Genomic DNA, 144,179 nt, shown 5'->3' with positions numbered 1-144,179 from the left:
AAAACATATCAATGCTTTTACAGTATTATTTCGCAATACTCCTTTTACTGTACGCACTATTTATAATAACAAGTCTTGCAATTGTGGCAATTCATTTCTCTTGCATGGGAAGAAAGACTGTTCAATAAATAAAACCTTTTTATTGAAAACGCCCGTCTCTCTATTCTCTGCATCCAGGTGAAAGTAATTTTGCACAACTGACTGAGTGAAATAGCTGTCTATTGTTTCACACGACTCTAGAGATTGACTCTTATTCTGAGGAGCAAAGTTGTCATGTTTTTTTTAAGACCTTTATTGTGTTCTTTCACGATATACAGCTTCCAGCCTACAACCCCTCGGGCTGGCCGCACATTTTGCACCCCATGTCTTGCTTCAGTTGTTACACAGCCCATTGCCGTCATCCCGGGGGCACGGCGGCATTATAGAGTGCAAGCGTCTCACAGTTTAGAGGAGGATAGTGAAGGTCTGATTTTCCTTTTTATATAGCCATAAAAACAGGAGCATGTGTCAAGATCGTCAAATGAAGCCTAACAATCGAACAAAGCAAAGTTGTCATGTTAATGCGGTTGTTGGAAAACTGAATCCCTTCTTGTCTGAGCCAGGGAAGCTGATCACTTCCTATTCAGTCAAGAAAGTTTCCAGTGACCTCTGAGCTAGCTGGTACAAACCCAATTAAGTCTAACATAGTCAGTAGAGACCTAGAAGACCACACTTCTACATCTACACTGCTGTTTATGTTATTCCAATGCGCAGGGCCTATAGGGAAAATAGGAACTACACTACACAGGGAAAGGGGTGTAACCACCCTCTTCCCTGGTCTCACCCATAGGAGGGACCTAGCAGGTAATCCAGCCCCTACATTTGTTATATAGGTAGGAGCTGAGTCCCAAGACTTTAGATTAATCCTGACTGAAACTTGGAACGAAACTCTGGACCTTCGACATTCTACTTGAAGATAGAAGACTGAAGAATCTCCCTTGTGGTCAAGGAGTGACCACCCTGCACAAGCAGGCACCATCAAGCGATCAACGGTTTGCTTTGTCGTCGCTCCCGCCGGAGCGCGAACACAGAGCCTGACAAGAACCGGACTTCCAGACTTCCTTCAGCCCGATACTCAGCCACAGCAAAGCTGAGACCCGTGGAGGCGACTCGAGACGTGGGACCGGCCATCTTGGAAAGCCAGCGAATTGCTTTCCGTGTAACTTCTGAGGCACCCTCGAAAATGTGCATTGGGGATTGAGAAGCCCCAGCCCCGAGCATCATCAGCACCAAAGTTCATCCCTCCAAACTCCACGAGTGCTGCGTGGGGCCCTTTTGCATTTTCCTGCTCGACGCGTCTGTCCGGTCACTTCTTGCCCGTTGGCTAGTGGCCTCTGTGACGACGAAATCTTGAATCTACACCACTGGTATGGTTGCTCCAGATTGGCCTTTGCTCCCCTGAAAAGGAGCAGCCCATCAGACCTTGCTGGTCTGATTAAGAAGCCATCTTTGACTCCTGCGTGGGTTTCCTTAGTTTGTTGACTCCAATCCGACAGCGAGAGCCTTCGTGGGACAGTCCGTGCCTGACTCTTGGTCATTGTCTACGCCTCCTGGTCCATGTGGCTGCAGAGACAAGCTTCACGACATCACCCGATTGCTTCGCGACATCGCCTGTCCTTCCTGGTCACTGGCTAGTGACCCAGACTCTGTCCCCTCTGTTTTCAGGTACTCTTCATCCTTGATCCGCCCTCCTGGTCGTCTGCAGCATCTTTCTCCAAGGCTCCATAGGATTCAGCGACTTTGACACCTATGCACCCGCTTACTGTGGGTGAGGTAACACGAGTACTCCGGTGTTCCTGTGGGTATTAACTATCCTAGTGTCTAACTTTCAAGTAGCTTTCTCCTAGTCCATCCGGAAGTGACCTAAAATAACTTGTTTCCAATTCTTACGTTCCCATTCTAACTCTATGGTAACTTGCGTGTGTGTAAAGACACTGCACACGACTCCCGTGGGCCTCCTACTTCCTATCCTTTGGTAGTACAGTGTAGCCCCAGCGATTCCCTAGGCCCTAGGCCTTTCCTTTGTTCGTGATGTGGTTCTTATACCACTATTTTAGTATATGGTTTGACGTGCCCCTAGGGTGCTACTGTATATTGTGCAACTTATTGTATGATAATTGAGTATCTTGTTATGTTCTTGTGCCTCTGATTTCATAAAGAGCTCAGAGGGGTTGTTTAGAAATAAATACATATATATTTTATACATATCCTGTGTGGTATCCTTTCATTTGGTATTCAAGGGGTTACATATGGTAAAAGAGCTGGCTTTACATGCCCTCTGAAGTTTTAGCCTAAGACTGCTTTGTCCATGCTACCTCTAGGATAGCTGGTCTATAAGGTTGACTTTACAACCATCACCATAAGGGTTGTTTGGACTGATACAGGGTGCCCACTAGAATAGTGGACAGCACATATCAGGCCAACTTCTCACATTGGTGTGCAGCGGTTGGTGTAAGAGCTTGCTGTTTTACTAATTGTAATATTAATATATAATTTGAAAGATCACATAGGTACCTATAGGTACATATAACAAGACTTATAATACTTAAGTTCTACTGTACTTAGTTGTTGTAGACCACAGGGCTTAGCACACCCCGACTACAACTCCTAGGGAAGTTTAGTAGGAAAACACTTAGTGTAGGTAGGTGCACACACCCTCACCTCACTAGATCATGTCTGGCACAGGTGAACCAAGTGGATCTCTACCTGTGGTGAGTGACCCTCCCAGGGCACCCTCCAAATTTGATATACTCTGCTTCAGGGAACTGAGGCACTTGTGTACTACATGAAAGCTGAAACAAGGGTCTAACCCTACCCTTCAGCAACTTATAGAACTCCTAGAGGAATCTGAAGTTATAAAGGCCTCTGGTTCAGGCCCTACAGGGAATGCAGATGAAGTTCTACCCTCTACAGATGATGACACTGACCCTCAGTCATAGAAGATGAGGTTGATGAAGATTCTGGGGAAGAGGTAGACAGCCAGGTACCAGTCAGAAGACTTAGCCAGGCTAACCTAAGCCAATTTGGGGCTGGGAATGGGACAGCCCCATTCAGGCCTTCAAGTGGGCTTAATCAGAGGTATAGAAGGAATAGATCTCACTCAGGTGAATCTCTTCACTCCAATGCTTCAAGGGGTTCTCAGAGGGTAATGACTTCTCCTCAGAGAAGAGAACACCAGGCTAGGATGAGGGAGGTCCATCTCAGAATAGAGAGAGAGGAATTTGCCCCAGCTAAAGAAAAACTTGCTTGTGCTAGAGAAAAGAGGTTGAGTGGAACAGAACCCACTGGTGGCAGCAATATCCCTAGGAATAAAGATAAGTCCTATGACAATAGAAACCTGAGTAAGATTGTGCCCCCCTACAAAGTTGGGGATGACATCCACAAATGGATAACTGCTTTGGAGAGGGCCTGCAAAGTACAGCGGGTACCCCAAAGTCAGTGGGCAGCAATCTTGTGGCTCTCCTTTTCAGAAAAAGGTAGCGATAAGCTCCTCACAGTTAGTGATGATAATGCTAACAATTACACTGTCGTGAAGAGTGCTCTGATTGATGGGTTTGGCCTAACCACTGAACAGTACAGGTTAATGTTCAGAGATACCCAGAAGACACAGACTCAGGACTGGACTGATTTTGTTGATTGTGCCACTAAGGCTCTGGAAGGCTGGTTATTGGGAAGTAAAGTTCAGGACTGTACAGGATTGTATAATTTGATCATGAGAGAGCAAATACTTAACAATTGTCAGAACCAGTTGTTGCACCAACACCTGATTGACTCAGATCTGACCTCTCCCCAAGAATTGGGTAAGAAGGCAGACAAATGGGTCAGAACCAGGGTTAAGCAGAAAAACCAGGTCCAAGGTGGTGATCAGAAAAAGGCAGACCAAAAAGGTGGGGATCAGAAACCAAAAGACCAGAAGTCTTCAACAGGCCCCCAAAAGTCTAATGAAGGGGGGTCCCAAAACTCTAAGAAGAAGATAGAAGGTCCAAAGAAACCTTGGTGTAATTATTATAAATCTGCCTCTCACTGGTTTAGTGAGTGCACCAAAAAATGTACAGCCCCTACCACTGTAGCCCCTAAGGCATCTGCACCCCCTAGTACAGTTAACAGTGGTAGTTCCCAACCCAAGGCTATAGTGGGGTTAACCATGGGTACTGAGATGGATTGTGGCCTAGTCAGGATTCCAACTCAGGCTGTTCTTGTCTGTAATGGGGACATGGTTATGTCCTCTACTGTGAGTCCCAGTACTCTGGGCAAATACAGGCAAACGCCTTTGATCAATGAGAAAGTGTCTCAAGCATACAGGGACACATGTGCCAGTGTCACTATGGTGACACCTGACTTTGTGGACCCTGGACAGATTGTACTGGGTGATAATTACCTGGTGACCAATGCTAGCAATGTCACTACTACACATAGTGTGGCAGTTGTTAATTTTCCTGGGGAGGGGTAACTGGCCTCAAAAGAGTTGTGGTAATTGCAGACCTCCCAGTTGAATGTCTGTTGGGCAATGATCTTGAATCCTCAGTATGGTCAGAAGTGGAGTATAGGACTCATGCAGAGATGTTAAGTATATCAGCACATGTCCTTGCTGTGACCAGGTCATAGGCCAAAAAGTGCCAAACTGAACAGGCCTTGGATCCTGAAACTATGGACCAAGTGCCACCCAAGAGAAAGATCAGTAGGGTTAAGGCAGTGCCTTCCCCCTGCCTGCAAGTGAGGATCAGCCTTCTCAGGAAGCTGATTTTGAAACCCCTGAAGGAACTGTCCTAGAAGAACTTGAACCTGACCAGGTTGAGTTTCTTGGGACGGGGGACCTTCAAGGGCAGACTTGAGGCAGGCACAGTTAGACTGTTCCTCTCTTGAACCCCTCAGCCGCAAGCTGCTTCTGAGGCTGCTGGGAATGCTACAGGTACCCACAGAGTTTACTGGGATGAAGGACTCCTTTATTCTGAGGCTAGAGACCCCAAGCCTGGTGCTTCCAGGAGGTTGGTCATACCTCAGGCATTTAGGGGTTTCCTTCTTACCTTAGCCCATGATATTCCCTTAGCAGGACACCTGGGCCAGAATAAGACTTGGGACAGGCTTGTCCCTCACTTTCACTGGCCCCATATGTCAGAAGATACCAAGGAGTTTTGACGCTCCTGTGTGACCTGCCAAGCCAGTGGCAAATCAGGTGGCACAACAAAGGCCCCCCTCATACCACTACCTGTAGTGGGGGTACCCTTTGAAAGAGTAGGGATTGACATTGTTGGACCAATGGATCCCCAAACAGCCTCTGGGCACAGATTTATACTGGCGGTAGTGGATCATGCCACCAGGTATCCAGAAGCTATTCCCCTAAGGACCACAACAGCTCCTGTTGTGGCAAGAGCCCTCCTGGGAGTTTTCTCAAGAGTGGGCTTTCCGAAGGAGGTTGTCTCAGATAGAGGTGCAAACTTTATGTCTGGGTACTTGACTGCAATGTGGAAGGAGTGTGGTGTAAATTACAAATTCACTACACCCTACCATCCACAGTGCAATGGACTTGTTGAAAGATTTAACAAGACCTTAAAGGGTATGATTAAGGGTTTACCTGAAAAGCTTAGGCGAAGATGGGACATCCTTCTACCCTGCCTTCTGTTTGCTTACAGAGAGGTCCCACAAAAGGGGGTTGGTTCAGCCCTTTTGAACTTTTGTTTGGGCATCCTGTATGTCTGGTGAAGGAAGGATGGGAGTTACCTCTCATAAAGCCTAAACAAGACATAGTGGACTATGTACTTGGTCTCCGCTCCAGGATGGCTGAGTACATGAAGAAGGCTTCCAAAAACCTTGAGGCTAGCCAAGAACTCCAAAAAGCTTGGCATGACCAAAAGGCTGTGCTGACTGAGTACCAGCCAGGACAGAAGGTGTGGGTGCCGGAGCCAGTGGCCCCAGCAGCACTCCAAGACAAATGGTCTGAACCCCACACAATTGTTGAGAAAAAGGGAGAGGTCACCTGCCTGGTGGACCTTGGAACTCCCAGGAGCCCCCACAGGGTGCTCCATGTCAACAGACTCAAAGCATATGTTGACAAGGCAGACATGGGCTTGCTCATGGCTACAGATGAGGGGCAGGAGGAAGAGAGTGTCCCTCTCCCAGACCTGATGACTCAGAACCACGATGATGGTTCAGTTGATGATGTGGCCTTAGCTGGCAGCCTCACTGGCCAGCAACAACAGGACTGCAGACAAGTTCTACAGTCCTTCAGACATATGTTTTCCTTCACACCTAGTCAGACTAACTGGTGCACCCATGAGGTGGACACTGGTGACAGTCTGCCTGTGAAGAGTAAGATCTACAGGCAACCTGACCATGTCAGGGACTGTATAAAGACTGAGGTGTAGAAAATGTTGGAGCTGGGAGTAATTGAGCCATCAGAGAGCCCATGGGCCAGCCCACCAGTCCTTGTGCCGAAACCCTCACACCCAAGATGGTAAGAGAGAGATGAGGTTCTGTGTGGACTACAGAGTTCTCAATGCTGTCACTAGGACAGATGCTCACCCAATTCCAAGAGCAGATGAGCTCATTGACAGATTGGCTTCTGCCAAGTTTTTTAGCACATTTTATTTGACAGCTGGCTATTGGCAAATCAGGTTAGCTGAGGATGCCAAGGCCAAAAACTGCTTTCTCAACCCCAGGAGGTCATTACCAATTTGTGGTGATGCCCTTTGGCTTGAAGAATGCCCCTGCCACTTTCCAAACGTTGGTGAACCAAGTCCTCACTGGGTTGGATGACTTTTGTGCAGCTTATCTAGATGATATTGCTGTCTTCAGCTCCACCTGGGAGGATCACCTGATCCACCTGAAGAAGGTTTAGAGGCCCTGCAGAAGGCAGGCCTAACTATCAAGGCCACACAGTGCCAGATAGGGCAGAGTAAGGTTGTGTACCTGGGCCACCTTGTAGGTGAGGGTCAGGTTCAACCACTGGAGAGCAAGATCCAGGCCATCAAGGACTGTGCTCCTCCAACCATCCAGACACAGGTCAGAGCTTTCTTGGACCTGTCTGGTGATTACATAAAGTTTGTTAAGAATTATGGGTCCATTGTGACACCACTTAATGACTTGACTTCAAAGAAGATGCCCAAAAAGGTTCAGTGGACAGTAAGCTGTCAAAAGGCATTTGATGACCTGAAGAAGGCCATGTGCTCTGCACCTATCTTGAAGAGTCCCGACTACTCCAAAGAGTTCATTGTCCAAACTGATGCTTCTGAGTTGGGGGTGGGAGCTGTGCTTTCACAACTTAATGTAGATGGTCAAGACCAGCCCATTGCTTTTATTAGCAGAAGGCTGACCCCTAGAGAGAAACGTTGGTCAGCCATTGAGAGGGAGGCATTTGCTGTGGTTTGGGCCCTGAAGAAGTTGAGGCCATACTTGTTTGGCACTCACTTCAAGATTCAGACCGACCATAAGCCCCTCTTGTGGCTAAATCAGATGAAGGGTGAAAATCCCAAACTGCTCAGGTGGTCCATTTCCCTACAGGGGATGGACTTTACAGTGGAGCACAGACCAGGGACTGGCCATGGTAATGCAGATGGTCTCTCCAGGTACTTCCACTTAGAACATGAAGACACAACTGGTCAAGGTTAGTCTAATGTCCCTGCGTTGGGGGGGGGGGGGTTGTGTAGGAGAGTAGGGTCAGATTTCCTATGGTCACCCCACTTTTTGATTCACTGGTTTTAGACTTAATGTGGCTGTGGGCCTGCTAATCAGACCCACAGCCCAGATGTGCTCTCTCTAAATTCAATACAATGCACTTTAGGTACATTACCAATTGGACATTGGATCACCTTATGAGCCCCTGTCCAGTGTACTATAGGTGCCCAGGGCATAGGTCCATCCAAGGCCTACTAGGGGCTGCAGCATGTATTATGCCACCCCTGGCTGGCAACTCACATTGACACAGCTGACTGATCACTCAGCTGGGGCAAGGTCTTGTAATCACCCCTTGCTTAGATATAGCATTCCTATATCTAACCTTATATCTAGACACATATACACCTATAAGTCACACCTATGGCAGGACTTAACAATCCTGGAGGCAGAGTGCTTGGTTTTAAGTGAGATGAGGCTCTAGCATGAGCTAAGCCTGTCTGCAGCTTTCGGAACCATGTCCTTATAGCTGTTCTAGGATATAGCCATACCATATACTCTTATACGGTTAAATGCTAACTCTGGTTTGGCTTTATCAAAACATGTCGTGTAAGGTGTCATACGCTTTGGAATACTACCCCCTCTCCAGTTCTGGTGACGTGGGTAGCATTCCACCCTTTTAAGGGGAGAAGACATGTTGTTCCTACTAATCCCGGTTAAAGTTAACCAGAGCCTCAGCATCACAAAATGGATGCTGCCGCCACAGACACAAGTCTGACCTCCTGCTGCTGAGAGTCCTTCCAGCAAGGGAGGCTTGGACAGTAGGTTTCCTGTCTTGGGAGGTGCTAGCACCACCCCAGACAGGCTCTAGTGTATTGGGGCAGGGAGGGCTGCAAGAAATGAGACACTGCCTGGGGCACACAAGGTGCCCCATGCATAGTCCAGTTCAAACCGGTGCTAGGGCACTCCAGCCCCAGCTCTGGTGTGAAACTGGACAAAGGGAAAGGGGTGTAACCACCCCCTTCCCTGGTCCCACCCATAGGAGCGACCTAGCAGGTAATCCAGCCCCTAGATTTGGTATATAGGTAGGAGCTGAGTCCCAAGACTTTAGATTAATCCGGACTGAAACGTGAAACGAAACTCTGGACCTTCGACGTTCTACTTGAAGATAGAAGACTGAAGAATGTCCCTTGTGGTCAAGGAGTGACCACCCTGCACAAGCAGACACCATCAAGCGATCAACGGTTTGCTTTGTCGTCCCTCCCGCCGGAGCCCAAACACAAAGCCTGACAAGACCCGGAATTCCAGACTTCCTTCCGCCCGATCCACAGCCTCCGCAAAGCTGACACCGTCGGAGGCAACGCGAGACGTGGGACAGGCCATCTTGGAAAGCCAGAGAATTACTTTCCATGCAACTTCTGAGGCACCCTAGAAGTTGTGCATTGGGGATTGAGAAAGCCCCAGTCCAGAGCATCATCTGCACCAAAGATCATCCCTCCAAACTCCACGAGTGCTGCGTGGGGCCCTTTTGCATTTTCCTGCTTGACGCGTCTGTCCGGTCACTTGTCCGTTGGATAGTGGCCTCTGTGATGATGAAATCTTGAATCTACACCACTGGTCTGGTTGCCCCAGACTGGCCATTGTTCCCCTGAAAAGGAGGAGCCTATCAGACCTTGCTGGTTTGATTAAGAAGCCATCTTCGATTCCTGCTTGGGTTGCCTTAGCCAAGGTTTGTTGACTCCAATCCGGAAGCCAGTCAAGTCAAGTCAAGTCAGAGAATTTATATAGCGCACTACATACCCAGAGGGTCTCAAGGCGCTTAGGGAGGGGAGGACGCTTACTTGTCAAATATCCACGTTTTAAGTTGCTTTCTAAAAGCTAGGTGGTTCTGGGTAAGGCGAAGGTAGGTGGGGAGTGAGTTCCATGTTTTAGCTGCCAGGTATGAGAAGGATCTGCCTCCCACGGTGGTCTTGTTGATGCGGGGAACAGTGGCGAGGGCTTGGCTGGAAGAACGTAGTTGGCGGGAGGGGGTGTAGAAGGACAGTCGTGAGTTGAGGCATTCTGGTCCGATGTCGTAGAGTGATTTGTGTGCGTGGGTTAGCAGTCGGAAAGTGATCCTCTTATTGACGGGTAGCCAGTGGAGGTCTTTCAGGTGGCAAGAGATGTGTTCGTTACGTGGGATGTCTAATATGATCCTGGCTGAGGCGTTTTGGATTCGTTGGAGTTTCTTCTGGAGTTTAGCGGTAGTACCTGCGTAGAGGGTGTTTCCGTAGTCCAGTCGGCTCGTGACCAGAGCATGGGTGACTGTTTTTCTGGTTTCGGTGAGGATCCAGCGAAATGTTTTTTTGAGCATGCGAAGAATGTTGAAGCAGGATGAGGATACGGCGTTGACTTGTCTGTTCATTGAGAGTGAAGAGTCCAGGATAACGCCTAGGTTCCTTGCGTGGTCTGTCGGGATGGGTGCTTTTCCAAGGGCTTCCGGCCACCAAGAGTCGTCCCATGCAGAGGGGGATGTACCTAAGATGAGGACTTCTGTTTTATCTGAGTTCAGTTTCAGACGGCTTTGTTTCATCCATTCGGCAACTTCTTTCATTCCTTCGTGTAGGTTTGTTTTGGCGGTGCTGGGGTCATTGGTGAGAGAAAGGATCAGTTGAGTGTCATCCGTGTAGGAGATGATGTTGAGGTTGTGTTGGCGAGCGATGGCCGCAAGGGGGCTCATGTATACGTTGAAGAGGGTGGGACTGAGTGAGGATCCTTGTGGTACGCCACAGATGACTTCAGTGGCTTCGGATTTGAATGGTGGAAGGCGGACTCTCTGTGTTCTTCCGGTGAGGAACGAGGTGATCCATTCAAGTGCTTTTCCTTGTATTCCGATGTTTCTGAGGCGTTGTAAAAGGGTACTGTGGCAGACTGTGTCGAAGGCTGCAGAGAGGTCGAGGAGGATGAGGGCGACTGTGTCTCCATTGTCCAGTAGAGTTCGAATGTCGTCTGTTGCTGCGATGAGGGTGGTCTCAGTGCTGTGTTTTGCTCGGAAGCCAGATTGTGAGGAGTCGAGGGATTTGTTGGCTTCGAGGAAGGTGGCGAGTTGGTTGTTGACAGCTTTCTCGATGACTTTGGCTGGGAAAGGGAGGAGCGATATGGGGCGGTAATTTTTGAGTTCGGTGGGGTCCGCTGTGGGTTTTTTCAGAAGGGCGGTGAGTTCAGCGTGTTTCCAGCTTTCCGGGAAGGTGGCGGAGTTGAAGGAGCAGTTGATGACGTCTCGGAGGTGCGGTGCTATGATGGAGTCTGCTTTGTTGAAGATGTGGTGAGGACATGGGTCTGTGGGGGATCCTGAGTGGATGGAGTTCATCAGGCGGATGGTGTCCTCAGTGGAGATTGGGTTCCAGTCGTTAAGAGCGTTCAAGGGGGGAGAATGTTCAGCATATGGTTGGGTGGGTTGGTCTTCGGGTTGGTCGTCGAAGCTGTTGTGGATGTCTGCAATTTTGTTGTGGAAGAATAAAGCCAGGGAGTCGCAGAGGGCTTGAGAAGGGGTGATGTCGTTGGAGTTGGCCGAGGGGTTGGTAAATTCCTTGACGATGTTGAAAAGTTCCTTGCTGTTGTGGGCGTTGTTATCTAGTCGATCCTTGAATGCTGTTTTCTTGGCCTTTCGGATTAGTTGGTGGTGTGTGCGGGTGGCGTTTTTGAAGGCGTCCTTGGTGCTGGTGGTTGGGTCTTTTTTCCAGGCCTTTTCAAGGGAGCGGCAGAGTTTCTTGGACTTCTTAAGATCATCGTTGAACCATGAGGCCTTCTTGCTGCTAGGTTTGCGTTGACGTTTTTTCAGTGGTGCTAGGATGTCGGCGGTGTTGGATAACCATAGGGTGAAGTTGGCGGCGGCTTGGTCTGGGTTAGAAGAGTGGGCTGGGGTGTTAAGAAGGAGCGATGAGGAGATCTGGTCGATGGTGATTTTGTTCCAGTTTCTTTGCAGAGTTGGTTGGAGGTGGTTGGTGGGTTTCGGCTTGTTGTAGGTGAAGTGAACGCAGCTGTGGTCAGTCCAGAGGAGATCCGTAGTGTGGCTGAAGGAGACATGATTGCTGGAGGTGAAGATGGGGTCGAGTGTGTGACCTGCGATGTGGGTGGGGGAAGTGACCAGTTGTTTAAGTCCGAGGTTGGCGAGGTTGTCCAAGAGGGTGGTGGTGTTGCTGTCGTTGTTCTTTTCAAGGTGAAAGTTGAGGTCTCCCAGAAGGATGTAATCTTTGGAGGGGAGCGCGTGTGGAGTGATGAAGTCCGTGATGTCTTCACTGAATTTTGCGCGGGGTCCTGGTGGTCTGTAAAGGAGGGTGCCTCTGAGTGTGGTCTTGGGGTCGATGTGGATCTGGAAGTGAGGGTGTTCAGAGTTGGCGAGGTTGACGTCAGAGCTGGTTGAGATGTGGATTGATTTTTTATGGACGATAGCGATTCCTCCTCCTGTGTGGCCAGTGCGGTCCTTGCGTGTGATCTTATAGTCTTCAGGGAGAGCCTTTGTGGGATAGTCCGAGCCTGACTCCTGGTTGTTGTCGACACCTCCTGGTCCACGTAGCTGCAGAGACAAGCTTCGCGACATCGCCTGGTTCCTTCCTGGTCACTGGCTAGTGACCCAGACTCTGTCCCCTCTGCTTTCAGGTACTCTTCATCCTCGATCCGCCCTTGGATCCAACCGGACACTTCTCTCCTGGTCGCCTGCAGCATCTTTCTCCAAGGCTCCATAGGATTCAGCGACGAAACCAGACACACCTTGACACCTATGTACCCGCTTCCTGTGGGTGAGGTAACGCGAGTACTCCGGTGCTCCTGTGGGTATTAACTATCCTAGTGTCTAACTTTCAAGTAGCTTTCTCCTAGTCCATCCGGAAGTGACCTAAAATAACTAGTTTCCAATTCTTTCGTTCCCATTCTAACTCTATGGTAACTTGTGTGTGTAAAGACACTGCACACGCCTCCCGTGGGCCTCCTACCTCCTATCCTTTGGGATTACAGTGTAGCCCCAGCAGTTCCCTATGCCCTAGGCCTTTCCTTTGTTCGTGACGTGGTTCTTTTAAAACTATTTTAGTATATGGTTTGACGTGCTACTGTGCTTTGTGCAAGTTATTGTATGATAATTAAGTGTCTTGTTATGTGCTTGTGCCTCTGATCTCATAAAGAGCTCAGAGGGGTTGTTTAGAAATAAATACATTTATATATTTTATATATATCCTGTGTGGTGTCCTTTCATTTGGTATTCAAGGGGTTACATATGGTAAAACAGCTGGCTTTACATGCCCTCTGAAGTTTTAGCCTAAGACTGCTTTGTCCATGCTACCTCTAGGATAGCCTGGTCTATAAGGTTGACTTTACAACCATCACCATAAGGGTTGTATGGACTGATACAGGGTGCCCGCTAGAATAGTGGACATCACATATCAGGCCAACTTCTCACACATTCCAACTTAAGATATTCAAGTCTGCTCCAGTACTGCTTTTGATTGAGGGTGGCATATCATTAGCATTGTAAGTTAATACCATAGTGGTAGGAGGAACCGTCTTAGTTCGGGGTGGCTTATCATTATCATTATAGGTTGATACTATTGTAGCGGAAGGGTCTCCAAATAGGGCAGATGATACTGTTGGTCTGCCATTAATGGTGGTTGTCACTCCTGTGCGTCTAAGCTGGAGAGTGCATTAAACCTATTGGTTAACAAAGGGAGGATATGAGTGTCCCTAACAGGTTTAAAAGGTGGCTTATAAAAATAGCCCAAGGGGAGTGCACTAATACAGGTATTTTGTGTGGAGTGATACTCAAAAATGTTCAGTAAGCGGTGAACCATATGAGGTCTACGAAAATTCAAGACAATACAGTCACCATTTATATTCTTGGCAGAATGGCCAACCCACGCTACTCTTCTGGCCATAAGAATTTCATTCATATTGGAAGGGTGAAAACCCTTATATTTACAAAGCCAGTCTACGGACTTATTGCGCAGGTCTCCCCAAGACCCCTTTTGGTCCTCCACTAAGTTAGGGACACCAGCACATAGGGAGAGGAGGCAGGAGGTAAGCTTAGTACATCAGTATTTGGCCTCATGCGAGCCTTCCTAAGGCTACTAGAAGTATCTTTTCTAACGCTCAGATCACTAGTCCGTGGCTGAATAAAATGAGTGCTTCCTAGGGCAGAATTTAGGTTAACTACATTGGGTTGAGGAGCATCCTGTCTTCCCCTCTGCTCGCTGATAAATTGTGGCCCTGGAAATACATTTAAATTACTACAATTTGTAACATATTTGTTCAGGACAAGACCAGATTGTGGCTCGTGCCCAAGTGTGCCGCCCGGGAGAGTTGAAGAAATTCCTCACCCACCATCATTATGAACAAAGTCCACCTCCCCACTCAGGTTGGCCAATTCAGAATTCAAATTTTCCAGTTTCCCCCAAAGTACGTCAAAGGTCAATTTAAATAAGTCCTTAAGGTTTGCCAGTACATATCCAATAGATTCCACTGCAAAATCAGTGTCAACAGCGGCTCCCATGGTATCTGTATTGAGATCATTACAGGCAGGGTTGGAGAAAACGTCAGTCTGTGTGCCCACTGAATCGGTAAAAATGGCCACCTGGTTTGGTGTATTATTAACAAGTTGGCAGCCATTAGTATATTTGGTCTTAGTCGCCCCAATGTTCCTCTTTCTTTATACAATGTTGGCGGTTTGAGATTTCACTTTGGGATTCCTTTGTGGGCATGCCGCCCGAGCTCTGGTGTGAAGACTAGGCGCGTCTGGGGAAACCTTACTAGAGGCTCCCAGATTTGGTGAGTATAGACTTGTGGGAGCGGGGCATGCTTCCGTTGGCCGCACGTTTTTTGGAGTTGCGCAAGTTGCGCTATCTTTAATCAAACCACCTAGTGATAAACGAGATTGTAAGGATACAGGGTCGAGGGACAGGCGACGCTCTGAGAGTTCGATTTCATGGATTAGCAGGGACTCAGCCCTCACAAGAAAAGCGTCCAGTGTCCCAGCTGGTCCCCTGCGTTTGCTCATTTTCCAACAAACCTAAACAGTCCGATTGTAGAGCCACGAGGTAGCACAGACTCAAAGAAGTTGAACAACTATATTAGCAATACTTAGACCTTACAGTGTAGATGCTTTCTTCGATAGCAGATGTCAGAGGGGTGGCCCAGCCCAGCCCAGCCTCTTCCGGCCCCTGAAGGGCTCAGACGGGCCCGCCCTTGGTCCGGGCTGTGTCCCGCGCGCGTCCTGCGTCACGGTGGGTGAGGCTGCGCTATGAGCGCATTGGCCCCTCCTCCCCCTCACTCGCAGCAGCTGCTGTGAACGGCAGGAACAGCAGTGCACTCTGGGGGCTGCAGTCCCCGGAGTGTAATTGCCAGCGTAGATGGTGCGGCGGCATCAGGCGTTGCTCCTGGGACCCTTGTCCCACCAGGGGTTCTTAACAGGACGGTGGTGCGGCGGTCAGCAAAAAACAGAACACCACCAGGCATAGGGTGACCAGACGTCCCGGTTTTCCCCGGACGGTCCCCGTTTTTGGAGAAGTGTCCCCGTGTCCCGACACTTTTCTCCAAATGAGTCAAATGTCCCCGTTTTCGAAAGGTGTCCGAGTTAAACACAAAAATGTCCCGGTTTTTCATTGCGTGTGATGAGCGCTGTAGCAGGAAGGGAAATCCTTAGAAGAGAGAAGTTTTCTCTCGGGATTTCCCTTCTTTGTCCACGCAGCGCCACCTACACTTTTGCTGACTTCCAAGAGGTGCCCGCACAGGCGTGTTGCAAGGATGTTAATCAGGGCAGAGTGGAGCTGCAGGGCCTCCAACAAGGTGTGAAACAACAGCAAGGACTAATTAAAATTCAAATGGTCTTTTAAAGACCTGTGAAACGTTCGGGTGTGGCTCTGTGGGTGCCCGGAATCGGTCTCATCCGAGGCTGCCACACACGATGGGGGGGGGGGGGGGTGAAGTCAAATGGGTGTTGCATGCCTGATCAGGCCTCATGCGCACATTAGAGGAAGTGGAAATCGACAAATGTCTAGTCAAACCTGTAAATACACTGCTCAGCAATTGTCCGTTTTTAGGAGAAAAAAGTAAGATTTAATTTACTGGAACGAGTAGGTGTTGCATTTTTTGTAAAATAGTCTTTCAAACAGCAGGCCTTTAATGAGTACACTAATATTCTCTTTTAAAACGTATACTTGCTCAGCTTAACCCCTTCGAGGCTAATGACGAGCTGGCCTCGTCATGGCGCTTACCTGCCGTGCGCGGATGACAAGGCCAGCTCGTCATAAAACAATATAAAACAATAAAACCCAGCGCAGGACGGGAAAACGCCTAGCAGCCATGGGGTTAATTGACCATTATGTTAGGGATGTTCGGTGAGTTATTCTGCAGCCACACAAATGACTTTCATCTGGTCGAACTGAATAAAGTGATGATTTGAAGCGCTTTAAAAAAAAGTGTTGCAAACTGATGCTCCTTATAAACTTTTGAGTATCTTCCTCCTTTGGACATTTACCAAAATCGTATTTTACGAATTCAACTTAATCATGGTTACCACCTGAGGAATTTATCTGCACATTAATATAATGCATGAGGGATTCACCAGTGGGGACACTCTTGAGCCGAGGCATACACCTGTATGGAGAACATCCTGCAAGTTGATGAGTGCATATTCTGTGACACCGAGACAAACTGGCTTTCTTTCTTACATATCCTGTATACGGAACACCCATGAATTCCCTATGTGACATGCAGTGTAAACCTCTTGCATTAATTAATTAATGTTCTCGAGTAGCCCACATTGTGAACTGAGGCACAGAAAAGGAAATTAAGTTACATTTGTCAGCGCCAGTCTTCTGCTTCCAAAGTATGCAGCGAGGAATTAGATTGCATCTTGCATGCGTAGGAGCCCACAATCCAGTCAAGTGAGGACAGCCAGGATCACAACACAGGTCTTCTTAATCCTACAGGTGACATATCCACTAAACCCCATCAACTGAGGTGCATTCGTGAGAACTACGCTGATACGCCCCTCAGACTGCAACACACCACATACACACACCAGCGAAAGAGCACAGGCAGTGATAGGGCAAAATCCTGTCTGGTAGAGAGCAGGTATAATGCAAGCAGCACCAATGAAAGCATCACACACATGCACACTTGCCTGGCAGCATGTGCTGTCGCAGTGCGCTTTTCTCTTATACAGCACAGGCTCAGCACAGACAGTGGCACTGCAAGCTTCCTTCACAGATGTATGTACACCCAGGGTCCTGCTCAAGCAGCCTGTGACAGTGTGAGTTTCCTTCACAACCTACAGGTTCTGCATAGCTAGTGCCCACTCGGTCTGTGGAGGGAGCTGTCATTATAGTCCCTTTTCTACGTCTCATTCATGGTCTCCCTAAACTCCATCATGCTACCTCTGTATTAAAGAATTTGCATTGGTTGCCCATTAGGGAGCGGGCCCTCTTCAAACTTGGCTGTACTGCGTTTCAGGCCCGAGCTGGAACTGCCCCAGCATTCATAAACTCGTCAATTTCCAGCTATACACCAGTCAGAGAGCACCGCTCCCCCTCCCAGGCCCTTCTTTCCGTTTCTCGTTTCAGGAAGAAGAGGATGGGGGCGGGGGGTGAAATTTGCGGTCCTAGGTCCTACTTTCTGGAACTCCCTCCCCCTCAATATACGATCCATCCCACTTTACCCTGACTTTCGCAAGGCCTTAAAAACCCATCTTTTTCTGCAAGCATTCACAGCCTAGCTTTCTCACAGCTACCACCCAGGTTCTAAAGTCCGCCAGCGCCAAGAAACCGCTAGGTAAATGCGCGCTTTATAAGTGTTTTTAAATTCAAATTATGACAGCTGTCAAATAGTCCTACTTTTATGTCGATGGTTACTGCATACCGTAGTCCTACTTCTATGTCTATGACCTGTCCCCGTTTTTAGGTCTCGGACCGGAAAAGCTGGCTTGCCAGCTTCCGGTCAGAGAATTAATGATTTTGAGTACGGAGCTTGAACCCGCCTCTGTACTTGACCTCTCCTCAATTGGCTGGCTTCCTAAACGGAGGCCAGCCATTGGAGGAGAGATCAGTCACTCCAATGTAGCCCCGTCCTTTTCGGATTTGGGGGCGTGATTTTTTGCGTTCTTTAGACAGTGACGTTGTCCGTCACTCAGAACAGCAAAACACGCCCCCAAATGCGAAAATGACCATGCTTTCTCCGAGGCATTTCTGCTTTGCCTCGGAGAAAGACGGTGGTTGTTTCCAGAGCTGCTCTGAGCTGCTCTGCTCGTCCCCCCTTCCCTCCGCTTTCCTTCGTCCAGCTCTGTCCTTCCCTCCGCACGCAGCTCCGTCCCCCTCCCCCATCCCTCCGCCCGCAGCCCTTCTTCGTCCCGGTCCCGCTCCCCCCCCTCCCTCCGCCAGCAGCTCCTTCGTCCTGCTCTGCCCCCCCCTTCCCTCCGCCCGCAGCTCCGTTGTCCTGCTCTGCCCCCCTTCCCTCCGCCCGCAGCTCCGTCGTCCTGCTCTGCCCCCCCCCCTTCCCTCCGCCCGCAGCTCCGTCGTCCTGCTCTGCCCCCCTCTTCCCTCCGCCCGCAGCTCCGTTGTCCTGCTGCCCCCCTTCCCTCCGCCCCGGCATTCCCCACACCTGCTGAGGCTTGCTAGCACTGCGCAGGTGGTGTCCGCATAACACAGACTTGTCAACTCAAGCTTTCCGAGTCAGATGCACACCTGCTTCTGTTCACTTTGTACTCCTCCATTAGCGCAGACTGAGCCGGCACTTTTCAAAAGTTTCTTTAAGAATTTGTACACACGACTTGTTGTTCAGGTGTGTTTTATAGCGTCATGTGTGTCAGTGACTTCAGAGTACTATAAATTAAAACGCAACGAACTCTGAGTATGGTGCCTCAGCGTGTGCCGGTGGCCCCCTCACTCCATCACAAGCCCTGCGAACAACCCTGCTTTTCACCCACAAACATTTGCTCCCAGTTGTTTTAGTCTGGTTATGTCAGCAGCTAAAACTACACTACCCTGAACGCCTTAGGGCGGCTATCACACTAAAGTGCAGGACTGGAAACAGTGCCCGTGATGTCACATAGTGAAGTGGTCCAAAATCTTTAGCCCTTGTACCCTACACCCCATCAAGCAGCCCTTTAAATTGCTCGTAGTTCATTTATTAAGAATGGTGCACGTGTTTTGACTTTGTAAGGGATAATGGCTCTTTTCTTGCTACTTTTTATACCACAAAAAGTTTACTAATGCATTGACTGCTTCGATTGAAAGGCCTTAAGAAACAGCTTTTCAGAATGGATGTATATTTTTTTTTAACACGTCATAGTAGGTTTTGTTCCCGTTATCACTGCTTGCTAAATCATTGACTATACTTATTATGATGCCTCGTGGCCACTTTGCAACAATAATTCTTTTAATAGGACTTTGGTCCTTGGGGGAACCAGTGGAGTGGCCCATCCCATGGGTGGGTCTGTGGTTTGACAGAGTGTCAGGCTCACATTTACATTAGAAGAATGCCTAGATGCAGAGGCAGCTTTGTCTTGCCCACGTTGCCCCTGAGGGTCAACTAACTAGAAGCACCAGCCAGGCACTCAGGGCAAAGGGAATAGTAAAAAGAGACACTGGCTGCTCAGCGCCTCAACTGGAAATCGTATGGATTCTTCACCTGAACTGAGGTTTAATAACTTAACACAAAAGGCAACTAAAACTCTGTTATTCTAATTCATAGTTTGCCTTGAGAATTATTGAATAATGATCTTCCTTATAAAGCTGGCAGTCATTCTGAAGCCATACGCGCTTTGTATGAACAAGAACATGGCTCCTGTTACACATATTTCATCAATAAGTATAAGTTTTAGTACCTCTTTTATTTGTCTGTGTGTAGTGTATACAACTTTTGAGGTCCAATCACTATTTGGTCTTGAAAAAGGTATTATGCGGCAGGAGGAGACCAATTTATGTGACAGATTTGACTAAATTATGTGCCAGGAAAGGGCTAATTATGCAGAGTAATGCTGCATATTGTGTGAAAGTATTCTTTTGACATTTTAAACCGTGCTAATACTTTCTTAGCAAAGTTTTCACCTCATAAATTCCAGCCCTCAAGTACAGCAACAAGCTACTGACAAGTGACTGGTCAACCTTTGCGAAGGGCCTTCTACAGCGCAGGAACTCGTCGATTCACTTATAATAATTTTCGATCTGTTCGAGGTAGAAACAGTTTTGTTAAAACCTACTAAGGATGCAGCAGATGATGCATTACGTGGCAAGTGCAGCACAAACATAACTATTAAAAAAGCTGCACAGTAGCCGAATTGCATAATTCCAGTGGCCCAGATTATAAACTTGGTAAACCTCAATTGTATATCTGAGTTCAAGGGTTCTTCAGGAGAAAGACACAATCTACCACAGTTCAAATTAATTAACAAAGATCATGAAAACAACAAGCTCTCTCGCAGCACTGCCTTAGCAGGAATATCCAAAATCCATTTGGTAGCAACTAGGAAATCTCAGTCGAACACTCGTTTGGGAGGAGTTCCACAACACCCAGGGCGAGGGACGCTTGGCTTCAAACATGAAGAGACATGCGCATGTTGGCACACTGGTTGCTAAACAAAGATCTCCATGGTAAGCATCTTAATAGACTGAAGATTGAAAAATAGACGCCACAAGCTAATTTACTGTTGGACACTCTGGAGATTTAGATCTTGCGTAAAATTGACCACCATCTTTGATTGGGAAATAATTTTCTTAATTTATTTATTTATTTATATGCTTGTATAGCGCAAGAATCCTCCATCTCAGTATAGACCGGAGACTTTCATGGATTTTATTCCCATAGGATCTGATGTAACACCTTTAATCTCTACCTCAGAACTTTATTATCTCAGGTATTGAATCAATACCTTAAATGTTGCTTATCAAGATTTTTAAGATATAGTAATTACTATGTCTAAATCGCCATTTACTAGTCAACATGTTTTCTGCTCGTTTGTACACTTCTTTTTGTATTTATATCACATGTTGTTAAGCGCTCTGATACCCATGGGTCACGTACGCGCTATATAAAACTGTTAATAAATAAATACATAAATAAATAAATAAATAACCAATGGGATCAGCTCTGCCTAGTGCCATACATTGGGCATTAACCTATCCAGTTCTAATGCTGATGTCCACATCACATCATTAAAATGCTATTTTGTGCATGATTACCGAAGCCCTCTGAGTCCACTGAGAGCCATTGTACAGGAGTACTGTTGTTACAGAATACTTCATTTGCCACCCTTCCTTCAAGGTAGTGTTTGTTAATGATACAGTACCTATTTACATTTTACGTTTTATTTAATCTTGCATTGTCTAAGATTGCATGTCTTTCTCTGATGTCGTGCTTCGCTAGTTTTTTTGAGCAACATGTGACTTTTGTAGAGTGCATATTGTTTAATGACAGGCCCTTAGGTGCCTGACGGAGTTCAAGTTGTGGGCGTGTGTTCATGCTAGGACATGATTGGGCCCTCTGGTGCTAAGGCTGAAAGTAGTGTGAATTTCTCACAGTACCTGCCAGTGGATCATAAAGTTGTTTTATCACTACATGCTCATCCAGTCCTTGGCCTCTCTGCACCATTTACAGACCGATTGTCACACATGTTCCAGTTGTGATGACTATTTTATGTGAAAGGATTGCGACGAGGTGCACGGGTGTCAAAATACCAAGTACATGAAACTAATGATTATTTTTTTTACAGGTGAGAGTGTGTGTGTGTGTGTGAGAGAGAGAGAGAGAGAAGAAAGAAAGCATGTTGAAGAGGTTACACCAGGAACAACAGCTTCCGGTCAGAGAATTAATGATTTTGAGTACGGAGCTTGAACCCGCCTCTGTACTTGACCTCTCCTCAATTGGCTGGCTTCCTAAACGGAGGCCAGCCATTGGAGGAGAGATCAGTCACTCCAATGTAGCCCCGTCCTTTTCGGATTTGGGGGCGTGATTTTTTGCGTTCTTTAGACAGTGACGTTGTCCGTCACTCAGAACAGCAAAACACGACCCCAAATGCGAAAATGACCATGCTTTCTCCGAGGCATTTCTGCTTTGCCTCGGAGAAAGACGGTGGTTGTTTCCAGAGCTGCTCTGAGCTGCTCTGCTCGTCCCCCCTTCCCTCCGCTTTCCTTCGTCCAGCTCTGTCCTTCCCTCCGCACGCAGCTCCGTCCCCCTCCCCCATCCCTCCGCCCGCAGCCCTTCTTCGTCCCGGTCCCGCTCCCACCCTCCCTCCGCCCGCAGCTCCTTCGTCCTGCTCTGCCCCCCCCCCTCACTCTGCCCGCAGCTCCGTCGTCCTGCTCTGCCCCCCCCTTCCCTCCGCCCGCAGCTCCGTCGTCCTGCTCTGCCCCCCCCATTCCCTCCGCCCGCACCGCGTTGTCCTGCTCTGCCCCCCTTCCCTCCGCCCGCAGCTCCGTTGTCCTGCTCTGCCCCCCTTCCCTCCGCCCGCAGCTCCGTCGTCCTGCTCTGCCCCCCCCTTCCCTCCGCAGCTCCGTCGTCCTGCTCTGCCCCCCCCTTCCCTCCGCCCGCAGCTCCGTCGTCCTGCTCTGCCCCCCCTTCCCTCCCCCCGCAGCTCCGTCGTCCTGCTCTGCCCCCCGTCGTCCTGCTCTGCGTAGTGATCTTTCAATGCAGTAACTCCAGCAGAAGGGCCGCCCCCACAGTTGATCACAGTTCAAAAGAGGTTCTCACTCAGCCTCCACCGCCGGCCGGTGCCCGTCCTCAAATCCGGCTGCGTTACACCACTATAGCCTTGAGGCTGATCACCCTGAACCTACTCACCTGTTGCCCGAGGGGATCGGGCTGTCACAGAAGGGCGCCTTCTCACCCGGCAGTCAGAAGTGTTTCCCTCAACAGGATGGCAGACGACCACTGTTGTGCACCTCCGGCTGCCTTGGCAGTGAGACCGCTGGCCCAGGTCTCAGCAGCGAAAGCGAAATGGCCAGCTGAGCTCCCATTCACCCAAGCTCGTCTGGGAATACCACCAATTATCGGCCCATCAGAGATCGCAGTTAGCGGCAAGGTAAGGGAGGTAGACTTTACAAGCAGATTTTTATTAATTTTACAACTTGTAACACACAGGCTTTTTATCAATCACTCGAGTTGACGGGCGCCCCAAGAAAATCGTCTACTCCGCCATCTTTTTAGGTCACGCCCCCTTTACTATGTAATGATGTGCTTTGTTTGCTATGGTCTCCTTCCATGATTGTGTGGGTCACAAATTCTTTGCTTGTATGATACACTAGATGCCCTGTGTCGGGATGATTGTGTGGGGACGGTGGACACTAGATGCTCTTGTATAGGGATGACTGTGTGAGGGTGGATTAGATCCTTTATGGAATGGATGTGCGTTAGTTAGTCCACCCATTTCTGATGCAGATTTGTTGTTTGCATGGTTGTGATCTGCTGTGCCACTTTGTGTTTGTTTCCTTGTGTATTGCTGTTCGTGCTTGTCTGGCCAACTTCTGTGTTCTGTGGCATGTGGGGTTTGGTATGAGATGTAGGACGTGGTACAGTGTGATGTTGTCTACTATGGTTTTGAAGGGAAGGAGATGTGTCCCTTTTATTATTTATTGCGGGTATATGTGTGGTCTTTTATGTATCTATCTGGTACTCAGGGTTTTTGCATGCAGGGTTTCTTCTGTATTACATATAATTTGTTTCCATGCATTCTTCATCAGATAGTGACATGTCTAGCTGTTATTCGCTAAATGTTCTTTCTTTTATTTAGTGTTTTTCCATGCATGGTTTCTTATGTATTATATCCGCTTTGTTTCCATGTATGCTTCTTCAGAAAACTATATGTCCATTTGTTTTGCTTATATCATTACCTCACAACATCCCTCTCCCTCACTCTTTCACTACCTCACTCTCTATCTACCTCATTCTCTCTCACTACCTCACTCTCTCTCTATTTCAATACCTCACTCTCTCTCTTTCACTACCTCACTCTCTCTCTGCTAATGCAATAGGTATCACATATGCAAAAAAAGCTAATGCCGATAGAAATGACAATGCCATTTATTTAGGGATACAAAAAAGATAAAAAAAATAATGAGCAATACCAATAGCTCTACCTATAATATTGCCGAGACCATTGCATTGTAAATGCTTGTTTGTTTTGAGAATCTGGTCACCCTAACCAGGCAGCAAGCAAAGGAACTCCCACTCTGGGGTCGGAGTGTAAGAACACACGCTCTTAAAGAGTAAGACACCGTATTGCAATAAAATAGCTTCATGCTGGATTAGTTTGCGTGCTGTGACTGTGCGACTATAATTCGAAATCTTCTCGACGTTCATATTTAGAGGTGTAGTTGTGCATCACCCAGTTGGTACTACTATAGTTTTCATAAACTGCCCCTAACGCTTCCTTGTGTCGTTATAACCATCATACTAGCTGGCTATAAAGTGAAATATTTGTCACAGCGTAGTGTGGGTGTGCTGATTTGTCCAGCTTGTGTATCTTTGCTTTCAACAGTAAAATAAAACCATAATCACCTTTATTTTATTTTCTCTCCTGCGCTCTCATCGATTCAAATGGATGTGTCTGGCACTTCACAGCAGAGAAAACTCTGACAGAGGCAATATGTGCCACAACCCCAGCACTGCTGTAGCTAGCAAAAGACCCTGCACCATCCCCTCTACGGTTCAAAAGCATTTGATAGGATAATGTGTTCTCCGTCTTTTCTCCTGCAGAGACCAGCTCAGTGTCCACTGTCCAGGAGTAAAACGTCTTCACATGTGCAGAGATCTGGGCTGTTAGTCAGAACGCCGACTGGGGAACCGGGTTCGAGTCGGCTCAGCATCCTGTGATTCTGGGCAAATCACTTAAATTCCCATCCCTATAAACAAATGCGTGTGACCTTGTTTAATGGAACTGGGGCTCATGTCAAGTGCTCAATAACCTTCCAGTCGGGTTTGCGCTATATTTTGAAAAGTACACAGATAAAAAACAAACCTTAGCGTAAGAAAAGACATATTGATACCCATCTATTAGCTGCTTTGTACAAAGTAAAACCAGAAAATCTGGATGCATAGTGACTTCCTCACTTAAATTATGTATCAGGCAAATTATTTGTTTCACTTAAAATCCTTTTTCTTCATTATAGTTTATGAAAGCTCTTCCAGACATGCGAGTTCAGACTGCCAGTTGTACAAGTACTACTCATTGCAGTGTTATATTGTGCCTATTAGTATCAAAGGTTCCGTGTTAAAGAACAGTAGATGTTGTACCACCCAGGATAATGTGCTGCATGGCTAAATACTTATAAGGTCCCAAAGACGAGACCTATTGCTATGCCAGTGCTTGTTTATTTGGTATTTCAAAATATGGTCCTAGGATTTGAGTCTGGTGGTACCAGGTGGCCAATCAGATCTAAGGTATGGCTGCAGCCGGCCAAGCATCAGAAGTGTATGCATGGAGATCTTTGTGAATAAATGTTGGAGCAGCCTAATTGGTGGGGTTCCTTTTTGAGCCCACAAACATCCATCCACTTGCTACATCAGCTTACACAGAGAAGAGAGAGTGGCAATCAAAGGTTGATGGTGAGCAGACCTCTTGCTCCTCTCCAGACCTAGGCCTTTCTTGTTGCAACATTTAGGGACAGGTTTACTAATGTTTCATGAAAGCAAAGCAACCAAATTTGCTGTGATACACAAGGGGAAACCAATGCAGAACCATATTTACTAAGAATGGTCTGCTGCGGTCATCCCCTGCGTTGGGGCTCTAATTGTGTTGCCTTTGCAACACACAGGCTCACACGGTGATGACAGAGGCAAGGGTGTGCAATCTATCATGGGTTTGTATTGGAAGCTTTCAATCTGAGTACAAATTCCTGTACCTAGACAAATTTCAGAAGGATCCCACGTATTAGATGTGTGCTGTGCACTTCCACACATGTGCAATGCGTGGTTTATTTGATCGGAGAAGTAAAAACAATCACCCTCGTTTATGCCTGCCTGTAGTAGGTGTTAGTTTTTAAGGAGATGCCTAGTCTGGCTATCACAGTAGACTGGGTTTTGCGTCAAAACCTAGGGGTATTTGTGCTGATCCAGAGAATTAACACCTCATTAATGCTGCATCATGGGGGGCATTAATGAGGTGTTACTTCTCTGGATCAGCACAAATACCCCTAGGTTTTGACACAAAAACTAGGAGATAAAGTGGTCCCCCTTACAGGCTTACCTATTGAGGAAAATTAAAAGGGAGGCGGCACACTCTTACTGCTGGTATGGGATGGATTTTCAGGAGTTGGGAGACCTTCTTACTGCCATTCATTGAGGATATGGCCACTCGTCACGCCAGAGCCACTACTACTTGTAGATAACACTATCTAGGCTTCACACTGCATTTCGAGGGGATGGGTCGTTAAGCTCCAAAACAGGTTCTGACATGCAGGTCCCTAACATGCACCAATGATGGGTCTTTCTATGATGACAGAGACTTTGCCCCTGAAGACGTTTAGGTCAGTACAAACATTGCATTTGATGAGATTTACAAGGGTAGGTCCTATTCTCCAGGATGAGGAAACTATGTGGTAGAGTTCCTCCATGTTTGAATCCACTGAAGTGGACCTAGACTCAGGGGCGTAGCTTCATGGTGGTTGTTTGGGGTGTTACCACCCCCCCTAAAAATGTATCTGTTAGAGCATTCTAACGGCAGATTCCTTACCTTTGTATTTCCCAGGCCTCATGCTAGATCCGGAAACTTTTGCTTGAGCAGTACTCCTTGTGCGTGCTGTTGGGTGGCTCCATTTGGCTCCGCTTGATGTCGTTACTGTCAGTTATGACGTCGCATTCACCTATCTAGGCGTCACCCAGGAGCACGGACGTCAGTCCTTTTCTTTCTGCACCAGCTAAGTACCAATTCGGAGAACAGCTACCCCTCTCACTTTTTGACCGTTCCTTTCGATTTTTGTCAACGTTACTTTTTTCCATCGTGTGCGAAGTCTTAGAGGAAGACAGGGTTTAAACTATGCAGTGCCTGTCACCGCATGTTGGTAACCAATCCCCCACCTCATCTGTCTCTGGTGTCTCGACCACGACATGAAGTCATGCTTCGACTGTCGGTCCATGGCTCTGAAAGCCTTGCAGGAACAGGCTATGAAGCTCCTTGCAGACCGGCAGTCAACACCATCCAGAGAGACTCAGCAGAGGTCCCGGTCTCGTTTGAATACCCCACCCCAAGTCCTCTTTGTCCCACTAGAGGTCATTGTAACACTCGGGGAAGAGGCACAAGAAGAAGTCCAAGAGGATTTTGTCTTCGCCTCGATTGTCGTCCGTCGCCAAATGAGGTAAGGAGCACCAATGCTCTAGGCACTGTTCTGCGCAGCCGGAGCCAGGGTCGACTTTACGCCTCACACTAAAATTAAAGACTTTTATGAGGCCAAGCGCCGCTTGTTGGAGTCCTCTGGCAACGCGGCGCCAGAAGGGGCCCTATCGGATTCAACCCAGTCTGCTCTGCCCACGCTACCGGTGGGGCATCAGGGATCCGATCCCAGATCCGGGACGGTGCCTGTCATACCATCGCAACCTTCCTTGGCGTCAGACCCGAAGTCGGTGCCTTCAGAGTTCCAGCCCCATCCTTATCACTGACGTCATGGAGTCAGAACGCCATTGCTTGACGCCAGTTGAACGTAGGTGTTTTATTTTGTCACTTGAACATTTTGATGATGTATTAGGTTCTGGAGGGGTCTGTAGAGCAGATGGACTGGTATGGGGAACTTGGGGAGGCCAGTGGACTGGACACTTCCCCTGATACTGACATGCTCTCCCTTTGAGAAGTTAGCCTGGCATATGATGTCCACTATTCTAGTGGGCAGCTTGCACCAGTCTAAACGAGCCTTATTGATGGTGGTTGTAAAGTCAACCTTATAGACAAGCTATCCTAGTGGTAGCATGGACCAGCAGTCTTAGGCTAATACTTCAGAGAGCATGTGAAGCAAGCTGTTTTACCAATAATAATCCCTTGAATACCAAATAAAAGGACCACACAAGGTATATATCAAATATATATGTATTTATTTTTAACACAACCCCTCTGCACTCTTTATGAGGTCAGAGGTAAAAGTACATCACAAGTTACTCAATTAGCATACAATAAGTTGCACAAATACAGTTATGCCACTACAGAAATAGTGAGTAGGCCTAGGGAATTGCTGGGGCTACACTAAACAACCAAAGGTTAGGAAGTAGGAGGCCCAAGGGAGACACGTGCAGTGTCTAAACACAGTCGCGAGTTACCATTGACTTCTAATGGGAAACGAAGAAGTGACTAAGTTACTGTTTAAGCACACTTCCAGATGGACTAGGATGGAACCCTTTTAAACTAGGACACTACGAGAGGCAAGACCCACGGGAGCACGGGAGTACCCGTGTTAACTCACCCAGGGTGCATAGGTATCTTTTCGTGTCAGGTTTTGTCGTCGTTTTCTATGGAGATCTGCAAAGAAGTGCTGCAGCCGACCAGAGGAAAAGTGTCCAGGTGGATCAGTGAAGTGAAGAACCTGAAAGCAGAGGGGATAGAGTCTGTGTCACTAGCCAGTGACCAAGAAGGAACCAGGCGATGTTGCGTGCTTGAAGGTGAAGGTGAGCTTGTCTCTTCAGCCACGAGGTCCAGAAGGCATAGACAATGACCAGGAGCTGGATACGAGCTGTCCCACGATGGATCTAGTTGACTGCGGAGTCGGTATCCGGATTTGACCCAACAAGCCTTGGCAAAAGCAACCCACGCAGGATGTCTAGATTGGCTTTGTTGCAGACCAGCAAGGTCTGTGGCACTTCTCATTTGAAGGGAAACTGGAGCAAGCCTGGAGCAACCAGAAAAGGGGTTTAGTTCAAAAATAAAGTCTTCAGGGGGGCTCACTAGCCAATGGGCAAGGAACCGGGAAGACGCGTCTAGCTGAAATGCAAGAGCAGGCCCCACGCGGCACTCGTGGAGTGTAGAGGACTGAACTTCGGTGCAATAGGCGCTCTGGTTTGGGCCTTCTCGTACCCCAATGCACAACTGCGAGGGTACTTCGGTAGTCGAGCTGTTAGCAAAATGCAGGATGTCCAGGGTGTCCGGTCCGAACGTCTCTCGTGCCCGCTACGGGTCTCAGCTTTGCTGTGGATGTGCATTAATTATAATGGGGTGACCCAGTGACCCTCAGAACCTGGGTTCTAAACTTCAAACAAAAACAATGGTTCTGTCGGAACTCAAGACAATTTCTTTATGTTTTACTATACTATATACTTTAAGTGCATTTCACATCATTAATCCTGGAAATACTGTATGCGACATTTGTAAAAGGAAAGAAAAAACACACCACAGTTCTGATTTTTGCAAGGGTATTCTTATTTTTTGTTATCTTGCACGGATTAATCAAAGTTAAAAAGTAGTATGTCAAAAACAATAGTGACTGGAATCATAATTAGGGTGAAGTGCTAAGGTGAGTGGTAGTGATAAGTGATTATGTGACTATGCAGTGAAACAATAACATATAGACACATGAAATAACATCAGTCCATCATTTGACATCAATGGTCTCAAACAACATGATTATTCTCGATGTGGAGGGGAGTTGGAGAAGTCTGAGAGTCCAGTTCCTGTGTCGCTGAGTCTTCGGGTTCCAGCGGGAGCGTCGACAAAGCAGACCGGCAAGTTACTGGTGGTGCCTGTTTGCACAGGGTGGTCACTCCTTGACCACAAGGGAGATGTCTTCCGTCTTCTAGTCAGAATAGAATGTCGAAGGTCCAAGGTTTCTGTATCAAAGTTTCTTTCCAGGATAATCTAAAGTCCTGGGGGCACAGCTCCTATACTTATACTAAGAAAAGGAGCTGTATTACCTGCTAGGTCCCTCCTATGGGTGGACCTGGGAAGGGGGTGCTTACACCCCTTTCCCTTAGTCCAGTTTCACACCAGAGCGGGGCTGGATTGCCCCAGCAACTGGTTTAAACCGGGCTATGCATGGAGCACCTTGTGTGCCCCAGGCAGTGTCTCCAAAAGCATCTGCTGATGCAGCCCTCCCTGTCCCAATACACATCTGCCTGTCTTGGGAGGTGCTGGCACCTCCCTGGACAGGAAACCTATTGTCCAGGCATTCCTTGCCAGAGTTTCGTCCAGCAGCAGGAGGTCAGACTTGTGTCTGTGGCAGCAGCATCCAATTTGTGATGCTGGGGCTCTGTTTAACTTTAACCGGGTAAAGCAGTAACACACGTCTTTTCCCTCTAGAAGGGTGGAATGCTACCCCCCCCGCCCCCGAATTTGCAGGGGGGTAGTATTCCAAAGTGTTTGACACCTTACACGACATGTTTTGATAAAGCAAAACCAAAGTTCGCATTAACCGCGAGGTTCATAATGTACTTAAGAGTATATGGTATGGCTATATCATAGAACAGCTATAAGGAGATGATTCCGAAAGCTGCAGAGGGGCTCAGCTCATGCTAGGGCACCCTCACATAAAACCAAGCACTCTGCCTCCAGGATTGTCAAGGCCTGCCATAGGAGTGACTTATAGGTTACTATGTGTCTATATATAAAGGTAGATATAGGTATACTATATCTAAGTAAGGGATGCTTACACTTCAGATAATATCCTGTCTCATTGTTACCACACACGTTTCGAAAGCTAAAAAGGTGCAGTCTGCCTGCTTTATAGATTATATATTGGTCTTTAATGTTGTTGACTGCTCAAACTTAAAAGATGGGGAATTTCAACCAGATAATTGAGTCACTCAGTCTTTACACAGGAACACTTGTGCTTAAGTTAAACTCACACATAATGGGCATATTGCCAGCAAAATCAAAACCAATAAAGGCCAGAAAACAGTGCTGTGTGCTGGTACCCCTGCAGATTTGCCTGATGCTTTTAAGGCCCAAGGGTCATATCCCTGCCCCCTGTCCCCCCAACTTGGGTGGTCTCTTCAGTCTCTGCAATATGCAGATCACAGTGATATTCGATAATACAGCTGCAGGACTTCAGAGGCACTCCATGGCATAGATATGTATAATTCCACCACTAAATTAAGAATCTGAAAAAACCTGCTGTGTTATCTTTCAGTGACAAGCACTATGTTGAGCAGTTGGCTTATTGGAGAAACTATAGTAGAGAGACAAAAAAAACGATTATCCCAGTGTCTGGTTTGACTTCAATGGTTCCCCAAGAGAACATCAGGTACACTTGAAGTCTAACGCTGCCTTTGTCAATATGCCATCAAACAGCCCTATATTAATCTGGAATCTCCTACGCTAGCACATTTACTATCATACGAGCCAGATTTCTGCCTTCCTTTGACAGTGGCCTGGGGGCGTTTCCGGGGAAGCTGGCACTGTAGCTTAGTAGATATTACTTTTTTAGCCATATAATACATCTTCCTAACACAAACTCAATCACATACTATACTTGAATTAAATTTACAGCAGCCATCACTACAGGCGATGCTGGAGTCCTTAGTTAATCGCCACAGACTGAGAAACTTTAGAGACACGTCTTTTAAGGCCGTGATCTTGTCTGCTCAGACAAACTCTGCTAATTTTGACCCCTGGGTGGATTATTTTAACATCGCAAAAAACATGCTGCAGCTGAATGCTTATTATATTCCACCACTGTCAGTGGAGAGCTTTAAGAAGGTGCCAACAACAGAAAATGTTATACTTTACAACGAATTTGGGAGCTCAACTCCCAAAAAGATGCCACCTGTACAGGCACTATGTTTTCAGGAAACGTTACACCATTTTGCTCCAATGTCGAAGGCAGTCGGGCATCTTTTTATTTGCCTTCATTTCTCATTAGTCCTATTCTCAGGACTTTGACACGCCTTGCTGGCATACAAACATCATACAACAAGCTGCCGATTCTGTGGCTATCAGTCCGAATCACTAATTCACATCACATGCCCCTGTATATTAATGGAGTGAAGAAAATGGTTAAGACCACTCTTTCTGAAACGTAGCGGTCGTCATACGAAGAAGAGTGAGATATGCACGGAGTGCCAAAAATGTGCAAATGTCATATTGCTTGGTTACGTACATTATTGTGACCATTCACATGCTGAGTGCTAAAGAGGAAGGACTCACTAAGACGTTCTCTCTGCAGTGAACTGCTAGTCTACATGTTGAGAAAGCTTTAAATGCAAAATCAACTTTTTTTTTTACTTTGAGAACATTTTAAAACCAAAACTAATTTGAGTTGAAGTAATACATTCTCAGTTTTCATTTCTACACTGAGATTTTAAGGATACCTTATTTTAATGACATGCACTTGCAGAAGTCTTTAACCTGTATAATTAACTTGATGCTTTAGGTATTGTTGCCATATGCGCACTTTACTCTTTTTTTCTTCTTTTACACACTGTACTTATGAACTTGTCTCTTATGGTTATAATTAACCAAAACAGAGGCTAATACACTTAGTGTGAAGCGGGTGGACAGTGCACAGGATAAAGACACTGCAGAGGAATGCATTATCAACCAAAGCGAATGTCATGTAATACATATTCACTCTAAGACTACTCTGCCAGCAGAATCTTTATCTTGGATGGTCCCTTGAAACCCCGGCCTACCAATGGTGCAGTGTTAAAGTAAAGTCGTACAGTCCTGCAGCCATAATATTTTAAAGATAAAGACTTGGCCACGAAGACGGAGTATTCATTATTAGAGCAACGCTTCTAAAAGTATGCTGAGTTCTCATTCAAGAAGTTAAAACTCCAGAAAGTAATTACTTGTGGTCACAAAATATCATGAAGCAGTTGACTGTGCAAAAACACAATTACTGGCTCATACTTTAAGATTCATGGAGCCTAACATGCAGGAAGATGCTGCAGAATTTCAAAAATTCTGGTGCAGTATTGTTTCTTAACTATGGTATTTACCAGCAATATTAAATAGGAAAGATTCTCTATCTTTTTGAAGAGCGAGCACCACGGATGATCAATAAAGAAGTGATACTGATAACTACAAAAATGTAACCATTTTATTTTTTTGAAAGGTTACAAATCGATTTAGACAAAACGTTTTATTTACAAAGGTTTTTTTTGCAGTTGAAAATTCAAAACAATGGGGGACAATGTGTTGCAACGACATTAAAACTGCAGTTAAATAAAAAATACAATAAAAAAGTGTTCTGCGCCACCAAAGAAAGATGAATGTAAAAAGATTTTCCATGGGTCTGTCTTCACCTCCGTTCCATTAAATCAGATCGGCAACTGCAAAAAAAGAAATTGTTAAATGGCCATCAAAAGTTTTGTTTTAATAGTTAATACCCCATTTAAAAACATACATTTAACGCGTTTCCAGTGTTATATGGCTGAATCAGAGCTCGTTTAAAGCCTTCTACTGCAGTTCACCACACCCTAATTACCAGGAGTTCTAGAACACAGATAAGAAGCCAGTGTAGGAAAACGAGTAGTGGGATGATGAAAAGAAGGAGCTACCCAAATCACTGACGTGGCTTGAGGTTCTTGCAGAATCTTTTTCCATATCTACCTTTGTTAATCCAAGAACAGTCAACCATATGCACCTCATAGCTCAACAGGGAGTACTGAACAGCAGAGCGGCCCTTTTCTAGCTCTGCTCCCAGGTAATACAACAAAATGAAGAACATACCATATGAAAGAGCAAACACTCCATTTCTAGTGATGTGTCCTGTGAATAAAATACTTATCAGGAATCTTGGATACAGATGATTTTCTGCTGATACACCCTGTTGCAAAGTCATCCTGTTCCCTGGGCACCCCCCAACTTTTTGCTGACTGGAACTGGTGGTAACTGACTCCGACACTGGGCTCTGTTTAACCAGGCCCAGGGCCAGTGCCAAGCTAAAAGGAACACATTAGAATACAGTTAAGACACCCAACATACACTAGGGTACACTATGGTATGATGGGGTACCCCTGTAATTGGCATGACCTACCACCTAAGCCCCTAGTATGTAATAGGGCAGGGGATTGAAACTACCTAGAAGTCTCCAGTATCCTGGGGCATGGCAGTTTAGAGGCCAGCAGATTCTCGGCACCAGCATGTGTGCAGTGCTGAAGCCTGAGGTCAGTTTAAAAGCTGCACTGGTGGCCAGGACAGCTTTTAAACCTTAAATTGTGCCCAAATTCGACTTTGGGGGTAGGGGCCATTAAATACCTACCATGTTTTTGCATATTAGGGAACCCCAGGGTCACCCCTAGGTATCCCAGGGGTGGGGGGTCAGTTATCTATAAGGAGCGCCCTTATAAAATGAGTTTTTATATGCCTGGGTAAAGTGAAATTTTACATTTCACTGCCCACATTGTATTAAAGAGCTGCTCAAATTCGACTTTGATGCTAGAAGGATTGGGTAAGGATGATCTGCAATATTTCTGCAGATTCAGAACCCCTGAAGTCTCCCCTAGTTGCACAGGGGGTGGGGGTCCTGTAGAAATTAGGGAAATACTTATTAAAAATGGTTTTATAAGCCCTGGTTCTTGAAAAGTGGCCCTATTGCAAACCCCATGACCCATAGGTTAACATGGTAGGAAGTGATTGATTAATAAATATTGAAAGGAGAGGACTAGGCGGACCATTCAAAGACTTCCCAGAATGGTAGTACTAAATCCAACATTATTATATTGTTAAATTTCTCCTAAAGTGTACATACAATAAGTTATGAGACTTTGTAAGTCCAAATTCAGCCTTTCAGTGGTCTGCCCTGATTGCTCAGAGTAAAGTGGATTAGCCAGGTTGCTGGGAGAGCTGTGTGCTGTTCTATAGGAATGCCAGGCCAGGAGGTGGCATTGTAAACTACGCTCTTCAAAGGCAAGAGGGGAGGCCTGGGTTTCAGTCCACTATGACAGTCTGACCCAGAGTCAGGGCTAGGCTTAAGAAAGGTATGTGCAGATGGTAGGGGGTGTGTTTAGCCAGCTCTTACCTCCTTGCTGGAAAATCAGCCATTATGGATTTGGAAGAATGATGGGACAAACTAATGCCACACTCCAAAGGATGTGGTCATAACTATGAGGAGTTGCCCTGCTCTCATTGGTCAGCAGTGACCTGGTGCTTGACCCAGAGAATTTTGAATAAGTACCTGAGAGGGGCAGAGCCCTCCAGATCTGCTGCTTGAAACTGAATGAAGCAAGAAGTGCCCTGCTAAAGATTTTGCTCTGTGCAAGAAACTAAGGCCTGACCTATGAAGACTGCACCATCTGAAAATACAGCCCTGTGGATACCTTGCTGCCAAAAGACTCAAGAGTGGAAACTCCCCTGCAAGCTACAGGTTAACAGAGCACACCTGGACAGACCCACAAAGAATTCAAAGCCTGGAGTACCAGTGGATTTGTAAGGGTTTTGTTCAAGTGGATTGCGGAATTGAAGTTTCACACTTTCAAGGACCCTCTTGGAGATTCCAGAACCTTGGATTGTGTGTTGGATACTTTGGGGCTCGCAAGCAGAACGCCAGGAAGGTGTTCTAACTGGACCCGCTTGCTGAAGGCGGCGGCCCACTACAGTGGTGAGAATTCTTCAGAACAATTTATAAAGTTGTGTCCCTGACAGAAAAAACGAAATGACGTAAGGGGCACTGTTGGTTTCTAAGCACTAGAAAGTGACTAATCTTTAAAAATTAATATCTCTGGTTCCCTACAGTGGATTATTTTCCTTTGGTGTCATTTAAAAGATAAAAATATTACCTATTTTTATAAATTGGTGTTGGATTTTTATTTTGTGTTTTAATTATTTACTGAAATGGTGTTTTTAAATGCTTTACATACCTGTCTTTGAAGTTAAGCCGGTCTGCTCGCAGCCACGTTAACAAGGGTTGAGCAAAGGAATACTTTTCTAAGACCTATGCTGAGTCCTATCATGTGTTAGTGGCCTTAGACCTACATTTGCCCCTACCAATAACCCACTTTCCAACACACCCTAATAAGGAAGGGAATAGGGGAGTCTGAGTGGATTTGGGTGGCGCTTTGAAGGCAGAAGGTGGTATAGATCAATAACCCTGGAAATTAGCTGCATACAGACGGAAGCAATCACGAGCAATAGCAGATTACGTCTCATCCACTTAAAATTTTTGCATCGGCTGTACCATACCCCCGCTAAGCTACACAGGTTTCACCTTAGAGACAATGATCGGTGTGAACGTTGTGGTAGAGAGGGCGCAGGCTTTATACATTTAGCATGGACCTGCCCCCAAGTAGCAGATTACTGGACACTGGTCTTTGAGGGGGCTGTCGGATATGCTGGGGGTTGAAATCACGCCATGCTCACTTACAGCACTACTAGGGCTAACGCCTGACATTAGGACTGTCCACAATTTTTTTTAGCAATGGGGCAAATGAGGAGACGGAGGGGGCGGAGCAAGCCGGCAACGGGGAGACGCACCTATGCTAGATGCTCTTGTGGAGAGCTCCGGAGAGGTTGACAATACCGTTTTTTTTTTGTGACATGGGAATGATAGACGAGATAGAAATGCAAGACTTGTGCCTATTTGGAGTTATGTTAAATTTCCTCCACGTACTGCCACAACTTCAGTCATACTGTAATGTGCTGATGACAAAATGCTGAGATAATTGTTATATTGACATGTTTAAAAAATGTCTTCAATATTGCGTTTTACCTTCTGTACACTGTGCATATTGTTTAAGGGGCGGGAGGGTGCGAGTTTCTGTTTTTTTTTGTCATGGACAATATGACTGTAGACACAGGAAGGTGTTGATTCCATGTTTGAAACTGACAGATGATTGGATGATTATATTACACTGATGTACCGTGCAACTGAACAATATAGGTTTTTGAAAGCAAAAAAAAAAAATTTTAAAAAAATAGATCAATAACCCTTCATTTGATCAAGAAAGAGGTCAAATTACGAGGCACTTGGCTAGCCTGATCCTGTAATGTTACACAATATCCAAATGCTGATACTGCCATGATGAAAGTAGCTTAAAGAGCAATATCTAAAACTTAAGAAAAAATCCTTGCATTCTCTTTCGTCAATACCCTAACACACTGCCAGTTGTACTCGCCACATTAAGCTAAGTTATCCGACTCCGTATTTTGTGTAGTAAACCTCGTGGCAAACTGTGACCTAGATGTAATTTATCATACTTGTATATCGGTTGTGTTGTGAGCAGGTATCTGAAGGGGAAAAAACAGTGCAGCTGTTTGTTGGGATGAAGGTTTTTGGTGCAACACTGGTTATTATCCTGCCTCCTTTCTCAAGTCTTCATCCCATTTGATCTTTCTGGAGATGGCAACTAATAGAAAAGTTCAAAAAAATCCGGTTTATCTCATGGCTGGAGTGAGCCTCCCAGGATTTTGTTAATTATTTAGAACTGCAGCACATTATGAAAATGCCAGGGGGTAAAGCTATTGCCATCAAATTATACAGTAAGATTAACACCACTAATGCATCTTATCTACATCCTAAATCAGCTATATTTACTACTTATGAGTGTACATATTTCTGTAAACATACCTTAAATCTTTCAAACATCACAAGCATGATAATCTATTGGTCAAATTGAACAAGCTACTTGCCTTCGGTAGTACATTATCTGATAGAGACAATATCTAGCTGCAGATTCCTTACCTTTGAATTTTTCAGGTATAAGGCTCGATCCAGAAACTTTGCATGAGCAGTACACCTTGTGCGCACAGTCGTATGACTCCATTCGGCTCTGCCTGATGGCGTCCATATCGTCTGTTATGACGTCATGGTCACCTATATAGGCGCCATGCAGGCACGCGGATGTCAGTACTTTTCCACCCCAGAAGCGCATAGCCATGACATGACTGGCGTGTGTGCCAAAACTAGGGCCCTGAAAGAGGGAGGAAACCTAGCCCCAACGAATATGTTTACAGAGCAGGGAGGCACAGGTGGGTCTGTAAGGAATCTGCAGCTAGAAATTGGCTCTACCAAATAATGTGTTACTGAAGTTAAGTAACTGGTTCATCTGATAGAGACTTCGAGCTGCAGATTCCTTACCTTAGAACAGATACCCAAGCCAACCTGGCGGTGGACTGCAGACAAATTCCCCACACTAGAAAATCCTGCAGGACTGAAAAGATAAAATGCCCGTCCCTGCAGACCTCACTGTCCAGGCAGTAATGCTTGGCAAATGTGTGCAGTCGCCACGTTGCTGCCTGACAGATGTCCAGGTCTGGGACAACCCAAGCCAAGGCTGTAGTCACAGCATTTTTCCTGGTGGAATGGGCTCTTAATCCCTCAATGGGCTACTTCTTAGCCAAGGCGTAGCAGATCTTTATGCAGAGAACGACCCCGTGAGAAATAGTTATCTTATGCACTGCCCAAACTTTCTTAGCTCCCACATTCCCAACAAAGAGTTGGTCACCCAACCGGAACTCTTTTGTGCAGTCAAGGCAGAACGACAATGATCTTTTTGGTTCCAGATGATGGAGACTCCTCTTTCTTAGAGGGATAAGAGGGGCAAAAAAGGTGGGCACCGTGATAGATTGACCCTGATGGAAGGGGGTCACCACCTTTAGAAGAAACGAAGCACCCCTATCTATGAAAGTAGTCATAGGGGGGGTTACAAGATAACGCCTGCAATTCGCTCACCCTCCAGGAAAATGTTATTGCCACTAGAAAGGCTGTCTTGATGGCAAGCAGCCAGAGAGAACAATTATGCAATGGCTTTAAAGGAACACACATGAGAAATGTGGGAACCAAATTAAGGTCTGACTGAGGCATGACCAAGGGCGTGAGTGGATACAACTGACCCAGCCCTTTTAAGAACCTATTTACAATTGGAGATTTAAAAAATGAAGGTTGGTCTGGCAGCCGCAAAAAACAAGCAGATAGAGCAGAAAGATAACCCTTAAGAGTACCCAAAGCAGAGCCCTGCTGGGTCAGGGTAAGAATGAAAAGAACAGTAGACGGAGAAGCAGAAAGAGGGTAAATAGACCTTTCTGTACAGTATGATACAAATGTTTGCCAACGGCAGGCGTATACCGTCACCTGGCCGCCAAAATAACTTGCATACTTCAGAATGGAAGATCAAAAGCTACGAACTGCCGCCAATCAATTTCCACGCATGGAGTGGGAGAGTTGACAGGTTCAGCCAGGGAAGCCTCCCCTGCTGCTGCAACAGAAGATCCTTCCAAAGGGCAGCCTGATTGGAGGATCAATGCTCATTCGAAGCAGCTCTGGATACCACTCTCCTTGCCCAGTTCAGAACCACAAAAATGGGGAGGCATGGTGAGCTAAAGAATGTTTTGATTTGTTCTGTATTCCGTCCATCAATTGTGTCTCTTTTGCTTTCTCGCCCTACGTGAGCCGGGTATGCTCAGACGTGGGTCCCGGGCTCACTGTGCCACTGGTGTGGCATGGTGAGCAAAAGAAGGATTGGATTTAACCACAGATCTCTTGACTGGGGTGAATGTTTTAATTTGTTCTGCATTCCGTCCCTCAATTGTGTGTCTTTTACAAAAATGATTTGGGCCCAGTCGCTCTTGATCTTCAGAACCCTGGGCAGAAGTGGTATGAGCAGACAGGCGTGCACCAGATCTGAACTCCACTCGTGAAGAAAAGCGTAGCTGAGCAACAGCCGCCTTCGAAACTCCAGTGTGCAAAACTGCAGACATTGCGCGTGCTCTTCAGAGGCAAACAGATCTAACCAAGGTTCTCCCTACTGCTGAAAGACCATGCGCTACCTCCGACTGGTGATGCCATTCATGACCCGCTGAGCATTGACAGCGGAGTTAGTATTCCATGGCATTCAGAGAACCTGCCAGGTGTTGAACCATTAGGGTTATGCCCTGTTCCAGCCATGTCCAGAAACGCAGGGCCTCTTGACAAATGGTCTATGACCCCACCCGCCCAGTTTGTTGCAGTACCACATGTCGGTGGTGTTATCAGTGTATACCTGCACTAACTTTCCTGTGACAGAGGGAAGAAATTCTTTCAATGCCAATAGGGTCCCTCAAAGCTCCAAAGGATTGATGTGGAGACCCGACTTCGCCAGGGACCCGTCTCCCCTGATCTTCACCTCTACCGGATGGCCTCCCCATCCCAGGAGTGACGCATCGGTCACCACTGTGTGATCCGGCTGGGGAAGGGAGAGAGGCCTGCCTTTGACCCATTCACGATTCGTCAACAACCACTGCAGATCTCTTGAACCTCCTTCGAGATCTGGACCATGTGGGTGAGATTCCCTTGATGCTGTGCCTACTGGAACTTCAGGTCCCACTGAAGAGCCAGCATGCGCCACCTGGCATGCTTCACCAACAGGATGCAGGAGGTTATGAGGTCCAACAGCCTCAGTCTCACTGAAATCCAGGACAGAGGCTGAAACACTGGAATCATAACATGAATATACTGAACTCGCTGCTTGGGAGGGTAAGTTCGAAAATGCACTGTGTCAAGAACAGCTAAGATGAAAGGGAGTGTCTGATAAGGAGTCTGGTGTGACTTCGGCATGTTGATAGAGAACCCCAACAAATGCAAGAGGTTTGCTGTAGTCTGAGGTGAGAAACGACAGTCTGGGCGAGGACGCCTTCAACAGCCAGTCATCGAGGAAGGGGGAAGACTGAAACGCCTAACCTGCACAGATGAGCTGCAACCACTGCCATCACCTTGGTGAACACCCGAGGGGCGCTGGTAAGGCTGAAGGGGAGTACGGTAAACTGAAAGGGCTCGTGGCCTACCTTGAACCGCAGGTAACGTCTGCGCCCGGCACGATGGGAATGTGAAAATACGCATCCCGCAGGTCCAATGCTATCATCCAGTCTTCTTGGTCTAGGGCAGACCAGACCTAAGCATCTTGAACTTTCCTTCTTGAGGAAGAGATTGACTGTTTGAAGATCTAAGGTAGGCCATAACCTTTTGCTCTTCTTCGGAATCAGAAAGTACGGGAATAACAGCCACTGCCTACTTCTGAAAACGGCTCCCTCTCTACAAGCCCCTTGGCCAGGAGAGCTGCAACTTCCTCTCGGAGCAATTTCAAATTACCCTTCGCCAGCAGTTCTTGAAGTGGCAGTATAGGAGGAGGAAAAGGAAGGAAAGGCAGAAACTAGCCCTTCTGAATGACCTGCAAGACCCACTTGTCCGATGTTATGGACCTCCAGTGGGGGAGATGATGGATTTTTGCAGAGTGAGATTAGGATACTTGGAGGCTGCGGCTGCTCAGGACAGGGTGGCTGACTACTTCGGGCTTCTATTCCTAGGATGGATTGAGCCGCATCCCCACACAACTTGGGAAGTCTGCGCAGGACTGGTGCTGCTGGAACCCCCTTCTGTTGCCACAAAAGGGGCAAAAGCTAGACTGGCCACGAGAAAGGCCCAAGAATCTGGCCGTAGCCCAAGAATCCTTGAACCATTCCAGGGCCAAGTCTGCCTTCTAACCAAACAGACGGGAAGAATCAAAAAGCATGTCAATCATATTATCCTGGATATCGCCCGAGAAGCCAGACGTTCTAAGCCAAGCAAGGAATCGCTCTGCTCAGCAAATCAGTCATGTCAAGTCCACACCAGTTAGTGAATTTTGCTGCATCTCTCCTGTCCGTAACTGTCTGGGAGAGCACAGCCCGGTCCTCCTTCGGGACTTGTGGCAGCACTTGCGCAACCATCTCCCAAAGAGAATGGCAGACACAGCCCAATAAGCATGCAGCATTCACCGACTGCAATGCCAAGATGGAGGAAGAAACTTCTTGCCAAGTGATTTCAACCTCTTGGATTCCCTATCCGGTGGGGTGGAAGAGAACATGCCATGGAAGGTAGAAGCCTGCACCACCAAACTTTCAGGGGTGAGGTGTTGGCTGAGGAACTTGGAGTCGCCCGGAGCCAGGCGATGGTGGCGTGCAATTGTCCTATTCACAGAAGCCCATGTGCTAGGCTTGGACCATGTGCCTAGTAGGACATCCTTAAGTACCTCATTGAAGGGCAAAAGGGGTTCAGAAATGGAAGGCCAGGCGGAAGCACTTTGGTCGTATTAGTTCTGACCTGCACAGAGGGCAACTCTAGTCCAAGGACCTCAGCTGCCCTCCTTACCACCACTGTATTAAAAGCCCCTTCCTCCATAGCCACAAAAGGCTCACCAGAAGAATTGGCCTGCTCAAATAGGAGTCATGTGGCCTTGTAAAACTAATTTGAGAAGAGGACGATCCAGCTCCCGGAAAAGGAGGGACGCGCAAAGTCGACCCTGGCTTCGGCTCCACAGAACCGTGCATAGAGCATCAGAGCTCCTTAGCTCTCTCGTCGGACGACAGCAGAGGTGAAGACTAAGTCCACTTAGACTACTTTTTCTTGCGCCTCTTCCCAGGGTGTCCCGGGGACCTCGAGTGGAACAGGACTTGGTACTCAAGGAGTGGTTCCGCGACCGCCTCTTCTTCCATCAGGACCGGGATGTACACGGAGTCTTTCTGGATGGCCTTGAAAGCCGGCCCGCAAGGAGCTTCATAGCCTGCTCCCGCAAGGCCTTCGCAATCATGGCCCGACAGTCTGAGCGCGACTTAGAGCAGTGTTCGAGACACCAAAAGGCATACGAGGTGGGGATCAGTAACAGACATGGCACGGTGATCAGCATCACACGGTTTAAAACCGGTCTTCCGCGAATACATCCCTTGACACACAATAGAAAAAATCTATAAAAAAAATACAGGGTCAAAAAGCGATAGAGTGGGGGGCATGGCCAGCAGCATGGCGGACTAGACATGTCCGTCCGGAGCTCCGAGGGCCGAGAAAAGATCCTGTGTAATCCTGAGCTCAAGTGGAACATCCTGCATACAAAATACAGACCGAATGTCAAGAACCGCTGTAAATGCATGGATTGCCCCAAACTAGACTGAATTGACCCGTACCTGCCTGAAAGACGAAACGGCGCAGACCCTGCCACAAATAAGATGGCGGCGGTGTGCACATCGGGGAGGACAAGTGATAAACATGAGGAGTCTGTGTCGCGGCAGTGACATGCTGGGTGCCGTATAGAGACTACTGAGCGGTGGAGGCGTGGGTCCGTACCGGTCGAGGTACGCGGGTGCAGGAAGACATGTCCTGGTGCGCACTGGAGACTGGCTGGTTTTGTTGAGGAGCCCGACGACGCTGTGACGGAGGTCGGCTCCAGTGCTCCAGAACTGGTGCAGGCAGGACGAGCCGCTCGCTGCACAGGAGGTGAGGCGTTCGCCGACCCGGAAACACTCCTGACGTTTGCAGCGTGTCAATTGAAGTGCGTGCGGGGGAGTAGCGCGTGGAGCCAGAGACGCTCGGCTCAGCGATCCTGCCGTGAGTAGCGCGCACCACATCAAAGTGGAGGGAAGACCTGCAGAGTTTGCAGGCGCGAAACCCTCTGGCTGATCAGCACACAGGGGGCAGACCAAGAGAGGCATAGGCAGACCTGCAACAGACAGGACATAGACTGGGTCCTGGGACTTCCTACGAGGCCCCCGAGAGATGAATAAAACAGTCCCACAGCTACGGTACAGCAACAGGTGGGAGCTTGAATGAGAGGGTTGAACTGATCCTAGAGCTGACAACACTGCACAACACTCCTGCGCCTGGGTGTGGTTACACGCTCTGCGGAGGGGACAGCAGAGGGCGCACACGGGCAGAAGGGCATAGAGGACTAGTCTCAAAGGCAACATATTGGAACGCCTATAGGTGGAAGGCTGGTGGACTGGTGACGCACAAGACATGTGAGAGTCCCGGTGGCTGCTCACTGGCATAGTGAGGTTGATGCTGTGACGTCATCTGGCCGATCCGCAGGAAGGTGGCAGACTAGGAGTGGCACTAGACAAGCCGCAGAGTGGGTCCTGGGAATCTCCTGAACTGGGTGGAACAGTTCTGTAGCTCCGGTGGAACGGCGGATGGGAGAGGGACTGAGGAGGCTGGGCTGATACTAGAACTGCTAACTCTGCATATCACACCTGCAATAGAGTGTGGGTTTGTTCTGTAAGAAGGGACAGCAGGAGACTCACACGGACGGAAGAACATAGGGGACACCTATCAATGGAAGCGTTCTGAGCTACCTGAAGGTGTGGAGGACACAGGGGCACCAGAGACGGGCACACTGGTGACGCACAAGACGCCACGGGCCCCCCTGCAGCTGCTCGCCCGACATAGCGAAGCCCATGACGCAGAGACGGTCATACTTGCGGTTAGTTGGAGGTGTGCAACATAGCTCGCAGGGGCATGGCAGCATAACTCCTCACACAACCAAGAGCGCGAATACATACTGCGGCCTAATCGTCGACTGTGTTGTAGGAGGTGGTCGGAAGGCTGAGGTGACTGCCCTGGGCACGCTGGCGGTTGCTCCTCGACTTACCCCCACTCTGAGTGACGGGGTCAGATGGCGAGGGACAAGGACATCAAAAAGTTACTCAAGCGGAACACCGGATCTCTGAAGTCGAAGATACCACCCGTACCCTGCGTAGCGAGGTCACGGCCCTGACGACTACCATGAAGGATGTCCTCTGGAGGGTTGATGATGCAGAAAACAGAGCCCACCGAAATAATCTCAGCTTTCTTGGCTTTCCAGAGGCCATTGAGGGGACGGATGCTGGTGCCTACATGCGCAAGTGGCTATTGGCTACCTTCCCGGATGTTCATTTTTCACCATGTTTCATTATAGAGAGAGCACACAGAATACCTGGGACCAGGTCCCCAACGGGAGCACCCCCGCGACCACTGATTGCAAGGTTTCTTAACTGCCAAGACAGAGATCTGCTCAGGGCAATCCAGCAAAAAGGGGAAGTCAGGCTGGAAAACACAAGGATCATTGCGTTTCCAGACTACTCGCGGGAGGTACAGAAGCAACGTAAAACGTTCGACTCAGTGAAGGACAAACTGCGACAAATGCAAATCACATATATGCTCCTCTTTCCTGCCAAACTTGAAATGATTTATCAATTCCGGTCCATATTCTTCAACACTCCGAAAGAGGTGTGGAACTGGCTGGAGGAACGCCCCATCCCGAGAGTCACTGGAGATGCGCTGCCGCGCTCTGGGAAGGTCCAGTCACTTCGCAGTAATAGACCTAGATTTCAGCAGCGTTACAGGAGAAATACGGAGGTTGTCCCAAACACAACACTTAGATCGACACCGTACAGGAACAGGAGACTGACGGTGACCACTCCGCGAGCACTTGTCCCAGAAAGCATGCAACGCCTTGACAGCACCATAGGAACAGGGAAACTGAAGGAAACGGTCATGAGACACTCAGCAGACTGCACGGATCAAGACATTACGACAGACTCTGAGGAAGATCATCCATTGCTGCAAAACATTAACATACTAGAAGGTACGGGAGAGACTGCCACTGGGAATGGGCCACTGGGAATGGGGAAGACATTCGGAACCAAGCAGTCTCTGAAGAAGTTGATGAGCACTAAATGACCCGAAGAGCATCGGGTGACCGGACCGCAGAAGGACATTGCACACTACCCCACGTGTCCTATCCTTGTGATATCGGCCTGTCTTTCTACAGCCGCTTATCCCTTTTACCCGCTCTGTTTTTTTCCTCTTTCCAGGTTCAGACTGTGAGCTATTGTAATTTGCAGTGGGAACACGTGTCCATTTTACTGGGCTTTGCACACTAAAGCTTGAGAGCCCACTCACACTTGGCCCAATGGGGGGGGGGCAGAGGCTCTACACGAGGAGGGGCTGGAGGGGCAGGACACAGTTTAAGCTACAAAGTTTTGGGGGGTGGGCGATAGACCTCACCAATCTGATCACGACACAGTTGGTCCCGTTGACCCTGGGGATAGTCGGATGGATATTAGGGGAAGGTGGGTGGTGGGATTTGGGGTTGGTGTTCTGTTACAGTTGAGTGGCAAAACAAGAATGCATCAGACATCATGGAATTGCAGAAACAACAACAGTGTGGAGGGGAAAGAGTTCGCTGAGGGACTGACCTTTGTGCATCACCAAGATGGCTATACCCAATTCAGAAGTGTATTCGATCCTCTCCTGGAATGGGATGGGGAATAAGGTTAAAAGAGGGTTGGTGGCAGCCTACATTAAGAAATTGAAACCAGATGTAATTCTCCTACAGGAGACTCACTTAAAGGGCACACAGTGTGGGTTCCTGGGTCGAGGGGCGTACAAAACATTGGCCCATGTTGGATTCTCTACTGGGGCGAGGTGGGTGGCAATACTTATTAGGAAAAACCCACCCTTTAGACTAGAACGCACCTGGACTGACCCTTGTGGCACATATGTAGCGGTGAAGGGAGTGTAGAACAGAAGGCACATTACCTTTATTAGTGTACACGCACCACCCAAGCTCAAGAGGCAAACGATGGAGAAACTCGCAGCAATTTTATTAGAGGCAGGCTCCGACACACATATTATTGGGGGCGACTTTAATGATGTGATGGACCCTACAAGTGACCGTATGACTGTCCCAACTGGAGACGCCACTTAAACGGTTTGTAGATACTCTAGCACTCATGGATATATGGCGAAGGCAACATCCCCAGAGTAGAGCCTTCTCCTTTTATTCAGGGGCCCACACAGCTTTTTAAAAGATTGATTACATATTTGCCCCAGTGGGAGAACTAGGAGAGATACGTACGGTAGAATATTTAGCAAGGGGTCTCTCAGACCACTCCCCTTTATGGCTCACGGTGGGAGCCCATGTGAAACAACCGAACGGGGAATGAAAGTTGAACCTTTGGGAACTCAAAGATACTCAGGTGGCTAGGGAACTCAGGGTTGACCGAGTTGTATTTTAGAGAGAACATGGGGTCAGTGGACTCGGCCATCACATTGTGGGAGGCATACAAACCTGTATTGCGTGATAGGGCACAAAATATAATAGCCCATAAAAAGCGGAAAGATGAGGAGGAAATTTCCGGGTTGGAATCTCAAATACTGCAGCTTGAATCACTGGCAAGAAAGGGCGACGATCCCTTATTGCTCCGCAGCCTACAACTCCTTAGGCAGGAATATTTTGCGCTGGCTAAAAGAGATGCACAACACGCGATCCAAGCCATGCACCAGCGTTTGTATGATGTAGGAGACAAAACAGGTAGACTGCTAGCGTGGCTTAGCAAAAAAAGAGCTGGATATCAGGTGGGTTTCTCGGATTCAGACGGAGGATGGCCTAACTCATTTAACTCAGGTTGCTATAGCTAACGCTTTTGCAGACTATTACGAGGCCTTTTATAAACAACGCAAGCTAGCTGAGCAGTCACAGATACAGGTATATCTCCGAACTCTGCAGCTCCCCAAATTAACAGATAGCGACTCAAAGACACTAGACGAGAAGATTACAACAGATGAAATAATGGCAGCCATTGGTCAGTTGAAGACTGGGAAGGCCCCAGGGCCTAATGGACTACCTCCAAAATGTTCAAGCAACACGCAACGCTCTTTGGGCCGCACCTCCTCCACTTATACTTGGCGGCCCACGAGATAGGAAGTCTCCCAAGAGACTTGCGGACAGCCACGATCGCTGTAATCCCAAAAAAGGACAGACCACCACAGGTGTGCAGCGCCTATCGCCCTATCTCTCTCAAACATAGAGACCAAGATATTAGCCAGAATTCTAGCAAACAGGCTTGCAGTAGTGATCCCTGGGCTCATTCATAGTGACCAATCTGGCTTCATGCCTAAACGGTCGACAAGACTTAACTTGAGAAGGTTGCGTAACTGGTTGGAGGTGGCAAATAAACGAGAAGAGCCACATCTCATCCGGTCACCGGATGCCGAAAAGGCATTTGATACTGTGCACTGACCCTTTCTTATGTCTGCACTGGAGGAGTTCGGATTTGATCTCGAGTTTCAGCGCTGGATTGCTGTACTTTACGAAAAAAAAACATGGCGAGGGTCAGAGTCAATGGGGTGGTGTCAAGGGACTTCCATATAGGTAGGGGCACTCTACAGGGATGTCCACTATCCCCCCTACTTTTTGCATTAGTGCTGGAACCACTAGCCTGTGCGATCAGAATGCAGCTGGATATAACGGTGTTTCGGAAAGGAGAGAATGATGGGACTGACGAACGCATATCCGTTCATGCGGATGACATATTAATGTATGTCACAAACCCCGGAATTGGGCTCCTGCAATTATGGACAGTTGTGAAAACTATGGTGCACATGCCGGATATAAAATCAATTGGGGGAAGTCGTATTTATACCCAGTAGATATGAGTGGCGCTTACACAGTCGGCCCAAGCCGACTCCAACTGGCGCAAGAGGGCATAAAATACCTAGGGATCTAACGGATAAGGCAAAGGCATTGGATCATAACCTTTACATGGTGCTTCGGGAATTTTGCGCAGACGTGGAGAGATGGACGACCTTACCGCTGACATTGTTAGGTAGGGCAGCACTGTATAAAATTATATTGCTCCCTAAATTCCTTTTACGTATTACAAAACTATCAATTAATATCAGCTGAGGTGTTTAAGAAAATTGATGACATTACGGACATTTCTCTGGGATGGGAAACCACCAAGGGTTGCATTGGCGACGCTACAAAGAAATCAATATAAGGGAGGAATCTCTCTGCCGGATCTTCTGGCATATTACTGGGCGGCCCATTTAGTGGTGGTAAATGAATGGCAGTACATGGATAAAGATCATCCCACATATGCACTTGAACACTCACAATTCATTCAGGGTCCGCACACATTACATATATGGAGGGAAGGGCACGTCACAGCTTCCGACTGCGACGAGGATTGTTGCAACAGCATGGAAACAGGCTGAACGACAAATGAAACGGGATGGCAGGGTCACCAAAGAAACGCCACTCAGGGTAGGAAATAGGCTTCAGGAAATCATGAGTTGCGAGGTTTCCGACCATGGGACCTGCTAGGCATTTCACAACTTAAGGACGTACTGCACCGTAAAGAGCTGGTCACTATCTCACACCATCAGGCTGAATATGATATGAACGCAACCCAACACTACAAGTACCTGCAACTGGCCCATGCATGGCGGGCGCAACACAGACACCACTGACATTCCTGAATATGCGCCCTTAGAGGGACGACTCTTGATGGGGGAGTTAGAGGAAAAAGCGGTCTCATGGACATACGGAACGATAATTAATAATAAGCTAGATACGTTAAAGAAGCTGCGGGCTACATGGGAGTCGGAATTGGGAGAGATGGAGGACTTAGATTGGCAAATGGCGCTGATGCATCCTCGAGAGGTGGCCATTAAATCACGGCTTAGTTTGATTCAATTCAAATACCTGCACAGAGTGTACTATGACAGGGCACGACTGCATCGTATAGTGAGGGCGAAGACACCTGATTGTTTGCGCTGTAGATCGTCAGAAGGTATATTCTTCCATACAATATGGGACTGCTCCAAGATCCAGCTCAACTGGGCTACACTGTTGGAGGAACTTGGGAATATTCTGGGAAGGACGGTTCCGCTTAATCCCCAATTTGCACTGCTAGGAATATGCACTGAAATTGACCTCCCCAAGCCACAGTTAATCTTACTCCATTTGGGATTGGTGGTGGCGAAACGTGACCTGGCTAAGGCATGGGTGGCGGAGACAATTCCATCCCTGGTTGAATGGAAAAAGAGTATGGACATGTATATGCTGAGGAAAAAGACAACTTATAAAGCACGGGCCTACCCCAAGAAGTTTTGGAAAATATGGCAGCCATGGCTGGAATACTATGGACTCACACTCTGTCTCACAGTAATCTCCTAGGGTGGGTAGGCAGATGGAGGAGGTGGCGGGGCCTACTTAGGATGTACTGGTGTATACTGCGACCAACTGAATGTCCACCGTTATTTGAATACGATACAGATGTCGAACTGAATATGTAAATATGTTTTGCAACTGAAGAATGTTTTCATATTGCAATTAAGAAAATGCCAATAAAAATAATTTTTAAAAAAAGCGACAGAGTGGTTGCTCTTTCCAGATCTGCGTTTAACTGGAGCAGAAAGAAAAGAACAGACATCCGCACACCTGGGTGGTGCCTATATTGGTGACCACAAAATAACAGACACACCCGATGGAGTGAGCAAGGGGTACTGCTGACACAAAAGCTTCTGGATCCAGCCTGATGCTTGGAAACTATGGTAAGGAATATAGGGCAAGACAGCTCTATCAGATTCCCTGCCCTAATTATAGCAGACATATAGGACCACAACTTGAACAAACTTCAATGAGCTTGGGCAATAAGATCACCTAAACCGTTAATGGCCTTGCTATGATGTCTGGCTCAGCAGTTATGCACATGTGACAAAATACAGTTAAACGCTAGTGACAGACAGTGCTGCACATTCACTTACCATTCATTGGCATTTCATCAATCTGTGTAGAGTAGTACTGCTCAATATCACGCAGGATACGAATATCATCATTTTTTACAAAGTTAATAGCAACACCTTTTCGGCCGTACCGACCCGATCGACCAATTCTGTTTAAAGATAGAAGTAATTAATAAATACGTTACTTTTTTTATTGAACAAAAACCACCCCATCGTACTAGGAATGTGGGAATATTAAACCAAAATACTCTAAGCATTGATAAAAATGCTAACAAAAATGGCTGCCAAAAATACAATCAATTATAAGAAAAATACTAGAAATATACAGGATTAGTGCCTATTACATGCTCAGAGAAGTCCCAACTCCTCATCATATAAAGAGTAAACTGCTCAAGGATTGCAGTAACTTTATTTACATTTTTTCTAAATAACCCTATATGCCCAAAGCACAGAATATTGACACATAATAAAAACAGTAAAACACAATCAATATGGATAGACCTCAACAACAGATACATCTTTAATCTATATATACACACAAAGCTGAAATCTAGCACTATTCAATTCTTTCACTAGCAGAACACGAACATAGAAAAAAAAGAAAATTATCAACTAGTTAGTCCACATTATTTAAAAAAAAATCCAGAAAACAAAACAAGATCTTAAAACATTATTCAAAATGTTTCCTCAAAAAAAACTTACAAGGGATCTTAGAGACTGTTGGGGAATTCTAGATTATTATTGTCATGCTTACAAAAACAAATTCATGTCGTTAACAATCTCAAACTCTGAATATCCAAGTTTAGGATATTACCATGTGTGCAATTTCATGCCCAATATGGAAACACTTTAGCTAAATATTTAGAGCCCATAATGATGCATTAAACACCTGACAAATTCCATAAACATTGATCTGGCATCTCATGGAACACCAAGCAGGTCCAGAATGATTGACTTATTTTGGTCAAACTTATTAAATTATTTATTGCATGATTAATTAAAATCTTACAATTCAAAGATCAGCAGTCATCAATCATTAAAAATGTATCTACACCTGAAAGTTTATATAATACATTAGATAAGCAATTCAATTCTTCATTATTACGATTCATTATTACAAATATTAAAATTATTATTTACAGGTATAAGATCTTTACTTGTATGCAGTGTCTCATATGCAAATGTTGCTAACTATCAATAACTTCCAGTCCTAATACGCTCGATTCATTAAATTCCAACTTCTTTTTTACAAGGTTCATAAAGTTTGTAATCATTACTAGATCTATTGGCTTAAACAAGCTAACAAAGCTTGTCTGCATGATCGTATCCCTCTTTCATTAAAACAGGTTTTTAAATAACTCTCTCTCAACCTTCAATGATGTACTATGCAAACCAAATGTATAATATTTTTTCCCATTGGTTACATAATCTACAAGGGGTTGGCTTAGTTGGTCTCAACCATGGCTTAGCAGGCATTAGACCCGGCAAATTGCCAAATCTTTAGTCAAACTTAAAAGACCCAGCAACTAGCCTTGAGGGAAAGCACTCAGATATGGGAAAGGACCTGCACCACAGTCCTACGATTCACTATATAGTTGCCCAAGAGTGTCCTCCCCGATCATCTACCCAGCTGATGGTCCAACATTGGCAGGAGGTCTTTTTCAGTACTAATTGCCAATGCTTAGCTCTTTCTTTGAGACCAATGGAATTCTCATTCCTTTTTCCACAGAAAATGTAGAACCTTCCAGTCCTTAATGCACAGGAACCCTCATCAGAAATCTGTATGCCAGGGGAGGAGGAGAAGCTCAGCGCGCGTCCAAAATGGCCGCGGGAGCTTAGGGCTCCCGAGACCCTCGCTGCCCTCTGACACATCCTGTTGCCTATCCTGTTGTCTGACGGTGAAATGCTGCAGCCAGAGCGGTGCCGGGCGCTGAAATTTGCGTCCCGCACGGCGCCGTAGATCGGAGAAAAAGGGCCGGGAAGATTGTGGCCTGCTTGCTCAGAAGCCGGGGTCTCGAGATGGCATTAGACCCCGGCCTGAGTGTGTCAACAACGGGGCCGGAAACCGAAAGTCGCCATCCCAGCCTTAAACTCAGTGGGCACCGCCCCCCCCCCTCCCCACCCCCCTGACCTACGCCATCAGCCGGATTAAGGGAGAGGCATGCCCGCACCACTGCAGCACAAGTCTCCGCGGTGATTGCACCGCAACCCCGGCCCCATGAGCATTATCTACGCAATATAAGGCTACAGAGAGCGATCTTGAGAGTGGGGTTGAGGCAGGGTGTCCCCGATTGGAAGTAAGGACACCTGTGGCTGTGGGGAATGCCCCCGAGTATGGTGTGCAGGTCGAGTGGGGCAGATGTAGCGCAGGGGACAGATAGCTGGTACAGCTGTGGCCCGCGCAGGAGATCTGGAAAGCCTGTGAGTCGGAGGAGGACTGGCACTTAATGAGGGGCTCCGACTGCGGAATCTCATCCAGAGATTTGGACATTGCGCTGGTGACTAGGAGAGTGCGCCGACACAGGCGAGCAGAGCGATCTTACGATTGGCCGTCCCCCCTGTGTACCGGTTCATGCTGTTGTTGGCGGACTACACTGGCAGATCAGGAGAGAGGCTAGTATCACTCAATCAGCTGTACCCATTGTCTAGCGCCACTGTCGCAAGAACTCAGTCACTGAGTGTCTCGCTCATTACTTGACCTCAAAATGGTGACCAAGCCTGATGCAGAGAAACAGCAATCTAAGGCTGCAAGAGGGTCCAGATACACTCAAGCAACAAGTTTGATCGATACACAACCCAGAGGGTTGCCTACCGGGTTTGGGAAATCACAAGATGGGAATGGAGAGGCGTTGTCCGCTATAACGGAGCCTACGCTACAGGATGTGATGGCCGCGATCGACGGGGTGAAAACCTCCCTTGGTCAGAAGATGGAGTCCTTAGATCGCAAGCTGGACAAGGTCACTATTGAGGTTAACTTAATCCGAGCGGACCTTACCAAAACTAGTGAAAAGGTAAAGTCGCTAGATATCAAAACGACCAGTCTTAGTGATGATGTGGCACAGCTGCAACAGGAAGTCTGAAATCTTAAAGCCTCTGGGTATATTGCAAGTTGGACGAATATGAAGGAAGGGCCCGTAGAAACAACGTGCGCATTATTGGAGTACCGGAGAAGGCCGAAGGTCAGGCCGCGGACCTTTTTGTTGAGGACATCATACTCAATCACCTGAAACTTAAAGGCCTGGGAAATTTCTTTACAGTGGAAAGAGCGCACAGGATTCCAGGGGGGAGACCAAGACCCGGAGCTCCACCCCGGCCGATGATTGCAAGGGTGCTCAGCTTTAGGGACAGAGACGCTATCCTGCAGGCCTCCCGAACTGGGGGCCCCCTGAAGTACGAAAATTCCACCCCAGTTTTTTCCGGACTTCACGCAGGCGGTACTGAAACAGCTGCAAAGCTTCATGGGAATCAAAAGGAGGCTTTGTGATAAAGGGCTAAAATATACTATGATGTACCCTGCCAAGTTGAGTGGAATATGAAGACAGGGCATATTTCTTTGACAATCCCGAAATCGCCTTGGACTGGTTGGAGAGTCTTTCCTCCCGGGGTGAGCCGCAGAGAGGATGAAGAGGGCTCGCAAGAACAAGAATAAAGAGCAACATTGTTGCCGGTGTTGTTGGACCGGGTTGGGGGGTGGGCCATGGATGAAACGTTTCTGCGAACATGTTTTTGTAGATGTGGATTTAACAGGTACAATAATATCCTAGGGGTCAGGTGTGGAATCGGAGGGTCGTACTCCTCCTCGGATCTACTTTTCGATAGTTAATTAGTTAGATTATGGGGCGACAGGCACAATGCGAGTTGGGGGCGGGCGAAAGCCGTGAGCAGGGGTGCAGGGTGGGGGGCGGTAAGTTGGGATGGTTTGCGGGGTGGGTTTTTTGTTGTTTTTTGTATTAGTTGTGTTTTTTGTTATTGTTGACCAAGGCATCGAGTTGGAACGTAGCATGTATGTTGAAGTGGTCGGTGGATTGTCACTTTCTTTTCATCTTTGATGATGGGGGGTAGGGAACTGAAGGTTTTGAGTTGGAATGTGAACGGGTTGGGGGACAAAATCAAAAAGTGTGGTTCTCCAGTATCTTAAACACGTTCCTGATGTAGTTCTACTTCAGGAAACGCATTTGGTAGGGAATTTGTGTAAGGCGATGCATAGAATGTGATACAGGTTGGTGGCGCATGCGGGATTCACTTCGGGCTCCAGGGGGGTGGGAATCCTGACCCGGAAGGCGCTCCTGTTGGTAATTAACTATCTCTGGGGATGACAGGGGCAGATATGTTGGAGTGACGGTTCGTTGGGAGAGGCACACCCTCTCCTTGTTGTCGGTTTATGTACCCCCAGGCATGCAAGCTACCACTTTTGCTGACTTGGGAAAGGTTCTTCTAGATCTCCAGAGGGGACTACTGATTTTGGGGGGAGACTTTAACGCAGTGGTCTCTTGAGTTCTGGACAGATATCCTTTGCGGGATATGGGGCGGGTTCAGAGATGGCTGCCTGATTTCCTCGATGCCATGGGTCTGGTGGATGGCTGGAGACTGGTCCATCCGGACCAAAAGCAATACCCTTTTCATTCTGGTGCCCATGGTAGCCTTTCCAGATTAGACTACTGCCTCGTGCCCGCGGCTCTCGCGTCTTACGTTGTGGAGGTGACACACCTTGCTAGGGGCATATCTGCTCGTTCTCCACTCTGGTTCAGTTTCTGTGTTGCTTTGGGGTCTGAGGGTAGGGTAGCCCCTATTAATCCCTGGCATCTGCGGAACCCTAAAACCCGGAGGGACCTGATTAAGGCTCTAGATCAGAGGTCTTCAATCTGTGGGGCGCGACCCCCAGGGGGTGTCGTGGAGTCCTTGGAAGGGGGTCAAGATTCTGTCAGGGGCATGCAATTCCTGGCGTTGGGCTGATCGAGGGTGCTCAGGGCGGAGGCCGAATTCACACCGAGGTGTGAAAAACATCAAAGGCTCATTAACAAGTAGAAGGTCTTTTTAAGACCTGTCAAGTACTCGGTGTGGCTGTGTGTGTGTCCCTGAAACGGTTTCAGCCGGGCTCACACACATGAGCTGCGGGAGGGGGGAAAGTGGGTGGGGGGTGGGGTCTGGGGGAGCAGGCTGTAGTGTAGCCCTTTGAGTATAATCAATGTTGCGCGCCTGGAGCTGTGGGTCCCGTGACACGTCCCCCCTCCCGCCCCCAGCAGGGAGGCACAGAGATGCCCTCCCATGAGCGGGAAAGAAGGAAGACTCAGAGATACTGACGACCCCCCCCATGAGAGAGTCACAGAAAAGGTGGGTGAATGAATGATGGGTGGATGGATGGATGTAAAGATGGATATGTGAAAAGGTGGGTGGATAAATGATGAGTGGATGGATAAAAGGGTGGATGGATTGATGGATGGATGGATGAAAGGGTGGACGGATGGAAGGATGGATGGATGAAAGGGTGGATGGATGTATGGATGGATTAAAGGTTGCATGGATGAATGATGGATGGATGTGTGAAAAGGTGGGTGGATGAATGATGGGTGGATGGATGGAAGGGTGGATGGGTAAAGGATGGATGTATGGATGTAAGGATGAAAGGGTGGATGAATGGAGGAAAGGGTGGATGGGTGGACGGATGGAAGGATGGATGGATGAAAGGGTGGATGGATGTATGGATGGATTAAAGGTTGCATGGATGAATGATGGATGGATGTGTGAAAAGGTGGGTGGATGAATGATGGGTGGATGGATGGATGGAAGGGTGGATGGGTAAAGGATGGATGTATGGATGTAAGGATGAAAGGGTGGATGAATGGAGGAAAGGGTGGATGGATGGAAGGATGAAAGGGAGGACGGATGGAAGGATAAAAGGGTGGACGGATGGAAGGATAAAGGATGGATGGATGAAAGGGTGGATGGATTTATGGATGGATAAAAGGGTGGATGGATTTATGGATGGATAAAAGGTTGTATGGATGAATGATGGGTGGATGTGTGAAAAGGTGGGTGGATGAATGATGGGTGGATGGATGGATGGATGGAAGGGTGGATGGGTAAAGGATGGATGTATGGATGTAAGGATGAAACGGTGGATGGTTGAAGGATGGATGTATGGATGGAAGGATGGATGGAAGGATGAAAGGATGGATGGATGTGTGAAAGTGTGGGTGGATGAATGATGGATGGATGTGATGAGGTCTAACAGGCGCATTTATGGTTGTCAAAAGTTGATGATGAGGAGTACCAGTTTCTAGAAACTTTTGTCAGAAGGGGGTCCTTACGCCTAAAAAGGTTTTACAAGGGGGTCTCGGCATCAAAAAGTTTGAAGACCTCTGCTCTAGATCATTATTAGAGAATGAGGGGTCGGTGTCCTCTTCGATTACACTCTGGGAAGCATTTAAGACAGTTCTTGGGGGTCAGCCTTTATCATTGATAGCGGGAGCGAAGAGAGACCGAAACAAAGAAATTGTTGAAGTAGAATCTGAAATAGGTCGCTTGGAGGTGGGGCTGGAGCAGGAGGTGAGTCGTGCTACACTGCACATCCTGAATCTTAAGCAGATCGCTGGTCACGGACAATGCCAGAGCCCTGAGTAGAGAGCAGCAGGGTCGGCTGTAAGACGTCAGATAAAGCAGGGAAACTTATTGCTTGGTTGGATAAGAAGGATAGGGCGGATCGTGTTGTCCTGGAGCTTGTGACAGCGGACAGAGCACGACTCACAGACCCCCAGAGTATAGTGGATAGTTTTGCGGATTATTTCCACACTGTGTACACCTCGGTCTCGGATCTCCCGGAGGAAGACTCCCACTCGCTGCTGCGAGACTTACAGCTTCCATGCTTGACTAGGGAGGACCGTGATTTCATGGATAATGCCCTCACCATGGACGAAGTAGCCCAGGCGGTGCGCTCTTTGAATTCGGGTAAGACATTGGGGCCTAATGGGCTCCCAATTGAGCTGTACAAGCTTCGACCTGATAAGATTGCTGATAAGATTGCTTCGACCTGATAGGTTTATCGATGCCCGGGAGAAGGGGATACCACCCTATGATCAGAGAGTAGATTCTGTTGTGGTTATTCATAAGGAGGGTAAGCCAAAATAGAGTTGTGCTTCATATAGACCTATTTAGTTATTGAATGCGGAACCCAAGATCCTTGCCAAGCTTCTTTCCAATAGATTGATTAAGGTGATCAGCGGACTGATACATCCTGATCAATCTGGTTTTATTCCTCATAGGAATACAGCCCTAAACGTACGCAGGTTACATGGTGATAGCCAGGGCTCATACCCTGATGGAGCCTGCCATAAAAGCATCGCTGGATGCAACAATGGCCTTTGATACTGTAGAATGGCCATATTTGTGGGCAGTCCTGGCTAAATTTGGCTTTGGCCCCGACTTCATCCGCTTGGTGCGTTTGTTATATTCTGAACCCCTCGCCCAGGTAGTGGTGTTTAACCGGGTCTCTGCGCCATTTTGTCTTGGATGGGGCTCTCTCCCCTTCTGTTTTCGTTAGCTCTTAAACTTCAGCGGCCTGGATCCGCTGGGAGACCTCTAGTCGGGGTATCCAGTGGTCCCTACAGTGGGAGGACCGGATCTCTGTACGCAGACGATATTTTACTTTACCTGGCCTCGCCTAGAAAATCCCTGCACGTTGTTTGCGATGTGTTGGCCTCCTTTAGCAGGAACCCAGGGCTGTCCATAAATTGGGGGAAATCTCTTCTGTTCGTTCTTAGTGGGGAGACTCCGGTTCCCCCGCGAAATTGCCCGATTCAGATAGCTACAGACTGGTTTAGGTATTTGGGGATATTTATTTCATTAGACCCCACAGTCCGTTATGGGAGGAATCTCCTTCCCCCTTTGGTTAGGCTGAGGAGCGACGTGACCGGCTGGAAGAGGCTCCCTCTCTCCCTGTTGGGGTGTGTGGCCCTCTTTAAAATGATGTCTTTGCCTCGTTTTCTTTATGCCCTTCAAAATACATTAGATGTAGTGCCAGCTAGTTATTTTCAAGAGGTTGAAGGGTTACAGCGTAGTCTGTTATGGGAGGGTAGACCCTGGATTGCGTTAGCCAAATTGACGCTTCCATGGTATGACGGAGGTGTTGCACTCCCTGATATCAAGCGATACTATTGGGCCTCTCAGCTGGCAGCCATTAACCTAAGTACTTATGGGCCCCCCTCTGATCCTGGATACGCAATGGAAATATGGCTTCTCCCTGGAGGCAATTATAATAGGGCACTCTACACTAAGTCAGCGGGGAGGAGCATGACGGGGCCGACTAAACATGCGGTGCGGATCTGGCGTGATGTAACTAGCTCTTTGGGATGGAGGGACCGATTGACGCAGGCCACCCCACTATTTGATTCGGAAAAGGTGGGCAAGCTTTGGAACACAAGAGGTTTTGATAAGTGGGACCTGATTGGGATATCAACCATCAGCAATGTTTGGGCTAAGGGGAGGATTAAAACATTTGAAGAACTACAGGCTGAATTTGAATTGAGGAGAACTGAGTATTTTCGCTATGCGCAGGTCAGGCATGCGTTGAAGGCTGCTCTGCCGGCGGCGGCAGACCTACCCGAGGCGTCACCTCTTGAAGACAGAATTTTAGACGGTCATCTGCCCGAGAAGACGATTTCCCTGATTTATAAGAAGTTGATTAATCATAGGGCGGATCTCCTGGTAGAATTGAGGGATATATGGTTGCAAGATGGCGTTGAATTAGATGAGGACTGGCAGTCTGCTGTGTCCTCACCGAAGGAAGTCGCGATCCAAGCACGATTGAGACTTGTTCAGTTAAAAATACTACACAGGGTTTATGTTACAGGGCCCCGTTTGGTTCGGATGGGGCTGTCTGATACAGGTTTGTGCAGACGGAAGTGTGGTCCCGTGGGTACATTCCTCCAAATCCTTTGGGAATGTCGATATATAGCCGAGTATTGGAGTAGGATACATGATATTATGCAAGAGGTTTTGGGAGTGGCGGTGTTGCCGGAGGAGAGGAGATGCCTCCTTAATATTGGGGAACCTACTGATCTTAATTCAGCGCAGACTAAATGGGCAACACTGGATGATATGATAGCGAAAAGGAATATAGCTCAGCGGTGGGGATCCGAGAGGCCACCCACCCTTGAGGAATGGAAAGAGAACATGGATTGGTGTATGTTTCGTGAAAAGACTGTTTATTTGGCGAGGGGCCGGCCTCATAAGTGGGCATCAGTGTGGGGGTTGTGGAACAGCTACAGGGGGAAATTTGTGTGCCACCTGTAGATTCTCCCTTTGATATCCCCTCCTCCCTGTGATTGTTCAATACTTATGTACCCTTGTCCCTGTTTCTGGGTAAGGGAATGTTACACTGTACCAATTATGTATAAAAAATGTCATAAAGGTGAAGTTTGTTATCAACCTGCTCTGTGTAGGGGAAGCTTACACAACAGCTGGAGGAGCAGTGTACTGCTGCTTGTTCTTGCTCCACCTAGCCTATGTTTCAGGGTAATATATAGTTTCTTACCTGTCAGTGTAGTTTTGCAGCTTGAATACTTTCTGGATTTATTCCGCCATCTAGTGGTTGGGTCTGAAATTTTAGTATTTTCTCTTTGTTTCCCCCGTGGCCCAGGTGGGCGTTGACATACCACCATTTGGTGTCCTTCGTGACGTCGGCGTGCTTCCTCCGGAAACTCCCACCTTTGGCCGCCATCTTCGGATTCTTTTTTCTTGTGTTATTCTTGTTTTTCCTCTTATTTTTTGAGTCTTGTTCATTCTTAATCCCTTTCCTCCGGTCTCATCTTTCTGTCGGAGAAGGGTGGGTTCGCTAGTGAATCCAGAACGTCTTCAAGCTGCAAAACTACACCGACAGGTAAGAAACTATAAGTTTTGCAGCGTGAATCTTTCTGGATTCACTATGCTGTGCATAGACTTAGTAGCGGTTTATGGTGGCTGGGTGGTAGATGAGCACTGGTTACTGAATATATGTGTTGTAAGACAGTCTGTCCCACTTGCGCTTCTTTGTTTATTTGGAGATCTACACCGTAGTGCTTGGTGAACGTGTGCACTGAAGACCATGTTGCAGCTTGGCAAATGTCTTGAATCGGTGTTAGCTAGAAACGCAATTGTAGCTCCTTTCTTCCTCATTGATTGAGCATGTGCTGCTCCTTGTAACTGTTGCCCAGCTTGTTTGTGGCACAGTTGAATGGTTTGTACAATCCATCATGCAATGGTATTCTTGGTAACTGGTCGTCCCAAGAAACTACTTGCGAAGGAAACAAAGAGTTGCTTTGTCTTCCTGCACTCCTTTGTCCTTTCTATATAGTGCATCACTGCCCTTCTGGCGTCCAGTGTGTGCGGCGCTCTCTCCATGCTTGTGGTTGGTTTTTGGAAAAAACTAGGTATCTGGATTGTTTGGCTGATGTGGAACCGAGACACCATCTTTGGCATGAAGTGTAGGTCTGTCCTCATTACAATCCTATCACTGTGTATCTGCAGGTAGGGCTCTTGAAGTGTTAGCGCCTGCAACTCACTCTCCGTAGTGATGTGATAGCTACCAATAAGGCTGTCTTTAGTGTGAGCATGTGCAGTGTAACCTTGTGCATGGGCTCGAATGGTGCTTCATCAATTGGGTCAGCACTACGTTGAGGTTCCATGCTGGTGCTGGCATTCTGTTTGGAGGTGCGATCCTTTTCGCCACTTCTAGAAATCTCTTTACGACTTGCGAGGTGGAGAAAGTTTTCCCCGTGTCTCCTCTAGTGTAAGCCACAATCGAAGCTAAGTTTACCCTTAGGAACGTGTAGCTTAGTTTGCTTTGCAGTAGATGTGTTAAGTATTTTAGCACTGTTGACTCCCTTGTGATCCTCCTTTTCAATTTCTCCTAAATGCACCATTCTAAGAATCTCTTCCACTTTGCTACGTAGCATTTCCTTGTTGTAGGCCTTCTTGCCTCCCTGAGAACTGCCATTGTGCTCGCCTGTAGTTTGAAGTGTGCAAACTCTAGGTCCTTAGGAGCCATGCCGCCAAGCTGAGGCGCTCTGGGTGTAGCACCCTTCCGTTCTGCATTGTTAAACGGTCCCTTCTATTTGGGAATTTCTGTGCTGGTGCCTGCGCCATCTCCACAATTTGCGAAAACCATGACTGTCTGGCCCACTGAGGCGCTATTAGTATCAGCGACATGTTGCTGATCCTGCATTTGTTGAGTACCCTGTGTATCAGGGGAAGAGCTTATGCAAATGTCTTTGACCAACTTATCCATAGCGCATTCCCTTGTGACCAATGGTCTGGTTGCGAAGTGTTGGCATTTTGTATTTTGGTGTGTTGCAAATAGGTCTATTTGCGGTGTACCCCACTTCCAGCATACTCTCTGTAATTCCAGTTCGTTGATCTCCCATTCGTGGGGTGCGGACGTCTGCCTGCTGAGTCTGTCTGCCTCTACATTGTCCTTCCCTGGGAGATGTATTGCTAGTAGATCTATACTTAGTGGGTTGGCCCATGCCCATATGTCCTGTGCTAGCCTTGATAGCGCTACAGACGGAGTTCCTCCCTGCTGTTGATGTAGAACATGGTCATGGTGTTCTCTGTTTGGATCAACATCCTGTTTCCGTACAGCTGCTTCTGAAATGCTTACAGGGCCAGGAACACTGTTTTTAGTTCCAGGTATTTGATGTGCTTGACCACATCCTGTTGGAACCATAGCACTCACCTTGAGCTTGTGCATATGCATGCCCTACCCCAGCTGGGAGGCATCCGTCGTGATGGTCATTGTTTGAGTTGGTTGTGTGAATGGTTTTCCCTGAGATAAGTTGCCTGTGATCATTGCTGCTGTATCCATTCCTGGAATGGCCTCATGTGTAGTCAAATATTTAGGACCAGGTGAATGCATGACGCCATCTTTCCCATTAGCTTGCTCAAAGTACTCACTGTCAGAACTCTCCCCCCCCCCCCTGCGGTAATGACGTATTTCCTTCAGTATCGCCACTGTTCTCGGCCTGTTGGGGAACACTTTGGCCTGTATGGTGTTGATCTCTGCCCTAAGAATATCTTGATTTGCTCTGGCTCTGTTGACTATTTCTCCCAATGAATCGAGAAGCCCAGTCCTGTCAGTGTTAGTATGACCTGCTGGATTTGTAGTTTGCTTTGATCGTACGAACTTGCTTTTACGAGCCAGTCGTCGAGATAGGGGCATACGCGTATCCCTTGCCTTCGTAGGTGTGCTGCGACAGCTGCTAGGCCTTTTAAAAACACCCATGGTGCGGATTTCAGGCCGAATGCCAGTACTGTGAACTGGTAGTGGCTTTGATTGATCACAAACCTTATGAGGTGCTAGTGTTTGTGGTTGATGGGGTATGCATCTTTTAAATCTATAGTAGCCATGAAGTCTCCTTGCTGTATTTGTGGTATTACCTCTTGCAGGGAAGTCATCTTGAATCTTTGAATCCTTATGAATTTGTTCAGGAACCTTAGATCTAAGATAGGTCTTAGCGTTTCGTCCACCTTTGGCACCAGGAAGTAAGTTGAGTAAACCCTTTCTTCTGTTAGTACTGCGGTACCACTTCTATTGCCTCTTTGCTTAGCAATTCTTGCGCCTCTAGGGTTTTCGCCGATTGGGAGTCCTTTTCAAAGGATCCACTCAGTTGACTGTCCCTGGAGGCAGTTGCTTTAGTCTAGTGTTTCGGCTGCAGAGTTCCTTTTGAGGACTTAGCTTCACCTCTACAAGTGTCACTCAGGGCTTTTGCTTCACTCTTTCGAGTGTCGCTTGGATGTTTGGGGGTCGATGACTTCCTTACCTCCTTTAATGTCTTCTTATGGACCTCGACGACTGTGCAGTCCTCCGGTCCTTCGGCGATGTTGTCCACTTCTCCACTGGAGAGGCCCAAGTCTCGTAGCGAAGGAGGTGTTCCCTGCCCCTTCATGTTGTGGTTCGCCCTTCTTTGCCGCTCCCTTACTCTAAGAGTCTTGGGTGTGAACGCGGGGCAGGCATTGCAGTCTTCGCTTATGTGGTCGAGCGGCAGGCAGAGGTTGCAGACTGGATGCTGATCCTTCTGGCCGTACTTGTGGTAATTGGTGCAAAACTTGAACGGTGTTTTGTCCAACCTCGCGCTCAGGGAGCCCCCTGCGAGCGCATTCTCCATCGAACGTCATGGTTTTGTTTGTTAAAACTTCTACCTCGTGGCTCCGGGTACCTGACCTGTAGTCCTGTGTAGTTGAAAACGTGATGCTTTGTCGATTTTCTTTGATTTTGCAGGATTCTGCTTCCAAAACTCTGGAACTCTTGGGTAACGATCCAGACCCAACGGCGGAAAAAAGAATCTGAAGATGGCGGCCAAAGGTCAACGTCACGAAGGACACCAAATGGTGGTATGTCAACGTCCATCTGGGCCACGAAAAAAGGAAAAAAAGACTACAATTCCAGAGCCAACCACTAGATGGCGGAATAATGCACAGCATAGTGAATCCAGAAAGATTCACACTGCAAAACTTGTTCTGCCGCTGTCCATTTTCTTTTACCACGTCTATATGATGAAGTCTGTATGTAGGAAAGTAGCCATTTTTGACATGGTCATCCCAACTTTTTGCCTGGTAACTGATGTATTTTGACTGAAAGCACACTGGGTTCCTGCTAACAAAGGTTCTCAGTGCCAGAGCTTTCCCAAAACTGTAAAATTGTTCCCACAATTGACAAAACCTTTAGCATTTATTTATTTATGCAATTTGTTGAGCGCAAACAATTGCCCAAGGGCGTCTCGGCGCTATGGATGAGGCAGAAGAAAGAGGAGGGAGCTGGGTTACTGATTAAAAAGCCATGTTTTTATTTTTTTTCTGAAAATGGTCAGAATGGGAGCGGACCTAACATCTGGTTCAAGGGAATTCCAGAGTTTTGCCGTTGATACATGGAAACTACGATCACCCCATGCCACAGTTCTGGTGCGTGGGACTGTCATGGTGAAATTGTTCATTGACCGGAGTGATCGATTAGGGACATGAAATGTGAAAGGGTCAATGAGAAAACGTGGGCCTTGTTTGCACGAGGCTTTGTAGGAAATACAGAGCGCCTTAAACTTTATCCTATTTTTGACTGTAAGCCAGTGATAGTTTTTTATGGTGTCAGCAATAGGTTTGAATTTGGGGGTGCCGGAAAGAAGTCTGGCTGCGGCGCTTTGAATAGATTGTAACCTTTTGATGACCTTGTTTTGGGTGTTAACCAAAAGTCTGTTTCAATAATCCATGAGGACATGACAAATGAGGTGACCAGTGTTTTTCCCTTGTTGTTCTTACTAATTGACAGCGCAATTGGGCGGAGCGTGGAGAGCTTGCACGCCGCCGACATTTGTTAAAGTGGATCTGAATAAAGTGAGCAGCAATATAAAGGAGTACAGAAGGTGTGCATCTCTTCACTACTGTTTTGTGACCAGTGTTTTGCCAGAGTTAGGGGGAAGGAATGGGAGAATTTTTTTTATGGCTTCAAGTTTGAAAAACGATGATGAAACAATGGAGTTAACATGAGATGAATAAGTGAGTTTATTGTCTAGGAGTATTCCTAGGTTTTTAACCTTGTTGGCTGGGAGTGGGGGGAGGGCCTAGGTTCGTGGGCCACCATGCATCTGGCCAAGTAGGGGTGAGTTTGCCGAAAGTCATAACCTCAGTTTTATTGGAGTTTAATTAAAGACAGTTTACTGACATCCAATTACTGATGGCCAGCATGCCCTGCTGGAAGTTGGCTGATATTTTTTCTCCATTCTCCTTGATAGTAAGAATCAACTTGGTGTCATCCGCATAGGATGTTAGGCTCATCCCCCAGTCTTTGATTACCCTTGCCAAATCAGTGACATAGATATTAAATAGAGTTGGACTGAGGGATGAGCCTTGGGGAACACCACAGGGTAGGGCCAGTTGATCAGATAAAAAGGTGTCTAGCTGAACTGTCTGGGTGTGGCCGGCTAAAAAAGATTTCAAGAGATCTTTTGCTTTAGCTTGGATGCCAATGGCACAGACACAGTCGATCAGGATGTTATGATCGACCGTGTCAAAGGCCGCTGTGAGATCAAGAAGGATGAGTACTGCTGCTCCTCCCTGGTCAAGTGCTTTTCTTATCTCATCGGTTGATTTGATGAGTGCAGTCTCAGTGCTATGCAGTTTGCGGAAGCCGAATTGACTGTCATCTAACAGAGAATGTTGTTCTATATATTGGGAAATTTGGAAATTCATCAGTTTTTCGACTATTTTTGCTGGAAATGGCAGACTGGCTATAGGTCGATAATTGTTAGAGTCATCCGCATCAAGGTGAGGCTTTTTGAGTAGGGGTTTAAGGAGAGTGTCCTTCCAGATCGCAGGGTAGATTCCAGTGCTAAACATAATGTTAAAGATGTTAGCAAGTTGGGGTGCAATGATATCTGAAATGGGCAGGAGAATAGAGGCAGGACAAGGGTCTTTGGCTGATCCTGATTTGATGGTGTTCATGGCTTCGACAACTTGGGCAGGATTGATGTTATGAAATCGTGAAAAATTAGGGTGATTGATGGGGGCAGCATTAGTGCAGGAGTCTGTGTGGGTTTTTTGTGAGAAGTTGGTATATATGTTGTTTACCTTATCAACGAAAAAGGTAGCCCGGTTGTTACAGAATGCTTGGGACGGTTTAGGGGTGGATTGGGGAGGCAAGTGTGACAGTTTAGCTACCACTTGGTAGAGTTCTTGGCTTGCTCAATTTGGGTAGAGTAGAAGGTACTTTTGGCATTTTTGATGAGAGATTTATATTGAGTCATTTCTCTCTTGTAATTTTCCTTATCTTCAGTGGAGTGGTTCTTTCTCCAACGTCTTTCTTTATTACGGCATAATTGTCTCTGCAGTCTTAGAGCCTCAGACTACCAAGGTGCCGATGGAGTAGTATGATTTTTTGAGATGGTTTTAGTAGGTACTAATTTATCTAGGGTCAAAGTGAGCCATTCTGAGTATCCTCTGGCTGCGTTGTTGGGAGTCTTGGGGCAAGGTAACTGTGGAGGCAGATAGCATTTCACGAAATTGTTGGTGATCAATGTATTTCCATGATCTAAAGGTTTTAGTTAGTCGAATATTATGTTCCTTATGTGACAAAGGATAGGATGGAATAGTGAATATGACTGCATGGTGATCTGTCCATCCCAATGGGATGATCTCCGTGATATGCAAGTTATTGTCATTAGAGAATAGCCCGTCAAGAGTATGCCCTGCTTCGTGCCAAAAGATTCTATATCAGTAATGAGAGTATTGAAATCTCCTAGAATGGTGGAAGTGTCTTCAATGGCAAGAGATTCCATCATCTCAGCAAAAGTAGCTAAGAATTGACTTTTACTTCCTGGAGGTCGATATAGGAGGACGCCTTTAAAGCGGTTGGAAGGGCCCAGGACTATGGAAAACTGCAGAGCCTCACATGTGGAGAGTGGGAGGGGGTTAACCGTAGTTTTGAACTGGCTACGATATATTATGGCAATCCCCCCTCCGGTTTTTAGTGGTCTATCTTGCCTGAGAATATTATAGCCTTCAGGTGTGGCTATTAGAAGATCAGGTTCTGACGCCGGGTTAGTCCAGGTTTTTGTTAAAAACAGTATATCTAGTTTTTCAGTACATATAAAATCGGCGATTTCCTCTTTGTGCTTACTTAAGGATCTAGCATTAATTAATGAGGCTTTAATGAGTTTGGGAATTGTTTTAGGGGATGGGGTATAAGCTTGTGTTGATTGAGGGGCCTCCAATTTGAAACCGCAACGAGTGCAGGATTTAAGATGATAGAGTGGCTCATGTAGATTGTAAATACAATCAGGACATGTCGCTGGCGGGCGTAAATTGAGAAGGGCCTGATGGTAAGGTAAGGCAGAAGCCGATGGGTCAAGATTAGTGGCCCTGGGCGCGGTCCAGGCGCAGACTGGCGCAGACGGGCTTGAGTTTGGTGCGCCTTCGGCGCGCACGCTGCGCGCGTCCGCTGCGCTTGCGCTTCGCCCTTTGTAGACTGGGGCAGTCGAGAGACTGGAGCGCTACTTTCGGCATCCGCCGGAAGTGAGGATCTTTCAATGACTTCCGATATAGCCCTCCAAGCAATCGGCACAAGCCGTGTTGGAACAGGGCCTCGGAGCCAGAAGACAAGATTGCAAGTAAAAACAAAGTGCGCAGTAGGTGAGGATTTTGTGCAAGTAACAAAGACTTAAACGTTTAATACAACAAGAAGAGCGGCGCCTTGTAAATTCAGGCAGCTCTCTGTAAATCCCTAGTAAATAGTACCCCTGGTACTACCTTAGGTCTGAGGTACTAACAAGGGCCCCTAAGGGCATCAGTACGAATTGCGCCACCCTAAGGGATCCCTCACCAAGCAACTGCAAGGCTGCCATTGTAGGCTGCGTATCTTGGTACAGACAAAAGTGAAAACACGTCACACATCCCTGTGTGCCATGTTCCCTAACACTGCATGTAATATTTGTAAGTCACCCCCACAGCAGGTCTAACAGCCCTAAGGCAGGGTGCTGAATATTACATGTGAGGGTATACCTGCATGAGCAAATATGCCCCTGTGCTGATCAGTCCTATTTCAGCCAGTGCAAGTGATTAGGAAAGCCATTTTAACACATGTGCTAGACAAATGAGTTCCCCAGATCTATGATGGCTTCTCTAAAGGGATGCTTGGTATCAAACATCTCGTATTGGTAAACCCACAATGGCTCCAAGGATTGATTTACCAATACATGCCCCCAGAGGGCACCTTAGAGGTGCCCCCTGAAAGCTTACCAGCCTCTGGTGTGCTCCCCGACTGGTTTCTGCCAGCCTGCAACCAGAGACACTGTTCTGACCCCCTAGGGTGAGTGCCTTTTGCTCTCAAGAGACCCAGAACAAAAGCCTGTCCATAAAAGGGGTGTCACACCCTTCCCACAGGAGGGCCTGCTGATTAGCCTTCCTAGAGAGCAGGCTTCCAAGAGCTGCTACCTTTGAAATGCGAATCTGACTCCCCCTCACAGGAGAGGAAGCCAACCCCCTTGGAAAAGCAGGAAAATTAGCTAGTCAGGTAGGCGTGCCACCCCCAGGCTAGTACCACCCCTAAGGTGGGCTAAACCGAGGTGAACACTATCTTTCAGAAGTAGCAATATTTGTGATGGCATGTTTAGTAATTCTGAGGCAGGGTTATACCCACTTCCAACAGAAAGTGGTCATATAGGGGCGTAGTGATTCCAAGGGTCAGTAGCCCATAGGCTACTGCCCCACACTCCCCTAACGCCCCTAAATTCAGTATTTAGGGGACTCCATGGCATCACAGAAGCAGTTCCTGATGACAAGAGAGGACACTGAAGAGCCACAAAAGCAGAGATTAGAGAAGTAGCTGACCTGGTACCAACCCTGCCAGCCTGTCTGCATCCCTTGGCGAAACATGCAACAAATGTCAACTTGTCCTGCAGGTGTTGACTCTGGAAAACTTGGGAGGACTGCCTACCTTCAATACATACCCAAGACATCTTGTGAACAGTGGGCCCGTTCTCTTGCACCTGCAGGAACTCCAAAGCAAAAACTCTGAAGCCCCCAGAACCGCCAAAACGAATAGTTTCTTACCTGTCGGTGTAGTTTTGCAGCTTGATGATCTTTCTGGATTCACTATGCTGTGCATATTCCGCGGTCTTGTGGTTGGGTCCGATTCGTAGTCTTTTCTTTGTTTTTTTTCGTTGCCCAGGTGGGCGTCGGCGTCACCCCTTCCTGGGTGTATTTCCGGTGACGTCGGCATGCTTCCTGCAGAAGCTCCCACCCTTGGGCGCCATCTTCGGATTCTTTTTTTCTGTGTGCCTTTCGTTTCCGAAGTGATGGCAATGTTCTATGTAGGTGAAACTTCTTTTAACCGCTTTGTTTAAAAGTCATCCATTTTATTCTATGTTTTTTTTTTTTTGACCACCTCTTTCTCTCTTCAGCCTCATCTTTCTGGCGGAGGTGGGTGGGTTCGCTAGTGAATCCAGAAAGATCATCAAGCTGCAAAACTACACCGATAGGTAAGAAACTATTCGTTTTGCAGCGTGAATCTTTCTGGATTCACTATGCTGTGCATAGATTTTGTAGCGGTTTCTCTTTTCTGTGGCGGTGGGTAGAAGATGAGCTTTGGTTCTTGAATATGTGCTGGAGCACCTTTTGTCCAACTTGTGCTTCTTTGTTCATTTGAACATCAACGCAGTAGTGCTTCGTGAATGTGTGCACTGAAGCCCATGTTGCCGCCAGGCATATGTCTTGTACGGGTGTATTAGCCAGGAAGGCTATTGTCGCACCCTTTTTCCTAGTGGAGTGGGCACGTGGTCCCTCTGCTAGTTCTTGTCCTGCCCGCTTGTGGCAGAGTTGAATTGTTTGCGCGATCCATCGTGCAATAGTGTTCTTTGTTACAGCCTTTCCCAAGAAACTGTTGGCGAATGACACGAAGAACTGCTTTGTCTTCCTGTGTCCTTTTGTCCTCTCGATATAGTGCATGACCGCCCTTCTGGCGTCTAGGGTGTGAAGGGCTCGCTCTGCGCTATTTGTTGGTTTTTGGAAAAAAACTCGGAATCTGTATGGACTGGTTCATATGGAATCTGGACACCACCTTTGGCAAGAAGTGTGGGTCAGTCCTCATCACAACCCTGTCATTGTGTATTTGTATGTATGGTTCCTGCAGAGTTAGAGCCTGAAGCTCGCTCACTCGTTGTAGGGACGTTATTGCAACCAAGAAAGCTGTCTTCATGGTCAGCATCTCTAGTGAGGCCTTGTGGAGCGGTTCAAAGGGCTCCTTCATGAGTTCCGTCAGGACTATGTTCAAGTTCCATGCCGGTGGTGGCAACCGCTTGGGTGGTGCGATCCTCTTCGCTCCTTCCAGGAATCTCTTCACAACCTGAGAGGTGAAGAAGCTCCTGCCCATCTCACCCCTTGTATAGGCGACTATCGCTGCCAAGTGGACTCTTAAGGAGGACGAGCTGAGTTTCTTCTCCAGTAAGTGCGTGAGGTATTTTAGCACTGTGGAGTCCTTCATTTTATTGTGAAGTCTTTCCTTCCTGCACCATATTGTGAATCTCTTCCACTTTGCCCCGTAGCACTTCCGTGTGCTGGGCCTTCGTGCCTCCCGAAGGACCCTGAGGGTGCTCTCAGGCAGTCTCAAGTGTGGGAATTCTATGTCCTCAGGAGCCACGCCACCAGGCTCAGGCTCTCTGGCTCTGGGTGCAGTAACTCTCCGTTGTGCATGAAGAGCAGGTCTTTTCTTCTGGCGAATCTGTGGGGTGGACTCTGTGCCATCTCCTTGATCTGCGAGTACCATGTCTGTCTGGCCCACTATGGTGCGACCAGTATCAGGGTCATGTTGCTCGCTCTGCACTTGCTCAGTACTCTGTGTATCAGTGGTATCGGGGGAAAAGCGTAAGCAAATGTCCCGGACCAATCTATCCATAGGGCATTACCAAGGGACCCTTCTTCGGGTTGTCTGGATGCGAAGCTTCGGCATTTGGCATTCTGGCCTGTTGCAAACAGGTCCACTGATGGCGTTCCCCACTTGTTGAACAACCACTTAGTCTCCTGGGCATTGAGCTCCCACTCGTGGGATGTTGATGTCTGTCTGCTCAGCCAGTCTGCCTGAATGTTCTCCTTCCCTGGTAGGTGTATGGCCAGTAGGTCTATCCTGAGGGGGATGGCCCATCTCCATATCTCCTGCGCCAGTGTCGAAAGCGTTGTTGACTGTGTTCCACCCTGCTTGTTGATGTAGAACATCGCAGTGGTGTTGTCTGTTTGCAGAAATACCCTCTGCTTGTACAGTTTTGTTTGGAAGGCTTTCAATGCAAGGAAGATTGTTTTAAATTCCAGATAATTGATGTGCTTCGACGCATCCGCTGGAGTCCACAGACCCCTGACTTTGAGCTCTCCCATGTGAGCGCCCCACCCCATCAGGGATGCGTCTGTGGTGATGGTCACTGTTGGTGTTGGGGGTGTAAGAGGCTTTCCCTTTGCTATGTTCTCCATGGTCCACCATGCCATTTCCTTCTGCACTGCGTGCGTCACAACCACTAGATCCTCCCAACTCCCTGAAGTTTGTGACCATTGTTCCTGGAGCCATTCTTGGATTGGTCTCATGTGCAGTCGTACGTTTGGTACCAGGTGGATGCATGATGCCATCATCCCCAAGATCTTGCTCGCAGTCCTCACTGTCCGAGCTTGTCCCTTCCGGTAGAGGCGAGCTTCCCTCACCAGGGCCCCTGCTCTCTTGTTGCTGGGGAACACTCTGCCCTGCAAGGTGTTGTTCTTTGCCCCCAAGAAGATCTTGACTTGTTCCGGCTCCATTGATGATTTTTTCCAATGGATGGAAAACCCCAGGTTTATCAGTGTTCTCGTCACTGTATGTGCGTCCTCCTTGCATTTCTGGTACGAGTCTGCTTTCACTAGCCAGTCGTCCAGGTAAGGATATACGTGTATCCCCCTCCTTCGTAGGTGCGCTGCGACTGCCGCGAGGCACTTAGTGAAGACCCTCGGTGCTGATTTTAGACCGAAGGCTAGTGTCGTGAATTGGTAGTGGCTGTCTCCGACCGTGAACCTGAGCATATGTTTGTGCGTTACGTTCATTGGTATGTGCAGGTAGGCGTCCTTGAGGTCTATTGTGACCATGAAGTCCCCAATCTGCAATTGTGGTAGCACCTCCTGCAGGGAGGTCATTTTGAATTTTGTGTTCTTATGAATGTGTTCAGGAACCTGAGGTCCAGAATGGGTCTCATTGTCTCGTCGACCTTTGGCACGAGGAAATACGTTGAGTATATTCCCTTGTTTCTTTCTTTGAAGGGAACCCGTTCTATGGCCTCCTTTTGAAGGAGCTCTCTCGCTTTTTCCTGAAGCCGCTGTAGCTGTTCGTTTGTTAGTGGCTTTCGCTTTGGTCTCCTGCTTGTTGGTCTTCCTTCCAATTCCAAGCAGTACCCGTATTGGATGATGTTTAGAATCCATTTGTCTGATGTGATCTTTCTCCATTCCTGGAGATAGAGTCTTAATCTTCCACCCACTGGTGTTACGTGGTGGTAGTTGTCCATTGTGTCCTGACCCCTTTGTACGTGCTGTCCCCCTCTTTTATGCTGTCCACGTCCATTTCCTCTCCCTAGAAAGGACTGGCCCCTTGACTGGTACTGCCAGGACTGCTTCTGTTGACTCTGTTGCGCCTGCGAGTCAGCCTGGTGCGTCTGTTGGAAAGCCTGGTGTGAAGTACCTGGCTGGTTTCCACCTCTTCGGCCGGGCCTCCGTGACTGGCTGCCCCTTTTGTTGCCTCTGAACAGCAAAGCTCTCATGGATCGTGCAGTTTCATTGACTTTCTTCAGTTGACTGAGTTTTTCGTCAACTGTTGTCCCGAACAGCATCTCGCCGTTGAACGGAGTGTTCAAGATGCTGTGTTGCACTTCAGGCTTAAAGCCAGAGATTGAGCCATGCGTGTCTTCTTTCCATGACACCCATCATCATGAGCCTGCTGGAGGTGTCCGCACCATCCAGGGCCGTCTTGAGGCAACAATTTGCCGCATTCTTCCCTTCTTCCACCAGTTTCTCGGCGTTCTGCCTGGCCTCCTGGGGTAGGTCTTTCACCAGTTTTCCTAGCTCCTCCATGATCTGGTACATGTGCCTGTTTATGAGGGCATTGGAATTAGCCATGCGCCATTGGGTCGCGGCATTCCGTTCGATCCTTCTGCCCACTAGGTCCATCCTCTTGCTCTCCTTATCAGGAGGAGGTCCAGAAGGGGTGGCCACGTTAGCCCTCTTTCTTGCTGTGGCTGTAATGAGGGAGTCAGCTGAGACCACGCCTCGAATGTAGGCTGGGTCCTTCGATGAATGTTTGTACTTTTTTTTCTGTTCTGGGAGTGACTGCCTTGCATGCAGCAGGCTCCCTGAATGCTTCCATCCCCTGCGCCAAGACGCTGTAGAGCATAGGTAGATACTGGCTCCTTGTTTGCGTGGGGAGTAATGTCTCGAGGAGAAAGTCCGCTTTCTGCTTCTCCTCGTCAAGCTTGAGCTTGAAAGCTGTTGCCGCCGACCTTATCACAGAGTTGTAAGCCCCGATGTCGTCTGGCGGCGATGGCCTCGAGGGGTATGTGTCGACCGCCTCTTCTGGGCTTTCGGTGTCGACATCCAGGTAATCCTCCTCCTGCGTGTCAGAGGTGGCCGACTCAGCGTCCAACCTGCTGTCCTCTTCCTCCTCATAGCTGTAAGCCTCGTAGGGATTCTCGTCCTCTTCCTGGTCGTGGACCATTTCGGTGTCAGGCTCATGTTCCTCGACCTGTTCCTTTTCCTCCTCGACCACTTCCCGCATGGGTGGCTTGGCCTTGTGGGGAATCGTGAAGGCTCTCATCTTGGCGTCGAAATCCTTTTTCCGCTGCAAGAGGTTTTCCATTTCGGCTTCTAGTCGCCGTTTCTTCTTTTCCATCTCGGCCGCGTTGTCCGCGCCTGATTGTTCGGCCACTCTCTTCGGAGCCTGGCTCGGCTGCGAGAGCTTCGGCGTCGAGGCCTTGGACGTCGAACTGGGTTTCGGGCCCCTGTACGGCGTCGAAGCTTTAGGGTCTTTCTCCCTCGACGTCGATCGGTCCTTTTCGGGGACGATCTTCGGCGACTTCTGCTGCTCAGCAGCTCTTGGCACCAGGGACTCCTTCTCAGAGGATCCGCTGGGCCTGTGGGTAGCCACGGACGAGAGGTGTCTCTACGTCGGCGCTTTCGGGGCCTTGCCCTCGTTTTTTCGAGACTCTGAGTCTCTCGTGCTCTTGGGGAACGACGAGTCTCCTACCTTATCATATGTCTTCGTGTTATCTGTCTCTACGACCGTGTAGCTGTCGTCTTCGGCGGCAGCGTTGTCCTCTTCCTCCGAGGACATCCCCAGCTCGTACAGCGATGGCGTCGGGCCTTTTCCTTTGAGGGTGGCGTGCGCTACCCTCTGGCTCTTCCTTACACGAAGGGTCTTCTGGGCGAAGACGGAGCAGGCGTTGCAGTTTTCGCTTCTGTGTTCTACCGGTAGGCAAAGGTTGCAAACCGGGTGCTGGTCTTTCTGCGCGAACTTGTGGTGGCAGTTAGGGCAGAACTTGAACGGCGTGTTGTCCATCATCGAGTGTTTAGGCCTAACTGGCCGCGCGAACGTCGACGATCGTCGAAGTCCTCGATGAATTCTCCTTCCTTTCGCCGGGCAGTGTTCGGCGAAGTCCTTCGTAGTCTTCTTCTTTCGATATCTTCTCCAATTTCGATCTTTTCTAGTACTTTCTCCAAAAATGTCTGGAGCCCAAACGGGAACTATCCAGACCCGACCGCGGAAAAAAGAATCTGAAGATGGCGTACAAGGGTGGGAGCTTCCGCAGGAAGCATGCCGACGTCACCGGAAATACACCCAGGAAGGGGTGACGCCGACGCCCACCTGGGCGACGAAAAAAAACCCAAAAAAACAAAGAAAAGACTACGAATCCGGACCCAACCACAAGACCGCGGAATATGCACAGCATAGTGAATCCAGAAAGATTCACGCTGCAAAACCCAACACCTTAAGCAACCACTGCACCAGTCGCCCTGGCCAGAGGTGAAGTGGGCCAACAGTGTCAACAAGGTGCCCCTGCCTACAGCTCTCGTGTCCATCATAGTTTCACCCCTCGTGGACTCCCCGCCACCTTCAGCCTCTGCACGCAGGTGCCCTCGACTGCTACCGGTAAGAAAACTCGACACCTTAAGTCACCTTTGCATCCCTTGGTCCCGAGACCCCAGGTGTCCCCATGTCACTGAGTATCGCAAGACTTGAACCCACCTGTTCGTTTAACCCAAATTGCCTTCCAGCCAGAGCCTGCAGCCTCTTTTTGCACTGACCGATCACCATAGAAACCTATTGTGCTCCTGAAGCGGTATGAACCTGGCCATCCTGTTCCCTTAGTGGTGTACTGCTGGTGATGCTTTCGACCTTGCCCAACCCTCTGGGTGCATGTATAGTTACATTCATCACTGGAATCAGTGTGGATTTATCAATATGAGATGTTTGATACCAAACATCTCTATTTTCAGTGAAGCCATCATGTAGCTGGGGAACTCGTTTTTCACCATTTTCCAGCAAATGCTTTAAAAGGGCGTACCTGGTCACTTCTACTGGCAGTAATAAGACTGACCAGCACAGGGGCATATCTGCTCATGCAAGAATACCCTCACATGTAATATTCAGCTGTGGGAGTGACGTACAAATATTACACGCAGGGTTAGGAGCATGGCAAACAGGGATGTGTGACATATGGTTTCACTTTTTTCTGCACCAAGACCAGCAGTCTGCAATGGTAGTATGCAGGTGCTTGGTGAGGGGTCCCTTAGGGGAGCACAATACATGCTGAAGCCCTTCGGAATCCTCTTTAGTACCTCAGGCCCTAGGTACCAGGGTACCATTTACTATGAACTTCCAGAGGGTGCTAAACATGTTGCCAATTGGGGGGACAATTGTACAGTTTTGGGAAAGAGCTCAGACACAGGTTAGCAGGAACCCAGTGCACTTTCAGTGAAAATCACACTGTTTACCAGGCAAAAAGTGGGGGTGACCATGTTAAAAAGGGGCCCTTTCCTACAAGGACACTCGACAAGGACTTCACCACTTAGTTCAGATTTCGTCAGCCAGTGTTTCTTAGAGGCAATTGCCTACCTTTACAAAACTTTCTAACTTAACATTACTACAGCAAGTAAAAACAACTCTAGTAAGATCAAATGTAATCTCAGCAGATTCATCCTTACCTGTGTATGTACAATTCTCTGTTGTTGGGCAAGTCATAATTGATGATTAGTGACACTTGAGGAACATCTAATCCTCTGGCCCAGACGTCCGTAGAAATGAGCACCCGGCTGTAAAGACAAAGTGAACCAAATGAACAAATCTGCAATATTTAATGATCTAATTAAGGCCGGTGCTTTCAAACTAATATAATAGTAAGTTATGCTAACTACATATTAAGTAAGGACAATTTCTTCTACAACTGTCCAACTGCAATTCGTTCGACCATGAATCTGTGTTAACCTCTCACAGAATTAACTCCCTTCAAAGGCAGCAAAACACATGCCTTCTAAATCTTTCACATGTACCCATGTGTGTGTGCAACTATCATGGACTCCTCACAAGGCCATGTCAACAAGAGGCCTTTTATTTGTAAAACTAAATCAATGCAGATTGACCAGTGTGTTATAAGGGCATTAAGAGGAATAGTGGTAAGATATTAATGCAACCAATCTGACTGATACAGACATCACATAATTATTATTATTTTTTTTTAAAGCTTCCCACTATCACCCCTGGAACTTAAAACGTCTTGGACAAGTTGCCGAGATATCATAAGTGACAGTCACTCCACAGCATTTTATATTTCCAAAAACACGACTCCGGATACTGGTTTCCCTAAAGAGAATATCACAGAACCTAGGATGTAATATTCCAGAGGCATAATGGAGGATACAAGTGTAGACTGATAGAAGCATGTGATATCTGATTGCAGTTCGAGGGGGGTTGAGATAGGGGATCTTGTACTATATAATCAAATAATGTATCAGACCCCCACCTTCAATCACTACTGGAGAAAATCCGGGTCAAGCAAGTCTTGTATCAAGACCTACTGATTGAATTGTGTTTGGGCTATGCCTCATTTAACTAGATTGCACTGTCAAATATACATTTTTGATATGGTGCATTCTTCATCTGCTGATTAACTACTCTTTTACTGTCAGATATTTACACATGTAAAGCACTGGCTTCTCCTTTTAGGGCATCTAAGAACAGTATGGTCTGTGCTGTTAGGGATCGAGCGTAGTCCTCTTTTCATGACCATGCCTGTGTGATCATGTGACCTACCTGTGGGAGTTAAGTGCTGGTCACTCCCTTCCCTCAATGCTTGGTATCTATTAGTTTGGTTCCTGGTCCTGGGCTCTGGTCGTGTTTGGAAATCTGTGAAATTGCTGTGCTATGCTTGCGGGCTCGTAGGCGCAGACAGAGGAACCTTTGTCCCTACCTTTCCGGTCCCCATCTTTCCCGTTGTTGTTTCCTTTGACCTTTTCCCCTTATTTTGCTTTGTGTACTGTGGACATTTTAGCCCGGACGGGTTTTTGGTGACTGGGGCTCCAGTGCCCGTTTTTTCCCGACGATTAGCAGCAGTCCGGCGGGATTGCTGTTTGTAGAGATTTGTACGGAAACAAACGAACTTTGTAAATTACACGCAGCAGACTTCCGCGCCTTGTGTGACTATCCGCCTCATTGTGCTGGGCGGTGCAAGATACAGATGCTTACGGATCCAGCCTACGCGGGAGCGATCTTCTCTGTCAATAGCCTCATGGAAGGCATTTTCATCCAATTTCTGTACTAATCTTGTCTATTCAATGTATTGAACACAAGATTTAACCTTTAATACACCACCTTTGGAACGGGCTAGCGCCCATGATAAACGACTAGACAGTATAAAAGTTCACTGTGTAACCTCCAAGTGTGAGCAATAAACTTAATAGATTATAAATCATAGAAATCATTTTCATTGCCTTACTGGTGTTTAGATATTGCAGCTTAATCACATGCTATAAAGTGTTGGTGCTATTCATTACAAGAAGTCGTAAATATATAAGAGATGGTGGGGCTTAGAAGAGAGCGCCTATCCCAATCCTCTACCCTAACAATTATTCCTCCTCCCCACTTTTCAGCTCTCTCACTGCCTAAGTAAGCTTTAAGAGGTAAAACTAACATTGCAATTTGCCAGTTTACCCAACAGAATTAAAATCAGCAATTTAGCTCAAGGAAATACAAATTGTATCATAACTTAACACAAAATGATTTTCAGGTGGATGTGATAAGGGTATGCACTATCTGCGGGTGAGTTTCAACATTGTAAGGACCTAAATAACAATACCCTTGTGCATAGAGAATGAATAACCTGGGATGGAAAGATTCAGAGAATAACTGATGCAACTTTTCCCATTATACCTATGTTGAAGTGTCTTTCTTTCTCCCCTATCTAGAGTAAAAATGTTTAAGGGGATTTCGCCATAACGGAATTCAAGCATATTAAAACTAACCAACTCTTCAACTTATGGTTAAGCAGCCATAACCAAGTCTTCCGAGCACTACGCTTTAAATATTAACTCTGTTGTTCTAAGTCTTCATATAAACTTGGCAAAATTGTCCAAAGAACTTATTCTCGAACATAAAAGATATTTCTGCTTCTCCTACAGAAATTTGTCAGCCACTGCAATCTCTGTAAACACATTTTCTAGTGCCCCACCATGAGTTCTAAAAATCACTATTTCGTAATCGAGATCTCTACTTCGAAATTCTTTGAGACCGATAATTTGTGTGACAACTATCTGATGAAATTTAAGAGGTAACCCTATTTACAAGAGCAGGTAAATATTCGCAAGAGCAAAGTTCAAGCTTAGGAGATTAAAAGTGAGCGGAGCTACCCAAATACGAAGGATTTAGAATGTTTACACTTTCTACACAACATTCTGACTTTGATAAAGAGTTTCTGAAGAACACAATGGCAGATCGAGTGATTGTTAAGCTTTTAAGTGCACAATACCAAACCTCACTCACAAGTCTAAAAAATGCCTTTGAAAACTCGAAATAATTTGCTTCATACAGGACAGACAGAGTACATGATATGGCCATCTCTCTTAAACAAATGGTTCAGGATTAATGAGACTATTTCAATAATGTGGAACCCCCAGAGACCTACCAAGCCATATAACGCATGCCTAAGTCCAGTTTAAGTCCAAATATTCCTTTTATGAATGAGGAAAAAGGGAAACTTGGGTGGTACACGTGAGGGGATGTAGCAGTGATTGTGGGAGCATCAAGGTTACTAAGATCAAACATTAGCAAACAAAATAGAGAAATTCAAAAGTGTTCTCCGATTCTGCAATGGATGTTAAAAGGTACACAAAAAGAAAGTATTTCTTTAGAAGATTCTCTGCTGACCACATAAACCCAAACCACTGACATGAAAATGTGATAAGCATTCAAATGTAACTAATGATGCTTAAACTAGAACATTTGATAAAAATAGGATTTTAGCATTCTCTACTCTCCCGTTAAATATTCCAGCTTGACACATACGTACCTTGCACCAGACCGAAATTCTTTCATAATGGATTCTCTCTCTTTCTGTGGCATGTCACCATGCATTGATGAAACTGTAAAGTTTGCTTCTCTCATTTTCTCAGTTAACCAGTCAACCTGAAAAATACAACATAAAGCCACAGAGAAACGTAAGAAAACTGTACATTTTGTGGACATACATCTGCTTTGTAAAGAAATGAAAAACTATTAATAGGTACCAAATTCAACGCATTCCCAACCTAAAAAAAGCGAAATCATTTCCAGGGCACTTTTTAGTTCCATGTTTACAGTCACTTAACCTTTTACATATAACCACATCCAGAATATATTTTGAAAAGTATATGTTAAAACACTAGTTATTGAAAGTGTTTGAAGATAAATCTTTCCTGCAAAAGAAATAAAAAAGGGTGCCTATTAAGGGTAAAACTCAAGTTGGCCCCATCAGATAAAGGAGAGAACCAGATCACACACAACGCATCATGAGATGACGTCGCAGACACCATCTACAGACCCTGTAAATGTAATGAAAGATTAGGACACAAAATCAACTGTAGGAGAGCTTCATTTCTTACTTAAAAGGACAGAAAATGGAGAACATGCATAAGTAAGCTGTGAAAAGGAAGAAGACCACTTATTCTTACAAGCCCCACATAGCTAAATACTTGAAATGGTCAACTCTACAACAAAAAGATCAAGCATTTGCAATGCAACAGGTCTCGCAGCATTAAAATTTGAGTTATTGGCATTGTATATGACAATGTGTTGCATTACATTTTTAGCAAAGTCTGTATTGGTGTATAAAGATGATTTGCAAGATGATAGCGGTTGCAAAATATAAGCAATGTTGGCAATAATATTATATTATAATAATATTGTAAGTTACTGTTGTACTTATAAGCATTTTGGTAGCGCATAGTGATGTTGTGGTGCCCCTGAGTGATGCTGTGGTGGTGCCGAGTGATGCTGTGGTGATAGGATAGATAGTGAGGGCGATAGATAGATAGATAGAGGGAGGGCGAGATAGAGGGAGGGCGAGAGAGAGATAGAGGGAGGGCGAGAGAGAGATAGAGGGAGGGCGAGAGAGAGATAGAGGGAGGGCAAGAGAGCGATAGAGGGAGGGCAAGAGAGAGATAGAGGGAGGGCAAGAGAGAGATAGAGGGAGGGCGAGAGAGTGTGTGTGTGAGAGAGTGAATGTGAGTGAGAGAGTGTGTGTGAGTGAGTGTGTGAGTGAGAGTGTGTGTGAGTGAGAATGTGTGTGTGAGAGAGAGTGTGTGTGTGTGTGTGAGAGAGAGAGTGTGTGTGAGAGAGAGAGAGAGAGAGAGAGAGTGTGAAAGAGAAGAGAAATAAGCTACTTATCAAGGACTTCATTTAGAGAATGGTGGTAACGTATAATCCTCCAAAAAGCAATTAAGTATCTTCCATATGCGTAATTTCCATCAGATGATTCTCAAAGAAAAAGAATCGCTGTCCTCCAGGCATTATACCGACAGTGGTAATCGCACTGAGGGTGAATTCTCCAGTGAAAATTAAAGAAATCACATTAGCATCACATTTTTGAGTATCATAGGTTGCCACCCTTCTCTAAATTTGGTTGCTATTGTCAAGCTTCAAAATACTTTATTTCGGCTACAAGCCATATTCGGCTACAAGCCATAAAAGTACAGAAGACAATTTCATCAATATAATACATTAGTAATTAGGTTGCTATTGTCATCTTGTAGTCATTTCTGCTCATTGCCTTAGCAAAGTCGCATAGGAAGTATTATAAAACAGGGTATACAGATTGTGGAATGTTTACTTGAAAAATATACTAAATGCCAATAAAAATGATATTTAAAAAAATATACAAGTATAATAAAACAGCAATGTTTTACAAATCTAAATTACACTCCTGAAAATCGTAGACTGTGATTTTTTGCGTTCTCAGTTGTGCCAAGGTATATTCCAATTTCCCATACCATAGTATCTTGTTCCTCCACTGTTGGCTTATGCTATAATCACATTTTTAGCTATGAATGGTTGTTAATCTGATGCTCAGGTTTCACGTTCCAAACCAACACTAACAGGGCTGCAGACTACAGCCGTACACAAGATTTAAGGACACTTATTGGTAACTCGCACAAAATAGCTCGAACCAAAAAATGGGAAGGGCAAAGCATAAATTCCATGTTTGCCCCTGGTCTAAACCATCGAAAGCACTTATGCTCTTCAACACATTCAATTGTTTCAATTGATACTCAACAGATTCATAATTTCTCTAACACATTGGTAGTTTGACAAGCTATACCTTTTGCTACATACAATGAAAGTGATTTCATTTTTTTATGCGTAATTTTCTCATTGATATTTCAAGCAAAAGCGTGAAAATAAGAGGTACTATATCTCAAAATAATGGGTTTGAAGAGAACAATTGTTCAGCAGGGCTGAATTCCCCAAAATATCTGATAAATTCAGGTTGTCCTACACAAGGGTGAAAGTGCGGGTCAAGGACATTTAGTAGGACCTGCAGATTTCCCAGATACTCTGCAAAAAACATTAAGGCAGAATGTAAAAAAAAAACAATCATTGCACCTACCTGGTGCAAAATAGCATATTTAGGCTCCTAAAGTCGGTCATTACCACGTACTGCCAACAAATATTCTCCTCTAAAGTGCGTTCTGCAATCCCTCAGCAGTTTACGGACCATTGTCTAAAGACAAATTCAGTAAAGCGTTCTCTTTTCAACTTGGTGCCATCCTTTGTAGGAGGTATGCAAAAGGTCTTGCAGGCCCAAATTATATTTAAAAGGTACAGTGGGCCTGGGATGAAATAATGCAGGCACCTTGTCTGTTTATTGAAGCCAGTAATTAAAATCTGGGGACAGCGAACACTTCTAGAAAATGAAGACAAACAAGGAAACGAGGAACATATCTCATTTCTGGAGACTATTTTTTCAAGATCTAATCCCTCCTAAATAGCTTCACAAATCTCTCCGCCGTTGCTACAGACCTCATTTCATAGGGCTGAATAATCAGTGCTTCCATGAGGCCACACCATCTTGGCTGACTTGTCCAGGTTAGTCTTGCCTGCAGATATCTCCGCTCAACTCTGGCTGTCCAGGATCCAGACCCCGCAACTTCACCTGGTGACAGTGGCCGAGAGTTCCTGGTCGTATGATCTCCTGCCGAGACTCATACTCTGACTCCCCTGCAGCTGAATCGTGAGGAGTCATTTTTACCAGGTCTCAAAGGCCCCTTCGGGGCGCAAGATCTAACATGGCGGGCAAACCAGACGGCGAGAAGCGAGGGGGTACCATCCAATCGAACATTATGGATCTCTATACCCATCCTAAAGGGTCCCCTGTTGGTGCGAGTAGGACTCTGGAAGAGGCGGGTGATGGCTCTGCTGCAGTGGATGATTTGACCCTGCGTGATGTCATGGGCATCATTGCTAGCATGAAGACCTCCATTGGCCAACAGTATGAGGCATTGGCCCTAAAGCTAGACACGGTGGTGATCGATGTCACCTTGTCCAGGGCAGACTTATCAAAGACCAACGAAAAGGTCAAACCCCTAGATTTGAAGACCTCCAGCCTTACGACCGATGTGTCCGATTTGCAAACTGAGGTTCGTAATTTACGGTCCTCCAACGATCTCTTTGCTCGCCGGCTGGAGGATTTTGAAAGTCGGGCAAGACGCAACAACGTGCGTATCATTGGGGTCCCTGAAGAGTCGGTCGAGTTAACCACAGATCTCCTCGTGGAAGACCTCATATTGAATCACCTCGCCCCCAAAGGCCCGAGCAGCTTTTTCGCGGTGGAACGTGCGCACAGAGTGCCAGGTGGGAAGCCGAAGCCGGGTGCCCCTCCACGGCCTATAATCGCCAGAATTTTTAATTATAGAGACAGAGACGCTATTCTGCAGGCATCACAGGTGGGTGGCCCTACTAAGTTTGAAAACGCTTCGGTGAGCTTCCACCATGATTTCACCCAGTCCGTTCAGAAACAAAGGATGGGGTTCCAGTGAATGAAGCGGCGACAGAGACATGGGTATGAAATACGCGATGCTTTTTCCATCTCGGCTACGTGTTGAACACAACGATCGGACGTTCTTCTTCGACCGCCCTGAGAGTGTGAATGACTGGCTTGATACACTGCCTACACAGCGTGATCGCTCAGAACATTCTGGAGGTGCTGAGGGTGGCCCGTTGGAACAAGAATGAGGAGTGGTTACCGGTTCCCGGACAGTGCACAGAACTGGCAGCTGTGGTTTGGTGACTTTTGTACTTGCAATACTTTTGGTGTAGTACCCAGAGGTGGCGAGGGGGATGGGACTCTCCCTCCTCCGGGTTTTCTTCTAGTAGATTAGTTTAATGTTAGGGCGACAGGCACACTGCAAGTTGGGGTGGCTTTTGAGTCTAACACAGGGGTGCAGGGTGGGGGGATGTGTTCCGGGGATTTGTTGGGGGGTGGGGGGGAGGAGGGGTTTGGGTGGGTTTCATTTTGTTTCAAGGCAACACATTATTCTGCATCTTGATCTGGGTGTTGTGTTCGCTGTGGGGTGGATTCTGCCCTTACTTTTGGGATGGGGGGGTAGGGGGTTGAAGATATTGTGTTGGAATGTTAACGGGCTGGGAGATAGGATAAAACGTGGAGTAGTATTGCAGCTACTGAGACGCCTTTCGCCTGATGTAGTTTTACTGCAGGAGACGCATTTGATCGGCAACACCTGCCATGCCATGAATCGGCGAGGCTATCGTCTAATTGCACACTCTGGATTTACCACTGGATCTAGGGGGGCGGGTATCCTAGTTAGGAGTTCCCTCCCCCTGGAGTTAGAAGATACAATTCTTGACGACAGGGGAAGCTATGCCGCTATCACTGGTAGGTGGGAGGGGAAGACTATCTCATTGCTTTCTGTGTATGTCCCACCTGGTTTACAGACTATGACCTTTGCTGATCTGGGGAGAATAGTTTTGGGGCTCCCCGAGGGCATTCTTGTCATGGGCGGAGATTTCAATTTGGTCGTCTCCGGTAGGGAGGACCGCAGCCCCCCCAGGGACCTCACGAGATCACAGTCTTGGTTGAGTGGCTTCTTGGAGACGCTGGGTCTAATAGATTGTTGGAGGCTGCTGCATCCGGGACAATCACAATACACCTTTCACTCTGGTGCTCACGGTAGTCTCGCTAGGCTTGACTATGTCTTGATGCCGGCTGCACAGGCCTCTTCGGTAAGGGAAGTCAGACACTTGGCCAGGGGTATATCGGACCACTCCCCACTGTGGCTTCTGATGGACATGAAGATGGGTTCTGAGGGTCGAGTGGCTCCGATCAATCCTTGGCATCTCCGTGACCCCAAAACCCGGGCCGAGTTAGTTAAGTCTTTAGATCAATATTTTGCTGAAAATGTGGTGTCAGTGTCCTCTTCTGTTTCGCTGTGGGAGGCTTTCAAGACTGTTATCCGTGGTCAGGCGCCATCGTTAATTGCGGGCGCGAAGAAAAGCTAAAATGAGGCCGTGGTCTGTCTGGAAGCCGAAATAGCCAAGCTGGAGGGGGAACTGGAGTTGGGTATCACTCATGATAAAGTGCATGTCCTCAGTCTCAAACAACTTGACTATAGGGCCCTGGTAACAGACGCTGCTAGAACCATTTGTAGAGAGCAACAGGGGCGACTTTACGATGTTGGAGACAAAGCTAGGAAATTGATTGCTTGGTTAGATAGAAAGGAGAGGGCGAGTCATGTGGTTCCCATGATTGAGAGTGCGAATGGTGTGCGTTACCGACCCGGTTGAGATTGTGGAGTGTTTCGCTGACCGTTCTTGAAATGTATATTCCCCAGTCTGACAGACCAGAGGAAGCCTCGCATCTACTGTTAAGAGACATTGCGTTGCCTCGCCTATCGGATCCTGATAGGGATCTGATGGACTCCGCGTTTTCGGATGATGAGGTAGCAATTGCTATTCGATCCGCCCGCTCGGGAAAAGCTATGGGCCCAAATGGTCTCCCCGTCCAGCTTTACAAGCTGCGTCGTGACAAAATGGCGCCGTATCTTCGTCAAATGTTCATGGAATCGCGAGACGTCGGTTCCCTTCCCTATGATCAGCGACTTGCGACCATTGTGGTGATTCACAAGGAAGGGAAACCACGGGATCGTTGCACATCCTATAGGCCTATATCGCTCCTGAATGCAGAACCCAAGATCTTTGCTAAATTGTTGGCAAACCGATTGATAAAGGTGATCAGTGATCTGATTCATTCGGATCAGTCTGGGTTCATTCCGCATCGTAATACCGCATTAAACCTGCGGCGTCTACATGGCGTCCTGGCGAAAGCAGCGTCGCTGCGTGACCCGGCCATCTTGGTTTCCTTGGACGCCACAATGGCCTTTGATACAGTGAAATGGCCATATCTTTGGGCTGCTCTTGCAAAGTTTGGTTTCGGCCCTGGTTTCATCGGCTGGGTAAAACTCCAGTATGAGGAGTCACTGGCTCAGATTGTTGTGAATGGTCGGGTCTCTAAGTCCTTTGTTCTGGGGAGGGGCACGCGACAGGGGTGCCAGTTGTCCCCACTGCTTTTCGCCCTCGCCTTGGAACCTCTGGCCGCTTGGCTGCGGTGGGAACCATCGCTCAAGGGTATTCCGTGGACCCCTGATTTTGACGATCGAATTTCACTTTACGCAGATGATATTCTGCTGTATCTCACGTCGCCTCGGAAGTCGTTGACCGTACTGTTTGATGTGCTGAACTCGTTTGGGAAGAACTCTGGCCTCGTGCTTAACTGGTCTAAGTCCTGTGTTTATGTAATCTCTGGGGACACTCCCCCTTTACCACGCATCTGCCCCATACAGGTAACACAGACAGGTTTTAAATATTTGGGGGTCTTTATTTCACTGGACCCCGCGGTCCGTTACGAGCGTAATTTGCTTCCCCAGCTCCAGCGCTTGAAGTCTGAAGTTGCGGTCTGGTGTGGTCTGCCGTTGTCCCCCCTCGGACGGGCAGCCCTTTTCAAAATCATGTCTTTACCACGGTTTTTGTACGCGCTTCAGAATACGTTTGATATCATTCCGGCGGGTTACTTACTGACACTTCCCTGGTATGACGGCGGTATTGCACTTCCGGATATCAAGCGCTACTATTGGGCCTCCCAGCTGGGAGCGATTAATCATGCAATGTATGGCCCCACGTTAAACCCTGCGTTTGGGATGGATAAGTGGCAGCTGCCGGGTGGAGATTATAATAGGGCACTTTATTCCAAGTCTGTTAGAGGGAAACTTACAGGACCCACTAAAATTGCAGTGCGAGTGTGGCAGAGTGCGAATGCGGCAATGGGGGGGGGTCGGACCGATTGACTCGGGCGACTCCGCTCTATGTGACTGAAAGATTGGGTAGCTTGTGGAAGACGAAAGGTTTCGAGAAGTGGGATATGATTGGTATTTGTAAGGTTGGAGATCTCTGGAACAAAGATAGGATTAAGACCTGTGAGGAGTTGAAGGTAGAATATGAACTTAGTGACAAGGAGTTCTTCCGCTATATGCAGATCCGCCACGCACTGAGCTCGGTTTTTCCAGCCGGTGTCGCAATCCTGGAATCATCCCCTCTTGAAGATCGGGTGCTAGACTGATATGTTCCAGACAGCACTATTTCTTTGATATATATGAAATTGATCAACAACCATACAGATTTGCTGGTGCACCTCCGTGAGGCATGTACCAGTGATGGGCTAGAGCTGGATGATGAGGACTGGCAAGCTGAGATATCCTCTCCCAAGGAGGTCGCGATTCCAGCCCGTCTTCGGCTAGTGCAACTCAAGATCCTGCATCGGATTTACATAACTGGCCCCCGCCTGATTCGTATGGGTTACTCTGTGGATGGGTTATGTAAGCGTGGATGCGGCTTAATGGGCACTTTCCTTCACATAATTTGGGACTGCCCGGAGGTTGTAGGGTTTTGGAGTTGTGTACATGCAGTAAAGGAGGGAGTTACGGGAGTTCCCCTGTTGCCCGAAGCCAGGCGCTGTTTGCTGAATGTTTGGGAACCGACGGATTAGGATGTTGCGTAGACACGGTGGGCGACCCTTGGGAATAGGATAGCCAAGAGAGATATAGCACAATTGTGCGGGTCCCAGAGAACACCCACTATCTCTGCATGGAAGGAGAATATGGATTGGTGCATGTTTCGGGAGAAAACGGTGTATGTGGCTCGCGGCAGACCGAGGAAGTGGGGTAAAATTTGGAGCCAATGGAACTCGTACTGGGGTGACGTGTGCACTCCTCCCCTCATTGATACTCCGAATAAGACTCCTTCCCCCTAACCTGACATTCCAAGTGTTGTTTAGTCCTAAGGAAATGTGATTCTGTTTCCCCCCTGCTCCCCCCCCCTTTTCTTTTGTCATTGACGATTTGTATTGAATTGTAACACGCTTTTCCCCCCCTAAGAGCATGTGTCCAGCAGTATTGCCTTTTATTGCCTTGTATATTCATGTTTATTTTATTGTTAATAAAGAGTTATAAAAAAAATAAAAAAGAACCAAACTACGTTCTCTAATTCGCACTCCTTGCTCTACCTCATCAGAACAAGTGGCAACCCCCCCCTAATCATATTGGTGATGGTTGGAAGTACCTGTGATTCTTGCGCTCGGTGTTAGAGCCTGATGGCTGCCTGTGAAGGATTCAGTGTCCCGTGCTCCTACAGCCGCCCTCAGTAGCAAGACGTGAGCGAAAACAAAACCTTCCGTGGGGCGGGACTTCCGTCTACGGAAGCCCGCGCACGCGCCCACAGAGAGAAGCAATGCATGGGAGCCCCGTGGTGGCGGCTGAAGTCCGGAGTGGAGGTAAGTGGGCCTTACTTGGGGGGGGGTCTCAGTGCACGTGTGTGCGTGTGCATGCGGAGGGGGTGGGTTCTCCGTATTTATGTGTGCGTGCATGGGCGCTCGTGTGTGTGCGTCTCTGTATATGCGCATGCGTGTGTGGTGTTGGAGCTTCCCAGGAGACCGCAGCTGGCCACAGAGAGCGCGCTCGCGAGCGCGTGGCCCGCTCAGATCGCCTTCTCGGAAAGGAAAAGCTGGCGGCCAGGTGCTGTCTCCTGGAAAGCTGCGTCGTTCACAATAAGTCTCTGGCGAGACAGCGCTTCGCGCTGTAATCGCCACGAGACCTAAAAAGCATTAAAAAGTTCAAGACCTCCAAAAAGAATATTGCAGGAGACTAAGTTATGGTCACAGTGTGTCCTTAAGCAGAGTTTAAAGTCGGACGGTCTCAACTACACTCATTTTATTTTATTTACAGTTTGGCATTAATGGATTATGAATGTATGTCATCAACAATGGACTCCACATCGGCATCTTCAACCAACTCACTAGGCATCCAGACTAACCAAAACACCGCCGTCAGACTCATCTTCGACGTTCTCAGAAGCGTTCACATCACTCCTTAATTCCTAGAAATACACTGGCTATGCATCCAGAAACAATGCCAAATCAAAGCTAACCATACACACCCACCAAGCAACACCGAACCTGCATACCTCACCGACAGACTTCACCTCTACCATCCAACCAGACAAATACCCTCAGCTTCACTAGGGCTTGCACAAGTTCCAGCATTCGCAGAAGCAAGTCAGGAGGGTGCTCTTTCTCCTACATCGCTGCCAAGACCTGGAATGAACTCCCTCAACACACCAGGACCGCCCCTTCGCTACTTAACTTCACAAGAAACTGAAGATCTGGCTGTTTAACCAGGAGCTCCGCCTGCCCTAAGTTCCTGCTCCAGCGCTTCACTACCCACAAGGGTGATAAGCTGCGCCATACAAATCGACCCAACAACAATCGAAAAAATTTCACCCAAACAACGATACTCGTCCCAGTGGCTCATCTGTGGTTAAGCTACCAATGTGTCTCAGAAATAATCTGTCCTAATATGCAAAAAATCACATCCACAAATGTCAGACATCGGGGGATAAATTGGTAGTCCAAAAACATATTCTTGAACTTCTAAGAGACTCTTAAGACTCCTATATCTTTGAATGGCAAGACCTGAGAATTGGTTACTTCACAAAAGGAAGAGCTGAGACATTAGCAACTAGAACACTACACCTACACTCGATCTTCCATTAAGGCAGCTATTACATGCCTTCAGATTCCTCTGACCTCAGCAGTATAAATCATGAACAGTCAAATGAACAGTGGACGAATGGTAGGCAGGTTGTTTCAAATCAAGAGTGTGTTATTTGAGCCAAAATCAAGCAAGATTTACAGGATAGCCAAATGAAATAGGGAAATGTTAATTACCCACTGTAACCATAGCCTTCTGTATTGCTTTATTGTGCTACGCAAACCTGTCCTTCTACCTTTCAGGATGGTCCTGTTTGACAATCAGTCAAGCCCACTGGAGATGCTCTGTGTTCAAGATTTTTGTCAACATCATATCTTGCTCGGACTATAGGGTAGCACTCCAAAGCATACCCCCATTTATAAGTCAAAGTTGCTACTGTTTTATCAGTCGAGGATGAGTGTGATTCTAGTCAGGGGCACAGGTCTTGTCTGGGACATTGGTAAGATAAGATGTCTATGGTATGTTGGGAGAGGTGGTAAAGGACAGTGCTGAGTTCTGGGGTCCACTGGACCCAAGATGGTCTTATTTTGTGCTGGTTGTTACCATCTTTAATATCCTAGCCAGGATGTACACATCCTGCCTGCCAGATACCAGTTTTCCTAGAGGGTGGACAAAGATCTGTAGACTTATTTTAATGCCAGTTTCCATTTTCCCCTGCCTGAGAGAAACTCCCTGCTGCCCCTCTTTGTTTTGTATGATGTGCCCATCTCCCCTGGTAATAGCACTCTGAAAAAACGCCAACTGATATCAGTTCAGACAGTGGGTAAGAAGCCTTACAAATCTAGCTAGCAACATGAGGAAGATGTTCCTACAATGTCAGAGGAGCCTTTCCGCTATCAAAAGTACTAGAACATATGGTTGGATGTGGAGTTTTAGCACTGACCTCATTTATTCTGTGCTGGCTTAAGCTTTGTTGAATGGAAGAGGAGGATTGCACACCTGTGAAAAGGGAGTAAAACCCTCTGTTGGGTTACCATTCTCAACAGACACTGGCCAAGTCTAGGAAGAGTCCTCGTATCGTGTGGCGTTGACCACAGTCAAAGAGGTCACTCCACCCACCCAAGCTACACGGGAGTAGTAAAGCCATGTTTGTTTACTAAGAAGCTTCATCACTTTCAGAAATTCAGTCGGATGAGGTGCATTGTTCAGGTCACTTGCTCAAAGTTTACGTCGACTAATATGGGGTACAGCTTGTCTTCACACACTTCTGGCACAGAGTTTTATCCTACAGCAAGTTGTGCTGATTCTTTAATAATGTAAACTATTGTCCTAGCCATCTCGTTCATAGTTGTTGCTGGTTCAAGTTGCAGGTCATATCTAATCCAATCTGACCAAGGGCGCCACATGGGGCTTACAGAGCCAGGGGACGTATGCAAATGTGAATGGTCTATCGACTGCCCAATCCTCCGTTATAAATATCTGTTTATTACCTAAATGGACCCATCAAAATTTCTAATGTTAAAGCTGGGGACTGAGGATGTAACAGAAGGGGCTTCACTAACACTTTTTTTTACTGTGGGCCTATCTATGGTTGGTCTAATACCTGGGTTAACAAGTATCATTCTATCTTGACAGATGTCCTAAGGAAGGTTCTGAAATTGAAGTGATGTATTCTCTATAACTTAATTTTAGACAGCCGTTTTGAAATGGCTTTAAGGATTAAAAACAATCAAGTAAAAGATAATTATGTTGATATGCTGAATTGTCCCTTTTACGCCAGTTAGCCTATACACTTAAGAATTCATTTAGGAATATTATAGCTGAGAAGTTAAACTACAAAAATGGCACCCAATAATTAAGTTATGCGACTAAAAATTGGCAGTTTGAAGTTAATTTAGACTTGTTTTTCTTGGTTTTTTTTGTTAATATGATTAAGATCAAAATGGCTGAAACCTTTATTGGCGGACTAGAAGGTGAAATAAAGAAGAGCTGTTGATATTCAAATGCAGAGACCGGTTCTGTGTATTAAATTTTTTTAATTTTTAAAGTACGGCAAACTATAAAGAAGAGCACGGAGAAAGGTTACCGAAAGTGAAAAGTGTATAGCTTCTTAATTCTCCTCTTCAGACAAGATTTCATATTTCAAAGAGTGGGGCCCATTTTTTATTTTAAAAATAGTTTTCTTGCTCTCTGTATACAAGTTTTACATGGTTCTTTGAATTTTTGTATGGAACTGATTGAGTCTATTGTATCTATAGGTTGATGGAAAGTTTAAAAAAAAAGACGAGGACTAGTAGCTACTGGTGTCATCCTATACTTTTGTTTTTTAATGCATTTATAATCACAGGTAGACATACAAAATATAGCAGTATAACTAACCCCAACAATTCCATCATTGTACATAAAATCGATATTGTAAGTACCTATCCCCAAAGTCACACACTGCTTATGCATGATCCTAAATATGGTTCCAATCATGAACCTAACAGTGTACATGGCTTTCACCCCCTAAAGGAGTAGTCCCTAATCCGTCCCCAAATCTTACAGAACTTCATTATGGCTCCTACTCTTTAGGAGTAAAGCTTTTCTGTGGATTCCACTTGTTTCATACTATGTTCCAATTGGCCGAAGGTTGGAGTCACCACCAGTCTCCCTTTTTTCAGGATCGAAGATTTGGCCACTAGTGAAGCGGTGCCATTCTATACTGCTGTGGATGGTCCCACCTCTGCGGAGGACTACCAAAAACAATGTCTACTGCAACAGCAGAAACAGATAGCTACTCCTAAAGATGTTCAATCATATTTTTAGAGTCATTTAGGGAGAGCCTGCTGGGGACCTTTAATTTGTTTCCAATAGAAGCCAAAAGGCTGATCATCTGGTCCCTGGGTTTGCGTAGCAGGATTTTAACACCTCGTGTTGATTGATGGCTGGATAAATGACACCCAGACAGTACAAGTACCCACAATTTCCCCTTAAATGTGTGAATCTCAATTGGGCAGTTAGCTTTAAGGATAGACTTTCTAAGGCTATATACTGGACCATTTTGGTCGTTTGAGACAGGGGGCATCTTTTATTTCTATTAAGGCAGTGGCTACATCAAAATAAACAAGCGTACCAGTTCCTTTGTCTATTTCACAAGAGTAACGTTTTTGGGTAAAGAAACCTGAAGACTTCTAAAATGTACTAAGACAACAAACGCATCCACCGCAAAAGAACACTGGCAATGAAGTTAAATGTAAAACTGGACATAAAGACATTTGCGGCTCTAACTTTGGTCCACAGGGTTTTAGGGCCTTTGATTTTCTTTTCTTTATCATACTTTTAACTGTAGTATTGTCCTTACCGGTGCTTTTCATTTAAAAAAGTTATGGGACAATCACTCCCAGAACATATGGAGTGTTCTCTGCTGAATCCAGAGAGACAGCATACGGTTCATCAGCATTTCGGAGACATACATTTTGTGCAACTTTTCCCTGGAGTTACCACTAAAGGAGTTCTAATCACAAAGTAAAGTCATTGCACTTCTGGCTCCCTCATCCCCCAATGAAGAGCCCTAATACTTTGAAAAAGTGACATAGAACTAAATCAACCTTTACAATTACAATGATGTGCAGAAAATGTTATTTTTGACATCCACAACCACCATCAATCACCATGTGAAGAAGTCTCTTCCTGGTTTTAAATAGCAATAATAAAAAATAATTAGCGTGGCTTGCGGCACAGCATTTTTAGCTGCATTTCCTGTAGGTTTCAATATGCTACGAGGTATTTATGCATCTAGCACCCTAGCACTAATTTGTGTCACCAAACAGGGATGAAAAAACAGGACCTATCCTAAAATGAACCGCTCACTGGTATGGTGCTTAGATAGTGGAAAGAATATTGGGAGAACCCCCTCCATACTTGCAGAGTTAAAGTGAAAGACACTGCTGCCCCCATTCACAAGGAGGGTGCAAGCCTGCAGGACAAGCAAGTGACAATGCTATTAGAGTGAATGAGGTGGAAAGACAGTATTGAAGGCAGTATTTTCTATACCTCCGAACCATGTCTTATAACACCTGCAGCACTGAAAACACCAGTTTGAACAGTATGAAAAAGGAGCTATGAAGGGAGCATAGTGGATAAGCAATCTACTAAAGCAATAAGCAATAAGAGAGAAGGTGTCTGGTGGATAAACTACATTTGAACAAGTTTAATTTTTCTGAGGGTATGCATGCTCCTATACAGTATTCAAAGTGAATAAACTTGTGCTTGCAGCTTGGAAGCGGCACATGGTTCTTTTGAGGAAAGAAGCATAGGAATGCCAAGTGGTAATGGGGTTTTTTGCTAGGGGGAAAAAAAAAAATCAGGTTCCAGCATTTTTTGAGCCGTTTCCTGTGCCTTCAAATTTACAGAGTTCCTTACCAAGTCATACTAGAAGTATCAATAATGAAATTTAGCAACCATTCTACACCGCAGAATTCTTGGCATCAGAAAAAAGGCACAGGTGCCTTTTGGTAATTTTGGCTTCAACATAACCCAATTTTACACAGAATCAGGGTTTTACATTTTAAAAGCTGGAAGGTAGCAGAATCCAGTCTAGGACATAGTCAGCTATAAGACTACTGATTATCTACAGACTGTAGACATAGTCAATGCTCATAATTTTTCTAGAGCAGGCACAGGATCAGTAACAATTTTAGAACTAAAATCCAAATCAAAAATAAAATGGAAAGCCTTTACTACGACATCAAAATGAGTATTGCTTATTTTATAATTTATCAACTTATGTGACCGCCACAGGACATTGATAGGCATGTGATATATACATACTATTTAATGTTTGAGCACACACAATTTAAGCAAAGAAGACCAAGATAAAGACCTGTACTCTCAATGGACTTTGCTACATGCCAAAGAGGACTCCTGGCACCACTTTGTATGTAATTCCAGAAAGAGACATTTGAAATGTATATCTATCCTTAGACTAGGTGATTTAAAGGGCAGATCATTGCAGACAATTAAAGTCTTCTAGCAAGCTGGTCTAAACATGAAAAAATAAGTATATGCTTTTGCAGAAATGCACACAAAATTATAGGCTATTGATATTTTTTTTCTGAAATCTGGATCCTCGAGGTATACCTTTCGTTTGGTATTACAGAAAATGACTGCCTGGGTGATGGTCAGAGTATCGTAGAGGTCACACAAGGTATCAAACTTCCACTCCTCCCGTTCCACGGCCACAAAGAACTGTTTAATGCCTTCCAGAGTCAACTCATCACTGGGTAAAACAAAAAAGTACATGTTCAGTGATAGACAGATGCGCCAAAATTCGCTTATATGCATCAGATTAATTAAACGTATCTCCCTCAGTCGTAACTTTAAACTCTGATGCCAATTTAAAAACACTTATAAGAATTTATATATCAAACACACACACATTTATAAGTGAACCCGACACAGACTCCTGGTCCCTCATTTCCTCAACATCATACATTTCCAGTGCAAAACACATCTTTTATAAACTGCACGAGATATTTCTACAGTTCATTTATTATCCGAATCTTCCACAGTGTTCTGTGCATGATTGTGGACAATGAAGTCATTGAGAAAGAGGCCTCACATTTTTGCACTTGAACCATTAGCTTGTTAGTTTCCATATTAATTCTTATTTAGGGGGTAATTAACGTTTAGACCAATTTATACTAACATCCTATTAATTAGTGAACGAGGGAACAAAAAGGGGGACAAACTGCTATAAGAACCAAACAAGGCTACGATGAAGCACATCACTTTTTAAGAGTTATCTGGTGTAATGAGCCCTGTCCAAGCTATGCAATTAAAAACAAGCATTGGCAAAACCAATATGTGTGGCCTGGCCAAGACTGATGGTATTTTATTTACAAAGACGTAATTAGGCATTACAAGTTACAAATTAACAAAAAGGAAAATCACCACAGTCTAAATGTGAAGTGCATATGCTGTATGCTGGGGGCGGAGGAAGAGGAGTGTGGGGGGGGGGGTTACATCAAGCAAACTAGTCACTTATTGTAGAGAACCAATGACTGAAGTGGCCTGACCCACTGCCCCACGCTCTAGTGAGCTGAAGCAAAATGTGAAAGACACTATGAATGAGACTATGCAAAAAAACAGATGACTTAAAGCCAGTGTAGGTATGTATGAAGCCCTCTCCAAGCTAGATAAAAAAACATTTATATTAGCAAATTTAGATGTATTCAGTTTTGGAACACAGTTTAGATTTAAGGCCCTTCTGGGATAGTACTATGAACACCCACAATTCACATTCACAGACAAAGCTTAGTCAACAGAAGCACAGTTGGGAACATATACTTGGCAGGGTCAACAGGTGACAGTTGCAAGCAGAGGATGGCTATGTTGGCAAACTCCTATGGCGAAAACATAGGCTCCTTTATGTACAACTTTTAATATACTTGATTTATTTATCAAATTACAGACTTTAGCCCAGGGCTCACTCTTTACCATATTCACTTCAGAACACGCTCAGAAAAACTGTATTAAGGGGTTGGAGTCCAGTCAGATGCAACAATAGGCACCAACTGGAATTCTTCTGTGTTTCTTAAAGATAATGATTTTCTAGTTTAATGCACTATGGAAAAGTTAGGTTAGTGCACTATGAGAAAACTCAGTTTAAGTGGGTTCCTGAATTTAAGACAATTACCTCTATGTTAGAGCAGGAATGGAGGATGTTCCAGAGTTTTGTATGCTGGATGCCGAATGATCTTTCGCTATGTTGTGCTCACCTGTAGGAACTTAGTAGATCAGGTAAGGGCACCATTTGCAAGCTCCTACATGGCACATTGTAGTCAAACTTTCGTAGGCAGCAGGACCTTCACTTCAGCAATCTTAGCAAAATGTACATTTGCATTTAATTCTGTAACCTCTAGATTTCACCAAGATCCACGAGTTGCCTTCAATGCTGGCTTGTCATGCTGTTGTGCAGTTATTCTGGCTGGCACTACACTTTTTACTTAGGTGATAGACTATTTAGCAATCAACAAAGCTTGCATTTGCGGTTTGTTTCAAGTAAAAGAAGGATTTCCAATAACAGAAAGTTTGTTATCCCCTTTTCCTTCGACTAGTAGTTGAGTCTACCTAGACACCCCATGATTAGCAAACGCTCTCCCATGTTGGAGCCAATGCAAAAACTAAGTTCCTCCTGGCTCGTAGTATGTAAAAATCATGGAATATAATCACAGGCCAGGTCTGAAGCTCATACCTGTTGGTTAAACTTCTGTAGCAGATGTTATGGTCCACCAAGCAGCCTATAGGCCAGTGATAAGCAAGGCCGTCTTTCTGCATTCATACAGGCTGATGGGGATTTCTCTGAGATGTGCCAGGCAGTGAGTGTTTTGCTGGTCTGAAGCCAGACAAACGGCCATTTAGTACAGCGGTCTTGTAACTTCTCTTTCAAAGATTTAGCTCTGATGCAGGAGAATAACTGCAGGTTTCAAATAAACAGACTCTTTCACTAAGCAAGGATTCTCCTTTCTTGTGGAAAATACTGTGTCCAGCCAAATATTGTCTGCTAATTATTGCTAAATCAAGTCTCAGCAAATCAAGGTATTTTGCATGCTGACACGACTAATCATTCCCTAGTATGCAAGGTATGTTAGCTGCCAGATTGTTAATACTTCCTTATTATACAACAGGTTTGGGGGTCTGAGAGGAGTTTGGATAATGTCTTAAAAAGGTTAGGCAATGCTCATTTTGCACCCATAGGTGGGACAATCCAGAAGTCTCCTGCAAGCTACTTTCCATCAGTAAGGTAGAGTCAGATTTTGATGTGAATCAGCCCTCAAGAAAAATCTTGCAGGCTGGTTAGAAAACCTTGGCAAGGAGTACAAAAAGGTCTTGTTGTGGGTTCAAACTCAGACACATGGAATATACCTCTACAGTTTAATTGCATAACTACAAGGAAGGTTCTATCACATTCAAAATTATTATTATGAAATACATAGACCTTTAGAGTACAATCAAGATGTGTCCAATTATTTGGCTTCATAAGAAAGGATGCATGGAAAAATGATTGTATCTTTACAAAGTTTCCTCCAATCTTTAATGATTGCATGTGGTTGTATCATTTAATCAGTATAGACTGATCACTAGACAAGACTCCTTTCTTAATACAAAGCTGCTTCAGATTGCCTAGTTTTAAATCTGCATCCACCCCATCACTTAATCTGTGATTTGCAGGTAGTTAAGCTGATGATGCCACAAGAATAGGGCAACAAAGCCACCTACAAATAAACGATCCCTTCCTCCCAGTAACTTTTGTGCCACTTTCCAGGCCTTTTAGCGAAAAATATTAACAGCAGCAATGCCCAGTGCATAGTATCCTGCACACATAAAAAGCTCTTCTAAAAGCTGCCAGAAATAATTAACTGCCAACTGAAACACAATCGGCAGAAATTCAGCCATATCAACTCCCTTAAAATAATTCCACTGCCACAGCCTGGAACAAATCAGAGTCTCACAGAATGACAAAACCATCAACACAAATATGTAGTTCTACTCGCAGAAAAGCTTCACATCCCAGACATTGCTTAGTGGAGTCCTTGTAAGGCACTCAACCAACCCCCACCTGCAACGTGGACTCTAGTCTAACACCCCTAAACCACTACCCATCTTTCAGTAACAATCCAAGAAAAGGATCATTAGCTATATTTTCACAGATCTGCAGCACCAACTGAACAATTATTCGAGCCAATTTTCTGGTAGCTTCATTTTATCATTTCATTAAACAAAAGGCAGTACAGAGTTCTTGGCACCAAACCTCAATTCTAGGGGCATTCAGTGTTTCACAGTTTACAGTGAATGTGACTTTGGAGGAACAAAAACATAAAAATGTTCCAATCAGATGCTCTGTATTCTCTTACACGGCCAGGGTAGCCCGGCTTTTGTAAATGCTGAAGCCCAGTAATCTATGCCTTGACATCACTCCACTATTGCGTGAGTGCACACTGGAGCAGCAATGTCTCATTGCCATTAAATGGCAGATTTGCAGTGATCTCCACTAGATCCATGAAATACGTGATTTAGCCTGGAGAGTACAACTGGGGTTTGGTGCTATCAAGATGCCCATTACATTTGTAGATTGGCATAAGCTCCCAAGTAAAATCAACTGGCAATACCACATCATGTATAACAACTCTTCAGTCAACTCATCTTTGTTTCAGTTTATATGTGTATGCCCTATAATACACAACAAACATAGGTTACAACTACACATAAAACAGCAAATGTCAATTAAACACACTACCATACCAAAAACATTACTTCGATAAAATCACTAAGCAAATTTGGGATTTCCAATCATGGTCACTTAGCTCACACCGGGAGCTACTACTCAAAGTTCTTTTTGAATAAAATACAGGGAAAATGTCCTACCAGGAAAAAAATTCGGACAATTAAACATGCCGTACTGAAAAAGAAAAAAGAAAATAATCCTAGCTGCTGATGCAAAGGACATCAAGTGCAAAAAGCAAATTGAACAATGAAGTAAATTATATACAAATGCTCTTATTGGGGGCATTTAAAAGGTAAACGGGGTCTAGTAGCCTTTTAAGCAGCGTAAATATATGAAGATACCGGGTTAAAAATTAGGTTAGAATCAGTGCGCATGGAAAAAAGCATCCTTACAATGTACTAAGTTGTAACCACTAAAAAGGAGACAGAGGTAGGATCTTCTGGCCTGCAGCACGATTGAACAGAGCAATATGAAGCGGGTGAGAGATTCATAACCCCCAAACTCACAACAGGCATCTGTGCACCTTTCTTCTTTAGGCCAGGTGCAATAATACAACCTCTCTGGCAATCTGCCTAATCTAATTATAATGTACAGCGCTATTTCGATTTCTAGATACAGTTGGTCCAAACATGGTTTGTATGTAGGAAAGGGTTTAAAAGCTTATTAACAATTTGCTGCTCAAGTAGGCAATATTGTGATCCTGCAACTTCTCTAACCATATGCCCACTCATTTCAGACCTAATCTCCGGATTAGACCAGTACTCTGAGCAGCCTATAGAGTTCAAGGTGGCTGACATGTGGTTGTACCAGGGTACCCTGGTTGACTCTGCATTTGACCAAAGCTCACAGGATTTTCAAGTAAATACTCGGGTCAAGCTTTATCCAGATTGTGATCCAATACAAGATTGGTTGAAGCTCTATGCAATGATCAACAGAAATAAGACCCAGGTCCAGCCTGAGAGCTTCAATTGGGGTTTGAGAGATAAGATGAAGACGAAGGAATGGATTTTTAGATCCCACATTCCCACAACTTTCGTTCGGCCCCCCCAACTCAGCCACATATGTCCCAGCAGCTACGGTCTGTGCTTTATATGCCTCAAGGGTAATAAGTCTACAGCTACAATCATAGTAAAGCATGGGCATATTGGCCCAGGGTAACCTCACTTTTTAATAGTTGAGGGGACCAGTACATTCTTAAATAAAATCTGAACCCCACATATTCATAATTTTCCACACGCTCCAACAGAGTTCCATAGATTTTAAATGCATTCCTAAGCTTGGCTCGGTCGTTTAAAATCATACTTTGTTTTTACTGTATTGATCTGAAGTTTCTTACCTTTGCAGTAGTCCGCAAATCCTCTAAGAAGTTTGTGCACAGAAATTTCGGTGCGGGATAAAAGGACAGAATCATCGGCAAATAACAGGAACGTCAAAGCCCTCCGACCCTTATATTGATTGCCAAGCGAGAGGCTTTTTCTCCTCTTAGGTCGTATCTAACTGATGACGAATTTTTCTCATAGAGTTTAATTGCAGACACCGATTTCTCTGGGGACCCATGGCAGATGAGTTCTGCCACAGCAGGTGTCGGTCGACTGTGTCAAAGGAAATTTTTATATCAATGAATGTCATATACAGCCATGAGCTTTTAATAAATGTGTATTTTAACCCTCTGCTGTATAATCACATTGCTTGATCGACTGTGCCTAGGCCTTTTCTAAAGCCTGTTTTTGAAGCGGTGATAATCTTGTTGTCCATGGCCCAATTTTCCAGGAGGGTAAGTAACAATTTGTGATGGATCTTGCCAATTCTATCAAGCAGAGAGATTAGGCGGTAATTGGAAGGGTCATTTCGCGGTTCTTTCTTGTGAAGCAGTGTGATAATTGCTGCCCTCCATGAAGCAGTCGTTAGTATGAGTCCCCACAAAGAAATATCTGATTGAAAGAGATACCCTGGTACACAGTCAGGACCAGGAGATTTATGTTGCTTATGGTTGGGAATAGCTGTTCGAACATCTCCAACAGTGAATTCATCATTACAAGGCTCGGCAATAGCGGTTGCTATATTTGGAGGATAGGTTAGGATACCAGATAGATCGAATTATTGAGGGGCCTGGTGTGGGCTTGCCGGGTATGATGACGTTCCCAAACAGGCTTAATTATACATTGTTAAGAAGCATTTGTATTGAGAGTCAGATGAAATACAGGTTTCTAGATTCCTTGATATGAAGAAATGAAAGTAGACAAACATGAGTTAAAGTGACATGTCTGGTTGCCAAAATTAAATCAGTCTATAAGCCACTACCACAAGTGTGTGTTCCAAGCAATCTCAGTACCTTTCCACAGCTCTAATAAATGTTCATTCAGATACAGCAGTGGGCACAGCTATGAAGCAAGCCACAGCAGTGTGTGCGAGGGTCGGACAACCTTAAACAACTTTCTGCTCCACCACACAAGTACCTGTTTTTGGAATGTGGAGATTTTCTACTGGTTTGTGAAGTAGTGTGGCTCACTGGTTAGAGGCGGCAGACCCGAGAGCAGAGGACGGCCCGGGACCAGGGTTCGATTCCCGGCGCGGCAGGTTTCTGGACCAGGGTCAGCGGACTCGATAATTCTCTCGCCTCGGTGCCCACTCTGATCAGTGATCACACTCGGCAACTCTGGGCATTAGCTTGCCTCATCTTCACTAACGGCCCCACCAGACCGCCGGGGATGCCTGGTCTCACCCTGGAGATACCCATTAAGGGACCATCTCTCAGGGAAGCCAGGAAGGGTTTCGCAGCGGTCGAAGCGCCTTGGGACCCTACGGGTAAGTAGTGCGCTATATAAATGCCAATACATACATACATACATACATACGTTAAGATGACATACTGTTCCTTCTTTAATCTGCTCTCATATTGCGATTGCAATCTACACAATAGCATCAACATTATCCTGGGGAAAACATGATCTTAAGACAAGAAAGCTAGAGGCATCATTTAAGTGCAAGAACATCAAATAAAACCTGTTTCTATCTGCCAGCATCCTCACCCTAGCATCTGTGATGGAAAAGGTAAGCAATTAATACTAGGCAAATGGAAGCACTTCAAGATTCTGGCACCTCATTCTTTTAGCATAACTTGTTGTAAAAACTAGGAAGGATGAATGGGTGGGTGGATGTATGGATGGAAGGAACGATGAAGGATGGATGGATGTAAGAATGAAAGGATGTATGTATGTGTGAAAAGGTGGGTGGATGAATGAATGATGAGTGGATGGATGTAAAGATGAAAGGATGGATGGATGGATGAAGGATGGATGTGTGAAAAGGTGGGTCGATGGAGGATGGATGAAAGGGTGGATGGATGAAGGATGGATGTATGGATGGATAAAAGGTTGCACGGATGAATGATGGATGGATATGTGAAAAGGTGGGTGGATGAATGATGGGTGGATGGATGTAAGGGTGGCTGGATGGATGGAAGGATGAAAGGGTAGATGGATGAAGGATGGATAAAGGTTGCATGGATGAATGATGGATGGATTTGTGAAAAGGTGGGTGAAGGGTGAATGGATGGATGAAAGGGTGGATGGATGAAGGATGGATGGAAGGATGAAAGTGTGGATGGATGTATGGATGGATAAAAGGTTACATGGATGAATGATGGATGGATGTGTGAAAAGGTGGGGGATGAATGATGGGTGGATGGATGGATGAAAGGGTGGGTGGATGAAGGATGGATGTATGGATGAAAGGGTGGATGGATGTATGGATGGAATAATGAAAGGGTGGATGGATGTACGGATGGAAGGATGAAAGGGTGGATGTATGAAGGATGGATGTATGGATAAAAGGTTGCATGGATGAATGATGGATGGTTGTATGAAAAGGTGGGTGGATGAATGATGGGTGGATGGATGGACCGGTGGATAGGTAAAGGATGACTGTATGGATGGAAGGATGAAAGTATGGATGAAGGATGAAAGGGTGGATGGATGATGGATGTGTGGAAGTGTGGGTGGATGAATGATGGATGGATGGATGGATGTTATTAGGTCTAATAGGCGCATTTAGGTTTGTCGATAGTTGTTGATGAGGAGTACCAGTTTCTAGAATCTTTTGTCGGAAGGGGGTCCTTACGCCTAAAAAGGTTTTACAAGGGGGTCTCGGCATCAAAAAGTTTGAAGACCTCTGCCCTAGAGATACATAACACTATTTGGGCATCATCCGCATAGGAGATTACTGAAAAGCTCCTTATCAAATTCACAAGTGGAACCACATAGATATTAAATAACATGGGACTTAACGAGGACCCTTGTGGGACCCCACAACGTAATGAGAAAGGTTTTGAAGTGAAGTTTCCTAAAGAGACTGATTGCTCCCTTTCATTAACAAAGGAGCAGAGCAGATTGAGAGCTGAGCTCCCCATACCTATCTCGATCAACGGTTGTTTCTGAACCGAATGACTCCAGGTGTCAAAGGCTGCGGATGAGTCCAAAAGGACCATTGACGCCTTGCTACCTTTATCCATGATGTCCATAATCTCCTCAAACGTTACAACTAGAGCAGATTATGTGCTGTGCAATAACCTAAAGCCGAACTGGTCTCTATCCAAGATATCATTTTGATCAAAATATATTCAGAGAGAGCAATATTTAAACGTCTCTATTTTCGCTGGCACAGAGAGCCGCAAAGATCGTCCAGAAGTTCTTTTCTTCATTTGGATTTAAAGTTTGTTTTTTGATTAGTGGAAGGATAGGTGCCTTTTCCACTCAATAGGAAATCGCCATGCCTTAATGATGATGTTGAACAGCATGGCCAACAGGTTAAAAATGCATTCTATTTCATGAAGCACGTTAGGAAGGCACGGGTCCATTGGAGCCCCAGAGTTAGTAAGCTTTTTCAATTGGACAACTCGCTCCGTTGTAAGAGATGGAAAGTTGCATTAGGCTTGGTGAGTGATGTCCGATCGACTATCTACTAAGGGTGGGAAGGTGGCATTTCAACTTACATTAATGTTCATATATACTGGTTTGACGTTGTTATGGAAAACTTTAGCTAAGTTGTCACATAGCTGTTAGTGGGGGTTAAAATACTGCCAACAGGAGGGCTGACGATCATTTGTACCATCTGGAACAGTTCCCTTGGAGATTTACTGGCTGCTAATTTTTTTTTCTGTAAAATGGCTTGTTTGGTTTTCCTTTTATCATATTTTTATACTCCTGAATGATCAATTTTATTTGGTTCCCTTCTAAGGAGTAATTACTCCAGCAAGTGTTTATTTAAAAAAAAAAAAAAAAAAAAAATCCCCCCAGAGTTCTATATAGCATGAACTTGACCCGAAGTTATCAGCTATCAGAGCGCTTTACTTGGCACCAGTAAGTTACATGAGGAACATTAATTTCTAGGTCTCGCCTAGTGTCGCAGCGCATGAGCTGCTCGCTCTGCGAGATCTATTGTCGTTGGGTTGCTTTGGAAGTGGAGTCGAAGCTCCACCCATGCTTTTGATTGGCACGCATCATTCTTTATGGTAAACGCTGGCATCCGATTGATGGTGAGGCTTTTTGATGACCGCCCTGTCTCCCTTAGGCACCGCCCACCCAGACTGGACTAGTCGCCTGTTGCTCGTCATGCGCGCAGTGGGTGGGTCGGTATTTGTTATATAAATACACTTATGTTTACACATCGCCTGACCACGGTCCTTCCTGGTTTACCCCAGACTCTTCCGGTATGTTCCTGTTTCTGTCTTTTGATAGAAGTCACTTCCGGTGGGGTTTCCTTTTTGCGTTCCCCTTCCAGTTGTTCTTTCGGTGATCTGTTATTGTTCCTCTTCTGGGTCTAAAGATAGTTTCCTGCTTCTCCATCCTGGGGGCGGATGGCGGCTCGGGCAGTACTGCTGCTGCTCCTTCTGGGGGTGGCCGGCACCTCCCACAGGGACACGGAGCCCATGTACCGGGACTGTGTGAGCCAGTGTGACCAAAGCAACTGCACAGGAGCCCATGGGCGGCAGTGGAAGGAGCAGCAGCCCTTCTAGATGAACCAGACGGGTGAGTGGGGCGAAGGGGGCAGATGGAATTGTGACTCTGTGGGCATACATATTATATATTTTCTTACTAAGGAAAGTCTGTGCATTTTTGTCACTTCCGCAGTATTCAATGCCTTTCTACATCAGTTCTTGAGAGAAATTCGCCTCCACGATGGCATCACACTCCACTGATGTATGGATCTAACCCCAATGGGCAGAGGCAGTGTAGCGCCACTAGATGCTCTTGTAGTTCCCAGCGAGGGACACAACTGCTTCTAGAGTCATGCTGACGAGGGTGGGCAAGCAAGAAATACACATTTTTTCCAGACACTTCCATGCACTGGTCTGTTTGTTAACTCTTCTATATCTATTACACGTGGAGTGCAGTGCATGCATGTATAAAAAAAAAAACAATTTTAAACAAAATCAGCCATAGCTTATTTCCAATTTCAGAGGGAACGAATAGTTTCTTACCGGTCGGTGTAGTTTTGCAGCTTGATGATCTTTCTGGATTCACTATGCTGTGCATATTCCGCGGTCTTGTGGTTGGGTCCGGATTCGTAGTCTTTTCTTTTCTTTGTTTTTTTTTTTCGTCGCCCAGGTGGGCGTCGGCGTCACCCCTTCCTGGGTGTATTTCCGGTGACGTCGGCATGCTTCCTGCGGAAGCTCCCACCCTTGGGCGCCATCTTCAGATTCTTTTTTCCGTGTTTCTTTCGTCTCCGAAGTGATGCCAATGTTCTATGTAGGTGAAACTTCTTTTATCCGCTTTGCATATAAAGTCATTTCTCTTTTTTTTTTGACCACCTCTTTTCCAGTATAAGAATTGGCTTGGTAGTTTGGTCTGCCCTGTTCCCATGATGCACTTGGCCAGGGACAGACTAATTTGCATATAGCCAGGTTCTGAGCTGGGATGGTGCAGTGAGCTAAAAAACGGTGATGGATCAAGCCCTGATCTGTTGACTGGGTTTCAGTGTTCTGTTTAATTCAGATACTCTGTCCATCACCACCCCCTTTTCTGAATCTTTCACTCTCCAGCCTCATCTTTCTGGCGGAGGTGGGTGGGTTCGCTAGTGAATCCAGAAAGATCTTCAAGCTGCAAAACTACACCGACAGGTAAGAAACTATTCGTTTTGCAGCGTGAATCTTTCTGGATTCACTATGCTGTGCATAGATTTTGTAGCGGTTTCTCATTTCTGTGGCGGCTGGGTGGAAGATGAGCTTTGGTTCTTGAATATGTGCTGGAGCACCTTTTGTCCAACTTGTGCTTCTTTGTTCATTTGAACATCAACGCAGTAAGTGCTTCGTGAATGTGTGCACTGAAGCCCATGGCATATGTCTTGTATGGGTGTATTAGCCAGGAAGGCTATTGTCGCACCCTTTTTCCTAGTGGAGTGGGCACGTGGTCCCTCTGCTAGTTCTTGCCCTGCCCGCTTGTGGCAGAGTTGGATTGTTTGCGCGATCCATCGTGCAATAGTGTTCTTTGTTACAGCCTTACCCATGAAACTGTTGGCGAATGAAACGAAGAACTGCTTTGTCTTCCTGTGTCCTTTTGTCCTCTCGATATAGTGCATGACCGCCCTTCTGGCGTCTAGGGTGTGAAGGGCTCGCTCTGCGCTATTTGTTGGTTTTTGGAAAAAAACTCGGAATCTGTATGGACTGGTTCATATGGAATCTGGACATCACCTTAGGCAAGAAGTGTGGGTCAGTCCTCATCACAATCCTGTCATTGTGTATTTGTATGTATGGTTCCTGCAGAGTTAGCGCTTGAAGCTCGCTCACTCGTCGTAGGGACGTTATTGCAACCAAGAAAGCTGTCTTCATGGTCAGCATTTCTAGTGAGGCCTTGTGGAGCGGTTCAAAAGGCTCCTTCATGAGTTCCGTCAGGACTATGTTCAAGTTCCATGCCGGTGGTGGCACCCGCTTGGGTGGTGCGATCCTCTTCGCTCCTTCCAGGAATCTCTTCACAACCTGTGACGTGAAGAAACTCCTGCCCATCTCACCCCTTGTATAGGCGACTATCGCTGCCAAGTGGACTCTTAAGGAGGACGAGCTGAGTTTTTTCTCCAGTAAGTGTGTGAGGTATTTTAGCACTGGAGTCCTTCTTCATTTTTTTGTGAAGTCTTTCCTTCCTGCACCATATTGTGAATCTCTTCCACTTTGCCCCGTAGCACTTCAGTGTGCTGGGCCTTCGTGCCTCCCGAAGGACCCTGAGGGTGCTCTCAGGCAGTCTCAAGTGAGCGAATTCTATGTCCTCAGGAGCCACGCCACTAGGCTCAGGCTCTCTGGCTCTGGGTGCAGTACCTCTCCGCTGTGCATGGAGAGCAGGTCTTTTCTTCTGCCGAATCTGTGAGGTGCACTCTGTGCCATCTCCATGATCTGCGAGTACCATGTCTGTCTGGCCCACTGTGGTGCGACCAGTATCAGGTTCATGTTGCTCGTTCTGCACTTGCTCAGTACTCTGTGTATCAGTGGTATCGGGGGAAAAGCGTAAGCAAATGTCCCGCACCAATCTATCCATAGGGCATTCCCAAGGGACCCTTCCTCGGGTTGTCTGGATGCGAAGTCCAGCCCCCCAGCATCTCCACGATCTGCGTGGGGCCCTTCTGCTTTTTGCTGCTCACCGCGTTGTCTGGCTACTAGCCCGCTGGCTTGTGGCCTTCCCGACGACGATCAACGACAACACTGCTGGTCTGGTTGCTCCAGACTGGCCCTTGCTCCCTTCCAAAAGAGGAGCACCCCGGACCCTCCTGGTCCACTCCAGACGCCATTTTAGGTCCACCGCGTGGGCTTGAATTTGCCAAGACTTGTTGCCCCAATCCTGGGTCCAGTCGACAGCATCAACCATCGTGGGACAGCACGCACCTCCATCCTGGTCGCCGACGACGCCTCCTGGTCCGTGAGACTGCAGAGCCCAGCGTCGCCCACTCACCTGGTCGAGGTGACTACCATCCGGTGCCCTCCTGGCGCCATCTGATCACTGGCTAGTGGTCAAGAACTTGGTCCCCTCTGCTTTCAGGTGTCATCCATCTTCGATCCAGGCTTGGATCACTCGAACAATCTTCACTGGTCACCTGCCAGCAACTTCTTTCTTCAGGCTCCATAGACTGCAACGAGGATTCCCGACGTCTTTCCAGACCTATGCATCCGCAGCCCCTGGGCTAGGTAACTTCGGCATTTCGGTGCCCCAGCATAGCCTCACTATCCAAGGGTCCAGATCCACTTTCGTTTTCAGCCTATCTAGTCGGGTTCGCCCGAGAACACTAACTTAGTCTTTACTAGCTCCCATAGACTTTGTCCCGCACCCCGCGTGAGAGTGCACACTCTGCACCCGAGTCCCCTAGGCCTCCTACTAGTAATCTGAAGGTTCAGTAACGTAGTCCTAGTGATTCCAAAGCCTATTAGTACAGTACTTACCTGCTAGTAATTTCGCATTCCACTTCCATAGTATATGGTTTTTCGTGCCCCTCGGGCATTTGTGTAAATTGTGCTACTTAAAGTACTTTCGTAAGAGTTTTGTTGTGTGCTTAGTACTCTGTCTCATAAAGAGTACAGGGCTGTTGTGATCTAAATAAATACACTGTTTATTTTCATAACACTTGTGTGGTGTCCTTTCACTTGGTGTTCAAGGGGTATATGTGATGGTATAACAGCTGGCTTAACACGCCCTCTAGAGTTTAGCCCGAAGACTGCTCGTATCCACGCTACTAGGATAGCTGGTCTATAAGGTTGACTTACAACCAATCACCATAAGGGTTGTTTGGACTGATACAAAGTGCTCACTAGAATAGTGAACATTATATATCAGGCCAACTTCTCACAGAGGCGAGCTTCCCTCACCAGGGCCTCTGCTCTTTTGTTGCTGGGGAACACTCTGCCCTGCAAGGTGTTGATCTGTGCCCCCAAGAAGTTCTTCACTTGTTCCGGCTCCATTGATGATTTTATCCAATGGATGGAGAACCCCAGGTTTATCAGCGTTCTCGTCACTGTATGTGGGTCTTTCTTGCATTTCTGGTACGAGTTTGCTTTCACAAGCCAGTCGTCCAGGTAAGGATATACGTGTATTCCCTTCCTTCTTAGGTGCGCTGCGACTGCCGCGAGGCACTTTGTGAAGACCCTCGGTGCTGATTTTAGACCGAAGGCTAGTGTTGTGAATTGGTAGTGGCTGTCCCCGACCGTGAACCTGAGCATATGTTTGTGCCTTACGTTCATTGGTATGTGCAGGTAGGCGTCCTTGAGGTCTATCGTGACCATGAAGTCCCCAAACTGCAATTGCGGTAGCACCTCCTGCAGGGAGGTCATTTTGAATTTTTGTGTTCTTATGAATGTGTTCAGGAACCTCAGGTCCAGAATGGGTCTCATTGTCTCGTCGACCTTTGGCACGAGGAAATACGTTGAGTATATTCCCTTGTTTCTTTCTTTGAAGGGAACCCGTTCTATGGCCTCCTTTTGAAGGAGCTCTCTCGCTTCTTCCTGAAGCCACTGTAGCTGTTCGTTTGTTAGTGGCTTTCGCTTTGGTCTCCTGCTTGTTGGTCTCCCTTCCAACTCTAAGCAGTACCCGTATTGGATGGTGTTTAGAATCCATTTGTCTGATGTGATCTCTCTCCATTCCTGGAGATAGAGTCTTAATCTTCCACCCACTGGTGTTACGTGGTGGTAGTTGTCCATTGTGTCCTGACCCCTTTGTACGTGCTGCCCCCCGGGATCCTTTCTGTGGGTGGGCACACGGGTGTCTCTGAAGTCATTTAGAGGCGGGCTGCTGGCCCCCTCTTTTATGCGGTCCACGTCCATTTCCTCTACCTTGAAAGGACTGGCCCCTAGACTGGTACTGCCAGGACTGCTTCTGTTGACTCTGTTGCGCCTGCGAGTCAGCCTGGTGCATCTGTTGGAAAGCCTGGTGTGAAGTACCTGGCTGGTTTCCACCTCTTCCGCCGGGCCTCCGTGCCTGGGTGCCCCTTTTGCTGCCTCTGAACTGCAAGGCTCCCATGGATCGTGCCGTTTCATTGTCTTTCTTTAGTTGACTGAGTTTCTCGTCAACTGTTGTCCCGAACAGCGTCTCGCCGTTGAAGTGTTCAAGATGCTGTGTTGCACTTCAGGCTTAAAGCCCGAGATTCTGAGCCATGCGGGTCTTCTTTCCTTGACACCCATCATCATGAGCCTGCTGGAGGTGTCTGCACCATCCAGGGCCGTCTTGAGGCAATAATTTGCTGCATTCTTCCCGTCTTCCACCAGTTTCTCGGCCTTCTGCCTGGCCTCCTGGGGTAGGTCCTTCACCAGTTTTCCTAGCTCCTCCATGATCTGGTACATGTGCCTGTTTATGAGGGCATTGGAATTAGCCATGCGCCATTGGGTCGCGGCATTCCGTTCGATCCTTCTGCCCACTAAGTCCATCCTTTTGCTCTCCTTATCAGGAGGAGGTCCAGAAGTGGTGGCCACATTAGCCCTCTTAATTGCTGTGGCGATGGAAGTCGGCTGAGACCACGCCTCGAATGTAGGCTGGGTCCTTCGATGAATGTTTGTACTTTTTTTCAGATCTGGGAGTGACTGCCTTGCTTGTTGCGGGCTCCCTGAATGCTTCCATCCCCTGCGCCAAGACGCTGTCGAGCATAGGAAGATACTGGCTCCTTGTTTGCGTGGGGAGTAATGTCTCGAGGAGAAAGTCTGCTTTCTGCTTCTCCTCGTCAAGCTTGAGCTTGAAAGCTGTTGCCGCCGACCTTATCACCGAGTTGTAAGCTCCGATGTCGTCTGGCGGCGATGGCCTCGAGGGGTATGTGTCGACTGCCTCTTCTGGGCTTACGGTGTCGACATCCAAGTAATCCTACTCCTGCGGGTCAGAGGTGGCCGACTCGGCGTCCAACCTGCTGTCCTCTTCCTCCTCATAGCTGTAAGCCTCGTAGGGATTCTCGTCTTCTTCCTGGTCGTCGACCATTTCGGTGCCAGGCTCATGTTCCTCGACCTGTTCCTCTTCCTCCTCGACCATTTCCTGCATGGGTGGCTTGGTCTTGTGGGGAATCGTGAAGGCTCTCATCTTGGCGTCGAAATCCTTTTTCCGCTGCAAGATGTTTTCCATTTCGGCTTCTAGCCGCTGCTTTTTCTTTTCCATCTCGGCCGCGTTGTCCGCGCCGGATTGTTCGGCCGCTCTCTTCGGCGCCTGGCTCGTTTGCAAGAGCTTCGGCGTTGAGGCCTTGGACGTCGAACTGGGTTTCGGGTCCCTGTACGGCGTCGAAGCTTTAGGGTCTTTCTCCCTCGACGTCGATCGGTCCTTTTCGGGGACGATCTTCGGCGACTTCTGCTGCTCAGCAGCTCTCGGCGTCAGGGACTCCTTCTCAGGGGATCCGCTGGGCCTGTGGGTAGCCGCGGACGTGATGTGTGTCTCTTCGTCGGCGCTTTCGGGGCCTTGCCCCTGTTTTTTCAAGACTCGGAGTCTCTCGTGTTCTTGGCGAACGACGAGTCTCCTACCTTATCAGATGTCTTCGTGTAATCGGTCTCTACGATCGTGTAGCTGTCGTCTTCGGCGGCAGCGTTGTCCTCTTCCCCAGAGGACATCCCCAGCTCGTACAGCGATGGCGTCGGGCCTTTTCCTTTGAGGGTGGCGTGCGCTACCCTCTGGCTCTTCCTTACACGAAGGGTCTTCGGGGCGAAGACGGAGCAGGCGTTGCAGTCTTCGCTTCTTTGTTCTACCGGAAGGCAAAGGTTGCAAACCGGGTGCTGGTCTTTCTGCGCGAACTTGTGGTGGCAGTTAGGGCAGAACTTGAACGGCGTATTGTCCATCATCGAGTGTTTAGGCCTCCCTGGCCACACGAACGTCGACAATCGAAGTCCTCGATTAATTCTCCTTCTTTTCGCCGGGCAGTGTTCGGCATAGTCTCTCGTAGTCTCCTTCCTTCGATATCTTCTCCAATTTCAATCTTTTCCTAGTACTTTCTCCAAAAATATCTGGAGCCCAACGGGAACGATCCAGACCCGACCGCGGAAAAAAGAATCTGAAGATGGCGCCCAAGGGTGGGAGCTTCCGCAGGAAGCATGCCGACGTCACCGGAAATACACCCAGGAAGAGGTGACGCCGACGCCCACCTGGGTGACGAAAAAAAAAAAAAAAAAAAAAAAAAGAAAAGGACTACGAATCCGGACCCAACCACAAGACCGCGGAATATACACAGCATAGTGAATCCAGAAAGATTCACGCTGCAAAACTAATTTACTCTCCAAGGCTCAAAATATCCACATACTCTTCGTTTGTCTTTGCTCTTCTTTTTTCTTCTCTTACTACTTAAATTCTCTCACTTTTTCTCTTCCCTGTCTTTTGCTCCAGTAACCTTTCCTCTTTCCAGTCTATTGTCACTTGTTCATCCTTTCTCTTGTGGTCATGGATGTGCATGCTTTCCTGTGCTCTTCTCCAATATCAGGCCTTACCCTTTCATGATTTTTTTCTCTTGCACCCTTCAGTGTTGCACAGTATCTGTGTATACTGTCTCTTGCTCCTTTTGTATTTTTACACCCTCACGTCTTAATCTCTTTTAGTCTTCTCTCTGCTGTCTTTCCTGCCTCGCCAATTTCTTCCTTTCTTTCCCACTGCTCAAGCTCCCCTTTCCTTTATTGTTGACCCCTGTTCTTTTCTCTCCCTAGTCACCTTTTTGGTGTGTCTTGCTCTCCCTCCTTTAGCTCACCCATCATCAACCCCTTGCCTATTTCTGCATCTTTTTCTCCCGGTCTCGTGTTCTCTCACTGATGTTCTTTGCCTGAAAGGTCAGAGCTGAAATTCTCTCACCTCCCCTGTGTTGACTCTTGTTCATTTAAATGAGGATGTCCTAGGCAGGTCCAGGAGGACCAAAATCATGTCAATTTAAACAAGCATTTGCAAAGCGTCTTGCATTTACGCAAATTTAAGCTATTGTCATTGTAAATGACAATACGTTTTATTTAGGTATCAAAGACCAAAACCTAAATAAAAGGCATTGTCATTTACAATGCCAATAGCTCAGGCTCACTTAAATGCGAGACCTGTTGCTTTGCAAATGCTTGTTTTGTTAGGCACGGGGAGATTAAGTGATTTGCCCAGAATCACAGGATGTTCAGCGTCATTACAGAGGTCCGAAACCCAGATCCCCAGACTAGAGGCCGCCCGCCCTAGCCGTTAGGCCAACTCCTCTCCCCAAAAGTGATTAATTTGTAAAATATGTCCAGGCGCTCAAAGTTGTGTAGGTGGCCACACCCACTTCCTCCACTTGCCCCACCCACTTCATCCACTGGCTTCACCCACCTATTTCCCTTAATCCAAAGTGGTGTAGGCTAACAATTAAAGACTGGCAGAGGAGGCAGTTGCACAAGACACAATCATTTGGCAGCTCATCACTAAAAAACCACGCCCCCCACACTCAGTTAAGCACACCAATGGATGGGAACCTGCACTGCAGGAAGGTGAAACTCCGTTGACGACTGCCTGTGTAGTCTATGTAGCAGCTTTATGGTACGGCTAGGTTTGTGAGCTGTCCTGAACTGCAGCCAATTGAACCCGTAATGTGTGCCACCTTTAGCCAGTAAATGGCTTTGAAGAACTACCATAGTACATTGCGTTGTGGGTTGTCCAGTTTAACTTTATAACGTTTCAAGAATGTGTGCTGATGGCAGAAAATAATATTAGTTGAATATGCCACTCGACGCAAAAATAAAAAAAATCCACTTAAAAGTCAGCAGCTGTGGAGGAAGAACTGCATCCGTGGGCCCACACTATAAAAAGTAATTTCACACAAAAACCAGATTACCTGAACGTGCCACTCGAGGCAATTTTTGGTCGAGTGGCACGTTCAGATAGTCTTGCTTTTCTGCCATCAGCTTTGTACTAGTGTTTAGTGTTAAATTTGTCTACAAAGCATTCATATTGATTATTATGCTAAATAGCGTTTTATCGTGTGGGGCACATGCCTGCAGATCTGCCTCTACTGCTGCTGAATTTTAACTTTAAAAACATTTTTACTGCAAAAGTTTAAAGCCAGCAGCAGTACAGAAAGAGCTGCAGCCATGGGCCCCACACTATATAAAACGTTATTTAGCATAATTATACAATTCAATGTTGTAGACCAATATAACTCTGGTGAAAGGCATTACTTACCGGCACTGCGGGACAACCTTTTTATTTAATCTGCGAGGAAGGAGGTCTGCTGCATGACACGCTGATTGCCTCCGTAGCCAGACAATGATTAACTCTTCAGCAACGCAGTATGCTGGGCGGGCCGCAGGTGAAAACAGTACTCATTGGTCCGATTCGGGGCACAAACTTCATGATTCGCCAAGGAAGGACGGGGCGAGGATAATATATTTTGCAATCGTTTATTGGTAGTGCATTATGCTAACGCGCTAATAATGAATGACTGCAAAATGGAAATAGGGTGTGACTGTGTTTGTGATCTACGCTGAGGCAGGGACCCAGCCCAGGCAATTTCCGTTTTGGGCGTCAATTTGATGTGTGGGGCTCACATTCAGGCGGGCGACAGAGCCGCTGCATTCAATTTGAAATATTTTACCCACACATGCATTGATGTGCGATATATGCACTTCACACGGGGGGGGGGGGGGAATCCGGAACGGTGGCACCTACTCCGAGAATGATTATTACTTACACTGCATGTGGACTAGGCTATAGACCCGGCCTTGAGAAATAAGTGCCGGTTCTAAGCACCAGAAAGCACTGGCACAAATTAAGCACTGATCTCCACTAGACTTTTTCTGGTCATTGGCAGATCTTTTTCAAATCCCTTATTTGGAAGAATACCAGGGGGCCAACAGACTAGGTCTGTGGTTTTTATCTATCTTGATGGAGGCCAGTTTTCTTTTTTTTACTGCATCTTTTATCTGATTGAAATAACTGGAGGCAGCTTAATTTGCATCACAGAACAATGAAAGTTGAGAGGCCTCAAAGATTCCATTCAACTTGCTCCTGATTATTTTTTCCAGGAGCTCGCCGTTTTTTCCTTGCGAATGATTTACCAATAATTTATTTAGATTGATATTAAGACTAAATTGCATAGGCATGTGATCAGGAGGATGTCCTTCACTTGTAACTGGATGACTGGAAAAGATTCAGTCCTGGGTATAGCCTGCAATGCGTATCAGGGAATTCACCAACTGTTTTAAATCGAAACCAATCAGATTGTCAGTAAGTGCGTTGGATTCTTTATTGGCTGGATTTGTAGGAGCACCTTTCAAAACATCACATACCGTTTCACCAAGATGCGGATGGGATCAGTCATAAACTTGTTGGTCATCTCCAGGATTTCATGAGGCAGTGTGGCACTGATCAGACAAACCTGTGTTGCGGGTGGTAAATATCGATATACGTCATAAATCTGTTCTTTGAAACCTAATAAAGCGGGAGAAATATAATGATTAATTGGCAAAGACTACAGAATGCTGATAAATGTTGTGTCACAGAAGAATGTAATAAAATATTTCTTAGAACACAAGAGATGAACTAACATTTTCAGTTTCAGTTTATGATCACACTTATCTGGTCTGTGTGTGTAATTGTGTACCAGAGCCAGACGTAGCTCACCATTAAGCATGACATCCTTCATGGTTTAAGTATAAATATGACCCTGGAATAATGTGCATCCATCCATTTCAAAAGCTAGTCTTAAGTCCATGCTAGAATCTCACAAAGAAATTTCCAGCAGGTTAGATGGCTAAGCCAAAGTGTTGGAATTGCAATTGTCATCATTAGCCACATACATTTATGCAGCAGCGACAAACAGTTTTGCACAGCTGTTAACCATCAAAAACAAAGAGTCCTAATCCAAAAATCTTCCAAAAAATTATACAAACAGTATGAATTAAAGAATAGGATATCTACACCAAAATCAAGGTGCAAGTCACAGAGGAAGGCCATGTTAGGCACACTCTTCAAACAAAGAACCAATTATCGAGTAAATAATCCAATGCCACAACTACCTCAATAGATTAAACTATATTTCCATAAAGTGCCCCCTGCTAACAACAGGAGAGTGTCACCATGAATCTCCTGTAAACATACATAACCTGTGCTCAAATCAAGATGCCACATCTTATGGCAGCAGCAGGAGACCTCTATTAAATCAGAGGGATGCTCCTGGAGTTTCGACTTTAATGCACCACACCGAAAGACCCAAATCGCATTGCTAAACTGCTGTGCTAACAGCAGGAAAGGGTTGGCCACAGTAGATTGACATGTACTAACTTGCACTATTCTGTTTATTTCATCTTGAAAGGCTACCCAACGGTGAAGAAAATTTAGGAAGGAAACGTGAAATAATTGGTATAATGCAACACTGTCAATAATAATTGGTATAATGCAACACTGTGTCAATAAAAAGGGGAATATTTAAGGTATGTGAAAATAAGTTGTCCTACTTTGTTATGAAAAAAATAATGGAGACTTCATTAACAAGGATAGCATGGCTTTTTGTTTTAACACGAGTCACTGACCTCACATGACTTTCCATTTAACACTTCTAGCGATGGCCACCAGACTAGTGGAAGACCCCATTTCATAAGTACTGTGAAAGTACTCTGCAGAAAACCAGAAACTACAAGCATTTACAATGCAATGGTTTTGCCTTTGTTAAAGTTAGAGCTATTGGCATTGCTCTTGACACTCTGAAGCTACACTCTGAAGCTACACTCTGAAGCTACACTCTGAAGCTACACTCTGAAGCTACACTCTGAAGCTACACTCTGAAGCTACACTCTGAAGCTACACTCTGAAGCTACACTCTGAAGCTACACTCTGAAGCTACACTCTGAAGCTGCACTCTGAAGCTGCACTCTGAAGCTGCACTCTGAAGCTGCACTCTGAAGCTGCACTCTGAAGCTGCACTCTGCACTCTGAATCTGCACTCTGCACTCTGAATCTGCACTCTGAAGCTCCACTCTGAATCTGAGCTATACTGAAAGATACCCATGTCAAATCCAGCTTTATACGATTTCCGCATACCATACACTAGTCAAAGTAGAACAGATGCAGTGGTGAAAAACTGTATGCAGATTACAGAACATAGGCACATGCATATTAAAACATGTAGGCAGGCTTGTGAGCCCTCAAATAAGTGAGCATTAAAACAAGCATTTACAATGCAACGGTCTCGCCTTTTGAAAAGTTAGAGCTATTGGCATTGTAAATGCCAACATTTTTATTTATGTTTTGTTTTTGAAAACAGATAAATAAATGGCATTGTCATTTACAATGCCAATAGCTTAATCTCTCGCAAATGCGAGAGCTATTGCATTGAAGTAGAGAGAAAAGAGGTGCAGATGAGGTAAAGAGATAAGGCTCATACAGAGGAAGAGCGAGGGAGAAGTAGAGAATGGTGAAATAGGGAGAGAGAGACAGAGGTAAGACAGGTGTATTAAACGAGCGAGACATTGGAAGCAGAGAGAGTGAACGGAAACAGTGAAGGGGATAGAAAGAGAGATGAAAGCAAAGGGAGTGATAGATGGAGCAGAAGAGGCAGAGAGAGCATTGTAGAGAGAAAGAAATAAAATAATGGGAAAACGTGAGGGAAAGAGGACATCAATGAATAGAGAGACATAGAAGGCCAATAGGTGAGGTAAGAGAGAGGCTAATGCAAGCAAACACTCAGGATGTGGTAAACCAATGTGTGCTTCACAAATTATAACACGAGTAGAAAACTCATGGCTGTGCAAACATCATGCTTGACTCAGACAGACTGCCTGTAGCAAGGGTAAGAAACAATGCAGCCACCCTGCATAGGCAATAATGCAGGTGAGCACCAAGCAAGATCAGCCGATATGCCACACCATGAAGGGTTTAAAAACACACTAACCATCCACTGCACATGAATATATCCATTTTTTGTACAACTAAACAATCTGTTGCACCCGGGCTCATAGATCAGAAGAGTGGACAGGACATCCCTTGCAGGTGAGCACAAGCATTCCCTGGCAGCGAACACATGCACTAGGAGCATGGACAAACCATTCCTAGCAGGCAAGCACCATAACAGTTCAACCTGAATGACATCACAGAAGATGTGCATTGAAGGCGAGGGGAAGACTGCAGTGAGGGGCCAGAGAACATCTTCCAGGGCTGTGAACATTCTCAGCTTAAAAACGGAACTGCTGTGCACGGAGACTTTATTTGGGCTAGGTGTATAGGGCACACAGAACTCTTCGACCCTGCATCTCCAGCATGAGCACCGTGCAAAGAGGGTGAGTGTATGAATGATAGAAGTGGCAGAGACATATCAATCCATCAGGAGTTGGTAAAGCACAACTACGCACCGGTCAGGGTCTGAAGGCACTGGGTCACCCCCTCACATGAGCTAAATGACGGGTACAGACAGGCCATGCCAATGTTAATTGCGAGTTTGTGCATCATGTCTGGGGCTTGTGTGGATATGCACATACAGCATGTAACCGATGGATCAAAGTAAGATCGCCCACAAGGATGGGGATGAGAGCAAGCACAATGTAGGTAAAAAATCTTTATCTGAGCAGTTAAGTATAACCATTGGAATTCAGAAAATAGGTTAAGGAGGACGACAAATGTAAGTCAATTCATCAAGGCATTTGTCACAATTATAACACCAGAAAAGAGCTAGGATTATAAAGTCCTTGGCATCGAGGAAATAAATTCTTACACAGCTAAAAAATAAAAACACATACAACAACAATTGGTGCTTACCTCCTCTGAATCCGGCTTGGATATTCCTTCCCTGATTTTCATTGTAATATTCCAGATGAAAGATTTTCTTCTCGAATGTATGCGACTGTGCAGAGTTTGGGGGACAGACAAGGCACATACACACAGCCCCCAAGCGCAATTTTTGACAGAGGGAGACCGAGACAGAAACAGGCAAAAAAGGTTATGGTTACCCTCTCACTATGAAAACCGATGAGAGAATAGAATCCGCGTTCACCGCACTATCCCCTGTTGAAGATCAGTCCAGGAAGATAGAGACGAAAAGAAGCAAGGGAAACACGGCACAACTCCCTAGCTCCTAATAAGCAGCCCAGATACACACGGCAAGCAGACAGACAGACAGACATGAAAAGAGCCCTGAAAGCAGCGAATCTTAATCCAAAACCACCCTAAAAGTAACACAGTGACATACTGCACAGTGCGATCTGTAGACCCGGAATCTGATTTGGGAGTGAGGAAGCATGCTCAGTGATATTTTTGTTCGCAGCCCTCAGAGCCGGCTCATTACCAAGATGCTGTTTATATGCGCATGAGACATGAGACTGCCTGGGAAAGGTGGATGTAGTGAATACGGTGCAGCGTGTTCCACGTGCGAGGCACAATAAATTTAGCAGAGTGACAGAAACAGGCCTCAAGCCCAAAGGCAATTTGTAGTGGGTCCCCAAAAATTGACCCTGCCACCAAACACAGCACCTCCCCCGCTACCGGCCCACGCTCGCCACAACAGAAATGTAGTCTCCTATACCTCTGCCCCGGCCCCTATCCCCACTCCCACACATAAAATAATGCCTTTACCCCCGTATCCATGGGATCCCTTTTCTCTGACTCCCAAGTCGCAGGGATTTCTAAACTCTTTCTTCAGTGGTATGGTGCATCTTGCACATTATCAAGGGCTCTCTTCTTTCCCAATCCAGCGTCAATAGGTAATCCTGTTGTGTCTGTGTACTGACGAACAGATTTTATACTGGGATACACAGGACTGCAAGTCCCAGATAGCATCAGACTTGCCTGGTTGAGGTTCTGAAACATGCGCATGGGAAACAGAAGAACTCTTCTACGAACTCAGACTACCCGTCCCCAAGCTCCCACCAGAAAGCAGGACTTTCTCTCTCACTCACCTTTCCTTTTGTTGGCTTGAACGTCATTTGTACTGTCAGAAAGGGCCGGGAACAGAGATATCGCTAGCCCTCAGTTTCAGCTACCGTAAACAGCACTCCACGTCGCACAGAATGTATGTCAACTTGCCAGCCACGGAGCTTGAAGGGATAAGTAGTTCTAGCGGTCTCCTTCTGTCAGTGTCCGAGAAGGCAAGTAAAAAGCGGGAGTGTAATAAATAACACGCGTCCTGCAGAATTTCGGGGATCGGGACCTAATTACGCGGCTATTCTAGTCACAAAAATAGTAGAACACAATACATGCATTTAATTATAATAAACAAATCCGGTACAGTCAAAGTTTCTTGTTTTCTGAAACACATTGCGGCGCATAAATAAAACAATTATAGATGTTTTCTCTACTGAACAAGACAAAGCAGTTTGGGGAGCTTCTTATGCGCTGTGAGTTAAACCCCTAAAGAGGCATCGAAGCGCATTAGTGCTTTGCAATTATAGGGGAATTCATGCGGTCCGATGTTTTGGAATAGATTAGAGAGAGTTTCAGGAAAAAATGCAGGGGAAATTCATTTCCTGATTGATTCGGATTGAAGAAAAACATTGATTCAGCCTGCTCTTTCCTGCAAAATCGGTTGAAAAAATATACTTTCCTGAAGGAGCCTCCTCGGTCACCTGATGCAACAAAGAAGAACTCGGTGGGATTTAAAGGAACATTGGGCAAAAAGTCAAAACAGATAAGTTCGAAAACAATGTGACTCCTCGTTGTAAAACGTCAATTATTATTTAACAGTTTTTATTTTATTTTATTTTACCTTAACAGTGGAGCACAGTGCCCAAGCATCAATCGGTAACAGGGTACTCGCCGTAAAGGAGGAGAGCCAAAGATATGCAAGAGAGTTGTACAAACTAGTGGAGGCGTGTCTGAGAAGCGGGCAAGGTCTGGCTGTCAGCAACACAGAAAAGGGACAAACAGGCAACTTCCAGGCACGCATGAGAATGAAGGCGGTCCTTTTGTGTAACGATCGTCATGAAAGTGGTGCATCTTGTCTTGTGCTCGCCGGTTTAGTTCTGCGTCAAAACTGAAATGAAGCACTTATATACCCAGGTATTGTAAATGTCCGTGTAATTTTCTAATTTTTGATTCTGTTGTTCAATGTAAATTTCAAGCAAAATTACAACATGTAGCAAATGCAACATGTTTTTGTTCTTGCTCATAAATTCACATTAATTGCATTAAACAGATAAACGTCGCAACGTTTGCTTTCTTACCGGTAGATCTGTATTGACTGGGCTTGGTATCTAGTTCTTCCAAGATGGTGGCTTTTGTAGCGTCCTTTCAGTTCCGATGTAAGCCAATCGGAAGGAGCACAAACGAAAGGGGTGTGTGAAAGGGGGTAGACGCACTCTCCAATGAGTGTGCAAACCTTATTTGCATATAGCCAAGGAGCATTTTGGGAATGTAGGAATTCGCTTAAAACGCGATATCTTAATACTAATTATGTGTATATACATTTATAGGACAATTTCTTTGTCCATAATTTCAACTCTGCCCAGAAATCATTCATATATATCTGATAAGTACTCACTCTAACATTACTAGTTTCCTAAACATGAACCATATATACAAAATTGGACTTCTCTACGTTCGACACCGAAGAGATAGAGGAGCACCGCGGCCCACGAGACAGAGAGCGGAGCATGGAGAGGCAGGTAGGGAAAGGACCCGGAGAGAGCCTTAGCGAGAGAGAGGACAGCAAACTTCAGATGGGGAGGTGAGAGAGGCGTTGAAGGGCGTGCACATTCTCTTTGAAGAGAGAGGATGTGTGCGCGTTCACGAGGTCTAATCTCGGCAGGAAAAGCGAGTGGCACGGAAGCGCACGGCCCATTAGATGCAGTCAAGGCGCGCTCACGAGGTCAAATCTCCAAAGGAGAAGCTCGTGACAGCCTGACTACAGCAGAAAAAGCTCGTAACAGTCTGATGTCCACAATATTCCCAGAAAAGCGGCAACATAAGTTGTCTCGCATAGACAGCAAAAGCTTCGCTTTTGCTTTCGTCTAGGCGAGACCTAAAAATGACTAGAAGAAATGCAAGGCAATTGGCTATGGACAAATGAAGACTCTTTACAAATAACTAGAGCCTAGAACTAGAGCTAAGTGCCTCATCTGTCTCTGCCTCATCTGTCTCTGCCTCATCTGTCTCTGCCTCATCTGTCTCTGCCTGTCCCAGCTCTCACTCTCTGCTGCCCTCTGTCACACTCGATCACCTCACCCGGTGTGTGTGGCAGCCCAGGCGGAGACCGCTTCCGGGGCACACACACAGCCACACTGGAGTACTTCACATGTCTTTAAAAGACCATTAACTTGCTAATGAGGCTTTGTTGTATTTGACCTCTTCTTAGTGCCCCTGCAGCTCCACTCTGGCAATGGCTGGAATCGCCCGCCCCAATAGAGCAGATTCTGTGTTTGCTGACACTCTTAAAAATTTTTTTTTTTAAAAAGAACACAGGTACGATGTCTGCAAGGTCCGCGGGCCGCCAAGGAAGGCTTGCCGGGCTGCTGGCGGCCCGCGGGCCTTACTACGAGTACCCGTGCTTTAGACCATAACCCCCAGTCGTTACAGTAAAGTTAATTGGGAGCACTACATTTCAGCAAAGAGACAAACATTTGAGATAGATTGATAGATATCCAAACTCCAGCTCCCATTATACCCTTAGCCCCTACCAACTGAAAACAATCCAACAAAAACCCCAAACTCCTTACCGCCCAACAGCTGCAATCTCCTACTTCCCCCTTCCGGCGTTACGGACGTTTAACTCCTGACTGACCACTATCTCAATGCTATGTCCACAATAATCAATGAGGCTGCACCCATGCAACTGAAAAGAGTTTCGTCCAAGATCTCCAACCCATGGTATGACGGGAGCCTCAATGATGATAGACGGGCCATGCGAATGGCAGAGAGCACCTGGAGGTCAGCCCCCTCTGCACTGCACCTAAAAACCCTGAAGAAACAGAGAAACGCCTATACTTCAGGAAAATAAAACGCTCAAAAAGAGATTTCTTTAGCCTCCAGCTCGCCCAAGCAAAAAACCGCCCAAGAAAATTGTTTGAGCTAATCAGAACGCAATCCAAAACTTTTTTGTTCCCTGTGTCTGAGTAGCCGCTCCCCCCTTCTTTTTTGTGTGTTATGTTATAGTACCTGTCTAAGCGCCAGGACGCCCCTTTGCTGGGGCAGCTGTCGCTATAAAAATAATATTAACATAACATAATCCAAAGAACAACCCCAGACACTCAGCACCATGGGCGTTACACCTTCCTGTGAAGACTTCTCTGCTTTCTTTAACCAAAAAACCGACAACATAAGAAGCGATCTCCTCAATGACGCAATCCTTTACTCCAACCCCCAACACACAGCAGCATCTGAACCAAAGAACAATGCTACATGGTCATCCTTTGGCACCTACTCCGAAGAAGAAATTGGCAGATTGCTCAGCACCCTGAAACCATCCAATCACCTCACTGACCCCCTTCCTGCTAACGCTGTAAAAGACTTTACCCCTTTGCTCCTCCCACTCTGGACTAAGATTATCAATAGCTCTCTTCAACAAGGATCCATCCCTAACGCCCTCAAAGTCGGACAAGTCACACCGCTACTAAAAAAACCAACAGCAGACCCCTCTGATCTAAACAATTACCGCCCTATTACAAATATTCCCACTCTCGCTAAACTGTTGGAAAAATGCGTACAGCTACAACTAACTAAGCACATAGATAAGTTTGATCTCCTCAACGCTCATCAATCAGGCTTCCGAGCAGGGCACAGTACCGAAACTGCCATGACTCACATAGTTGACGACGCCCTCCAAATCCTAGACCAAAACGATACCTGCCTCCTCATCCTTCTTGATCTCTCCTCAGCATTCGACACAGTTAAACATGAGAACCTACTCGAACTATTAAAGACAAGAATGGGCATTTCTGGGACTGTTCTCAGGTAGTTCACCTCCTTTCTACACAACCGGTCACAAAGATTCAAAAGCAACAACTTGATGTCCTCTCTGGTACCTGTATCGCTAGGCGTCCCTCAAGGATCCTCCCTCTCCCCAACACTGTTCAACCTAGTTATGGAACCTCTCACTACTTTGCTACAAACATCCAATGTTCACTTTCACATGTATGCCGACGACACCAAACTTTATCTCAAAATACAATCTCTCAAGGACATCATGCTTCTGAACACCACGATCAGAAACACCCAATCCTGGCTTGTCGAGAATCACCTCAAACTCAATGCGATGAAGACTGAGTTCCTCCTGATCTCACCTCCCGCAAAAATCTCTACGGCTCAAACATGGCTTAAGCACTTAACGGCTCTAAATGTACAACCTACCATTGTAGACTCAGCAAAATCTTTCGGCATAACACTTGACGCCAATCTCGACATGCAGCAGCACATTAGCAAGGCAACCAAAGGAGCGAACTTCCAAATCAATACCTTGAGAAAACTTAAACCCTTCCTTCCAGCCAAAGACTTCCAAACTGCAGTACAATCTATAGTCATCCCGCACATAGAATACGGTAGCACCGCCCTCTGCGGGCTCCCCCTAACTACAACGGCACCCCCAAGAGCGTCTCTTAACGCTGCAGCGAGACTCATCACTGGCTCAAAAAAACACTCGCGTATTTCCCCTGACTTTAAATCCCTTAACTGGCTACCTTTTAAAGCCAGAATACATCTGAAAATCGCCTGCATGACACACAAGGCTGTACACATGAACTCACCCGCCTACCTCACTCAAAAGCCGTCAATTTCTGGTGGCTCTAGAACTACTAGAAGCACAAACAATCTTCTGCTGAAGCCTCGAAGATTTCGGAAGGAAAAAACCTATAAACGCTCCTTTTCAGGAATGGCACCCAGGATCTGGAACTCACTCCCTCCTGAAACCAGGCTCATCTCCTCCAACAAACTTTTTAAGAAAGAAGTAAAAGCGATCCTCATGGCTAAATACACATGATCTATTATTCTGTATTTCTCGTGAATCCGCTCTGTACTACCTGCCTGACCCCTTGGTCTATTTGTATTATCGACTTATCTGATTGTATACGTTCCCTCTTTGTATATTTCTATATTGAGGACGCACCTGTCTGACTTTGCACACTGCACCTACACCACCTCAACTATCCCTACTCTTGTACTACTGATGCTCCTGTGTGACTATACACCCTGCACTCACCTACCTCAACTATGCCTACCTTTTTGCTATCTCCAAAAGCATTTTAAGCACGCTTAAACAAGTATATGCTCTTTATTTTTGTACTTTTATATTATTGGCGCAACTGTTTGACTATGCACCTTGTACTGACACTACCTCACCTGTGACCTACCTGTTGTATTTTTGACCTACCCATGTAACTATGCACCTTGTACCTAACTACCTCAACTATTACATTCTATTACTCTATCACCCCCTTGTCCTGTAAAGCGCTCCGATATCTGCAAAGATCTTGTTCGCGCTATATAAAACTTTCAAAATAAATAAATAAATAAATAAATAAAATCCTTTCAAAGGAATTCCACAAAAGAATGCTCATTTAGGGCACTGCAGCAAGTTCCAAAATGTTTATTCAGCACAACTGTTGCCTTGTGCCAAATAAACAGTAGCTGCGATGTTGGAGTGAGCCTCCTTTTGTGGAATTGCCTTGGAAGCAATACATCTATATATAAATATGTACACACACAGTTTTATCCTGCACTTCTGCCAATCAAAAGTTGTAAACCGCACCCTTACCCAATATACTGGTATGCAATTTACTGACCTTAAATGAACAGAAGAAGGGGGGGGGGGGGGGGTGTCAGTCTCAACACACAGATCACATATATCTGAGCCACACACATCTATCTCACTGAACCATCCCCTCAGCTATAGAAAACGAGGTGCATGTAACAGATAACAAGTACCAAATATTCATTAACAAAAAAGCAATTTAATTGTGTCACAAAATGAGCATACAAACCTTTATTGAGCATCTCATCTGCTTCATCCAAAACCAACATTTTAATAGCACGTGTTCTCAAACTTCTGCGACGAATCATATCTGCAGGGAAAAACACCATTGGCTTATTACTAAAACGTATGACACAAAGCATCGACCTTGCATCTATTAATAGGACAAAGCTATTCTAAGCACCAACTTTTACCAGAAAAACTAATATTTGAAACCACACCTTGCTGTATACCAAACTAAGACCTATTCCCTGTACTAGATCTAAGAATGGACCTGGAAAATTAAAATCAAAATTACATCCACAAAGCTAGACTAGTAACTCAAGAACCAATGCCAACTGGGTTCTAGAAAACCCACCTGCAACTCCATGTGGTGGATCCTTTAAAATGTTCCCAGTTTAATGTCTTCCAAGAATTGTGGCAGAGTTACATATCAGTATTGTACCCAAATATTTCATACACAAATCTGGGATTAGACTATTTAAAAAGCATCCACTGATTTGCAGCACACCACCAAAACGCTTACCAAACACACGGCCAGGGGTTCCAGACACAACATGTTGCCCATAATCCAGCTTTCGGATGTCTTCTCCCACGTTTGTTCCTCCTATACACGAGTGGCACTGCACATTCATGTAGTCACCTAGAGCTAGGAGGACCTGGGCGGAACCCCCATGCCAAAATAAAAAATAAAGTTAGACAGCGACAGAGCATCCACAACACATAATTTGCTGAATATTAGAGAAGTTTTTTCTGCTTCGGAAATTGACAGTAAGAAAAACAAACTTCAAGACAGACTGACAACTAAACGTATCGTGATTAGGTCAAAGTTAATCTATTTCCCCTCATTCAGGACTCAAGATACTTACTAGAAGCAAGTACTGTGCATCGGGAGTCATGTGGGCTCAGCTATTCCCAGAATTTTGGCTATCAGACATATTGTTCAAGTCATTGACTATCTTCATTACTAGGCAGTTCAATGGACATCAACGCATTTACCGCGGTGTCCCAGGGCTCTATTTACCACCACACAGCTAATTTGTTTCCAAGTACTCTTATTTGGATCTTGATTTTCAAAAAGGTATTGTGAACGAGCGGGAGATTTTATTTGTCCTAATGAAATGCATGCACACCTCCATTTCCTTTGTAGCTAGCTCTCTTCTAGCAAAGTTGGCTTTCTACTTGGCTCACTGTGGAGCCAATATACAATCCTATCTGGTCACCTTTAAACTGTCCTGACATGTGACTACCTGCACCAGAAGCCCCCCATAAAAGCCAAGGACAATGACTGAGAAATGCATTTTTCTCTGATAGATTGGAGAGAGCCTGCACATTAGTGTCCAGCAGATGCTTACAAGAAGCAGACGTTTCGAGGGAGGATTGTCATCCCGCAGGCTAGTGTCAAGCCAGTTTCCTGAAGACTTTTGCTGCTCTGTACAGACTGAGAAAAGGAAAGGACTATACTGAAAAAAGAGGAACCAAGCACTGAACAGCAGGAAGCTCTGCAGAGACCTCAGTCAAGCGCACACTGGAGAACCAAGACAGCCTGGGAAACACGAGATTCATACATTTTAACTAGTGAAGACAAAGCCCACAGATAATCCATTGGCTGGGTCATTGAGTTGCATTGTAAGGCGCTTTACTGGTACATCCTTAATGAGCATTCGCTCCAGAGTGGACTGTACAATGCTGTACACTAACGTGCCCCATACCTGTCCTCTAAACCACAGAGGCCAGATGATTCTACTTAGTCTGGCCACTGTGTACTTTTACACTGGCAACCCAAATTTTGTTCTAGTCCATGTAATTCCTCAGAAATCTCGACTTTTCCCCAACTCCAAAAATACAGTTACCCGGTGGACTGAAGAAGCACTGGGGTCTAATGGGTTCCTGCAGTCACATGAATGCTCCAACCAACCAATAAAAACATGACTAGCTGTTTGTGATTCAAACTCCTAATGTGGGGTACCCAAAGGGTACTACTACAAGTGGATGTCAATCCACTACCACCACTCAGAATTTGAGATCAGTTGGGTTCTCAACTGGTCTCCAACTGCACTGTGTCCCTGGCTGAACAACAGTTACTGATTCACGGTTGCCACTGAACTGGACACAGAGGTGCTAGGTACACAAACTTCTCCAGTTGTATTTCACAAAAATGTACAACCTCTTTTCTGAGACAAATTCAAATTTGTATATCCTATCGGGTTAAGTTGACCCCAGAGAAGTTTAGGGAACCGAAAGATGTAGATAAGGAATGTGGTGAGGTTTTGCAAATAGAGAGTTTTACAAGAATGAACTACTCGCACCTTAACCATCAGGCCCAGAAATGTGAAGAGACAGTTTACATACCATTGTCCCGGTTTAAGTCCAAGGTAGAATATTTAGAGAATGAGGCAAAAAGCCTGAGGTCAGAGTCTTGGGGGCGCCAAATCACTACACTAATGAGGGGCTACAAGAGGAGCTGCAATTCACATCAGTGATAACAACGCGCTTCACTTATCTTCTCACAAAGGGTCCATCTAGCACAACAGTAGAAAGACCACACTGTTGGCAGAACAGAGTGACTCCAAGCACTGCAAATTTGTTCATTCAACAGCAAAGCAAATGTACCCCACCCCGAGTGGGAAAAAAATACACATCTTCCTGAATCAATTAATGTCACTCTAATGGAGGGAATGAAACTATGGTAAGCCAAGAAAAAACTTGGCGAGTGCATCTACTGTGGTTCCCAATTAGGATGAGGTGTCCCCTGTGACCACTAGTTTCGAAGTATGACCAAGAGTTGCCTTTGTTGATATTCCCAAGATGGAAAATATTTTCCAGAAAGTACCAGTTCACTGAAGGAGATATTGCTATGGACACATCATTGGGATACTTTGATTTAAGATACATGTTCCCTGTGCAAGTTACCCTTCATTCAGTAGCAAAATTTGAGTTAAAAAAAAAACATTGCAAAAAGCAAATATAGCTAAATCAAGGATGATGAAAAATTGCCAACTACTATACAGATAGATGAATTCTTAAATGAACAAAGTTCTTAAAAAGAAAACATGCAGCCACGCCATTTCTTCAGCAGCAAGGTACAACAGGTGCATAGCAACAACATTGTTGGTGTTTGATCTTAAGTCAATGAAAGCAGCAAAGACATGCTGGACTTCTCGTTTTACAATATAATATTGCTTGCCTTTCGGAGAACTATTTAAAGCTAAACAGTCTAGTGTTATCCTGAGACTGTAACAGCAGTCACAAATGAACCATGTCTCAAATCAACTTCACAACTGCCGCAGGAGGGCAAATGAACGTGTACGATAGAGGAGGCATATGCACAGATGTACACATGTCTCCATTTAGAGGGCAAAAAACACAAATCAAGGCACATTATACAGAACAACTGTTGTGAGGCTGCCCAAATTCCTAATCTATTTAGAAAAGTAATAAGATGTTGGTTATCAGAGTAGCACCAAACTAACTATGGAACATTCCACATAAAAGCAATAGAGCAATGACTATATAGAGAAACACAGACTAAAAGTAGCAACTAACAGAGGACAAAAGAACGAGACTTTGGATAGTAAGTGTCAATTTTACTTTATCAATGTCAATCAAGCGAGGATGTAAATTTAAAAAAAAAAAAAAGCAAGGGAACAGAAAACAGGCAAGAATTACGAATATGTACAAAAAGTTCTAAAAAACTATGGGACATGAAGAAAAAGCATATCTTATCACCTCCTACATGTTTAGAGTCACAGCCAAGTTTAATCAATTTACAGGAGCTTACACTTCTGACCAAGTTCAAAACAGTCAAAACCATTTTTAATAGAAATTATCTGACCGTTTAAAATATTTTTTTAAAACAATTATTGCATTTGATCTCTACTATGGATTTATAAAGAAATTAAAGCAGAATTACAAGGAGAGCAAGAACATGCAGTTAAGCTTTAACATTTTTACCTTCTGTATCTGACCCGCCAGTTCTCTTGTTGGTGCCAGGATTAATGCTTGGGTTTCACGTACCTTTATACAATGAAAGAAAACATTTTTAATATTTACTCTGAACATTACAGCACATTAGGCTTGATAATGTAGTATATTGTGTCAGGACCAACTATACTCAATTTTAAAATTACCTTACCAAAAGTCTGCAGCCAAAGTTTATACATTTCTGGCATCCCTTTACACTAGCACTTTCCGAATTGAAGGAAGGGCTAAAACACACGGTCGAGTGTTTTAAAATGAAATTCAGATATTAGATTTTAACTTTACAATGCAAAAGATAACAAAAATGCTGCATTTCACGGGGTGTCCTAATATCTGTCCCATATGTGCCACAGGACATGGAGCCCAATAGAAAACAACATAGCTCTAACACTGCATAAATGATAAGATAGGCATTTAATCAAGTTGAAAAGTCGCTGTAGTTAATGTGTGTTGGTTAAATTAGGAACTCGGGTTGTTTTGCTAAAGCTGTGGCCTTTGGAAGTGTCTGTAGCAGAGATATTCATATCAAATGTATTTTATCACCTGAATGTCCAGGCACTGGAGAACAGAAACACAAAACGTTGCAGTCTTGCCAGTACCAGACTGTGACCTGGAAAAAGAGGAAACATTTGTAAACTAGGGAACACTCCATTATTGATTAGTGTTACAGGAAGACTATGTCAAGGAAGCAGCAAGTGTACATTTTACCCTGCAGCGCTAAAGTAGCCAGTTTCCAGACAATCTGGTTATTATATGTTTTTAAAACAATAAAAAAACCAAAATTGTGTAATTTCCATACTGAGTGAGGCTGCTGTAGCATCTCTAGAAACAAAGCTATTCCCTAAGGACTAGGTGTTATTCCGCAGACTGATGTACAAAGTGCCCTTCTGTTTTAAGTCAAACCCTTTCCTTCAACCAAGTTTACTTTACTTCTAATCATCAAAACTTCTAGTACCTTCCACAAAAGTGACTATTAGAGTAGCACTGCATCAAAACGGGACGCACAGCATGAACATTAGCAAGTCTCAGCTTCAGCCAGAAGAGGTCTTATAAGTACGATGTGGCAGAAACAGCACTTCTACTTCATGGTACCTGGACTACCGACAATAAGGATAGTAGTCTACAATTTGTACTTACTGGGAGAGCTATTTTAGAGACAGCCAAAGTGGTAGCACTGTTAGGACAGCATGTTTACAAGGCAGAAGACATGAATGCTGCACAGTCACAGATTCAATGATCACCAACATGCGCCGGTGGGGCATGGTGAACACAGGACCGTAATGCCAACCTGATTTGGAGGGTAGTCTACTATCAGACACATTAATACAAAACACAGGCATGTCATTAGCTTCTTGCAATTTTCTAATGTAAAACTGGATTAATGGTCAAGCTCGGAAGCTTGAAAGGTGACTGAGCAAGAAGACATGGTTGCGCAGGCAACTACCTTCCTTACCATCTGATTATAAAAAGAAAAGACTAAACAAAAGCCAGCTTGGGAAGCTTCTTCAGGGTCTAAACACCATGACCATTAAGCTGAGGGTTCCATGGCTAAAACCGTAGCCTCAAAACAGATACTCCCCTATTCCATTCAACTCACATTTCCAAAATGAAACCATCCCCTACATTCACTCATACCTGAATACGCTATACTGCATGCTGTAATCTTTCTCTGTGGTGTAGAGTCGGACTTACTGTGCAATCACATCTCTTCCTTTGATGATCTGTTTAATAGCTCGCTGTTGGATAGCAGATGGCTTTTCAAAACCTGAAAAAGAGGATATTAAATCAATGAAAACCTTACACAGTAAAATCGGAGGTTGCAAAAGCAATTTAAGATCATTTTTATGGATTGCTAAAAACTGAAATTTGGCGTGATCAGAAAAAAGAATAGTGGAAGCAATTTCACTTGGACCATGAGAGTTTCAGGTAAAAGTTGTAAGAGGCCCGTATGCCCTACTTCAGCAATGCACCGGGCTCAATCGAGCCCCCCCCCCCCCCCCCCCCCCAAATAAAAATTGCCAATGTACCTGGACTACACTATATATATATATATATATATATATATATATATATATATATATATACACATACACACACACACACACACACATGCATACACGAGCAAATGTCCCAGGCGGGGGGAGCGTCCTTTAGCTGGCGGCGAGGATGGGACACCCTCGCTATACTTATTAAATCAAGTTTCCTCATCAGGGACGCCGCACACCACTTCAATGTTGGTTAGTTGTGCTTTATTTTCCTGTAGGTTTCTCCCACCAAGAGAGTGGGAGAAACCTACAGGAAAATAAAGCACAACTAACCAACATTGAAGAGGTGTGCGGCGTCTTCTTTGATGAGGAAACATATATATATATATACACACACAGACATACTAATAGCAGTCACGAGTAGGTTATATGTTTTATCATTCAAAAGAAAAACAAAGGCTCAGATTTCACTCATACAAAACCAATTAAATTCAGCAGCTTTAGTTACCTGAGCTAATTATTACTTACGCCACCGCAATGCACTGCTTATGACCTCACATATTACATTATTCATGATATGGTCAGTGACATCACTGATGACATCACAAATGATATCACTGATGACATCCAGTGATTGTGAGTGTTTCCTAAAATACAGTAAGATACCAAACATATTAAATTTAAAAAACTGTATAACTGAGTGATATTATTTATAACACATGTGAGTGGCTGAGTGTATCCATGTGAGTAGGTGTTCGAGTTGCTCTATGGTTGTATTGGGTGAGTGAGTGGCTGTGTGTGTGAACGGGTGAGTGGATGTGTGAGTGAGTGTATGGGTGAGTGAGAGAGGATGTGTGGGTGAGTGAGAGAGGATGTGTGGGTGAGTGAGAGGATGTGTGGGTGAGTGAGAGGATGTGTGGGTGAGTGAGAGGATGTGTGGGTGAGTGAGAGGATGTGTGGGTGAGTGAGAGGATGTGTGGGTGGGTGAGAGGATGTGTGGGTGGGTGAGAGGATGTGTGGGTGGGTGAGAGAGGATGTGTGGGTGAGAGAGGATGTGTGGGTGAGAGGATGTGTGGGTGAGAGGATGTGTGGGTGAGAGAGGATGTGTGGGTGAGAGAGGATGTGTGGGTGAGAGAGGATGTGTGGGTGAGAGAGGATGTGTGGGTGAGAGAGGATGTGTGGGTGAGAGAGGATGTGTGGGTGAGAGAGGATGTGTGGGTGAGAGAGGATGTGTGGGTGAGAGAGGATGTGTGGGTGAGAGAGGATGTGTGGGTGAGAGAGGATGTGTGGGTGAGAGAGGATGTGTGGGTGAGAGAGGATGTGTGGGTGAGAGAGGATGTGTGGGTGAGAGAGGATGTGTGGGTGAGAGAGGATGTGTGGGTGAGAGAGGATGTGTGGGTGAGTGAGAGGATGTGTGGGTGAGTGGGTATGTCAGAGGCCGTATAGGTGAGGGATGGGGAGTGAGTGTGGCTATATGAATGTGTTGGTGTATAAGTGCTGCATGGGTGTATAAGTGACTATGGTTGAGTGAGTAAATGTGAGTTGCTGTATGGGTGTGTTTCTGTTAGTGACTATAGGTGAGTGAGTACCTATGTTAGTATATGCATGAGTGTGCGTGTAACTGTATGGGTGAGGGAGACTGTAAGGATGAGCGAGTAGGTGTGCGAGTAGCTGTATGGGTGACTGAACGGCTATATGGGCGCATGAGTGGCTGTATGGGTGAGTGGATGTGAGTGGATGCGAGTGGCTCTATGGATCAGTGAGCAAGTGTGAGCGCTTGTATGGGTACACAAGTGGTTGTGTGGAATGGGTGTATGAGACGTATGGGATGGGAGTGTTCTGTGGATGACGTCTTAAGTGATGTCAGTGATATAAAATGGGAGGTCATAAGCAGTGCATTGCAAGGGCATAAGTTATAGTTAGTTGAGGTAACTAGAACTGCCAAATTTCACAGGTTTTGTAAGAGTGAAATCTGATCCCAACTAAAATGTCCCTGCAACCTTTGTTTTCTCCCAGTGAATTTCTAAGCGGTTTTACATTGTATTCCCTAAAAGTAAACTTTAAACTTTGAGAATAGGTATGCGAGTGGCTCTATAGATGGATGAGTGGGGATATTAGTGGCTGTATGGATATGTAAGTGGGTGTGCAAGTGGCTGCATGGATCTGTTAGTGGGTGAGTGAGTACCTTTGTGGGTCTGTGAGAGGCATTAGGGTTGTGTGAGTGGCTGTGTGATTCTGTGGGTGTGTGAGAGCGTTGCTCTGGGTGTGCGAGTGCCGGTGTGAGAGTGGATTTGTGGGTCTGTGAGTGGGTGTGCGAGTGCCTGCAGGTGTGTCGTTATATGACTTTTGGGCATTGGTATACTAAGAGTATTTAAAAGGGAGAACCATGGACTTAGCACTCACCAGGAGACAAGAAATGTAAATGTACCGGAATTTATATAGCGCAAATTACCGAGCGGTTTCTAAGCGCTTGCTTAGGGAACCCGTCCTGGTATTCCCCTGTGAGATAACCCCGGCAGGGTATCCGCAAGGTGAAAGCCAGGCATCCCGCCGCGAGGGGCCGTTGTGGAGATTAAGCAAGCTATTGCCCAGAGTCGCAGAGTGTGAACCCGTGAATCGAGTAGGCACCGGAGCGAGAATTGTCGAGTCCATGGACATTTTTAGGACTCAAGACCCCGCCAAGCCGGGAATTGAACCCTGGTCCCGGGCTGACCTCTGCTTCCAGGTCTGCCTCCTCTAACCAGTGAGCCACACTTCTCCACAAGAAAGAAACAGCTTGTCACAGTCACTACAGATCAGATTGCGCTCCATTAGATCAACAATGCAATCATCTCCATTATGTATTTGAGATTGCTTTCCAACGTGGAACACGAGAGGAAACATTTGATTTGCCTTCACCAAGCCAAAGAAGTTATGAACGTTTGTGCTTTACAGAAATGGAGCTTCAACTGGGTCACTTGCTATGTTTATATTTGTAAGTGCTTCCCGTTCAGATATAATTACTGTGAAATGTGCACCATAGCCAGACTGGAACCTCTTTTTTTCCCCAGAAGAGTCTCCAGTTTTCCCAAAAACATCTACCCAACTGGAGTACTTTCATCTGGTTAATTAGTGCTACCTCGATGGGTAAACGTCTCATGCATATTCTGCACTACAGCTGTGTAAAGGACCACGCAGAAATTTTTCCAGTGACCTTGTGTGCATGCAATTTCTGCAACGTGATTGCTCCTCAAGCGTCTTCATCCACAAATCTGTGATACATGAATCCTCATTAAGAAAAGATGACAAGACTAAAGAGGTGAATCGCCACCAAACAAGGATACTTCACCTTAACTAAATGAAGTAACTGCTTCTTTGTTTGGTGGAGAGGTCTTCATATTCCTCTGCATCAATACCGCACAACCAAAATCATCTGCAAATGTGCTCGAGGTCCTTTCATTAAGCTGTCCATCAACGTGGGAAGGGGAGGGAGACCGTTGCATAATACTACTAAAGAAAACGAAGAGAAGGCCACGTAGCCCTGGTCCATGCCGATTTCGACCCCATCACCTGGGGCCCAGCCTCATCTCCCTGGTCTGTGCCACCAAGGGAATCTAGTGTGCATGTTGGAGACCGCGGTGGGGAGTGTCAAGGCCTCTGCGGTCCACCTGCTGGAAATGCAGCTCCGAGTGAGAGAGCAGTACTTTCATCTCATTCTCCCTGCCCGCATGTTTGCCTCGGGAGGAGGGTGTGTCCTGTCCCCCCCAGATGTTCTGCATGGGCCCACCTAGAGAAGTGATGGTCCCCGAGGCTGTGTAAATCCTGGAGGGGGGGCCGCATGACCCCCCCACTCTTTAAAAAAGCAGCAGCAATTACCCCAGGAGAATGTAGGTCCCCGGGGCATTATTAAACTTTTGGATGGGTGCCCTGTGCAACCTTCATTTTTAAAATTTTATTTTGCATGGCCACAGGTGGCCATAATTATAACAAGCGCAGGAGACAGTGCTTTTTTTCTAATTTGCTGCGATATTTGCAAATTCTGTAGTGAATTTTTAAAAAGTGCTTTTCTGCCCAGCCCGGGGCCCTGTGGGACCCCAGGACCAAGGCCAGGGGGTTACACTATTCGTACTCTACCCCCATTTCTTGTTTATGCATTTTCTTTTGGGATTCGGCTGAAGCGGAGTCCCAAGATGGCTGCCAACACATCCTGGTTAACGTGTTTGCAGTCAACCATAGAAATTCAGCAGTTAGAGTTACATGAGCTAACTATAACTTACCCCCTAATGCACTGCTTAGGACCTCACATACTACATCACTGTTGATATGGTCAGTGACATCAACCAGTAAGTGTTTTCTAAGAGTTTATGATCATATACTAAGCTACTATAAAAGTTAAATTAGTATACTAGGTGAACTAGTAAAAGGTGACACTACTACAAACATATATTATGTGAGTGACTGTATCTGTGAGTGAGTGGGTATCAGAGTGTCTGTAGGGGGAGGAATACGTGGATGTGCGAGTTAGGGAGCAGGTGGCCGAGTGTATGAGTGTTTGTAAGGTTGAGTGAGTGGCTGTGCTGAAAGGCTGTATGAGTAAGTGACTGGGTGTGTAAGTAGCTGTATAAAGGAGAGTGTGAGTGGGTGTATGGGTAAGTGACTGACTGATGTATGAGTAACAGTATGGATTTTTGAATTGTTTTCTGAGTGGCTGTATAAGTGAGCGAGTGGGTGGGTGAGGGTGTGTGATTGGCTCTATGGACAAGTGTACCGTTGTGCAAGCGCTTGCATGGGTGAGTGAATGGTTTGGATATCATTGATCATGGAATTAGTAATTAAATATGTGAGGTCATAAGTAGTGTGGCACACGTAACTAGAACAAGGGGTTAAATCAGATATTATGCATGGATAGTAATCGTAAACTTATGAGTCCCCATGTAAAAATGCTTCACATAGATTCTGTCCCATTTGCCCGGGGTTTACAATCACATTCCAGAAACGCCTACCAGAATGTGAAAGATGCCCATCTTCTGCCAAAGCTGCCCATGATATCATGGCCAAAACTGTGCCATGTATGCCCACCATAATGCTAAAAACTTGGACATCACATCAGCAATGGACATTAGTAGCTAAATCATGACCGCGATTCGGACAGGCACATTCACAGCATGATTGGCAAAGATAGGCGCCAAGATGCCATGATATGTCCACAGATATCTCAAGGTGCCAACATTATCTCAGAAAAAGACATCATTGTGTCACATTAGCCCTGTATAACGTCAGTACCAGATATATTTGGGGTTCCCCGACAGCAGGTATGGCTTGCAAAAGAAGACAATGCCCTTCAGAGAGGAACACAATGCCAGACAATTACACAATACATATGACCAAAACAAAACTTTAACAAGTGGACATAAATACATCACAGACCACTGCATCAATCTGAAACAAAGAAGGCCATTACCTATCTCCACTCAATTCAGAATTTGATCTTATTAACTGCAGACTTGCTAGTGTACGGTTTTTATGCACTGTCACCATCACTGGCAGTCCCTCACACTGGTGACTTCGCTCTAGCTATTGCTAGCATTTTTTGGTCTAGTTTTTTCAGAAAGTGTAGGACTGAGAGAATGGGGCTTGCAAAATGGCCATTCTCCATGTGAGTTAGCTAAATTGAGGGTTGACACACGTGGTCATGCTGCAGATACTTCAGGGTGTTCAGTGAGTGTTTGTGCGTAAGCATGTGGCCCTGCTATTGATTTAGCTGGAGGTCACCAAAAGAATACAACAAGCATTTGCAATGCAATAGATCTCGCATTTGCGAGAGTTTAAGCTATTTGCATTGACAATGAGAATGTCTTATTTATCCGTTTTGATAATTAACACAAATAAAAGGCATTGTCATTTATAATGTCAATAGCTCAATCTTGTAAATGCGAAACCTATTTCATGTCAAACAAGCGACTGCCATTGTTCCTGCTGCTTGGAAAATGAAAGCACGCATGGTGCGCTGAATGTTGCAGGAATGCATGTCGGACCAGCAGTAGGAGAAACTTGGTAAAGAAAATAGGGCTTACAGACCAAATAAGACATACCATGTAACAACATAAGGAAAAGGGACAATCCTCACTGAAGGTTACAAATTAAGACAAGGCGGTACTAAGGGGGGGGGGAAATCAACAAGCCTATTAACAAATCAGAAGTCAGACTTTACAAAGGACAATGACAAGCCAATAAAATGTGGACAGAGCTTCAAGTCAATACTAATACAGCATGCCTCAGAGCAGCACATGCGCTGCCCAGGCTCGACCAAAAAAAACAAGCATTTTCCATGCAATAGGTCTCGCATTTGTTAAAGTTAGAGCAGTTGGCGTTGAAAAAGAATGTTTTTTTACTTTTACTTTTTTATGCCAATGGCAATAGCACTATGTAAATATAATTAATTGACGGCTAATAGAAACACGCAAGTAAAAAACATTGTAATTTTCAACGCCAACAGCTCCAAGTCTAACAAATGTGAGACTTATCACACTGCCAATGGTTCATTCTAACTGGTGTTTCTTCCGTTTCTAGAGTTCAGGCAGGTTTGCTATTTCTTTATTTTGCACTCAGTGGTGCGCCTTCCTCATTAGTAATAAATACTTTATTCGGCTTTACAAGTAAAACCATAAAAGTTACACAGCACCAAAAACAGTTTAAAAGTACAATTCATAACAATAAAAAATAAAAAGTCCAATAAAATACAGTGAGATATATAGATATAAAACAAGCTAAGGGGGAGAAAGGGAAACAGGCAAGCAGTGTCCGTGAGTACATCAGCAAGTGAGGAAATGAGGAATGTCCTACCATTAGGGGTTTGTTAATTCTCCAAGCAAATGCTAGATCTCAATGCAGACTTCAGAAAACCTACTACAAATGGTATACAGTCTGGTTTCAACAGTTGTAAGTAGAATAGAGCAGGGCAGACCTGGGTATAATTCAGCTTCTTTAAAAGGGGTATTAAAAAATATCTGCGAGGGACTTTGTAAAAATTACAGAAAAACATAAAGTGCAGCAAATCCTGAGGAGACACTCCGTCGCAGCCACAGGATGCTAACACCTGACCTCCACAGCTCCCCTTTGGTACGGCCAGTAGCAGGTGAAAATAATCCAAACGGAACCTAATCAGTAAAAAAACGCTCATAGGACGACAAAGGCCACAGGAGATGCGGTTCTGTAGAGGGAGTAGTTTTGAGCATCACACATTTACGGACGCTATGTTTTCCCAGTTCAGCACAATCTCTATCAAGCTTTTTTAATGTCTTAAGTCTGCTTAACAAAATCCACATCCTTTCCAGTATTAAGAATAGATTTTAAAAAAAGGTCCGGCCGCCCCAGCTCTTCGAAACAATCCTGGATGTATTTTAACCATGGAATGCGCAGCATATAATCGAGACTTAACATTTCTCTTAAGATCTGGTGGTTGAGAACTAAATCTTTGTTCAGCCAACAATTGAGCCAAAACAACAAAGGGTGCATAGCCAAGATACCACAAATAAAAGTCAACCCCACTTCTTCTCCGCCACCTGTAGGGCATCAGTTGCCGCATAACCCCATATTTCACTCCCATAGCTTGCGATGGCAACACTTTTTGCCTGGTATATTTTCAGCATTGCCGCAATAGGGCGCTTACCCATCTTAGTGGCAAAGTTAAAAATTGCTGTATTCGCTCTTGTAACCTCCCCTCTTTCTCCTTTGAATAAGGGACCCCCAGTTCAGATTGTCATCTAGTAAAACACCCAGATATGAAAATGTTGTGGTCAGGGGCACCTTTTCATTGCCCACTTTAAAGGGATACAGCTTCTTTGAGCGAGTCCCGACCTGCATAATGTAAGATTTAGAATTAGTCATTGCTAGGTCGCGGTCTTCCATGAAGTTCCGAAAGGTGTCAAGCAGGGTCTGCAGGCCACTTGCTGTCCTAGCAATGAGGACAGCGTCATCCACATATAGAAGGACAGGCAAACCTCGACGCCCCACATAAGGAAAATCTGCCCCTGTTTTTACCACTGTCTTGTGTGGGCCGTTAATATATAAATTAAATAGAAATGGGGCCAAAATGCACCCTGCTGTACACCCCTCTCAATTTTAAAATCCCTTGAAACACGAAGATCCTGAGCATATCTGATGTTAGCCTTAGTGTCCCTATGCAGATCCTCTAGGAAGTTGACCAGATTGTCCTCCACCCCCATGGCCCTCATGGATTGCCACATTTTCTACCGATTGACGCAGTCAAAAGCGGAGAAAAGAGGCCATGTAGATCTACCTTGGTGGACAACTGTGTACTTCCCCACGATCAAGTATAAATTAAGGCATTGGGCTAAAGTGGAATGCCCTGGACGGAACACATATTGAATGTCAGTGACATTCTCATTTTCTTCCGCCCAGGTGGCTAATCTTCTCAGAATTACCCCACCTACAACCTTGACCACAGAATCAAGAAGGGAGATCGGTCTATAGCACAAAGTGCTGCTATGATCGCCCTTCTTGATGACCGGTACAATTGTAGAGGTGCCCCAGAACTCCGGGCAACCAACCCTAGCCGCCGCGTTGAGCACGGCCACCAGAACCGGGGCCCAAAAACAAAAAGATGGGTTTGATTTAAAAAGGTCCGGAGGGATACCATCCGGGCCTGGTGCCTTATTGCACGACAGCCCAAAGAAGCCCATCTCCACCTCCTTCTGCTCAAACAATACTGAGACGTGAGTATTGACACTAGCTTGATGTTGTTGGGATACCGTATCGCTTTTGAAAATAGATGTAAAATGTGCCACCCATTCATCCTCAGTTATATTTGTAACTATTTCTCAGTCCCCAACCTTCTCAAATGGGGGACGATTAATGCCCCAAAACCTAGAGCTACTCTGTAGGGTACTTTGTTCCAATAGATCTCTCCAGGTTTCCTCCTTCAATTCACCCTTCCGGATAGCCAATGCCCGCTTATATAGGAGACGAAGGGCACTGATCAAAGATTGATCTCTTGGGATAGCTTTTAAGGCTTCCTTTAAGTGTCTTGCAGCTTTTGAGAAGGAAGCATCAAACCATCTGGGTTCACAAGGCAGTGTTCTCCCAAAAAACATATCTATGACCAAGCACTAAGACGTTTGGCAAACCCCAGCCGTTCCTTGAAGAGATCACTCCTAGGGGGATCACACACCCAGATCAGAGTACACTTTCTTTCAGGAAAGTCCAGATCCAAGCCCCTTTATCCTCCGCCCAAAAAGCACACCCGCAAGAGCTTGCTTTACAACCCCACTCGCCCCATAACTCCAAAGAAAACCAATAATAGTCACAAAACACTCGCCCATGACCTCGCCAATCCCAATAGCTCCACGTGACTGGGTCAACTTTTTTTGGGCCTCCCTGACGGATCATTTGAACTTCAAGAGATATCTGAACGCAACGCCCCCCCCCCCCCCCTCCCTCCCTAGTCTACCCGTCGCGCACCGTAAGCGTAGATGCCGCGCAGCAGGTCCTCGCGCAGGCCCATGGTGTCGAATGTAGGCGTCACGTCCACCTCCTCGCTGGTCTCAAACTCCACTTTGGTCATGTCCTCGTCCTTCAAAAGTCTCTTCCGCGCCGAGCTGGCGGAGGTGAGGCCCGCGGGAGACGACATGTCTGCGGGATGGTGGCACCGGACCCAAGCAGGTCACCGGCGAGACTGGAAGAAAACGTAAGGGGAGAGCGCATGCGCGATGACCCTATGGCCTTACACGTGAGGCTGAGTCGGAAACAGGGAGTCTGGGACTCAACACTCTGCACGTGACCAATGTGTAGATGCACTTCCTGCAAAGATGCTGTCCATCTTGCAACACAAACACAGAAAAGGGACTAACGTTAGTGGGGCTGTATGAAAACCACCGTTTTATAAAGTGCTACTGTGTTACCCAATATTGAGCGCCGTCCTTGAGCGCCATGTTGGTAGAATAGTGGCTCTGGAATCCACAGCTATTCTTAACGAGACGGACTTGAGGACTAGATAAAATATGTTTTATTCTACGGACTGATAACATTTCCTAGCTATCGAGACAGAAGGATTCGGTGCTACTAGGGACAAGAGAGTCGTTACCAAGTGCAGTACGTAAACAGTAAATACTACGTTTGCCAAAGGACACAAATGAATCAAATTGTGACAAAATAACTTTACAGTCCAGCATTCACAGTATCGTGAGGGTTGCTGCTGGGTGATGATTTTTACCGGCTTGACTGTATTTTAATGTTCCTGCAGGTGCAAACATTTGGAAATTCTATAGCAGGAGCGGAGGCTTCGGATCATTATTCTCTTTCTTTGTTCCAAAATCATAACAGCCTATGAAACAAGCATTTACAATGCAATGGTTTTGCCTTTGTTAAAGTTAGAGCTATTGGCATTGCTTTTGACATTCTGCACTCTGAAGCTCCACTCTGAAGCTCCACTCTGAAGCTCCACTCTGCTATAGAACATAGAATGAGTGCATTTGTTGTATTTTTGTTAAACTAGATTTGCATAGTAACATTTATGTTGTTTGTAAATAATAATGCAAAGACAAAATAAGGTTTAACTTTTTTATTTAAGTAAATATATTTATTATTGTAAGCAAATTAAACTGTACTGAAAATACTTTTACATTTTGTATGAAACGTAATTTAGTTATGTTTTTTTAGTTCCATTTACAGTAAAGTTTTGTGTACTTTTTTTCAACTTATGGAAATATATCTTGTACAAGCCACTTTTAGATGGATGCAGGCATCTGCTTTGAAACTTCTTTAAACAACATATACAATGATGTGAAGGTCTTAGAATGCGATTGCATGTATTGTTGGAAAACATCAATAAGGCACTTGAGGATGTCACACCGAACCATGCATAAGTACAATATTGCACAGTGACTTTACTAGTTTGAAAAAACCATAACTTCTGAAGAATCCGAAGATTGATGTATAAAATGTTGCATGGATGAATGATGGATGTGTGAAAACGTGTGTGGATGTGTAAAGGATGGATGGATGTATGGAAGGATGAAAGTGTGGATGGATGCAGGATGGATTGTTGAAAGTGTGAATGGATGAAATGTTGGACGGAAGGACGGATAAAAGAAAATGTAGTTGGATGGATGTATAAAATGTTGCATGGATGAATGATGTATGGATGTGTGAAAAGGTGGTGTGATGAATGATGGGTGGATGGATGAAAGTGTGGGTGAATTGATGTATAGATGAAATGATGGATGTATGAAGGATGTATGAAGGATGGGTGGAAGAATGAAAGGATGGATAGTTAAAGTTGCATGGATGTATGATGCATGTGTGAAAAGCTAGGTGGATAAATAATGTGTGGCTGGATGGATGTGTTGATGTGTGTATAGATTGTGGAATGAAATTTTAAGATGAATGTAGAAAATGTTGCTTGGATGAATGATTGATTGATAGTTGAGAAAGTTGTTGGAAAAATGATGAGTGAATGGATAGAAGGGTGGATGTGTAAATGATGTATGGATGGAAAGCTGAAAGTGGATGGATGTATTGTTAGTAGAATGAAATGGTAGATGAATGTGATGGATGGATGTGTTGAAATTTATGTGGCTGTATGATGGGTGTATGGATTGAAGGGTGGATGAGTAAAGGATGGATGTATGGAAATGTGGAAGTGTGGCTGGATGAAGGATGGATGAATAAAAGTGTGTATGAAAGGATGCATGGCACTGTTAGATGGATGCAGGCAGTTGCTTAGAAACTTCTTTAAACAACATATACAATGAAGTCAAGGTCTTAGAAAGTGATTTCACGTTTTGTTGTAAAACATCAATAAGGCATTTTAGGATGCCACTGAACTATGCATAGGAACTATATTGCATAGTGACTTTACTAGTTTGAACAATCCCATAACTTTCGAATAATTTGAAGATTGATGTATAAAATGTCGCATGGATGAATGATGGATGTGTGAAAAGGTGTGTGGATGTGTAAAGGATGGATGTGTGGTTGGATGCAGGATGTATTGTTGAAAGTGTGAATGGATGAAAGGATGCTTGGAATGATGAAAGGGTGGACGGAAGAAGGACGGATGTAATAAAAGGTGGATGTATGGATGTATAAAATGTTGAATGGATGAATGATGTATGGAGGTGTGAAAAGGTGGTGTGTTGAATGATGGGTGGATGGATGAAAGTGTGTGTGTATTGATGTATAGATGAAACATTGAATGGATGAAGCATGTAGGATGGATGGATGGAAAAATGAAAGTATGGATAGTTAAAATGTTGCATGGATGTATGATGTATGAGTGAAAATGTAGGTGGATAAGTATTGTGTGGCTGGATGGATGCGTTGATGTGTGTATAGATTGGGGAATTAATGTTTAAGATAGATGTGAAAAATGTTGCATGGACGAATGATTGATGGATCGGTGAAAATGCTGTTGGACAAATGATGAGTGGATGGATAGAAGTGTGTATGTGTAAAGATGGATGTATGGATGGGAAACTGAAAGTGTGGATGGATGTATTGTTAGTATAATAAATGGTAGATGGATGTATTAATAAAAATGTTGCATGAATGATGGATGTGTGCAAATGTAGGTGGGTGTATGAATTGAAGGTAGGTGGGTGTATGAATTGAAGGGTGGATGTGAAAAGGATGGATGTATGGATAGAAAGATGCAAGTGTGGATGGATGAATAAAAGTGTGGATGAAAGGATGCATGAAAGGATAAAAGGGTGGACGGATGAAGTATGGATGGAAGAAAACATGTCTGGATGGCTAAAACTTGCATGTATGAATGGTGTATGTATGTGTGAAAAGGTGCTGTGGTGAATGATGGGTGGATGCGATGAATGATGTGTGGATGGAGAAAGGGTGGGCGTATGGATGTATAGATGATAGCGTGGATGGATGAAGGATGTATGGATAGGAGGATGAAAGGCTAAATAAAAAGTTGCATGGATGGATGTGTGAAAAGGTAAGTGGATGAATGATAGTTGATGAAAGGGTGTGTGGATGGATGTATATTTGGGAGAATGAAATGTTAGATGGATGTATGGATGGAGAAAATGTTGCATGTATGAATGATGTATGAAAAGGTGGTGGGATGAATGATGGGTGGATGGATGAAAATGTGGGCGTATGAGCATTATCATGGGAGTAGCATTTCCAATGAACGTTGGATATGTTTTTATGTTACCATTTTTTCACAATGTATAAGACAGATGAATTTGCTACATAACATCGAATGAGTGCATGTGGTGTAGCTTC

The 144,179-nt window shown here is 45.8% G+C and overlaps 1 protein-coding gene across 2 annotated transcripts; it reads right to left on the bottom strand.

The window, feature by feature from the left end:
- Positions 1-32,591: 32,591 nt before the first annotated feature.
- Positions 32,592-140,713, bottom strand: LOC147662060 (eukaryotic initiation factor 4A-III). 2 transcript variants are annotated; one of them, XM_086951140.1, is made up of 12 exons: positions 140,397-140,713; positions 130,645-130,717; positions 129,496-129,562; positions 128,926-128,988; positions 125,498-125,630; positions 124,982-125,062; positions 114,377-114,518; positions 94,014-94,152; positions 78,872-78,987; positions 75,516-75,623; positions 49,824-49,951; positions 32,592-32,841 (listed from the first exon to the last, which is right to left on the bottom strand). In XM_086951140.1, exons 1-12 carry the CDS (start codon positions 140,563-140,565, stop codon positions 32,825-32,827), a joined length of 1,236 nt encoding a protein of 411 aa, XP_086807266.1. In that variant the 5' UTR covers positions 140,566-140,713; the 3' UTR covers positions 32,592-32,824. The 2 variants fall into 2 exon arrangements, with proteins under 2 accessions (XP_086807266.1, XP_086807267.1); XM_086951141.1 differs by having other exon boundaries at positions 130,588-130,717; positions 140,397-140,639.
- Positions 140,714-144,179: the final 3,466 nt, after the last annotated feature.

This window comes from Lissotriton vulgaris, unplaced genomic scaffold (genome assembly GCF_964263255.1).
Source record: "Lissotriton vulgaris unplaced genomic scaffold, aLisVul1.2 SCAFFOLD_630, whole genome shotgun sequence".
In the NCBI taxonomy this organism is placed as follows: Eukaryota; Metazoa; Chordata; class Amphibia; order Caudata; family Salamandridae; genus Lissotriton; species Lissotriton vulgaris.
This window is presented reverse-complemented; position numbering and strand designations above follow the sequence as displayed.

Excerpts from the sequence above, each read along its gene's own strand:
- LOC147662060 (XM_086951140.1), bottom strand. The coding sequence starts at position 140,565 with ATGTCGTCTCCCGCGGGCCTCACCTCCGCCAGCTCGGCGCGGAAGAGA. Across the intron at positions 128,989-129,495 it reads TCCAGTGCCTGGACATTCAG|GTACGTGAAACCCAAGCATT; the intron begins GTGATAAAATAC and ends CATTGTATAAAG. Across the intron at positions 78,988-94,013 it reads TCTGTAATACCAAACGAAAG|GTTGACTGGTTAACTGAGAA; the intron begins GTATACCTCGAG and ends TGTATTTTTCAG.